Source organism: Thalassophryne amazonica, chromosome 21 (assembly GCF_902500255.1).
Source record: "Thalassophryne amazonica chromosome 21, fThaAma1.1, whole genome shotgun sequence".
NCBI classification, from domain to species: Eukaryota; Metazoa; Chordata; class Actinopteri; order Batrachoidiformes; family Batrachoididae; genus Thalassophryne; species Thalassophryne amazonica.
The window spans coordinates 19,893,290-20,037,468 of NC_047123.1; the positions used below are offsets into that span (position 1 = coordinate 19,893,290).

The following is a 144,179-nucleotide window of genomic DNA, read 5'->3' on the forward strand; positions in this document are numbered from 1 at the left end:
TCTACCGGTACCTTGTTTCCCATGTAACAATAAGAAATATACTCAAAACCTGGATTCATCTTTTTAGTCACACAGCACTACTATTATTCTGAACATTACTGTACGTAAAAATTTGAATGTACAATGACAACAGAGGCCCTTCTTTTTTGTGCATTGCTATAAACTCTCTGTATTTACATTCATGAAGGCGTCTCTTGACCGTATCTAGAGGGTTCTTGACTTGGTTAGATGTTTTGAAGGGGGTTTTTCTCCACCAAGGACAGAATTCTGTCTTCAGGGCCTTTTTGGTGTTGCTTAGCTCTCCAGTGCAATCTGCCTTTATAAGAATGCACCAAATTAGTCCACAAATTTTTTTTTATTTACTTATTTTTCAGCCTAATTATGGCCTCCATTTACATCAGCACCTCTTTAAATATCATACTGTTGTTTCAATGGACAAAAAAAAACCAACAACAACAACAACAATACTTGTAATCAACTCCATACTTTGAAATGTTAATGTATCCATTCTGACTTGTGTTGTCAAAGAATACAAATTAGCCCGACAACCGGCCCAGCTATGAACTGGGCTGATACTGGCCACCATTTTGGCACAAAACGACCAATAACAGAGCAGCACTGGAATTCCCTCTCCTAAACGACCAATAGGAGAGCAGAGCTAGTGCCACAGCAACGTGAGACTGATGCATAGGCTGACGTCAATGTGTGGGCTGCCAACCAATCAAAGGCTAGGAGAAAGAGGCCAGTATCTGGCCCAATTCAGGGCCGGTTGTCCGGCTAAACACAAGTCAGGATGTCTTTAACTCTCTCTATGGTCTTTTGGTAATTTATTCAAGCTTGAAGTCCCCTTAGTCCCATCTACTGGATGGGAGTGTTTTATGCATTTTGACGGGGTCAGGGGGCGAGTGATGAGAGGAGACTCATTTCCCATAATGCCTTTTGGCACGTGTGGTGTTTAACACTCAAACTTTCAGAATTAGCACATTACTTTAAAAGATATGCGTGATATTTTCACTTTGTAAAAACGACAGAGTTGCCGTTAATGTTGATAAACTGTCTGGAATTAGTTTTGTTTATAAATGAAACCATGAGTGTAAAGTACCTTACTTTTGATGTCTCCCGCCACCGTCTGTGTTGTTATATGTGGAAAGTAAATGACACTTTCCCCCCCAGCTGGCAGGTTTTGCTGGGGAAGGGCTGACTCCCCACAGCAGCCTGACTGTTCCAAAACACATAACAGACAGGAACTAACGTGTAATTTTAGGGTTTATAAATGTTTTTGACCATTCTCACTATACCAGTAAACAAATGCTAGTGGAGTGAAAGTTAGCTGAACTAAATTTAGCAGAAGCTAATTCGTCCTCTGATGGTTTTCAAAGTTAGCTGAAAAGCTAATCTGCTAATGAAAAAGTTAGCTTTGCTAATTAGCAGTTCGCGGAACTGTGCCCACTACGGCTGAACAATAATCAGATTAAAATTCTGGAGTTGCTGTGAGGTGTTGTATTTGGAATCTGACACTGTTATCTGTCAATATACAGCACATCCGGTATTCACATGGCTTCACTTTTTCCACATTTTGTTGTTACAGCCTTATTCCAAAATGGATGAAATTATTTCTTTTCCTCAAAATTCTACACACAATACCCCATAATGACAATGTAAAAAACATTTACTTGAGATTCTTATTAATAATAAAAACATAAGAAATCACATACATAAATATTCACAGCCTTTGCCATGAAGCTCAAAATTGAGCTTAGGTGCATCCTGTTTCCACTGATCATCTTTGAGATGTTTCTACAGCTTAACTGGAGTCCACCTGGGGTAAATTCATCTGATTGAACATGATTTGGAAAGACACACACCTGTCTACATATAAGGTCCCACAGTTGACAGTGCATGTCAGAGCACAAATCAAGCATGAAGTCAAAGGAATTGTCTGTAGACAGGATTGTCTCAAGGCACAAATCTGGGGAAGGATACAGAAACATTTCTGCTGCTTTGAAGGTCCCAATGAGCACAGTGGCCTCCATCATCCGTAAATGTAAGAAGTTCAGATGCACCAGGACTCTTCTTAGAGCTGGCCACCTGTCTAAAATGAGCAATCGGGGAGAAGGACCTTAGTCAGGGAGGTGAGCAAGAACCTGATGGTCACTCTGTCAGAGCTCTAGCATTCCTCTGTGGGGAGAGGAAAACTTTCCAGAAGGACAACCATCTCTGCAGCAATCCACCAATGATGCCTGTATGGTAGAGTTAGCAGACGGAAGCCACTCCTTAGTAAAAGGCACATGGCAGCTCACCTGGAGTTTGACAAAAGGCAGCTGAAGAACTCTCAGACTATGAGAAACAAAATTCTCTGGTCTGATGACAAAGATTGAACACTTTGGTGTGAATGCCAGGCGTCATGTTTGGAGGCAACCAGGCACCATCCATACAGTGAAGCATGGTGGTGGCAGCATCATGCTGTGGAGATGTTTTCAGAGGCAGGAACTGGGAGACTAGTCAGGATTGAGGGAAAGATGAATGCAGCAATGTACAGGGACATCCTTGACGAAAACCTGCTCCAGAGCGCTCTTGATCTCTGACTGGGGCGACAGTTCATTTTTCAGCAGGTCAATGACCCTAAGGACACAGCCAAGATATCAAAGGAGTGGCTTCAGGACAACTCTGTGAATTTCTTTGAGTGGCCGAGACCTGAATATGATTGAATATCTCTGGAGAGCTCTGAAAACAGCTGTGCACCGACGCTCCCCATCCAACCTGAGGGAGCTCGAGGTGCTGCAAAGAGGAATGGGCAAAACTGCCCAAAGATAGGTGCGCCATGCTTGTGGCATCATAGTCAAGAAGACTTGAGGCTGTAATTACTTTTATTTTTATTTTTTAATAAATTTGCAAAATTAAAAAAAGAAAAACCTTTTTCATGTTGTCATTATGGGGTGTTGTGAGTAGAATTTTGAGGGGGACAAATGAACTTCATCCATTCTGGAATAAGGCTGTAACGTAAAATGTGGAAAAAGGGAAGCGCTGTGAATACTTTCCAGATGCACTGTATATTGATCTCGACATTCTCAGGCACGTCACGCTTTTGCTTTGCATTTCCCTCAGCAGGAAAGATCATGGCCTCCTGGTTCAGTTGGAACGAGCCTTATTCCCGGCGCCCCCGTCGGGATCCGGCTGATGTAGTCACAGACACCCTGATGCTGGAGTTCAGCTGGCAGCTGAAGGACGCAGAGAGGCAGCAGAGAGAGAGGGAGAATGAGTACCGGCGTCTCAAGACAGGAGTGGACTACAGCTGGCTGGCCAGCACTCCTCGCTCCTCCTTCAACATCAGCACTGGGGAGCGGCTGGGCCTGGAGGAGCTCTGTTCCAAAGTGCCACCATCCTGCTGCGGCCTGGTCTTACTGAAGTGAGGCGGCATCCTGCTGCAAATTTCCCCTCAGTCAGATTTTTGCACCAACTGTAGTCTTAATTTTGAAGCAGATATGTAATGAATCTTCAAAACCTATCACAAGATGATGGAACTATAAGTGGCTCTTTACATCCTGTTAAGTTGATCTTTTCAGTCTTTAATGAAAAGAATGAATGAATGGACAGCTAGGCAGCATTTAAAGCAACTTTTTTGATTGTTTTCAGAGTTTTGCAGTGTAAAAAACAAACTAACTGGGATATGATGTGACTATCCAGGGTTGGGACCAGGAAGCAGAGTTGTAGTCTTACACACCTCTCTGCAGCTTCTCTCCCCCTGCCATCCCCTCATTACCCCATCCCTGTAGAGACGGTGCCTGCTCCCAGACCACCAACAACCAGTAAAAATCTATTTAAGCATAAAAATTCAAAAACAAAAAATAATATAGCACCTTCAACTGCACCACAGACTAAAACAGTTAAATGTGGTCTATTAAACATTAGGTCTCTCTCTTCTAAGTCCCTGTTGGTAAATGATATAATAATTGATCAACATATTGATTTATTCTGCCTTACAGAAACCTGGTTACAGCAGGATGAATATGTTAGTTTAAATGAGTCAACACCCCCCGAGTCACACTAACTGCCAGAATCTTCCATTCCAGCTTATTAATTAATCAAAAACCCAGGCAGAGCTTTAATTCATTTGCAAGCTTGACTCTTAGTCTTGTCCATCCAAATTGGAAGTCCCAAAAACCAGTTTTATTTGTTATTATCTATCGTCCACCTGGTCGTTACTGTGAGTTTCTCTGTGAATTTTCAGACCTTTTGTCTGACTTAGTGCTTAGCTCAGATAAGATAATTATAGTGGGCGATTTTAACATCCACACAGATGCTGAGAATGACAGCCTCAACACTGCATTTAATCTATTATTAGACTCAATTGGCTTTGCTCAAAATGTAAATGAGTCCACCCACCACTTTAATCATATCTTAGATCTTGTTCTGACTTATGGTATGGAAATTGAAGACTTAACAGTATTCCCTGAAAACTCCCTTCTGTCTGATCATTTCTTAATAACATTTACATTTACTCTGATGGACTACCCAGCAGTGGGGAATAAGTTTCATTACACTAGAAGTCTTTCAGAAAGCGCTGTAACTAGGTTTAAGGATATGATTCCTTCTTTATGTTCTCTAATGCCATTTACCAACACAGTGCAGAGTAGCTACCTAAACTCTGTAAGTGAGATAGAGTATCTCATCAATAGTTTTTACATCCTCATTGAAGACAACTTTGGATGCTGTAGCTCCTCTGAAAAAGAGAGCTTTAAATCAGAAGTACTTGACTCCGTGGTATAACTCACAAACTCGCAGCTTAAAGCAGATAACCCGTAAGTTGGAGAGGAAATGGCATCTCACTAATTTAGAAGATCTTCACTTAGCCTGGAAAAAGAGTCTGTTGCTCTATAAAAAAGCCCTCCGTAAAGCTAGGACATCTTACTACTCATCACTAATTGAAGAAAATAAGAACAACCCCAGGTTTCTTTTCAGCACTGTAGCCAGGCTGACAAAGAGTCAGAGCTCTATTGAGCCAAGTATTCCTTTAACTTTAACTAGTAATGACTTCATGACTTTCTTTGCTAATAAAATTTTAACTATTAGAGAAATAATTACTCATAACCATCCCAAAGACGTATCGTTATCTTTGGCTGCTTTCAGTGATGCCGGTATTTGGTTAGACTCTTTCTCTCAGATTGTTCTGTCTGAGTTATTTTCATTAGTTACTTCATCCAAACCATCAACATGTCTATTAGACCCCATTCCTACCAGGCTGCTCAAGGAAGCCCTACCATTATTTAATGCTTCGATCTTAAATATGATCAATCTATCTTTATTAGTTGGCTATGTACCACAGGCTTTTAAGGTGGCAGTAATTAAACCATTACTTAAAAAGCCATCACTTGACCCAGCTATCTTAGATAATTATAGGCCAATCTCCAACCTTCCTTTTCTCTCAAAAATTCTTGAAAGGGTAGTTGTAAAACAGCTAACTGATCATCTGCAGAGGAATGGTCTATTTGAAGAGTTTCAGCCAGGTTTTAGAATTCATCATAGCACAGAAACAGCATTAGTGAAGGTTACAAATTATCTTCTTATGGCCTCAGACAGTGGACTCATCTCTGTGCTTGTTCTGTTAGACCTCAGTGCTGCTTTTGATACTGTTGACCATAAAATTTTATTACAGAGATTAGAACATGCCCTAGGTATTAAAGGCACTGCGCTGCGGTGGTTTGAATCATATTTATCTAATAGATTACAATTTGTTCATGTAAATGGGGAATCTTCTTCACAGACTAAGGTTAATTATGGAGTTCCGCAAGGTTCTGTGCTAGGACCAATTTTATTCACTTTATACATGCTTCCCTTAGGCAGTATTATTAGACGGCATTGCTTAAATTTTCATTGTTACGCAGATGATACCCAGCTTTATCTATCCATGAAGCCAGAGGACACACACCAATTAGCTAAACTGCAGGATTGTCTTACAGACATAAAGACATGGATGACCTCTAATTTCCTGCTTTTAAACTCAGATAAAACTGAAGTTATTGTACTTGGCCCCACAAATCTTAGAAACATGGTGTCTAACCAGATCCTTACTCTGGATGGCATTACCCTGACCTCTAGTAATACTGTGAGAAATCTTGGAGTCATTTTTGATCAGGATATGTCATTCAAAGCGCATATTAAACAAATATGTAGGACTGCTTTTTTGCATTTACGCAATATCTCTAAAATTAGAAAGGTCTTGTCTCAGAGCGATGCTGAAAAACTAATTCATGCATTTATTTCCTCTAGGCTGGACTATTGTAATTCATTATTATCAGGTTGTCCTAAAAATTCCCTGAAAAGCCTTCAGTTAATTCAAAATGCTGCAGCTAGAGTACTGACGGGGACTAGAAGGAGAGAGCATATCTCACCCATATTGGCCTCTCTTCATTCGATTTCCTGTTAATTCTAGAATAGAATTTAAAATTCTTCTTCTTACTTACAAGGTTTTGAATAATCAGGTCCCATCTTATATTAGGGACCTCATAGTACCATATCACCCCAATAGAGCACTTCGCTGTCAGACTGCAGGCTTACTTGTAGTTCCTAGGGTTTGTAAGAGTAAAATGGGAGGCAGAGCCTTCAGCTTTCAGGCTCCTCTCCTCTGGAACCAGCTCCTGATTTGGATCAGGGAGACAGACAGACACCAAAGGGAGTTTTTCCTTCCCACTGTCGCCAAGTGCTTGCTCACAGGGGGTCGTTTTGACCGTTGGGGTTTTTACGTAATTATTGTATGGCCTTGCCTTACAATATAAAGCGCCTTGGGGCAACTGTTTGTTGTGATTTGGCGCTATATAAATAAAATTGATTGATGATGTATTCGTAGGCTTTGAAAAAGCCTAGAATGCATCCTGTAAAATGTAGCAAGGGAGCACATGGTAACATGGAATGCATGCTGCGGCCTGGTCTGACTGAAGTGAGGCGGCATCCTGCTGCAAATTTCCCCTCAGTCAGATTTTTGCACCAACTGTAGTCTTAATTTTGAAGCAGATATGTAATGAATCTTCAAAACCTATCACAAGATGATGGAACTATAAGTGGCTCTTTACATCCTGTTAAGTTGATCTTTTCAGTCTTTAATGAAAAGAATGAATGAATGGACAGCTAGGCAGCATTTAAAGCAACTTTTTTGATTGTTTTCAGAGTTTTGCAGTGTAAAAAACAAACTAACTGGGATATGATGTATTCATAGGCTTTGAAAAAGCCTAGAATGCATCCTGTAAAATGTAGCAAGGGAGCACATGGTAAAATGGAAAGCATTGGTATAGCGCTTTTTCATCTGCATCAGAAGCTCAAAGCGCTTTACAATTGTGACTCACATTCACCCAGACGCACTCACACGCCGATGTCAGGGTGTTGCCATGCAAGGCGCTCGCTACACCTACATAGAAAGAAAAATGACAATCGATGAATGAGTCTGATCCTTCCACAACTCAAAAACAGTAACCGCTATATCATCTTGTAAATCTCCAAATTAAAAATGGCACAATGGAGAGAAACTGTCTTATTCTAATTAAAAAGAAAAAAAATCTTTAAATGGTACCTGGTATACATCAGCACCAGTTTGAGAACCATGATTTTTGTGAAATAGAATATTATACAGTTTATTACAAGAAAAGGCAAAATAACATGAATTCCTGTCAATAAAGAAGTGAAAACATAAAGGGAAACAAAATTGTGACAAGCAATGGCAGAATGCAATATACAACCTCACCAATAGATGGAGCCAAATCCTACACATCACAAACAAGGACAGTGAAATGTAAATATAAATAATAGCAAAAAAATAAAATAATAAATCCCACTTTGTCTTCTGGTTTTCTAAACTGGCTGACAAACATTAAACCATACAAGCTGCCTTCTTTTTCTGACCCTCTGCAGGTTCAGGGAGGTCATGCAGGCCAACGAGCCTGACGTGCAGGAGGTGTCTTGTCTGTTCCGCTCAGTTCTCCTGGAGGCTCTGTATCACATGAAGGAGGAGCAGGAGGCACAGCGGCTCGCTCGCCAATGGAACAACAAACGCGCTATGAGTTTATCTCTCATGAACTTCAGGTCCCGGATCAAGATCAACCCTTTTGGAAGCACAGTGGGCCTGACCTCAGCTGCGGCTGAAGGGGGGGGGTTAAGCGACCTCAAAACAGTGTCGGAGGATGTGGAAAGAGGGATGGAGAGGGAGATGGCACAGAGGATGTGGAACATGCCGGACTTCAGATACAAAGGAACAAACAGCAGTAAGATCGTCTGATGTGGATCGATACCAGTAAAGACTGGACACAAAACAGAACAATGAACATGATCGCCGCTTCCTCATCCTACATTAATCACGAGACCACTCAGCATTTGACTCACTGCTGGAACTTTAATCTGAACAGTTCAAACGCACCGCATCGTGTTTTTCTGGAGCGGAAACTTTTGAATTAAATCACATTTTTCAGTTCTTATATTTCAACACAGACTCTCTCAGGGCCGCTCACTAACTTTGTGGTACACGAACACGTATGATTTTACATCACTGTACAAAACGCGGCTTTACAGGTGATCTTAAATGATGTTGTGAGATATTACAAGTTCTGGGACAATTTGAGAGAAAATGTTCACACCAACACTCAGGCCGAGTCTGTTTCTTCTCATACAGCACAGAAGGATTCTAGACAATGACAAACTTTAACAACCAATAAATGTTCTTCACTTCAGACAGGACACTGCTAAATGTTAAGAGCGGCACCATCTTTTTTCCTATTTAATTTTGCCAACAGTTTATAGTTATTCCTCTTCTTTTCCACAAAGTAATCTGAAACAAAAAGAATGTGTGTAAATCTGTCAACTGGTGTTGATACTCAGATGGGAAGAAAAGTGCAGATGTATTTTACTTCACTGCTGTATATTTCAATAAAATGGTGGAAAACTAAACATGGAGTTTGGATTATTACGACCATGTTATCGAACACAACGTGGGTCGTTCTAATGTTTTCTGACATGCTGATGAAGCTGTGGCCACCACAGCCAAACTAAAATAACAAAACACAACAGTAAGTTGCCAACTCAAAAGAAAGAAAAAAAAAAAAAAAAAAAAAACAACAAACCAAAAAAGTTTTAAACACGTGATGTGTAAGACTGACAACTAGCAACACAACACAAAGGGCCCTATCTGTCACCCTGCAAATATCGTTAGTAGTTTATAAGACGCAAACCACCCAGGTTGTACAAGTACTAAATATCTGTGCGCACAGGGATACTCTTAAAACAAGGTGTGGTCCGGTGCATGGTTAATGGCAGGTGAAAGTGCACCAGAATTATTTATTTAGGCAATGCAATATTTAGATATGCCTTACATGGGTGGATTCAAAACGTGTGCACTCCTTGTACACAGAGGGAAAGAAATAAAAATCCAAACTCATGGATAAATGATTCCAATTCCTACGATAGCTTAGGTACAGTGGGGAGCCCGTCTCCCCTGATGGGACAGAGGAGATCAGATGGATGAAGAGAGAGGTGCTCAAATGCTTCACCTCAGCGAGCTTTGTTGGCCACTCATGGGTGGTTTTGTTTCTTGGCCAGAAAACCTTAAATTCACAGTCTAAATAGCAAAACGGTAGTTTCAAGCACGCATGCGGCTCTTAAAGAGAATGACACGCAACAATGGGATTAGTGTAATTCATATTACGCCCAAAACACCTGTGATAAATTAAAATGAAATACACCCCCTTTGTGCCCTGCACTTTTACTTTGAGCACAGATTACAAACTATGTAAATAGGAAAGTGGAGTTGAACGTGCCTCAAATGCACTCACCCTTAAGACCGTGCATTAAATCTAATGAAAATAGGGCCCTAAATTGTACATTTTTGAAGGGGGAAATTCAGCTGAGTTTACATACTCATATTTTAACCAATCAACAAAGTTCAAATAAAGCCACTTTCATTCTAGTTTGCAGAGATGGGAGTAAGTCACCAATAAGTCACTCTCAAGTCATGAATCAGCAAGTCAAGTCTCAAGTCATAATGACCACCAACTGTTTGCAAGCTGACTTGAGACTTGCAGATTGATGACTTGAGAATGAGTTGACAGTGACTTCATCCCAACTCTGCTGGTTTGCAGCAAAGACTTTGTGCTGTTGGCCACAGCATAAAATTTCAGATGACACTGTCCAATGTGAACAATCAGGCGAATCAACAGGCGTTTGATGAACCGGCCACCTGACAGCAGCATAGTGAAACGTCATGATCTGCACTAGGGGTGTAACAACATGTTATGTGGGATGTGCGAGTTCCGTACAGTGTCTCGCACCATGAGCAGACTGCATCATTACACCCGTAGTTCGAACATGTGGTGTTTCACTCCGCTACATGCAGCTCAGTGCCGCCCAGCTGTGACGACAAGACACACTTGTCGTTCCTTCATCAGAAAACACTTTGTAATCATCCTCCGCGAAAGCTGACGTGTTGCTTCCCGAGTTCTGCTGACGTCAGAGTCGGGAGATGGCCGCTGTCCACTCCAGCATCACAGGGTAGAGTTGAGGAAGTCTAGAAGCTCTGCACGATTTTTATCTCGCTGTCAGGAAAACAACACAGATTTGATCTTTTTAATTAGAAGCTGAACTGTGAAGGGATGTGTTCATGTACTATAACTGCAGACATGTGGTATTACCTTTTTATCCTCCTTTGACTTCTTGACTTTCATCTTTATTTTCTTCCCTGAGATCATGCTGTACTTGCCATCTTTCTTTCTCTCCTTCAGATACTGAAAGAACAAACAATAAAGCGATTAGAGCAACAGAGAAACAGATAAATCTGATTCTAAGTTACAGAACAAATGTGTCCTGGTCACAGGTATTAGCACCCCTGAATAATAAATACAAAATTTCAAATATGTTCAGAAATAAATGAAAACAAACCCATTTTTGAACACTCAGTACTAGGGGAGCTACGACCACTACCTTTGCACCCCCCGCCCAGGACTAAACCAAACCAACTTTTTTAGGTTCCTTAGATGACCCCAAAACACAATCAGAATGTTCCCAAAAATAAAAACTGGCCTCAAGCCAGTTATGCAAGATGGTGTCCAAGATGGCCGCCAAAATAGGGTTTTTCACTAAAACACCTTTAAACAACATACGTATAAACAACTTAAATATCACAGAGATTCAATGGGAAGACCATTGCAGGTCACGGCAAACTCATTTGTGCCTAAATTCATTCAAGGTTTAAGATTCAAACTGGCATCCAAAATGGCCGCCAACAGACCCTTATCATTAAGTCTCTGTGATATTTAAGTTGTTTAAAGGTGTTATAATGAAAACCCCTATTTTGGCAGCCATCTTGGATAACTGGCTTGAGGCCAGTTTTTATTTTTGGGAACATCCTGAATGTGTTTTGGGGTCATCTAAGGAACCTAAAAAGGTTGGTTTAGTTTAGTCCTGGGCTGGGAATCCTGGTGAGAACCCTGGGTTTATTGTGTCGCAAAAGCGCAACGTTTGTGGTGCAAAAAGAGATAAATGACATGATTGTGTCATTTGTAGTGTTCTAGTAAGTTCTGTGTGTAAGCATAATCATGGGTCTTAACCATGACACAAAGATGAACAGAGGTTAAGCGCTCCCTTTTTAATATACGGTACAAAACACAACATTAACATATCCTACTTTCTGTTGCTGCAGTTAAAAGCACGTCCACAATAAGAAGCTGTAACGCCGTTTAGCTGCACTCAAACGCAGTGAGAGGGAGGCCAGGTGGAATCCTGACAGGTATCGAAGCTGCCTGTACATTTTTTTTTTTTTACCTTGGAGATCTGCACAGGTCCTGAGTTGTCTTCTCCTTTCACCCGTTTCTTGTCCTTTTTACATTTATGTTTCTTCTCTTTCTTCCCTTTCTGGTGTAGAACACCACATGAGTCAGACATATTTGAACGAACTTCAAAAATCACACTGCTTGAAAGAAAAGCAGAAAGTTACTTTTTTGTGGTGCTTCTCTTTTTTCCTCTTCTTTGACTGTTTTCGTGATTTACTGTGAGAGTCTGGGGACAAAGAACAACACTTGGAATCAAACAAGCATATTCTGGATTTTAAAAAAAAATACAACTGTAAAGCACTTTGGGAAAACATCCACGTTAGAAATGTTCATGATGAAATGCTACAGAACAACATGATGTCGGTAAATGAGGCTGTATTTTGGAAACAGTGCAAAGCCATCAGGAAGATATAAGGGAAATCTGACAGATTTGGAATATTGATGCTGCAACATGTTGACAAAGGATGTGTGAAGGAATTCCTTAACCCAACTTTTTTTTTTTTTTTTTAAGTGTTCAGCAACACCTCTTTTGACTTTTACCCAATATATTTTTCATCCAGTGATGCGAGTGGCCCTTTAAGACAAAAACAAAACAAAAACAACAACAGCCAAAAAAAAAAAGTTAAAATTTTCACATCAGTATTTTCTCAACAACAGACAGGTCATATATCAGTTTTTCTTCATTAAACACATGCATACCTGTAAAAATCCCCAAGTGGTAATTGTGATCCACTACAGTAGGAAAAAAAAAAAAATCTACAAATTTGAGTGCTATTTTTGTTACCTGAACAATCATAAACATCCAATACCCTTATGCTAACCATAGGCTCTAAAAAATAATAATTAAAAATACATAATGTTAATAATAGTAATTACAAAAGCACATCCGCACACTCATACGACAATCAATTAGGTCCAATAGTCTTCAAAGATGAGAGATAAAAGGTTGCCACACCTTCAAACCCATCAGCCCTCCATCCAAATCTAAACTTGATTTTTTCTAGTTTTAAGAAACATAAGATCTTTCAACCAGAGATAAATTGGATGGGGGATGTGGAGCTTTCCAGGATAATCATATTCTGTGTCGTGGTAACAATCAGGCAAAAGCAATTGCATCCACCTGCGAGCTATTAAAAGGACACAGTGGGGACTCCAGGAACTCCAAAAATAGTGATTGGCGGACAAGACTCCAGCCTGTACCCAAAAACACGAGCGATAACATCAAAATAAGAAATCCAATAAGTTTGGGGCAAAGAAAAAATACTTAAATCACAGGAAGAGGAGTTACATCTGTAACACAGATCAGAAACATTGGGAGAAATTTTGGATCATTTGGACTTTGACAAATACAGCCTGTGTACTACTTTAAACTGAATAAGGGAAAGTCTTGCATAAGAAGATGACGTACGAATTCTGTCAACAGCCTTATCCCAGGAACCTTCACCGAACTCCAGATCCAACTCTTGTTCCCAATTACAAACAATTTTATTAACTGGATGACTGCCATTGAAAGAACAAGACTATACATTAGCAATATAAGTGCTTTCTCATGGGGTATAAGTTCAAGAAGTTAATCCCAAGGATGTTTAGGGTGTTTGTCTCTTTTGCTGTAGATACACTGTACCACTTCGACTGTATTTGATGTTATCAGAAACCTGTCAGCTTGTGCAGTGCCCTCTAGTGGATGTATTGCTTAACATCCATCACCGAGGCAACATAAATGACATACAGAAGAATGTGAAAAGTAACATTACATTGATGGATTAACATCTGTAAACAAACATGACTCACTCTACATAGGTCAGTCAGTGTGGTTTGTTTGTGTAAAACAGTGTATTATAGCTGAAAGAGCATCGATAGTATTTCAATTCCAAAACTACCCAAACACACAAAAGCAGCTCAGAGGAGGAAAGCGGGCCACGCGTGCAAAGTGCTGGAGTTGGACTACCAACATGTAGACCTGGATGAGACTCCTGGTCACACTTCCTGACTATGTCCTTGGACAAGAAACTTCATCTGTATTGTCTCACTCCACCCAACAGTAATTCTGCTACTGCTTAAAGTCCAGGATCATACTAATCTGTCTGAAAATATGGAAGTTACTTAAAAACTAACAACACTATCCAGACACTACTGCAAATGTTGAACACACACTCACCACTACTGCTCGAGCTGCTCCGACTTTGGCTGGATGAGGAAGATGATCTTGATGAAGATGACGATAATGAAGATGAAGACGAGCTAGAAGAGGATGATGAGAAGGATCTACTGCGGCTGCGTTTCCACTTCCTTTTTTCTCGTCCTAAGTAAAGAAAGATAGAAAAACAAGTATTTTATCAATCAATCAATTTTATTTATATAGCGCCAAATCACAACAAACAGTTGCCCCAAGGCGCTTTATATTGTAAGGCAAGGCCATACAATAATTACGTAAAAACCCCAACGGTCAAAACGACCCCCTGTGAGCAAGCACTTGGCGACAGTGGGAAGGAAAAACTCCCTTTTAACAGGAAGAAACCTCCAGCAGAACCAGGCTCAGGGAGGGGCAGTCTTCTGCTGGGACTGGTTGGGGCTGAGTGAGAGAACCAGGAAAAAGACATGCTGTGGACGAGAGCAGAGATCAATCACTAATGATTAAATGCAGAGTGGTGCATACAGAGCAAAAAGATAAAGAAAGAAAGAAACACTCAGTGCATCATGGGAACCCCCCAGCAGTCTAAGTCTATAGCAGCATAACTAAGGAATGGTTCAGGGTCACCTGATCCAGCCATAACTATAAGCTTTAGCAAAAAGGAAAGTTTTAAGCCTAATCTTAAAAGTAGAGAGGGTGTCTGTCTCCCTGATCCGAATTGGGAGCTGGTTCCACAGGAGAGGAGCCTGAAAGCTGAAGGCTCTGCCTCCCATTCTACTCTTACAAACCCTAGGAACTACAAGTAAGCCTGCAGTCTGAGAGCGAAGCGCTCTATTGGGGTGATATGGTACTGTGAGGTCCCTAAGATAAGATGGGACCTGATTATTCAAAACCTTATAAGTAAGAAGAAGAATTTTAAATTCTATTCTAGAATTAACAGGAAGCCAATTAAGAGAGGCCAATATGGGTGAGATATGCTCTCTCCTTCTAGTCCGCGTTAGTACTCTAGCTGCAACATTTTGAATTAACTGAAGGCTTTTCAGGGAACTTTTAGGACAACCTGATAATAATGAATTACAATAGTCCAGCCTAGAGGAAATAAATGCATGAATTAGTTTTTCAGCATCACTCTGAGACAAGACCTTTCTAATTTTAGAGATATTGCGTAAATGCAAAAAAGCAGTCCTACATATTTGTTTAATATGCGCTTTGAATGACATATCCTGATCAAAAATGACTCCAAAATTTCTCACAGTATTACTAGAGGTCAGGGTAATGCCATCCAGAGTAAGGATCTGGTTAGACACCATGTTTCTAAGATTTGTGGGGCCAAGTACAATAACTTCAGTTTTATCTGAGTTTAAAAGCAGGAAATTAGAGGTCATCCATGTCTTTATGTCTGTAAGACAATCCTGCAGTTTAGCTAATTGGTGTGTGTCCTCTGGCTTCATGGATAGATAAAGCTGGGTATCAACTGCGTAACAATGAAAATTTAAGCAATGCCGTCTAATAACACTGCCTAAGGGAAGCATGTATAAAGTGAATAAAATTGGTCCTAGCACAGAACCTTGTGGAACTCCATAATTAACCTTAGTCTGTGAAGAAGATTCCCCATTTACATGAACAAATTGTAATCTATTAGATAAATATGATTCAAACCACCGCAGCGCAGTGCCTTTAATACCTATGGCATGCTCTAATCTCTGTAATAAAATTTTATGGTCAACAGTATCAAAAGCAGCACTGAGGTCTAACAGAACAAGCACAGAGATGAGTCCACTGTCCGAGGCCATAAGAAGATCATTTGTAACCTTCACTAATGCTGTTTCTGTACTATGATGAATTCTAAAACCTGACAAACTCTTCAAATAGACCATTCCTCTGCAGATGATCAGTTAGCTGTTTTACAACTACCCTTTCAAGAATTTTTGAGAGAAAAGGAAGGTTGGAGATTGGCCTATAATTAGCTAAGATAGCTGGGTGAAGTGATGGCTTTTTAAGTAATGGTTTAATTACTGCCACCTTAAAAGCCTGTGGTACATAGCCGACTAATAAAGAACTGGAAATCTGCATAAAACTTTGTCAAAGGTTTTTTTTTTTTTACTTAATAAAGCCATGTTTAATTAACAATTGGTGAAGCTTGAACGAGCCTGCTGTGCAAATGTCCGCTGGTTCACAAAACAGAATTATAGTTTACCCATATTTCCATGAATGGTACTTTATGTCGTCATATGAAATTGACTTTACAACCACTTACATCTACAAGAATTTTTTAAACAGGTGTTTTAACTCTGGTATGGAGCTCAAGAAGACGGAACAACTTGAAAAGTTCATTAAGAAATCATTAAGAATCATTAATGTCTCAGCACTGCACTGCTCAACCAAACTGTGGATGTGCTGAAATTTCCAAATTAATGGATATTTGGAGTTATTTTTCATTATTATGTTGGCTGTATTTGTAGTTGACATCATCTAAAAATGATTTCTGGCCTGGAGGGAGTTCTCACTGGCCACAGTATTCATGGTATGACGCAATACATATCATGGTGCACTGTTACACTGGTGATGACTATGACAGTGGTGTACCACCCACCCCACAAGCTGTATGTATTTTATTTCTGTATAATTTGGTTAACAATATTTCATGGGTAAATACTTCCATTCCACCATGAAGCTGGATAAGCTGTATAGGTGGGGTAATGGTTTGTACATTGGACTGTGACACCGGCAATCTGGGTTCGTTTCTCTGATCACAGTCCAGGTCCTAACTAGCACTTCAAATAGGGGTGATGGGGAGGTGCAGAGACATGTGCCGTGGGCCCTTCTAGAAGTAAGCTTAGTGCTTTCGTTGATAGCCCACTGTAAATAAACTTTTGTTTTTCTTCAACTGATGATGCAACAGATCAAAGTTGCACTCTGCACAGTTCCTGAAATCACAGTCACAGAAGTCTATAACACCTTCAGAGTTTCCATGAATGTCTTGGTAGTTGTGCTCGTTCGTCGTCGTCTTCTTCTTCTTGCAAGGTCAGTTTTATTGTTTATGTATCGCTTCTCTGACATTTCTAAATAAAAATGGCTGTAAATGTGGTCATTTGTACTGAAAACACACATTTACTATGTCCAATTATATATAGTATCTAAAAATGGAAGGACTGTGTGTAAAATTGGTTCCAATTCATAACTGGTTAATGCTATATGAATAGAGTCTGAAAATCTACATGATATAAGTTGATTTCTTCATTTCAACTGCAATGTGGTGGGATATCTTTGTTAGTTGGCTATGTACCGCAGGCTTTTAAGGTGGCAGTAATTAAACCATTACTTAAAAAGCCATCACTTGACCCAGCTATCTTAGCTAATTATAGGCCAATCTCCAACCTTCCTTTTCTCTCACAAATTCTTGAAAGGGTAGTTGTAAAACAGCTAACTGATCATCTGCAGAGGAATGGTCTATTTGAAGAGTTTCAGTCAAGTTTTAGAATTCATCATAGTACAGAAACAGCATTAGTGAAGGTTACAAATGATCTTCTTATGGCCTCGGACAGTGGACTCATCTCTGTGCTTGTTCTGTTAGACCTCAGTGCTGCTTTTGATACTGTTGACCATAAAATTTTATTACAGAGATTAGAGCATGCCATAGGTATTAAAGGCACTGCGCTGCGGTGGTTTGAATCATATTTGTCTAATAGATTACAATTTGTTCATGTAAATGGGGAATCTTCTTCACAGACTAAAGTTAATTATGGAGTTCCACAAGGTTCTGTGCTAGGACCAATTTTATTCACTTTATACATGCTTCCCTTAGGCAGTATTATTAGACGGTATTGCTTAAATTTTCATTGATACGCAGATGATACCCAGCTTTATCTATCCATGAAGCCAGAGGACACACACCAATTAGCTAAACTGCAGGATTGTCTTACAGACATAAAGACATGGATGACCTCTAATTTCCTGCTTTTAAACTCAGATAAAACTGAAGTTATTGTACTTGGCCCCACAAATCTTAGAAACATGGTGTCTAACCAGATCCTTACTCTGGATGGCATTACCCTGACCTCTAGTAATACTGTGAGAAATCTTGGAGTCATTTTTGATCAGGATATGTCATTCAAAGCGCATATTAAACAAATATGTAGGACTGCTTTTTTGCATTTACGCAATATCTCTAAAATTAGAAAGGTCTTGTCTCAGAGTGATGCTGAAAAACTAATTCATGCATTTATTTCCTCTAGGCTGGACTATTGTAATTCATTATTATCAGGTTGCCCTGAAAGTTCCCTGAAAAGCCTTCAGTTAATTCAAAATGCTGCAGCTAGAGTACTAACGGGGACTAGAAGGAGAGAGCATATCTCACCCATATTGGCCTCTCTTCATTGGCTTCCTGTTAATTCTAGAATAGAATTTAAAATTCTTATAAGGTTTTGAATAATCAGGTCCCATCTTATCTTAGGGACCTCATAGTACCATATCACCCCAATAGAGCGCTTCGCTCTCAGACTGCAGGCTTACTTGTAGTTCCTAAGGCTTTTAAGAGTAGAATGGGAGGCAGAGCCTTCAGCTTTCAGGCTCCTCTCCTGTGGAACCAGCTCCCAATTCAGATCAGGGAGACAGACACCCTCTCTACTTTTAAGATTAGTCTTAAAACTTTCCTTTTTGCTAAAGCTTATAGTTAGGGCTGGATCAGGTGACCCTGAACCATCCCTTAGTTATGCTGCTATAGACGTAGACTGCTGGGGGGTTCCCATGATGCACTGTTTCTTTCTCTTTTTGCTCTGTATGCACCACTCTGCATTTAATCATTAGTGATTGATCTCTGCTCCCCTCCACAGCATGTCTTTTTCCTGGTTCTCTCCCTCAGCCCCAACCAGTCCCAGCAGAAGACTGCCCCTCCCTGAGCCTGGTTCTGCTGAAGATTTCTTCCTGTTAAAAGGGAGTTTTTCCTTCCCACTGTAGCCAAGTGCTTTCTCACAGGGGATCGTTTTGACCGTTGGGGTTTTACATAATTATTGTATGGCCTTGCCTTACAATATAAAGCGCCTTGGGGCAACTGTTTGTTGTGATTTGGCGCTATATAAAAAAATTGATTGATTGATTGATTGATAAAGAGGCAAAAATGACAAAAACTGTCTGCTAATATACTTGTGGACCAAACTGTATTTTTGTCTATTGTACTTTGCCTCTCTCATTGATTGTTCTTACTCTTTGTGCTTCTTCTTTCTTTCTTGTATTGTTTATAATAGCCTCTTTTTAAACCTTTGTGTTGCCTTTATATATGAAATCTGCTAACTTAGCAGTCAAAAGGTTAACCAGACTGCGATTGTTTTTAAAACTGTTTAATGCAAACAAATGTAATCTGACGTTTCTTACCTCTGCTCCTGGATCTCCTTCTTTCGTCTGTTTTGGAGCTGGAGTCACTCCTCCTCGACTCCACTTTTGTTGACTATTATGGATAAATACAAACCGGTGAATATATTAAAGGAGTACGTTTAACCCGGTAAGACTTACACACTGAAAATAACTGTTGGTTTGCACATAGATACATCGCACAAAGAAAACACAGTTTATGTGCATGGCTATGCTAATTAGCTTACGCTAACTAAGTTAGCTAAGGCAAAACCGTGTTTAAAACACATTGTTAACATTGGCGAAATGAATACAGTACTGACCATGACAGAGCGTCTTTAAATGGGAGAAATAATATCCAATAATAACTCAGTTAAAGTGGAAATTCGCTCACGTATGTCGCTTTTTAACTAGCCCTTCACGGAAGAAATATTTTTCCAGTCACGTGACAAGTACGTCATTCGAAACTATCATATGACAAATTACTGCCTTCTTCTTCCTCATTTCTAAAAGCGGTTAGCCTCATAACGAAAGATCTATTCGCGCCACCTACTGACATGGAAGGTGTATGGGGATTTAACAGTCCTAAAGAATGACTAAACAAATAAAAAAAACTACATGCTCTTAAAAATAAGCAACTTTGCTCCAATTTTTATTTGTTTCATTGCGGACAGATGACAGAATGTTTCATGTTTTGTGTGTATAACTTCATTTCATTTGTTAATATACATCCATTCCTGCAAACGCCTTTAAAATAGGACTTTTGTTCATTCAAAACCTATTATATAAATCATTTATTCTGTAATTGCACTTTTATAGAAGAATAAAAACCAGTACATTTCCTATAAGGGGATGGGACACAACTGTAAGTTGACTTTGGCTGTCAGCCCATCTTATTTTCACCATAAGTTAAATTCTCAAATGTATAAAAAGGAGAGAGTTTGCCGTACATTTAAGCAGCTTTTGTTGCCATCTACTGGGTGATGTGTGAATTTAAGGGCTTAAACCCAAAATCTAGTAAAAATTAATTAATTAATCAATTAATTAAAGGCGTTTATAAATGTCAGAAATGCACGATTCTTTGGCAGCTCTTTGACCTCCAAGGATTATAGACTTTGACAAATAGTATGATAGACAGACAGACAGATAGACACTGTTGTTTTGAAATACAGTGATTAACGAAATACAAATCAAATCAAATCAAATCAATTTCATTTATATAACGCCAAATCACAACAAACAGTTGCCCCAAGGCGCTTCATATTGCAAGGCAAAGCCATACAATAATTACAGAAAAACCCCAACGGTCAAAACGACCCCCTGTGAGCAAGCACTTGGCGACAGTGGGAAGGAAAAACTCCCTTTTAACAGGAAGAAACCTCCAGCAGAACCAGGCTCAGGGAGGGGCAGTCTTCTGCTGGGACTGGTTGGGGCTGAGGGAGAGAACCAAGAAAAAGACATGCTGTGGAGGGGAGCAGAGATCAATCACTAATGATTAAATGCAGAGTGGTGCATACAGAGCAAAAAGAGAAAGAAACACTCAGTGCATCATGGGTATCCCCCAGCAGTCTAAGTCTATAGCAGCATAACTAAGGGATGGTTCAGGGTCACCTGATCCAGCCCTAACTATAAGCTTTAGCAAAAAGGAAAGTTTTAAGCCTAATCTTAAAAGTAGAGAGGGTGTCTGTCTCCCTGATCTGAATTGGGAGCTGGTTCCACAGGAGAGGAGCCTGAAAGCTGAAGGCTCTGCCTCCCATTCTACTCTTACAAACCCTAGGAACTACAAGCAAGCCTGCAGTCTGAGAGCAAAGCGCTCTATTGGGGTGATATGGTACTGTGAGGTCCCTAAGATAAGATGGGACCTGATTATTCAAAACCTTATAAGTAAGAAGAAGAATTTTAAATTCTATTCTAGAATTAACAGGAAGCCAATGAAGAAAGGCCAATATGGGTGAGATATGCTCTCTCCTTCTAGTCCCCGTCAGTACTCTAGCTGCAGCATTTTGAATTAACTGAAGGCTTTTCAGGGAACTTTTAGGACAACCTGATAATAATGAATTACAATAGTCCAGCCTAGAGGAAATAAATGCATGAATTAGTTTTTCAGCATCACTCTGAGACAAGACCTTTCTAATTTTAGAGATATTGCGTAAATGCAAAAAAGCAGTCCTACATATTTGTTTAATATGCGCATTGAATGACATATCCTGATCAAAAATGACTCCAAGATTTCTCACAGTATTACTAGAGGTCAGGGTAATGCCATCCACAGTAAGGATCTGGTTAGACACCATGTTTCTAAGATTTGTGGGGCCAAGTACAATAACTTCAGTTTTATCTGAGTTTAAAAGCAGGAAATTAGAGGTCATCCATGTCTTTATGTCTGTAAGACAATCCTGCAGTTTAGCTAATTGGTGTGTGTCCTCTGGCTTCATGGATAGATACACATAAAAACCACATTATTAAAAAAAAAAACATTTATTGTGACAGTATTAGAATATACAAAAAATAAGCACATTCTCGCTTGTATATATAAAAATACAATTATTGTATCCAATAAACCTAAATGTTACATTTAGCTCTGTGTGTAATTAGCATCATAGCCCTGCAGTCCTGTGTTTTGATGTCAAAGTGGAAGTCTGGAACTTTTTAAACATGGCTTTATATTTAGATATGTTTGGGTTCAGCTTTTTACTCTGGTCAAAACGATGACAATCGGTCCAATAATGAATTAGAATACTAACAATGTCACAGGCTAAACAGCTATGTAATGCTAGCCTAGGGGGCATGCTGAAAACTTCAAAACTATTCTTGGTACCAGAAAACAGGTGAAAATTCCATTTCTAAGTTTCAAAAGTTGATGTTGGGCCAACGTCAACAGGGTAATATACTGTTATGTATGAACTTTATAAAAAAGTGGTGTCACCAAACAAGAAGGATAATGTCATTTAAAAAAGTTTATTTTCAGCTACTGAAGTATCCATCTCAGACTCTTCTGGTGGCATTTTCACCTATTCAGCAGTAAGAAGCTGAAGAAGCAGTTTACTATGAGGTTTACAGCCACAGGCTTACATTGTACAATAATTTAGCCCTTGATGATGTTAGCATTTTAACAAACCATTAAACTTTCATTGTGCTTGTCCAGAGTGAAAAGCTGAACCCAAAAAGGTCTAAAAATAGAGTTCATGTTGAAAAATCCAGAGTACCCCTTTAAATGGCTTAAATAATTTCTTCAAGTGCTACAAAACCACAAAAATATCACAACTGGGTAGAGTATATCACACGAAGGAGGTTCATTCTTGTTTCAAAATGAGAAGCTATTTCCAGTAATAGTACTGACATAAACAATGCAAATGATATAGAAAAGAGGCACTAGTTTTTCACATTTGGACCTGATATTACATTTTCTCAAAGTGTAAGTTGATGTGTACATAAAAAATACATTGCTTGCGATTAGCATAGCATGCAAACAAAATGGAGTCTGTGAGATGAGTCAGCAAAATTTCAGTTACTAATGTAAAAAACTACTGCATGTTCAGCTTTGAAACTTTGGATTTTGATAGATACAGGTGAGGACATGAGAACCTCCTGTCTTTAGCCATGTTTGCATTTTTTAACATAGTTTGCAGTTATTAATTTTTACATACAAGCTCAAATAAGAATGTTGGCACAGTGGGCCACATCTAGGCCTTTTGGTTACATGCGAAATATATACAGCCTTGTTGTAAATACAGCGTCTTGGGCTTTTATCAGACCGTGTCAATCCATCTATAAACTAAACTGTACGCATATGCAAGAGTGTAGAAAATATCAAAATGATGAAATAATTTGTACAACTGCCTTCAGAAAGACAGAAAAGGATTTTCTGAGAACAGCGATCGGTGAGTGCAGCCAGACGTTTAGTCCCTGGAGGATCACCTCTTGCAGGAAATTGCACGTCTGCTCCCTGCAGTACACATAAGCCCATGTATTTGAGAAATGCATAAAGGAAAATATACAATATGCTGTAATAATATACAAAAACATGCTTTTATAATACAAGAGTCTCAGAGAAAATACTTAATAAAAGTTAAAACAGCGACAATGCCTACTGGCTTTCCAGCTGACTGCTGTAAATTACTGCTCACACATTTCAGTTTTTTTTTTAAATTTAAATCAGTTTTAAGGATTGTGTTACTCCTGTGTGATATGGTGGATATCTATGAAAAGATTTTCACATAAAATTGACGAAACACTCCTTTTTTGTATTTACGAAAGCAGTAAAGCCACTTGTTTTCCAAAAACAAGCACAGCTGACAAACTGACATTTTTGCTCAATGTCAGGTTTCACAACTTTGTTCTTGTAAATGTGGGCAGACGTTTAAGCCTCAGCTTTGTTTGTCGAGTGATCGAGGTGAGCCAAGTTCCCCTCATTCTCACTTTCATCTTCAGGAACCTGGAAAAAAAAAAACCCAAAACAAAACAAAATTGAAAATTCTTTAAAGTAATTGGTTGAAACATTTGTTTCATTTTGTGTTTTCAGCACTTCAAGATTGTGACTCATTGTCTGAAGCAATTGGTTCATTTGTTGTTATGAGCTTTTCAAAATAAAACGATTCATTTCTGATAATCATTTTGCAAAGTAATTGTTTTAAAAAGGTAATAGTCTGAAGCATTTGTTTTGATCATTTCAGCACAGCAAGTTAATTTCAGAAACAAAAGTTTATTTTGATTTTTCAAAAAAAAAAATTAATTTTGTGATGCTTTGTGAGTGTTTTGAAACAGTGGATTGTTTTGTGAGACAAATGTTCATTTGATTCGTAATGGTTTGTTTCCAACACCCCTGTGGGTGGGACGTGGTGGGATGAGTTTAAGTTTAAAATCCACCCCGTAGCTGTGCCTGTGATATGTGATCGTAATGCATATAGTTCACATCCCTCCTCATGAACGTACAAACCGTGTACAATCAATATTTTCCTGTACTGCACCATTTGGAATACTAGACGACTGCAGGAACACGTACGACGAATGAAATTTTTATTACCTCCCAATAAATGGAATCGTCAAAGCAGTTCTGGTCTGGAGGCTGTCCAAAGAATGGCAACTTCATTATAAGCCCTGGAAATAAATTTCAGTTTAATTAGACAATCTGGAGCCTCGACTCAAGTCCTGTTCCTGAACTGAAAAGATCTTTTGTAACGGCTGATGAAGCCTCTTTTCTGCTGCATTTGTCATCGTCCACCCACCTGTGATGGCACCTCCAACCAAAGCGAAACCAAGTGATGAAGCCAGAGCAGCAGCCTGCATGGCTGCCTGACCACTGAGGAGGTGGACAGGGAAAGGAGAACATCTTCAAAGATCTACTCACATTTAATACATGTACATGCAGGGATGGCTGGTGTAAATGGGTTAACAGGGCTAAGCCCTCCCTATCTTTTACAAAAAAAAAAAAAAAAAAAAAAAAATGAAAAATAAAATGTTATACAGAAACAGACAGACAGATAAAAGTGGAACATTAAGCTAGAAAGAACCCAGAGAGAGTATAACCTAAAACAAACCATAACTGCATACCTAACACAATACTTAGTTTTTATATTTAATAATTGTAAAAAAATTACAAAAAAAAACCCCAAAACATTTTGTCATTATGGGGTGTTGTGAGGAGACTTTTGAGTTGAAAAAGGCTGTAACATTAATCTTTCAGAAAGCGCTGTAACTAGGTTTAAGGATATGATTCCTTCTTTATGTTCTCTAATGTCATATACCAACACAGAGCAGAGTAGCTACCTAAACTCTGTAAGGGAGTTAGAGTATCTTGTCAATAGTTTTACATCCTCATTGAAGACAACTTTGGATGCTGTAGCTCCTCTGAAAAAGAGAGCTTTAAATCAGAAGTGTCTGACTCCGTGGTATAACTCACAAACTCGTAGCTTAAAGCTGATAACCCGTAAGTTGGAGAGGAAATGGCGTCTCACTAATTTAGAAGATCTTCACTTAGCCTGGAAAAAGAGTTTGTTACTCTATAAGAAAGCCCTTCGTGAAGCTAGGACATCTTTCTACTCATCACTAATTGAAGAAAATAAGAACAACCCTAGGTTTCTTTTCAGCACTGTAGCCAGGCTGACAAAGAGTCAGAGCTCTATTGAGCTGAGTATTCCATTAACTTTAACTAGTAATGACTTCATGACTTTCTTTGCTAACAAAATTTTGACTATTAGAGAAAAAATTACTCATAACCATCCCAAAGATGTATCGTTATCTTTGGCTGCTTTCAGTGATGCCGGTATTTGGTTAGACTCTTTCTCTCCGATTGTTCTGTCTGAGTTATTTTCATTAGTTACTTCATCCAAACCATCAACATGCTTATTAGACCCCATTCCTGCCAGGCTGCTCAAGGAAGTCCTACCATTATTTAATGCTTCAATCTTAAATATGATCAATCTATCTTTGTTAGTTGGTTATGTACCACAGGCCTTTAAGGTGGCAGTAATTAAACCATTACTTAAAAAGCCATCACTTGACCCAGCTATCTTAGCTAATTATAGGCCAATCTCCAACCTTCCTTTTCTCTCAAAGATTCTTGAGAGGGTAGTTGTAAAACAGCTAACTGATCACCTGCAGAGGAATGGTCTATTTGAAGAGTTTCAGTCAGGTTTTAGAATTCATCATAGTACAGAAACAGCATTAGTGAAGGTTACAAATGATCTTCTTATGGCTTCGGACAGTGGACTTATCTCTGTGCTTGTTCTGTTGGACCTCAGTGCTGCTTTTGATACTGTTGACCATAAAATTTTATTACAGAGATTAGAGCATGTCATAGGTATTAAAGGCATTGCGCTGCGGTGGTTTGAATCATATTTGTCTAATAGATTACAGTTTGTTCATGTAAATGGGGAATCTTCTTCACAGACTAAAGTTAATTATGGAGTTCCACAAGGTTCTGTGCTAGGACCAATTTTATTCACTTTATACATGCTTCCCTTGGGCAGTATTATTAGACGGTATTGCTTAAATTTTCATTGTTACGCAGATGATACCCAGCTTTATCTATCCATGAAGCCAGAGGATACGCACCAATTAGCTAAACTGCAGGATTGTCTTACAGACATAAAGACATGGATGACCTCTAATTTCCTGCTTTTAAACTCAGATAAAACTGAAGTTTTTGTACTTGGCCCCACAAATCTTAGAAGCATGGTGTCTAACCAGATCGTTACTCTGGATGGCATTTCCCTGATCTCTAGTAATACTGTGAGAAATCTTGGAGTTATTTTGATCAGGATATGTCATTCAAAGCGCATATTAAACAAATATGTAGGACTGCCTTTTTGCATTTACGCAATATCTCTAAAATCAGAAAGGTCTTGTCTCAGAGTGATGCTGAAAAACTAATTCATGCATTTATTTCCTCTAGGCTGGACTATTGTAATTCATTATTATCAGGTTGTCCTAAAAGTTCCCTAAAAAGCCTTCAGTTTGTTCAGAATGCTGCAGCTAGAGTACTGACGGGGACTAGCAGGAGAGAGCATATCTCACCCGTGTTGGCCTCCCTTCATTGGCTTCCTGTTAATGCTAGAATAGAATTTAAAATTCTTCTTCTTACTTATAAGGTTTTGAATAATCAGGTCCCATCTTATCTTAGGGACCTCGTAGTACCATATTACCCCATTAGAGCGCTTCGCTCTCAGACTGCGGGCTTACTTGTAGTTCCTAGGGTTTGTAAGAGTAGAATGGGAGGCAGAGCCTTCAGCTTTCAGGCTCCTCTCCTGTGGAACCAGCTCCCAATTCAGATCAGGGAGACAGATACCCTCTCTACTTTTAAGATTAGGCTTAAAACTTTCCTTTTCGCTAAGGCTTATAGTTAGGGCTGGATCGGGTGACCCTGGACCATCCCTTGGTTATGTTGCTTTAGACGTAGACTGTGTTTCATAATTATTGTATGGCCTTGCCTTGCAATGTGGAGCGCCTTGGGGCAACTGTTTGTTGTGATTTGGCGCTATACAAGAAAAAAGTTGATTGATTGATTGATTAAAAAAAAATGTGGAAAAAGTGAAGCACTGTGAATACTTACCGGATGCACTGTAAAGATATGAAAAAGAGCTCAAAAGAGTGATATCAATGCGATCACTGTATTTGTTACCCCATCCACCCAAAATCACCACCAGCCACCACTGCGTACATGAAAAGCTGGAATAACCTGGGCCTTACTTCTTTTTGCCTAAAGCCACAGCTACAATGCCTGCCAATCCTCCCAGGATGCCTGGCATGCCATGTAGATTGTGGACTCCACAGGTATCATGGATACCCAGGCTGGAAGCCAGGATGGGCTACAGAAGGGAGAAAAGGTGTGTTTTGAAAAAAAATATTAAAAATGGTCAGGCCAGCCTCCACATCAACAGAATCTATACAGAAATTTTAAAACATTATATTTACATGTTTAAAGGGGTTATTATATTTTTTTTTCTGGATGGGGGGGGGGGGGGGGGGGGGGGGGTTGCTTGATTTTTGCTTGATTGTCCACCAGAACATTAAATGAGGCAATTGTTATATTTACTGTTTCAAGCATTCCAATGTAGCATTTTTGACACTAATTGTTCCATTTTGAACAATTTCAAGCTTTTTGAACCATTTTGAATCAGTATGTCATTGTCTCAAACTGTTGGTTCACATAGAGTTTGAAAGACCAAATGAACCATTGGATTTATTTAAAGCATTTTTTTCCTGCTTCAACATACTCAAAACACTAAATGACACTTTTGCTTCAGAAAACAATGGCGTTTCAAAGTATTTCAAACTCCCATGTGAACCAACTGTTTGAGACAATGATGTACTAGATGAAAATGGTTGAAACAGCATGAAAGTGCTGTAAATAGCTATTAATGCAGAAAATGATCCATTATTTGGAAATGCTTAAAGTGTTTTAAAACACAGTCATTTGCTGAAGATATTGATTCATTTGGTGCAAAGCTTTGCATACACAGTGTGTAGAATAATTAAAAATAAAAATAATAATTCTCAAAAATGTTTAGCCAAAAAAACAAAAACAAAACGAAAAAACAACAAAAACCTCATGAAATAAATTTTGAGCTGATTTAAATCCATTTCATGGACTTTCCCCCTCATAAACATCATTGTTTTGCACCCTTCACTTATTATTTCACTCACATTTAAGTATTTGAATCCAAGGGTTGAGATGATGCCCGCCAATAATCCAATCAACATCGCCCCATATGGGCCGATGTCCATGTCAGCACAGGTTCCCATGGCAACGCCTCCAGCCAGAGTAGCATTCTGAACATGAACCTATAGCACATAGAGATGTTTTATATCAATATGTTTTATTTATAATTCTTCAAATGGTGCTGCAAAGTGAATTCTGTCTGACCATGTCCAGTTTTCCTTTGTGCTCCACCAAGCTGGAGATGGCATAAGCCGAGAGCACGCAGGCAGCCAGGGACAGATAGGTGTTGATCACCGCTGTGAGCTGAGTGAGGCCCGGGTCAGCGATGGCCGAGTTAAAACTGGGCCAGAACATCCACAGGAAGACTGTTCCTGTAGTCAAAACAAACAAAAACCATCTTGAGATGATATTCAAAGGGTTGTACCTCTATTAATTTTTCTCCATGGTTCTTTTTGTCCACTAGGTGACGTGTCATGTGAGGTGAGTCGTATGCAGACAGAGGTATATAAAGGTTTAAAAAAAAGCCAATCATTTAGAGCGGGATGGAGACAAGACCATCTATATAGAGTCATCCAAGTCAAGAACAAGCATTTAAAGGGTCGAGTGCGAGTCAAGACCAAGACTTTGCGATTTTGGAGTGGTAGAGACTGCATCAAGAAGACTGAGTCTTTTAATCAATCAATCAATTTTTTTTTTTATATAGCGCCAAATCACAACAAACAGTTGCCCCAAGGCGCTTTATATTGTAAGGCATGGCCATACAATAATTATGTAAAACCCCAACGGTCAAAACGACCCCCTGTGAGCAAGCACTTGGCTACAGTGGGAAGGAAAAACTCCCTTTTAACAGGAAGAAACCTCCAGCAGAACCAGGCTCAGGGAGGGGCAGTCTTCTGCTGGGACTGGTTGGGGCTGAGGGAGAGAACCAGGAAAAAGACATGCTGTGGAGGGGAGCAGAGATCGATCACTAATGATTAAATGCAGAGTGGTGCATACAGAGCAAAAAGAGAAAGAAACAGTGCATCATGGGAACCTCCCAGCAGTCTACGTCTATAGCAGCATAACTAAGGGATGGTTCAGGGTCACCTGATCCAGCCCTAACTATAAGCTTTAGCAAAAAGGAAAGTTTTAAGCCTAATCTTAAAAGTAGAGAGGGTGTCTGTCTCCCTGATCTGAATTGGGAGCTGGTTCCACAGGAGAGGAGCCTGAAAGCTGAAGGTTCTGCCTCCCATTCTACTCTTACAAACCCTAGGAACTACAAATAAGCTTGCAGTCTGAGAGCGAAGCGCTCTATTGGGGTGATATGGTACTACGAGGTCCCTAAGATAAGATGGGACCTGATTATTCAAAACCTTATAAGTAAGAAGAAGAATTTTAAATTCTATTCTAGAATTAACAGGAAGCCAATGAAGAGAGGCCAATATGGGTGAGATATGCTCTCTCCTTCTAGTCCCCGTTAGTACTCTAGCTGCAGCATTTTGAATTAACTGAAGGCTTTTTAGGGAACTTTTAGGACAACCTGATAATGAATTACAATAGTCCAGCCTAGAGGAAATAAATGCATGAATTAGTTTTTCAGCATCACTCTGAGACAAGACCTTTCTAATTTTAGAGATATTGCGTAAATGCAAAAAAGCAGTCCTACATATTTGTTTAATATGCGCTTTGAATGACATATCCTGATCAAAAATGACTCCAAGATTTCTCACAGTATTACTAGAGGTCAGAGTAATGCCATCCAGAGTAAGGATCTGATTAGACACCATGTTTCTAAGATTTGTGGGGCCAAGTACAATAACTTCAGTTTTATCTGAGTTTGAAAGCAGGAAATTAGAGGTCATCCATGTCTTTATGTTATGTGTCGGACGCAGCTCGGAGAACCGACCAGCGTTTGAAGGACCCAGTATGAAATAAGCAGAGCACGGTTCAAAGGCTAACTGAATTTAATACATAACAGTGATAATATAATAACAAAAGGTGCGGTCTGGCGTGGTGCGCTCCCAGCAGCGCTAACGGTCCGGAGCCAGAAGCTGTTTCGGACCCAAGGACCCCGCCGACACCCCCCAGGTGGCCGCAACAACCGAGTCTGTGAAAGAAGGAACCATTATGTGAGTCCACACTCTACACACAGAGAGAACACTTAAAGGTGTACAAACAGCAAACACTTCCTGGCTTGATTACTGATCAGCTTCCCAACCTGCAGGCATGGAACATCCAGTTCACAAAACTCCACTGCAGTGAAAGCTGATACATGACTAACAAACAGCTCAATACAATAAGGTGTGAGGGACACCACATTTACTGACTGTATAACTGTTAGTCACAAAATCTAACGTACCTCAGGAAGTGTGCTGACGAGCGTGAAACCTCACCCCCTCCTCTTTCACAGACTGTGCATCAAACCTGGACGTTCTCAGCATCCGCTGCTGATGAGATGGCTCCCAAGACGACGCTCTCACCCGTCTGGTCACAAGGTCGAGTCTCTGGCAAATACACACTGTGCACTCCAGTCTTAATGCCAACATGTTCCAATCCATCCAGATGCACCACAGCTGTGAGTCCTGACGAGTCGCAGGTGATCAGGGTGAGGTCCTGACAGCCTCAGCAACACAGCCACTCAGTCCCAAACGCACGCCACCTGGGAGGAAAACCAAAAGACAGAAACAAACCGGCAGCCAGGCCCCCCCAGCCATATAACACTTTATGTCTGTAAGGCAATCCTGCAGTTTAGCTAATTGGTGTGTGTCCTCTGGCTTCATGGATAGATAAATCTGGGTATCATCTGCGTAACAATGAAAATTTAAGCAATACCGTCTAATAATACTGCCTAAGGGAAGCATGTATAAAGTGAATAAAATTGGTCCTAGCACAGAACCTTGTGGAACTCCATAATTAACTTTAGTCTGTGAAGAAGATTCCCCATTTACATTAACAAATTGTAATCTATTAGACAAATATGATTCAAACCACCGCAGCGCAGTGCCTTTAATACCTATGGCATGCTCTAATCTCTGTAATAAAATTTTATGGTCAACAGTATCAAAAGCAGCACTGAGGTCTAACAGAACAAGCACAGAGATGAGTCCACTGTCCGAGGCCATAAGAAGATCATTTGTAACCTTCACTAATGCTGTTTCTGTACTATGATGAATTCTAAAACCTGACTGAAACTCTTCAAATAGACCATTCCTCTGCAGATGATCAGTTAGCTGTTTTACAACTACCCTTTCAAGAATTTTTGAGAGAAAAGGAAGGTTGGAGATTGGCCTATAATTAGCTAAGATAGCTGGGTCAAGTGATGGCTTTTTAAGTAATGGTTTAATTACTGCCACCTTAAAAGCCTGTAGTACATAGCCAACTAATAAAGATAGATTGATCATATTTAAGATCGAAGCATTAAATAATGGTAGGGCTTCCTTGAGCAGCCTGGTAGGAATGGGGTCTAATAGACATGTTGATGGTTTGGATGAAGTAACTAATGAAAATAACTCAGAACAATTGGAGAGAAAGAGTCTAACCAAATACTGGCATCACTGAAAGCAGCCAAAGATAACGATACGTCTTTGGGATGGTTATGAGTAATTTTTTCTCTAATAGTTAAAATTTTGTTAGCAAAGAAAGTCATGAAGTCATTACTAGTTAAAGTTAATGGAATACTCAGCTCAATAGAGCTCTGACTCTTTGTCAGCCTGGCTACAATGCTGAAAAGAAACCTGGGGTTGTTCTTATTTTCTTCAATTAGTGATGAGTAGAAAGATGTCCTAGCTTTACGGAGGGCTTTTTTATAGAGCAACAGACTCTTTTTCCAGGCTAAGTGAAGATCTTCTAAATTAGTGAGATGCCATTTCCTCTCCAACTTACGGGTTATCTGCTTTAAGCTGCGAGTTTATGAGTTATACCACGGAGTCAGGCACTTCTGATTTAAAGCTCTCTTTTTCAGAGGAGCTACAGCATCCAAAGTTGTCTTCAATGAGGATGTAAAACTACTGACGAGATACTCTATCTCACTTACAGAGTTTAGGTAGCTACTCTGCACTGTGTTGGTATATGGCATTAGAGAACATAAAGAAGGAATCATATCCTTAAACCTAGTTACAGCGCTTTCTGAAAGACTTCTAGTGTAATGAAACTTATTCCCCACTGCTGGGTAGTCCATCAGAGTAAATGTAAATGTTATTAAGAAATGATCAGACAGAAGCGAGTTTTCAGGGAATACTGTTAAGTCTTCTATTTCCATACCATAAGTCAGAACAAGATCTAAGATATGATTAAAGTGGTGGGTGGACTCATTTACATTTTGAGCAAAGCCAATAGAGTCTAATAATAGATTAAATGCAGTGTTGAGGCTGTCATTCTCAGCATCTGTGTGGATGTTAAAATCGCCCACTATAATTATCTTATCTGAGCTAAGCACTAAGTCAGACAAAAGGTCTGAAAATTCACAGAGAAACTCACAGTAACGACCAGGTGGACCATAGATAATAACAAATAAAACTGTTTTTTGGGACTTCCAATTTGGATGGACAAGACTAAGAGACAAGCTTTCAAATGAATTAAAGCTCTGTCTGGGTTTTTGATTGATTAATAAGCTGGAATGGAAGATTGCTGCTAATCCTCCGCCTCGGCCCCTGCTACGAGCATTCTGACAGTTAGTGTGACTCGGGGGTGTTGACTCATAACTAACATATTCATCCTGCTGTAACCAGGTTTCTGTAGGGCAGAATAAATCAATATGTTGATCAATTATTATATCATTTACCAACAGGGACTTAGAAGAGAGAGACCTAATGTTTAAGAAGGCAAGAACGAGTCAAGTCCAATACCATCACCACCTAGGGGAGGTGATTCAGCGTTGGGCTTCAGACCAGTGGATCCTCAGTTCAAAACCCAACCAGACCTTGAGCAAGGTCCTTAATCCCCAAGTTTCTCCCGGTGTGTAGTGAGTACCTTGCATGGCAGCACTCTGACATCAGTGTGTTTGGGTGAATGTGAGGCATAATTGTAAAGCTCTTTGAGCATCTGATGCAGATGGAGAAGCGCTATATAAATGCAGTCCATTTACCTAAAAAAAACACAAGTCTGTTTTCAAGTCCATGTATTTAATTAGACTTAACATTACCTGTGTTAATATTCAAAACTGAAATTTCTGTCGTGGAGACAGGCTCAGCAGCTCAGTTGAGGTCAACCTGAGCGTTATTTGAGGTCAAAAATTCAAAAAAGAAGCATCCAAAAGAGAGTATGAGGTACGTCTCTAGGATTGACATTGAGTTCTGTTGACATCTCACATTAGAGAGTGTAATAACTGCTACGTATGAGGATTTCATATTCACAAAGTGTGATATTTAAGGGCATTATGTACCTTCCGGCATAAGTCAGCACAATTACACAATCTGTCAGGCATGGAACACTGTGCAAAACAAACAAAATATTGTGCTACTCAACATGGTGATTTAATTAATGTGCATACTTATTCTAGTCTGAGACAGAGTCAAAATTGAGTAGAATTGCTCTCAATTCCAAGACGAGACCTAATAAGTGCAAAGGTGAACTCAAGACCAAAAGTGAAAACAACTTCACACAGGTGTGTCAAAAAGCTTCCACATCGTTTGATTACCAGTACTTTTTTTTTTCCTCTGTGTTAACCAAAGTCACCACAGATGTGCAGCCTTTAGTTGTTCACCACCTGGTTTTCAAGGTGTTTTCCCAGTTTTACATTAATGGATTCTTTTACATCCCTCTCAGAATCATCATTATCAAGTATCAGCACCATCTTGATGAAATCCCACTTATATTGGGCAGAACATGCAATATGCAGACCAATGTCAGCCATGACATAACCATCACAAAGGGACCTCTTATAGTCACAGATGGGTGAGATCAACTGGAGTACTCCGGTTCAGGCAAGGGAGCTAGTTTGAAAAGCAATCTTTAAGTAGATGCCCCTTGTCCTCACTGCCACCAAAGTGCCCATTCTCAGACTGGCCTTATCAGCCACACGTACTCTCAAGAAAAGTAGGCCTATTCTCCATAAAATCCCTTCCGTCCTCATCGAAATAATGTATGAACAACAACAACAATTTGACCCAAATTACCTTGACCTTTATCTAAACAATTCACCTCTGGGTGCCCTTGCCAGGGTAATTTTGGAATCCACCTAAGGGTTTGCCACATTTGCCCCAAATCAAGTTGAAAAATTCCTTGACATTGACAAGTATTTTTTCTTTGTGGGTAATTTTGGGGTCAACTGCCGTTGACATCCCAAGTTTTATAGAAATTAGTGTTGGCAAGTGTCACCTCATATATGCAATTCCAGAACCCATATGCATATGTTTACCAAGTTTGGTGTAAATTTAAGTGAAAGACTTCAGTTTTGACCTTTGATGCCAATTACCTTGACTTTAGTGATTGACCATTAGTTAATTTGACTTCATCTGGGCAATTCCAGAACTTACCAGCATATGTGTGCCTAGTTTGGTGCAAATCAGAGTGAAAAACGTCAATTTTGTCCTTTGACAACAACCTTACCCCTAGTGATTGACCTTTGACAAGTGTCACCTCACATGGGCAATTCCAGAACCCACCTGTATATGTGTACCAAGTTAGCTGTACAGTGAAGTGAAAAACCGTTTACCCCAAAGATTGACAATTTAAGGGCAATTGTTTGGTTGACTGTCATCTACATATCAAGTTGGATGGGAAATGGCAAAAGGATTTCTAAAGTTTACCTTTAACTTTTAAAGATGAAACCAAAAATTTGACCTTTAACCCCAATGACCTTGAGTTTTAACAAAACAAACACCTGCTCGGCATTTCTCGGGTCAACCTACACACACACACACACACAGCATGTTTGGTGCAAATGACCCAAGCATCTTGGGGGAGTAGCAGAACAAACATTTCTCAAGTTATAGAATAATTTCAGAGTTGCTCATGGCAACTTGGGACCATTCCCAAACTATGATGACTGAGCGATGGTGACTTTCCACAGATGGCCCTGGCCTATCACACAGCTTGCATCAAGATTGACCACAAATCAACTCTTCAACCTTCTTGTGCTTAATGAGTGATTCTTTAACTACGGGCACTATTGGCCTTGTAAATGTAATTTCCACCACACCATTACCTTACAATATAAAGCGCCTTGGGGCAACTGCTTGTTGTGATTTGGCGCTATATACATGTGCTCTGATGTCACTGTTTATCTCCATAGAAACTACCCAAACAATCTTTCATACAAACTGTTTAAAGGGACATTACAGTGTTGTGGTGGAAATTACGGCAATAGTGTGGGACAACTACATTTTGTTTAAAAAAAATCAGTTGTATGACATTGAATACCCCAATTATGTTTTGATTATTTTACTGATATTTTATTCAGAGATATTTTAAAACATTAGAAAAAACGTTTCTTTACCATTCATTTTTATCATTGAAGATCAAAAGTCTGGGTGTGGGACAAGCACAAAACGGCAATATTTACATATAATGATGCTGAAAAAAGGTGAAAAAGTCATCATAGACTACTAGAACAAATTTCTTAACACACTTTCATTGTAAAGATAACTATAAATGTGTGAAATTTCCCCTTTTTTCTGTTTTTCATACAATATGATCAAAGGACATAGTAAGTGCCCGTAGTCTAAGAATCACCCTAATATCATAAAAGTGTGACAACCCCTTAACTGGAATGAGTACATTAATTTATTTTAGACTGATGAAGCCACTTGAGTAGTGAAATATTTCAAAGACAATACAAGACATCCAATTGGTTTTGATATCTTCTACTGGAATGACTGAAATTCTTTATGGACAGTTTAGGATTTTCTTACCAATCATAGCAAACATATCGGAATGATAAACAGATCCCTCGTTCTTGTCGCCATTTCTTAAAGCTGGTCGGTATAACACTCGAGAAACGGCCAGGCCAAAGTAGGCTCCATACGCATGAATGATCATGGACGCTCCAACATCATGAGCCTGGGATAAGAAGGGCGACATAACCTCAACAACACCATTCACTTTATATTACAAGCGATTACAATTTTGAGGCATACTCACATTTAACACGTTGGCCACCAAATGCTCATTAATGGAAAAGATGGTGATCTCTAGTATGGTCATGATGAGGAGCTGCACAGGGCTGGTTTTACCCAGAACTGCTCCAAAAGAAATCAGGACTGTTGCAGTGCTGAAGTCTGCGTTGATTATCCTTCAGGAAAGATAAGAAGGAGTTAGGGATTCAGTAGCAGTACAGTGGAACAAGAAAACACAAAGCATAGCTGTGAAAGGGGGCATTGCGATAATCTGGCGCATACTTGAATATGTTGACTTTGACTTTGCCGTCGTCCAGGTGCCAAATGCCCTGCATGAAGAGGCCCCACTGCAGGCCGAAGGCAGCGAGGAGTAAGTTGACCCCAACGCTGCTGAAGCCATATCTCTTCAGGAAGGTCATCAGGAAGCCAAAGCCAATGAAGATCATTACGTGAACATCCTGGAACACTGGAAAGAAAAGTACAGAAGTCACACCTGCTACTGTTTTGATTTGACATTCCTTCCAAGAATACATCAGAAGGAAGACTTCCATCCAAATAGAGATTAGGCATTTGCTATAATTTCACTGATGTAGCTTTTCTTTACTGTCTGTTTTTAATAGATTATGTGAGCAGTTAAGAATGAATAACTTTCACAGTGGCTGTGTTGTCTGTCATGACTTGTTAGCTGGAAACTGAACTTGTTTATGGACAAGATTTTGGGAAACATCTCTGATGTTCTTCATGTTCTGCTGTTTCTTTTGCAGTTTATTAAGTCTGAACTTTTGAAGTCAGGGGAGAGAGAATATTCAACATGAACTTGTAATTTTGCCTCATGGAGCTGTGGTACATGACTGAATGGCAATGACAGATGACACTAAGTGGCGTATTTCATTTTATGCCCCAAAGACGACCATGACTAATTAAGTGACTAAATGCAACACCTTTACACCCTGCACACTATTTAATGCGCAGATTATGCACTCTGTAAATAGAAAAGTGAAGATGAACACCCCCAAAATGCACTTGTGCTATGCGCTTTTGCCTGTATGAGACAGATTGTCAAGATAGGTCCCTAAATTTTTTTTATTTTATCTTTATACCACACCCTAATAGGGTTAAAAGGAAGCCATCAAAACATCAATGACAACTCTGAATTACTCACTTCTGTGGCTGTGATTGGAGAGCCTGTTTATATTACATAGCAACCTTTATTGACCAATCAGAAAGTGCAACTTCTGGTTGCCAAATGCAGGAAGGACTTCTCTTGTGGAAAATACAGTGCATCCGGAAAGTATTCACAGCGTTTCACATTTAGACATTTTGTTATGTTACAGCCTTATTCCAAAATGAATGTTATTCTTTTTTTCCTCAAAATTCTACACACAATACCCCATAATGACAATGTGAAAAAGTTTTTTTTTTTTTTAGATTTTTGCAAATTTATTAAAAATAGAAAACTAAGAAATCACATGGACATAAGTATTCACATGAAGCTCAAAATTGAGCTTAGGTGGATCCAGCTTCCAGTGATCATCCTTGAGATGTTTCTACAGCCTAATTGGAGTCCACCTGGGGTAAATTCAGTTGATGAGACATGATTTTGAAAGGCACACACCTGTCTACATATAAGGTCTCACAATTGACAGTGCATGTAAGAGCACAAACTAAGCATGTAGTCAAAGGAATTGTCTGTAGGCCTCTGAGACAGGATTGTCTCGAGGCACAAATCTGTGGGTACAGAAACATTTCTGCTGCTTTGAAGGTCCCAGTGAGCACAGTGGCCTCCATCATCCATAAATGGAAGAAGATTAGGTCCACCAGGACTCTTTCTGGAGCTGGCCACCTGTCTAAACTGGGCAATTAGGGGAGAAGGACTTTAGTCAAGGAGGTGACCAAGAACCTGATGGTCACTCGGTCAGAGCTCCAGCATTCCTCTGTGGAGAGAGGAGAACCTTCCAGAAGGACAACCATCTCTGCAGCAATCCACCAATCAGGCCTGTATGGTAGAGTGGCCAGACGGAAGCAGCTGGAAGACATGGCAGCCCACCTGGAGTTTGCCAAAAGGCACCTAAAGGACTCTCAGACCATGTAAAACAAAATTCTCTGGTCTGATGAGATGAAGATTGAACTGTTTGGTGTGAATGCCAGGTGTCATGTTTGGAGGAAACCAGGCACCATCACTACAGTGGAGCATGGTGGTGGCAGCATCATGCTATGGGGATGTTTTTCAGCAGCAGTAACTGGGAGACGAGTCAGGATTGAGGGAAAGATGAATGCAACAATGGACAGAGACATCCTGGATGAAAACCTGCTCCAGAGCGCTCTTGACCTCAGACTGGGGTGACAGTTCATCTTTCAGCAGGACAATGACCCTAAGCACACAGCCAAGATATCAAAGGAGTGGCTTCAGGACACCTCTGTGAATGTCCTTGAGTGGTCCAGCCAGAGCCCAGACCTGAATCTGATTGAACATCTCTGGAGAGATCTGAAAATGGCTGTGCACCGACGCTCCCCATCCAACCTGATGGAGCTTGAGAAGTGCTGCAAAGAGGAATGAACAAAACTGCCCAAAGATAGGAGCACCAAGCTTCTGGCATCATATTGAAGAAGACTCAAATCAATTTTATTTATATAGCGCCAAATCACAACAAACAGTTGCCCCAAGGCGCTTTATATTGTAAGGCAAAGCCATACAATAATTACGGAAAAACCCCAACGGTCAAAACGACCCCCTGTGAGCAAGCACTTGGCAACAGTGGGAAGGAAAAACTCCCTTTTAACAGGAAGAAACCTCCAGCAGAACCAGGCTCAGGGAGGGGCAGTCTTCTGCTGGGACTGGTTGGGGCTGAGGGAGAGAACCAGGAAAAAGACATGCTGTGGAGGGGAGCAGAGATCAATCACTAATGATTAAATGCAGAGTGGTGCATACAGAGCAAAAAGAGAAAGAAACACTCAGTGCATCATGGGAACCCCCCAGCAGTCTAAGTCTATAGCAGCATAACTAAGGGATGGTTCAGGGTCACCTGATCCAGCCCTAACTATAAGCTTTAGCAAAAAGGAAAGTTTTAAGCCTAATCTTAAAAGTAGAGAGGGTGTCTGTCTCCCTGATCTGAATTGGGAGCTGGTTCCACAGGAGAGGAGCCTGAAAGCTGAAGGCTCTGCCTCCCATTCTACTCTTACAAACCCTAGGAACTACAAGTAAGCCTGCAGTCTGAGAGCGAAGCGCTCTATTGGGGTGATATGGTACTACGAGGTCCCTAAGATAAGATGGGACCTGATTATTCAAAACCTTATAAGTAAGAAGAAGAATTTTAAATTCTATTCTAGAATTAACAGGAAGCCAATGAAGAGAGGCCAATATGGGTGAGATATGCTCTCTCCTTCTAGTCCCCGTTAGTACTCTAGCTGCAGCATTTTGAATTAACTGAAGGCTTTTTAGGGAACTTTTAGGACAACCTGATAATAATGAATTACAATAGTCCAGCCTAGAGGAAATAAATGCATGAATTAGTTTTTCAGCATCACTCTGAGACAAGACCTTTCTAATTTTAGAGATATTGCGTAAATGCAAAAAAGCAGTCCTACATATTTGTTTAATATGCGCTTTGAATGACATATTCTGATCAAAAATGACTCCAAGATTTCTCACAGTATTACTAGAGGTCAGGGTAATGCCATCCAGAGTAAGGATCTGGTTAGACACCATGTTTCTAAGATTTGTGGGGCCAAGTACAATAACTTCAGTTTTATCTGAGTTTAAAAGCAGGAAATTAGAGGTCATCCATGTCTTTATGTCTGTAAGACAATCCTGCAGTTTAGCTAATTGGTGTGTGTCCTCTGGCTTCATGGATAGATAAAGCTGGGTATCATCTGCGTAACAATGAAAATTTAAGCAATACCGTCTAATAATACTGCCTAAGGGAAGCATGTATAAAGTGAATAAAATTGGTCCTAGCACAGAACCTTGTGGAACTCCATAATTAACTTTAGTCTGTGAAGAAGATTCCCCATTTACATGAACAAATTGTAATCTATTAGACAAATATGATTCAAACCACCGCAGCGCAGTGCCTTTAATACCTATGGCATGCTCTAATCTCTGTAATAAAATTTTATGGTCAACAGTATCAAAAGCAGCACTGAGGTCTAACAGAACAAGCACAGAGATGAGTCCACTGTCCGAGGCCATAAGAAGATCATTTGTAACCTTCACTAATGCTGTTTCTGTACTATGATGAATTCTAAAACCTGACTGAAACTCTTCAAATAGACCATTCCTCTGCAGATGATCAGTTAGCTGTTTTACAACTACCCTTTCAAGAATTTTTGAGAGAAAAGGAAGGTTGGAGATTGGCCTATAATTAGCTAAGATAGCTGGGTCAAGTGATGGCTTTTTAAGTAATGGTTTAATTACTGCCACCTTAAAAGCCTGTGGTACATAGCCAACTAACAAAGATAGATTGATCATATTTAAGATCGAAGCATTAAATAATGGTAGGGCTTCCTTGAGCAGCCTGGTAGGAATGGGGTCTAATAAACATGTTGATGGTTTGGATGAAGTAACTAATGAAAATAACTCAGATAGAACAATCTGAGAGAAAGAGTCTAACCAAATACCGGCATCACTGAAAGCAGCCAAAGATAACGATACGTCTTTGGGATGGTTATGAGTAATTTTGTCTCTAATAGTTAAAATTTTGTTAGCAAAGAAAGTCATGAAGTCATTACTAGTTAAAGTTAATGGAATACTCAGCTCAATAGAGCTCTGACTCTTTGTCAGCCTGGCTACAGTGCTGAAAAGAAACCTGGGGTTGTTCTTATTTTCTTCAATTAGTGATGAGTAGAAAGATGTCCTAGCTTCACGGAGGGCTTTTTTATAGAGCAACAGACTCTTTTTCCAGGCTAAGTGAAGATCTTCTAAATTAGCGAGACGCCATTTCCTCTCCAACTTACGGGTTATCTGCTTTAAGCTACGAGTTTGTGAGTTATACCACGGAGTCAGGCACTTCTGATTTAAAGCTCTCTTTTTTAGAGGAGCTACAGCATCCAAAGTTGTCTTCAATGAGGATGTAAAACTATTGACGAGATACTCTATCTCACTTACAGAGTTTAGGTAGCTACTCTGCACTGTGTTGGTATATGGCATTAGAGAACATAAAGAAAGAATCATATCCTTAAACCTAGTTTAAGCTTTTCAGGGAACTTTTAGGACAACCTGATAATAATGAATTACAATAGTCAAGATGCATCAACAAAGTATTGAGCAAAGGGTGTGAATACTCATATGTGATATTCCTAAATTTGCAAAAATTAAAAAAAAACAAAACTTTTTTCATGTTGTCATTATGGGAAAAAAATAATTTACTTCATTCATGGCATAAGGCTGTAACATAGCAAAATGTGGGAAAAATACTTTCAGGTTGCACTCTATATCCGCACAGAGGCTGCAAAATAATGAGCTTCAATTTCTCATTTCATAATGAGCTCAAAGGTTGCCAGAATTACCTCAATGAGACACAGTTTGACCTCTATTTGACCCGCACCATTTAATCAGTTCCACATTATAATGGGCAAAATATTAAACTGGGAAGTATGTCTATATAATAATATATGCATAATTATCTATGAAATTTGTGCCACATTTAAACACACAATATGACCACTTTTGAACATGTTTATATTTAATTTACATAATGTAGCCATTTGTTTTCACTTTGAAAATGCAGCACATTAAAAACAGATAGCTTTCTAAGCAGATAGCATTCAGACCCGTTTTTCAAATCTGGATCATCCTACACATGGGTCCAAACTCAAGTCGAAAGAGTTGTGTCTGGATGTGAGAGTGCTAGAGTGTGTGTGTGTGTGTGTGTGTGTGTGTGTGTGTGTGTGTGTGTGTGTGTGTGTGTGTGTGTGTGTGTGTGTGTGTGTGTGTGTGTGTGTGTGTGTGGATCTGGATATATTAGTGTGGGTGTCACATGAAGAAAAATGCACTCAGCTGATTTTGTTGGTGAGAAGGTGCCGCAGAGAAATAAGGCTGTTTGCTAGCCTTGCTATTGCAGCGGCAATGAACGCCGCCACAATGGACAGGATGCTATTGGCGAACACATGTAGTGAGGAAGCATGACATCATTCCTGAGCTAGCCGGATTCTAGCCACAGTTATGTTCAGACCTCTGCAAATCCCGCTTAAATCCAGCCCAACCCACAGAAAAAAAAAAAAAAAAAAACAACCTGGCTAGAGCCCACTGATCTCACAACCACTATTGTCACCATTCTCATCTAGCATCTCTGCTGCAAAGACTGCCTTCTATAATGTCAAAATCAGATAGTTGAGAACTATCGGCCATTTCGTTTCTCTTCTCTCATTCCTGTCTATTCTAAAGTTACCAAATGGGTGATTTTCAAGCAGGGTGCAGATTTCCTCTCACCAAATGACGTTCTTGATTCCAGTCAGTCAGGTTTTAAAAGTGGTCATTCCACTGAAACAGCTCTGTTGTCTGTAGCAGAAACCAAAAACTGCAGCAGCAGCTCAGTCTTCGGTTCTTACTCTGCTTGAGTTATCAGCTGCTTTCAATACAGTTAGCCACAGCATACTTCGCTCTATACTGACAAACATTGGCCTATTAGGCAATGTGCATTCTTGGTTTGAATTCTACATCACTGGCCGGCCATTTAATCTATCATGGGCAGGACAGTCATCCACATCTCACTGCCTCTCCACTGGGATGCCCCAAGGCTCGGTACTAGGTCCCCTTGTCTTTGTCATAAACACTACCTCCCTGGGTCCAAATACCTGCTCACGTGGCTTCTCATATCACTGCTATGCAGATGATAACCAACTGTATCTGTCATTCCTCCCTTGTCATGAATCTCAGATTGCCTCTCAGATATATTCTCATGGATGAAGGAACATCAACTTCAGCTAAATCTCTCTAAGGCTGAACTGCTGGTCTTCCTAGCCAAACATTATATACATCACAATACCAACATACAAATTGATTCTCTATCTCTCACTGCAACCAGAGTAGCAAGAAACCTCGGTGTCGTGATTGATCAGCAACTATCTTTCTTGCTCATGCTACCTCTGTCTTCTGGTCATGGCGCTTTGTGCCATTTAACAAAGAAGGTGGCTGGTGTCTCCTTTAGAGATAAGGTGAGAAGCTCAGTCATCCGTGAGGAGCTTGGAGTAGAGCTGCTGCTCCTTCGGGGTGAAAGGAGCCAGCTGAGGTGGTTTGGGCATCTCGTAAGGATGCCCCCTGGGCACCTACCTAGGGAGGTGTTCCAGGCACGTCCATCTGGGAGGAGAACCCTGGGAAGACCCAGGACTAGGTGGAGAGATTATAGCTCCACACTGGCCTGGGAACACCTCGGTATCCCCCAGTCTGAGGTGGTGAATGTGGCCTTGGAAAATGAAATTTGGGATCCCCTGCTGGAGCTGTTGCCCCCACGACCCGATCCCGGATAAGCAGTTGAAGATGAGATGAGAATGAGCAGTGGTAGCTACCACACACCTAGACTTTGGAATTGAAAGAAACTGAGAAGTTGTTTTCAGGCCAAATGTATCTTAACCAGATGTACTCATAATTGTTATGTTTCGGACGCGGTCGGAGCACCGACCCAGCGTTTGAAAGGACCCAGCATAAAATAAGCAGAGCACGGTTCAAAGGATAACAGAATTTAATAAACATAACAGTGAGTGACGTGCTAAACAACTAAAAAGTCCGCGGTCTGGTGAGGTGGAAACACGGCGCGCTCTCAACAGCGCAAATGGTCCGGAGCCACAGCAGTTCAGACCCAGGGACCCCGCCGACACCCCCCAGGTGGCCGCGACAAACTGAGTCTGTGAAGAAAGAAAACATGGAGGTGAGTCCAACTCCACACAGAGAGACACAACTCAAAGGTGCACGCAATCAGCAAACACTTCCTGGCTTAAATCTATACATCAGCTTCTCACCTTGCAGGCACGGAACAACTCAGTTCAAATCTCCACTGCAGCAGAAGCTGATTAGACAATTAGCATAACATGACAGCTCAATAACACAAGGTGTGAGGGACACCAAATCCACTGTCATTACTTCATAAAAGTCACCAAAACCAAATTACCTCAGGAAGTGTGCTGAAGAGCGTGAGACCTCACCCAATCCTCCTTCACAGACTGTGGCGTCAAACCTGGAGCGGTCTCTGCGTCCGTGATGGTGAGATTGTTCTCCTGACGTCGATCTCACACGTCTGCTCACAAGGTCAAGTCTCTGGCAATCACACACTGTGCATTCAAGGTTTAAATGCAGCAATCTCTGATTAAGACAAAATACACCACAGCTGTGAGTCCTGATGACCTGCATGTGAAAACAAGCCTCAGGTGTTCAGGGTGAGGTCCTAATGCTCAGCCACTCAGTCCTGAATGCATACCACCTGGTGGGAGAAACAGAAAACAAAAACCAAGCCAGCCAAACACCCCAGCCCACAACAATAATTTCCTTAATGCATGTGATGATAATATTTTTCCCTGCAATAAGCCCAGACATTTCCATTCAGTGCCAGGCAAGTGTAACCACACCTGCTCCTAATTTCCATCATCCAGGTATCCACTACCATCTAGAAGGTCTTCAACAGCTGGAAAGCAGGTCTATTTGGAAAACAAAACTTTTTTAATTGATTAGATAACATATCTATCTATCTATCTATCTGGGGGTTTTCCAGAGCCTGCAAATATGACCCCTTTAAAGGTGGGCAAACCAAATCTGACTTGATTAATATTCTTTCTTTCTTTCAATGTTTGGTAAAGATTTTTTGCATTTTTTGCCAAAATTTTGTGCCTTTTTATTTTGACATTTTTCTAATCTCTTAATAATTAAAAACCCAGGCATCCAACTTCAAAAACATTTGGAATATTTTAAGTTTCATTTATTATAGTGGTCGTGTAAGCATATACCCATGACAATATTTTATTTTATAATGTTTTAATTCTTTTCTTCTCATAATAGTTTTTATTTTAGCTCTACTGATTGTCTTATTAATTTTGTATGCGTTATGTCTTCTTTTGTAATGATGATGTAAAGTATTTTAAAAATTGTTAGGAAAACACTGAACAAATAATATATATATATATATATATATATATATATATATATATATATATATATATATATATATATATATATATATATATATATATATATATATATATATATATATATATATATATATAAGTAGCAATAGTGTTATTATTATTATGACGCATGCACTTACTGGGGTAAAGGGTCATAGGATTCTCTTCAGGATGAGTCTCATTTGAGTGTCCATGTCCATGTCCCTTTCCGTCATCGTAGACGACAAAGAAAGCAAACAGAATTATGGTGATAATCTCCAGAACCAAGGCCACGATGGGAAATTTCAGCCTCATATTGGTGGCACACGTGGGCATTCTCACACCAGGTCAGGCTGTCTCTGACTGACTGTCTGTCCCACGTTATCTCTCTTCTACACAAGTTCTTGCTGTGTGCAGGAAGAGAAGAAAGTGGTGTCTGTTTTTAAACTGATACAGGTTTGGTGGGGGCCACTGACAGAGCAGAAGACCGGGAGAGAGAATACTGAGAGACCTTATGTCAAAAACTGATTTATGGCCCTGTCAGCTAATCAGAATCGACTACGTCAGTAAGCCCCGCCCCCTCATGACATCACAGCCAATCAGAATTGATTACGTCACTATGTCCCGCCCCTAAGCCCCGCCCCTAAGCCCTCCCCCTTATGACATCACAGCCAATCACAATTGATTATGTCACTATGTCCCGCCCCTAAGCCCCGCCTCTAGCCCCTCCCCTAGTCCCACCTCCAAGCCCTGCCCCTGGCTCCTCCCCCTAACCCTGCCCCAAGCTCCACCCCTAACCCCGCCCCTAGCACCTCCCCTAACCCCGCCCCAAGCTCCGCCTCCAAGCCCTACCTCCCCTCCCACCCGGGTCTAATATTTTAATGTCATTTTATTTCATGAATTAAAGAACGATTAAAAAAATACCTAGATCTTTTTTAATGTATTAAAGAATTAACTAATTCTGAAATAATTAAACATAAATCAGTGTCTAATATTTAATACCCCTTTAATATTTTTTTAATTCTTAAATTAAAGCGCGTCCTTTTATGGTTTTAATGCCTCAATTAAAGAAAGATTAAAAAAATACCTGTATCTTTTACACAATTATGGGAGGTTTTCTTCAATTTACTGATTAAACACGAATATTTTAATACCCCTTTAATATTTTTTTAATTCTTAAATTAAAGCGTGTCCTTTTATGGTTTTAATGCCTCAATTAAAGAAAGATTAAAAAAATACCTGTATCTTTTACACAATTATGGGAGGTTTTCTTCAATTTACTGATTAAACACGAATATTTTAATACCCCTTTAATATTTTTTAATTCTTAAATTAAAGCGCGTCCTTTTATGGTTTTAATGCCTCAATTAAAGAAAGATTAAAAAAATACCTGTATCTTTTACACAATTATGGGAGGTTTTCTTCAATTTACTGATTAAACACGAATATTTTAATACCCCTTTAATATTTTTTTAATTCTTAAATTAAAGCGTGTCCTTTTATGGTTTTAATGCCTCAATTAAAGAAGGATTAAAAAAATACCCGTATCTTTTGCACAATTATGGGAGGTTTTCTTCAATTTACTGATTAAACACGAATATTTTAATACCCCTTTAATATTTTTTTTATTCTTAAATTAAAGCGCGTCCTTTTATGGTTTTAATGCCTCAATTAAAGAAGGATTAAAAAAATACCCGTATCTTTTACACAATTATGGGAGGTTTTCTTCAATTTACTGATTAAACACGAATATTTTAATACCCCTTTAATATTTTTTAATTCTTAAATTAATGCGTCTCCTTTTCTGTTTTTTAATTCTTAAATTAAAGAAGGGTTAAAAATAACCGTCTCTCGGCTGTAACGGCTGTAAGTCTTTGCAGCAAGACGGTCAAATATTTATTACACCCGATTTCCTGATGACGGGGTCGTTCGCTGGGCTTGTTTGAAGACGGAAAAACAAAGCTTGTTCTTAGTCACGATAGATGCAGTTTCTTTTAAGATATGACCCGGTCGATCAGGGACTACAGGACACCTGCTGATCGGAGATGCCGCCCCGAGGTGATGAAGACGGAAAAAACAAAGTTTCTTCTCCGTCACTCCCGGCAGGGTGGCTGGGTGTCAGGCCAGATGGTATTTTTAGAGCAAAAGGTGCCAGTAAGTGTTTTTCACAAAAACCTCGTTTGAAAAACAATTTACCCTTTTCAACAATATTATAGGAAAGAACACAGGCTGTATAAGGTTTAGAATATGTGGTTTATTACATTCATTAAAGTCACACACAGAGAGAAAAAAGCAATTGTTCATGTTTATTAAACACAGCATATGTTAAGAAAAAAGGTATTTGTTCCAGTTACCTGAAGAAAAAAGCATATGTTCATGTTTATTAAAGGGTAACCATCAGGCTGTCGCGGTAAATTAGCTGATAGATGATTATTATGTCTCCAGCTGCGTATAATAAACTCAAGTCTGCTCAAAGCCACTTTTTTAAGGCAACAAGTTCGCATATTTTTTTTGTAAAGTCAGCTTATTATATTTTACACATTTTGGGATTCAAACATCAAATCCTTATCTCAACACTTCACGGTAACGTTCACATGTCAGCAGCTTGGATGTTAAGTCCTAAATCTAAACATTTTCTTTGCTCACTTGTATTGCTGCAGGTTCCTGCTTTACCACCTCATTCTGACCAAGAAACATCTGAAGTGGGTTAATAAATAACTGAAACTGTTCTTGAAAGCAGCTTTCTCCTGGTTAGTTTTTAATACACCCTGAAGACATCAAGATTCTCTGATCAGATTTCTTGGGAGACTTTCCAAAAGGGAGACATCTATTGTTTTAATATGAAAATCAGCCGTCAGCATTTTATGTCAAGTGTTCCCTGAAAATCACAGATAACTGAATGACGGAGAACTGAAGCAACAACTTTGAAGTTTCAAATAAAACCGGGTTCATCAGCATTTTCTGGTTTATCTGAATCAGAACAGCTTTTAATGGCCAAGTATCCACAGAATACATGGAATTTGACTTTGGTTTGAGCCGCACTCTCTCTGTACACTGTAAATGCATCCTAACATACAAACGAATTAAGTTAACCAGACTCAGTTTTCAAGCTGTAGCTTCAAGAAAATTAAGTTGACCTGAATATGATGAATGAACAAAACTATTTTGAGAATTAAGCCGTCACTTGCTGGATGCTCACAGTAAATACATTACTGTAATTTAATTTTTTCAGTACAGCAAAATAAACAAGTTACTGTAATCTAGATTTTAAGTGTATTTGAGTACTGCACACTCGCAATAATTAAGGTAATCAAATCTGCTTCAAGACAACATAAATTACTTTGTAAGGCAGCAAGTTTGCATTTTTTGATTATTTTCATTTTTAGTAAAGTCAACTTATTATTTTTTACAGTGTAAGGCATGTAGAAATACCCTAAACAGCGAATAATCCGCAGTAAAAATTGTACAACGTGTTTTTAAAAACCGCTTGTAATTATGAACAAACTAGTTTAGCTAACAACTGCTACAGAAAGGTGAACATTTATTAAAATGAATCTGAAATACACGAGTTGACCAACATCAGGAGGGTAAGAGTTCTAATGTTAAAACTCACTGTTGTTACTCCGCTGTTTTATGATTTGTAAAAAGCTGCACCAGGCACTTGAAAGTTGCACATTTCCGACCAATTCTGTCAAAAAACATTAACAGTCTGTGAGCCGACACACTGCTGTCAGTGTGACAAGAGGAAAGTGTGTCATGTAGAATCGGTGCATTTGTTCAGAGCGTATAATTATAAATCTCAAGTCGTTTTAACGTGGATAAAGATTTAAATGCGGTTGTTTTGCAGAAGTTCCACTGAAAACACACAGAAGCTGTAATTTTTACAATTCACACGCCGTATCTTTGATAGAAACAGTCGGTGGTCATTTATTGAGAAATCTAACTGGCGGAGGGTTTTACGCTTTAAACGCTTATTTGGTTGTGAAAAGTTCCACAAAAACTTCTACTTTTCGAGCTGATGCTGACTGTTTGCATAAATTTTTGGCTGAGTGGGGAATCGTCTGACATTATATAGCCAATATCTTTTTTTTCTTACTTTATGGACCTTTAAAAACTTTAGTCATATTACTAAATCACTGTTTTTCTTTTTTTCTTACCTCATGAAGGCGACTCTCTCTCCGGCTCCCCGTGTCATCTAATAACCCTCTGGGCTTCATTTGTCTTCTTCTTCTCGTTAAACCAGAATAAACTTTTTATGCATCGCAATTATTCTCTGTCAAAAACATTCATTAATACCAGTCCAAAATATCCTCGAACCTCCGGGCATCTTGCAGGAGCGACGGTCACGTCTCGCCACAAACTGAAAGAAAAGATGCGACTTATTAAATATTTAGCCTACACTTTAAAAAAAAAACGTCATGATGTGATTTTTTTCTTCTTACCGTGTAACACGAGTCCGTCCCCGCGGCGCCCTGTTGACGGTTCGACAGACCTCCGTCGGTTAGAACACACCAGCTCCGCGTTATTAACCTGTATTTTTAATATAAATGAGATTTCAGAGGGTTTACTATCTCTGCTGCTGTGTCTGGGGAAAAAAAAACTTGATTAAACAGCGTTAAATAAACTCCTAACAGAATATCCACAAACTGTAACACAGACCATACTTATTAATGAAATATTTACACTTTAAAAAGTTAGGAGCTGATTTTCTTACGTCATAAAGGAGAGTCTGTCCCTGGCGCGTCGTGTCGTCTAAATGATCCTCTGGGGTTAATTTGTCAGGCCGAATTCTTCTGCTCCATCAGAATAAACTTTTCTCACCGTGGGGCTCTATATCTAACAAAAAACATCATTTAAAAAATGTTTACCGCCGAGGATCTTTTTTTTAAAAAAAACAGAAGCATTTCTATCAAAAGATTACTTAAATCACTTGCCGTGAAAGTGGATGGATAGCAAAGTCATGACGGATAATACAGAAATAGTGGACCTTTTAATAGTTGCACTAAAAGAATAAAACGCTACTCACAGGAGAATTAGTTTTCCCAGCTTCAGCCTGTCTTATTCCAGACATGTCAGAAACCACATGAACAAAACATCTACATATCTTTAACACCAAAGAGATTTAAATATATCCGTACATACATATGTACATACTCATATTTTTCACATTTCTATCAATCAATCAATCAATTTTAATCAATTTTATTTATATAGCGCCAAATCACAACAAACAGTTGCCCCAAGGCGCTTTATATTGTAAGGCAAGGCCATACAATAATTACGTAAAAACCCCAACGGTCAAAACAACCCCCTGTGAGCAAGCACTTGGCGACAGTGGGAAGGAAAAACTCCCTTTTAACAAGAAGAAACCTCCAGCAGAACCAGGCTCAGGGAGGGGCAGTCTTCTGCTGGGACTGGTTGGGGCTGAGGGAGAGAACCAGGAGAAAGACATGCTGTGGAGGGGAGCAGAGATCGATCACTAATGATTAAATGCAGAGTGGTGCATACAGAGCAAAAGGAGAAAGAAACACTCAGTGCATCATGGGAACCCCCCAGCAGTCTAAGTCTATAGCAGCATAACTAAGGGATGGTTCAGGGTCACCTGATCCAGCCCTAACTATAAGCTTTAGCAAAAAGGAAAGTTTTAAGCCTAATCTTAAAAGTAGAGAGGGTGTCTGTCTCCCTGATCCGAATTGGGAGCTGGTTCCACAGGAGAGGAGCCTGAAAGCTGAAGGCTCTGCCTCCCATTCTACTCTTAAAAACCCTAGGAACTACAAGTAAGCCTGCAGTCTGAGAGCGAAGCGCTCTATTGGGGTGATATGGTACTACGAGGTCCCTAAGATAAGATGGGACCTGATTATTCAAAACCTTATAAGTAAGAAGAAGAATTTTAAATTCTATTCTAGAATTAACAGGAAGCCAATGAAGAGAGGCCAATATGGGTGAGATATGCTCTCTCCTTCTAGTCCCCGTCAGTACTCTAGCTGCAGCATTTTGAATTAACTGAAGGCTTTTCAAGGAACTTTTAGGACAACCTGATAATAATGAATTACAATAGTCCAGCCTAGAGGAAATAAATGCATGAATTAGTTTTTCAGCATCACTCTGAGACAAGACCTTTCTAATTTTAGAGATATTGTGTAAATGCAAAAAAGCAGTCTTACATATTTGTTTAATATGCACTTTGAATGACATATCCTGATCAAAAATGACTCCAAGATTTCTCACAGTATTACTAGAGGTCAGGGTAATGCCATCCAGAGTAAGGATCTGGTTAGACACCATGTTTCTATGATTTGTGGGGCCAAGTACAATAACTTCAGTTTTATCTGAGTTTAAAAGCAGGAAATTAGAGGTCATCCATGTCCTTATGTCTGTAAGACAATCCTGCAGTTTAGCTAATTGGTGTGTGTCCTCTGGCTTCATGGATAGATAAAGCTGGGTATCATCTGCGTAACAATGAAAATTTAAGCAATGCCGTCTAATAATACTGCCTAAGGGAAGCATGTATAAAGTGAATAAAATGGGTCCTAGCACAGAACCTTGTGGAACTCCATAATTAACCTTAGTCTGTGAAGAAGATTCCTCATTTACATGAACAAATTGTTATCTATTAGATAAATATGATTCAAACCACCGCAGCGTAGTGCCTTTAATACCTATGGCATGCTCTAATCTCTGTAATAAAATTTTATGGTCAACAGTATCAAAAGCAGCACTGAGGTCTAACAGAACAAGCACAGAGATGAGTCCATTGTCTGAGGCCATAAGAAGATCATTTGTAACCTTCACTAATGCTGTTTCTGTACTATGATGAATTCTAAAACCTGACTGAAACTCTTCAAATAGACCATTCCTCTGAAGATGATCAGTTAGCTGTTTTACAACTACCCTTTCAAGAATTTTTGAGAGAAAAGGAAGGTTGGAGATTGGCCTATAATTAGCTAAGATAGCTGGGTCAAGTGATGGCTTTTTAAGTAATGGTTTAATTACTGCCACCTTAAAAGCCTGTGGTACATAGCCAACTAATAAAGATAGATTGATCATATTTAAGATCGAAGCATTAAATAATGGTAGGGCTTCCTTGAGCAGCCTGGTAGGAATGGGGTCTAATAGACATGTTGATGGTTTGGATGAAGTAACTAATGAAAATAACTCAGACAGAACAATCTGAGAGAAAGAGTCTAACCAAATACCGGCATCACTGAAAGCAGCCAAAGATAACGATACGTCTTTGGGATGGTTATGAGTAATTTTTTCTCTAATAGTTAAAATTTTATTAGCAAAGAAAGTCATGAAGTCATTACTAGTTAAAGTTAAAGGAATACTCGGCTCAATAGAGCTCTGACTCTTTGTCAGCCTGGCTACAGTGCTGAAAAGAAACCTGGGGTTGTTCTTATTTTCTTCAATTAGTGATGAGTAGTAAGATGTCCTAGCTTTACGGAGGGCTTTTTTTAATAGAGCAACAGACTCTTTTTCCAGGCTAAGTGAAGATCTTCTAAATTAGTGAGACGCCATTTCCTCTCCAACTTACGGGTTATCTGCTTTAAGCTACAAGTTTATGAGTTATACCACGGAGTCAGGCACTTCTGATTTAAAGCTCTCTTTTTCAGAGGAGCTACAGCATCCAAAGTTGTCTTCAATGAGGATGTAAAACTATTGACGAGATACTCTATCTCACTTACAGAGTTTAGGTAGCTACTCTGCACTGTGTTGGTATATGGCATTAGAGAACATAAAGAAGGAATCATATCCTTAAACCTAGTTACAGCGCTTTCTGAAAGACTTCTAGTGTAATGAAACTTATTCCCCACTGCTGGGTAGTCCATCAGAGTAAATGTAAATGTTATTAAGAAATGATCAGACAGAAGGGAGTTTTCAGGGAATACTGTTAAGTCTTCAATTTCCATACCATAAGTCAGAACAAGATCTAAGATATGATTAAAGTGGTGGGTGGACTCATTTACATTTTGAGCAAAGCCAATAGAGTCTAATAATAGATTAAATGCAGTGTTGAGGCTGTCATTCTCAGCATCTGTGTGGATGTTAAAATCGCCCACTATAATTATCTTATCTGAGCTAAGCACTAAGTCAGACAAAAGGTCTGAAAATTCACAGAGAAACTCACAGTAACGACCAGGTGGATGATAGATAATAACAAATAAAACTGGTTTTTGGGACTTCCAATTTGGATGGACAAGACTAAGAGTCAAGCTTTCAAATGAATTAAAGCTCTGTCTGGGTTTTTGATTAATTAATAAGCTGGAATGGAAGATTGCTGCTAATCCTCCCCCTCGGCCCGTGCTACGAGCATTCTGACAGTTAGTGTGACTCGGGGGTGTTGACTCATTTAAACTAACATATTCATCCTGCTGTAACCAGGTTTCTGTAAGGCAGAATAAGGCAAAAGAGGGTTGTTGTTTATAGAAGAAGTGAACCTTCTATCGTTAATTTCATTTCAATTTATGTCATTACAGCACCACGAGAGAGTTGACCATACAATTTAATGTCAAAATGACTGCTGTGAATAGGTCAATTGGAGAAGAAGAGGCTTACTTTTGAATGAATTCAAGTGTGCTGGCAGCCTCCTCTTGGTACTGTAGTACACTGAAATTACAGCGTCACAGTTACACGCTCTGTCCCATCTGAAATATGAAATTAGAGTTATTTCAGAAAGCATCTTGAAAATATCTCTAATCGGGTTAACATTCATGCTTTGCTGGGATGACTATAACTTCGGCTCATCTGATGCAAATGCACAAATTCACCAAATACCAAGCAGTGTTATTAGATCATGGGGAGGGTGAGGGTCTTCTCGATGTCAGCCTATGGAAGATGACTATAAGGTACAGAAAATATATACATGTTGTGAGAATATTATTCAATGCAATAAAAATTTAAGAAAGAAGAGGAACAAACTTACGTCTGCAAGAAGGACAAGCCCATCCGTGGGCTCTCTGAAATAGACCATCAGCAGCCGGACCACATGGAGTGTCACCTTAGCATCCTGCGAGAACCATCTGAACATCTTTGTCGGCAGTTTTGCTCGAAAGTATTCCACAATAGCTCTTCATATTCTTCCACGGTGAGTTCCAGGAGACGCAGCGCATGAAGGTTTGTGAGAAGCTCAAAACGAGAATAGGTGCCCCTCTTTTGGCTGAATTTTGACTTTTAAGGGGTGAACTTTCCGTTTATGTAGTGACGGAGTTGCTGATTGATAAAAGTAATCCCTTATTTTAATAAATGTTATAATTAATCATGTAAGTCTCTTCTTTTCCATAGAATTTGTATTGCTGCACCTTAGTTAACTACATCATTTCAATAGGCTATATGTTGTATAGAATAAAGAATACACATTAAAATTGCTAATCAATGTTATAGTAAAGACACTGCTTAATTGGCTGTCATGAATACTGACAAGGTATCATAAAGGTAATGGTCGAAGTGAGGATTTGTAAATGTTGCCTCAAACTTCTACGCAGTAATTCAGATACGGCGAAACAAGTGAATGATATAAAATATGTAGAGCTTTGTAATTCAATAAATATTTTTGCTTTGTTGAGGGTACTAGAAATACTTTTAGAATTTTAGTTTGAACATGTTTTATGTGAGGGACAATATTTAAACGCGTGCATACGCGATAAAACTTTAAAGGTATGATCGGGAGGCCGCTCTCAACACATCCGGTCCGTTTTCATACAAAAAAAAAACATTAAAAAATTTTAGGATCAAAGATTAACACGAGCCATGACAATTTTTAAACGCATCCAAACGCGGTAAAACTTTAAAGGTATAATCGGGAGAGCGTTCTCAACACACCCAAAGCATTTTTTCACAAAAAACGCACATAAAAAAATTCAAGGTCAAAGGTCAATGCTTCTTTCTGCGCTTAATAACGATGTTTTAAATTATCCAAACGCGATAAAACTTTAAAGGTATGATCAGGAGGCCGCTTTCACACATCCAACCCATTTTCAGGTGAAAAAAAAACATAAAAAAAATTTAGGATCAAAGATTAACACTTCTTTCTGTACTTAATAACAATGTTTTAAAGCATGCAAACGTGATAAAACTTTAAAAGGTATGATCGGGAGGTTGTCCTAAGATGGGGGTTACATTTTCACGTGAAAAAACATAAAAAAAAAAAATTAGGATCAATTCAATTCAATTTATTTATATAGCGCCAAATCACAACAAACAGTTGCCCCAAGGCGCTTTATATTGTAAGGCAAGGCCATACAATAATTACGTAAAAACCCCAAAGGTCAAAACGACCCCCTGTGAGCAAGCACTTGGCGACAGTGGGAAGGAAAAACTCCCTTTTAACAGGAAGAAACCTCCAGCAGAGGATCAAAGGTTAACACAAGCTGTCACAGCATTTAAAAGTGTGCGAAGGTCCTGGTAGCTGGATACAGGAGGTATTGCCCCTTTTCTTAAGGCAATTACGATATCTTTTCACAAAATCAGAAACTAAATCATTGTTTGCGACAGTATTCTCGGTGTATAAAGACAGCACATCTTGGTACGACGCCCCGGTGGCGCTGATATATATTTAATACACGCAGTGACCTTTATTTATTTTATTTGTAAATATTCACAAAAAGGAAACATGGAAATAGAAATGGGAAAAATATGAGTATGTACATATGTATGTACGGATATATTTAAATCTCTTTGGTGTTAAAGATATGTAGATGTTTTGTTCATGTGGTTTCTGACATGTCTGGAATAAGACAGGCTGAAGCTGGGAAAACTAATTCTCCTGTGAGTAGCGTTTTATTCTTTTAGTGCAACTATTAAAAGGTTCACTATTTCTGTATTATCCGTCATGACTTTGCTATCCATCCACTTTTGTTCATAATATGGGACCACTACACGCGCGGGGCTGGGGATATTTGCGTCTTAAAAGTGTGTGTGTGTGTGTGTGTGTGTGTGTGTGTGTGTGTGTGTGTGTGTGTGTGTGTGTGTGTGTGTGTGTGTATTTGGGGTGTTTAGCGCAAAAGGTCGCACCTCTTTTGACAAACCGGACCAGCGTCACAGATCTCGTTTGAAGCGATATTTTTATGAGGTCCTGCTGTGTCCCTGGGTCCGAGGTGTCAGGCTAAATCCCCTGATCGATGATTACGTGTGTTTTTTGGGTCCACCATAAAACCTGATACCTGTGGGTAATGAGCTTGTTTTGGAGGCTGGTCCAGTTTTCCTGTCCTGCTCCCTGCTGCAGTGTTTTTCCTTCATTCCAGCCGCTGACCGGAGCAGACGTTCATTCTCTCGGAATGAACTTTTCTTTTTCTTCAGAGTCCGAAAGTCTTTCACGGCAAGTGATTTAAGTAATCTTTTGATAGAAATGCTTCTGTTTTTTTGTTTTTTTTAAAAGATCCTCGGCGGTAAACATTTTTTAAATGATGTTTTTTTGTTAGATATAGAGCCCCACGGTGAGAAAAGTTTATTCTGATGGAGCAGAAGAATTCGGCCTGACAAATTAACCCCAGAGGATCATTTAGACGACACGACGCGCCAGGGACAGACTCTCCTTTATGACGTAAGAAAATCAGCTCCTAACTTTTTAAAGTGTAAATATTTCATTAATAAGTATGGTCTGTGTTACAGTTTGTGGATATTCTGTTAGGAGTTTATTTAACGCTGTTTAATCAAGTTTTTTTCCCCCAGACACAGCAGCAGAGATAGTAAACCCTCTGAAATCTCATTTATATTAAAAATACAGGTTAATAACGCGGAGCTGGTGTGTTCTAACCGACGGAGGTCTGTCGAACCGTCAACAGGGCGCCGCGGGGACGGACTCGTGTTACACGGTAAGAAGAAAAAAATCACATCATGACGTTTTTTTTTTTAAAGTGTAGGCTAAATATTTAATAAGTCGCATCTTTTCTTTCAGTTTGTGGCGAGACGTGACCGTCGCTCCTGCAAGATGCCCGGAGGTTCGAGGATATTTTGGACTGGTATTAATGAATGTTTTTGACAGAGAATAATTGCGATGCATAAAAAGTTTATTCTGGTTTAACGAGAAGAAGAAGACAAATGAAGCCCAGAGGGTTATTAGATGACACGGGGAGCCGGAGAGAGAGTCGCCTTCATGAGGTAAGAAAAAAAGAAAAACAATGATTTAGTAATATGACTAAAGTTTTTAAAGGTCCATAAAGTAAGAAAAAAAAACATATTGGCTATATAATGTCAGACGATTCCCCACTCAGCCAAAAATTTATGCAAACAGTCAGCATCAGCTCGAAAAGTAGAAGTTTTTGTGGAACTTTTCACAACCAAATAAGCGTTTAAAGCGTAAAACCCTCCGCCAGTTAGATTTCTCAATAAATGACCACCGACTGTTTCTATCAAAGATACGGCGTGTGAATTGTAAAAATTACAGCTTCTGTGTGTTTTCAGTGGAACTTCTGCAAAACAACCGCATTTAAATCTTTATCCACGTTAAAACGACTTGAGATTTATAATTATACGCTCTGAACAAATGCACAGATTCTACATGACACACTTTCCTCTTGTCACACTGACAGCAGTGTGTCGGCTCACAGACTGTTAATGTTTTTGACAGAATTGGTCGGAAATGTGCAACTTTCAAGTGCCTGGTGCAGCTTTTTACAAATCATAAAACAGCGGAGTAACAACAGCGAGTTTTAACATTAGAACTCTTACCCTCCTGATGTTGGTCAACTCGTGTATTTCAGATTCATTTTAATAAATGTTCACCTTTCTGTAGCAGTTGTTAGCTAAACTAGTTTGTTCATAATTACAAGCGGTTTTTAAAAACACGTTGTACAATTTTTACTGCGGATTATTCGCTGTTTAGGGTATTTCTACATGCCTTACACTGTAAAAAATAATAAGTTGACTTTACTAAAAATGAAAATAATCAAAAAATGCAAACTTGCTGCCTTACAAAGTAATTTATGTTGTCTTGAAGCAGATTTGATTACCTTAATTATTGCGAGTGTGCAGTACTCAAATACACTTAAAATCTAGATTACAGTAACTTGTTTATTTTGCTGTACTGAAAAAATTAAATTACAGTAATGTATTTACTGTGAGCATCCAGCAAGTGACGGCTTAATTCTCAAAATAGTTTTGTTCATTCATCATATTCAGGTCAACTTAATTTTCTTGAAGCTACAGCTTGAAAACTGAGTCTGGTTAACTTAATTCGTTTGTATGTTAGGATGCATTTACAGTGTACAGAGAGAGTGCGGCTCAAACCAAAGTCAAATTCCATGTATTCTGTGGATACTTGGCCATTAAAAGCTGTTCTGATTCAGATTCTGATAAACCAGAAAATGCTGATGAACCCGGTTTTATTTGAAACTTCAAAGTTGTTGCTTCAGTTCTCCATCATTCAGTTATCTGTGATTTTCAGGGAACACTTGACATAAAATGCTGACGGCTGATTTTCATATTAAAAGAATAGATGTCTCCCTTTTGGAAAGTCTCCCAAGAAATCTGATCAGAGAATCTTGATGTCTTCAGGGTGTATTAAAAACTAACCAGGAGAAAGCTGCTTTCAAGAACAGTTTCAGTTATTTATTAACCCACTTCAGATGTTTCTTGGTCAGAATGAGGTGGTAAAGCAGGAACCTGCAGCAATACAAGTGAGCAAAGAAAATGTTTAGATTTAGGACTTAACATCCAAGCTGCTGACATGTGAACGTTACCGTGAAGTGTTGAGTGTTATGTGTCGGACGCAGCCCGGAGAACCGACCAGCGTTTGAAGGACCCAGTATAAAATAAGCAGAGCACGGTACAAAGGATAACAGAGTTTAATGAACATAACAGTGCTGTGAAAAAACAAATAAGTGCGCGGTCTGGCGTGGCGGATTTGCGGTGTGCTCCCAGCAGCACAAAACGGTCCGGAGCCAGAACCAGTTCGGACCCAAGGACCCCGCCAACACCCCCCAGGTGGCCGCGACAAACCGAGTCTGTGAAAGAAGAAATCATCATGTGAGTCCACACTCTACACACAGAGGGACCGCTCAAAGGTATACAAACAGCAAACACTTCCTGGCTTAATTACTAATCAGCTTCCCACCCCAGGCATAGAACACCCTGTTCACAAAACTCCACTGCAGTGGAAGCTGATTAAACGACTACATACAGCTCAATATAATAAGGTGTGAGGGACACCACATTTACTGACTGTATAAATGTTAGTCACAAAATCTAACGTACCTCAGGAAGTGTGCTGACGAGCGTGAGACCTCACCCCCTCCTCTTTCACAGACCATGCATCAAACCTGGACGTTCTCTGCATCCACTGATGATGAGATGGCTCCCGAGACGATGATCTCACCCGTCTGGTCACAAGGTCGAGTCTCTGGCAAATACACACTGTGCACTCCAGACTTAAATGCCACCATGTTCCAATCCATGTAGATGCACCACAGCTGTGAGTCCTGACGAGCCGCAGGTGATCAGCCTCAGGTGATCAGGGTGAGGTCCTGATAAACTCAGCTACACAGCCACTCAGCCCCAAATGCAAGCCACCTGGAAGGAAAAACAAAAGACAGGACAGAAAACAGAAACAAAAGGCAGCCAGCCCCCCCAGCCACACAACATTGAGATAAGGATTTGATGTTTGAATCCCAAAATGTGTAAAATATAATAAGTTGACTTTACAAAAAAAATATGCGAACTTGTTGCCTTAAAAAAGTGGCTTTGAGCAGACTCGCCATAGGGGAGTTGAGTTTATTATACGCAGCTGGAGACACAATAATCATCTATCAGCTAATTTACCGCGACAGCCTGATGGTTACCCTTTAATAAACATGAACGTATGCTTTTTTTCTTCATGTAAGTGGACCAAATTTGTGTTTAATAAGCATGAACATATGCTTTTTTCTTCAGGTAACTGGAACAAATACCTTTTTTCTTAACGTATGCTGTGTTTAATAAACATGAACGCACATCACCATTTATTTTGCTGTTTGACTTTAAAACATCATGCAACCATTTTTCAAACCATACAACTGGAACAGCAAAATCCTGAAAGTCATTAGGTAGTGAAAAATTCTCTGTTTAGGTTTCATGTTTAATTTGTTAGGTTTCATGTCTCATTTGTTTATATTAGGGTTTTAGTGCAATTCGAACTGCGTAACAAATTGGATACATACATTTACAACTGGTGTGTTTAGATGGTGGAATAAAAAAATAACAAAATAACAAAAGAGTTTCACATTTCATTGCATTGTAATCATGTTGAGATTTTGAACATAGAAGGAAAAACAATTAGACAACATGGATTCAGTAAGAAAATATATAACTATTATTATTTGTTACAGGGTGAGACCCCCCCCCCCCCCCACACACACACACACATAAAAACTCAGAACCCATAAAAATTGTAATAAATCCTACAAAAACATCATCTTCCCCAACATGTCCTGATCAACCAAGGAAAAAACAATTTGGCTGGAGGCCTGTTTTGCCAATACATCATACCATGTGGAACATAATGTTGAAAGAACATGACTTTTATGCAAAGCAACCAAGGTAACTGAAAAGAAATCAGATCTTTGTTGGGTTTATTACAATTTTTATGGATTGTGGGTTTTTGGGGGGTCACTCTGTATTACTATTATTATTATTAGTAGTAGTAGTACATAGTATTATGAGGTCCAGATAAAGTATTAAAACGCCTTAAAGTCTCTGGTATGGTATGTAAATGCTCTTGGTGAATGTAGAAGGACAAAAATGGAAATATAACAAAACACCAGATTGACCATACTGTAACAAACCCAAGCTGCAGAATTAATGCTTGTCCAAGTCTTCTGGTCTGGTAAAATGTCCTGTTGGACACGTTAAAGTCATCACCTGTCTGATTCACAGTCAGCGTTGGATTAAACACCATAAGATACGTAACCCTTTGTTATTGCAAATTCAAACAAAGGCTACATATCTGCAAAGATGTATGTATGTATGCTAGGAGTATGGAGCTAAATCCAGGCCAAACGTTTTGTAATCTGAAAATAAAAAAAGATTGAAAAAATTAATTTTGAAACTGAAAATTCAATGTTTGTTCTTATTTCAGTTTCAAAATTTATTTTTTCAATCTTTTTTTTTTATTTTCAGATTACAAAACTTTTGGCCTGGATTTAGCTCCATAAAAATGTGACCATCTTAAATTGTGCCAACTCTTTACTGAAGAAAGTCCTTTCTGTGGAGGTCTGTGAGACCACCATGCTGCAGGTGATCTCACGGATAGGCGGATTTGTAGCAAAATGTGGGCCAAAATATTGTACAACACACTTGTCTAAACTCCTGTGTTGCATCAGAACACGCAGGTTTATGAGAAATGTGCCAAACAGCGAAGTGCAGTGACGCACTGTCAGCATCCTTACGGCCGCTCAGTGAGGTCAGATTACTTCAGAGGATTAAAGCTGTCATCTGTTGGGATTACAGAGAGAGCGTACCAGCCCATACGTCACCTGAAAACTGAGGTGAACACACAGACACACACTGACATGTACCTGGATTGTGATGCTTTTTCCACTTTGATCCAGTCTATTATGGATTCATCTTTATCCCAGACCAACTAATACCTGAGTAACGCTGAGGGTATTCTCAAATGTATTGGTACACCTTTTTTTTTACGTTTGTCATGACTATTCATGATTAGTACCTCAAAGTTTAAAAAATATAACACAATGCTAAGATACCCTCAGCCGTATAAGCATGTAATCATTGAAAGAGTGTACAGAAAGAATGTGACCTTTTGACCCCTTAGAATAGGTCAAGGTTACCCATCTTTGATCTTGCCCAAGGGCTGTCTCCCAAGAATGCTCCCTGTGAATTTGAAGACTCTGGCAATAATAGGACTGGAGTTATGCTGAGCACAAACAGACAGACAGACAGACGCAAAGTCTTCCCAATACCCAATGGCCATATTCCAAATGACTGCATTTCTTAAATGGTTAATGCAATACTTTCACTAAACAACTTGATTTAAAGAAGAAACTGTTCACCAGAAGCACATCTTGGTTGTTTCATTTCACCTCCTTTGTGATGGTGTACAGAGGTAAAATGACAAAAAATTGCTACCATCTAAATATTCATGGACCTGACTGCAGGTAATTCAATTTCAAATTATTTAGTTTATAAAGCACCAAATCACAATAAAGAAGCCTCAAGGCGCTTCACACAAGTAAGGTCTAACCTTACCAACCCCTAGAGCAAGCACACAGGCGACAGTGGTAAGAAAAAACTTCTTCTGATGATATTGAGGAAGAAACCCCCAGCAGACCAGACTCAGGGGGGTGATCCTCTGCTTAGGCCATTCTACCAAAAAGGTTTACAATACAGAACACAACACAACAACTGATGAGAGTCCATGCAGGCTTCCAGTCCACCATCGGGGTTGAAGTCATCGAGAAACTCGTTGGATCTGTTCCTACAGCGAGTCCGCCCCACGTCCACCACAGAAATCATCCAATCCAGCACGTGGATCCAGCCGCATCTTGGACAGAGAGAAAAAGAAAACAGAATCAGTCTGACAGAAACAAACTACACTTAAGGTATAATTCTTCAGCATCAAGCAACAGGAAAGCAGAAGAAATACTAATGTGATCGCTGACCACTAGCCCTAACTTCAGTAACAGACCCAGACTTTAGCTAAAGTTGAGGCTGAGACCTGTTCCATTACTAATAAAATTAATTTAAAAAGGTCGAAGCATAGTACCATACTATGCCCGTACGCAATTAAGTCAGAAACTATAGTAAATCTGAGTAGAGCAGGCTGTCTGTGCAAGAAGACTAGTGAGGGATGCCACCGAGACACCCGGGTATCTCTAAAGGAGTTCTAGGCATCTGTGGATTTCTGTTTCAGGTCAAATCTAAGGCCAGTGTTTCTTTTTTTTTTTTTTTAAGAAAATCCTCTGTCGATATATTTTTCTTTACAAGGAGAAAGATGATATTGGATGGACGGGGTGCTGAAGAACACGTATTTGCAGATCTGCTCACACCTACACAGAATAAAGCAGCAAACCTTGATATCCGCCTACACGCGACCGCCTCCGTCTCTTTGTATCTGCATCTGAACGAACACTTCCAGCCATGAGGCGCCCTTTGAACCCTGCCATAATCCATGCTTCAGTGTCCTGCATCATTATCTGAATGAAGATAATTGACACAGATGCTGCTCTCTCAGCTGACCCCCCCCCCCCCCCCCACCCCCCATCCCTCCCCATCTACATTGTGTCTCTTTGATTGATCTCACTCGCCTCCTCTCCATCCTCCTCTCGGGCTGCTTTTCAGCCGATGGAGTTTAACTGTCGACAAATAGGCTTAGGAGGGGTCGCTATGGCAACGAGTAAGCGCTCAAATGCTACATAAGCACTTCATCGAAGGGCCGCGAACCAGGCGGTGGTGCCCCCCAACCTCCAGAAACAAGTCAAGGCAGGCCAGAGGAGGAGGAGGAAGAGGAGGGAGGAGAGGAGTGAAGGGGAGTGCTTCTTCTTTCTTCAGCTGTCTGTTCTCTCTTCAGCATCCGTCTGTCTGATTTCAGATTTTTCAGATTCTGCTTTTCGGTGATTTTGTTTCTTGTGGACTCCACAACAAAACTGAAGAAACAGAAAAAGACAAAGAACAAGGAGGAGGAGGAGGAGGAGGTAATACGAAGCTTTTGTTCTGCTTTTATTTCACATTCTGCTTTGACAGTATCAGCAGTGAGCTGGATCTCTGTTGAAGGCAGCGATCAGTGATGATTTAATGGATGGAAAAAAAAATCGATGAAAAGTTTGATTGTCCAGAAAGTTGTGGGGCATTTATTATTATGAAATGAAATTAAGCTGCAGAGTCGATTTAATTCGACTTTTCAAATCAAGAATAAATCTGCAAACTCTTTATCTCGCCTCAACAGTATGGGGTCAAATCTGACACAGGGGTATATATCATCTATCTATGCGCAATCCGTTCTCTTGATGATGTTTATCTTTTGTTGCGTATTAAATTTCTACGTTCCTGAAACAACAGGTTGTTACATCACTAATTTTGTCACACAGATGCATCATGGATTCACGGTTCTTGAGTGTGTAGCTCGCCGGCACACTGTTGAGGGCAGTGGTTTAGTTTCAGATTTGTTATGTGTCGGACGCAGCCCGGAGAACCGACCAGCGTTTGAAGGACCCAGTATAAAATAAGCAGAGCACGGTACAAAGGATAACTGAATTTAATTACATAACAGTGATGTGATAAAAGATATAACAAATAAGTGCACGGTCTGGCGTGGTGGAAAAGCGGTGCACTCCCAGCAGCACTAACGGTCCAGAGCCAGAACCAGTTCGGACCCAAGGACCCCGCCGACACCCCCCAGGTGGCCGCGACAAACCGAGTCTGTGAAAGAAGAAATCATCATGTGAGTCCACACTCCACACACAGAGAGACCGCTCAAAGGTGTACAAACAGCAAACACTTCCTGGCTTAATTACTAATCAGCTTCCCACCCTGCAGGCATGGAACACCCTGTTCACAAACTCAACTGCAGTGGAAGCTGATTAAACGACTAACATAACAGCTCAATATAATAAGGTGTGAGGGACACCACATTTACTGACTGTATAAATGTTAGTCACAAAATCTAACGTACCTCAGGAAGTGTGCTGACGAGCGTGAGACCTCACCCCCTCCTCTTCACAGACCATGCATCAAACCTGGACGTTCTCTGCATCCACTGATGATGAGATGGCTCTCGAGACGACGATCTCACCCGTCTGGTCACAAGGTCGAGTCTCTGGCAAATACACACTGTGTACTCCAGACTTAAATGCCACCATGCTCCAATCCGTGTAGATGCACCACAGCTGTGAGTCCTGACGAGCCTCAGGTGATCAGGGTGAGGTCCTGATAACTCAGCCACACAGCCACTCAGTCCTAAACGCGTACCACCTGAAGGGAAAACAAAAGACAGAAACAGAAGACAGAAACAAAAAGGCAGCCAGGCCCCCCCAGCCATACAACAAGATTTGACTTTTTGTTGCAAAAGCTTTTTTTAGTGCATCTGTTCCGTTGGACTTATGGCATCAGAACAGATCCAGAATGTCAGTAGAGTCAGGTATCAAGCATGGACTGGAACCCTCAGGTGGACAACCTTGGGATTTAGGCGAGATGACAAGGACAGTTACAAAACAGAAGAGTGTTACTGCGTCACACTGTGGTACCTGAGCTGCACTGAAGAGAATTGGAGAGGCTTGGCCCCGATAGTTAAGTCTGCACAAAAGATTGTGGGAACCAAGGTCCCAAATCTGGCCACCTATGTAAGAACCTTAGTAACATTATCGAGGACTCTACCCACCTGGGACACAAATGGTTTGTCTCTCTTCCATCGGGCTAAAAGTATAAGACCTTCAGGACACACACAACCAGATGGAGGAACAGCTAATGGTTGGATCGTGTCTTTGGAGGGGTTAAATCCAGAGGACAAATTTCATTGTTTGTATCCGTGTACGCCACACAAGGACACATACAGTAGTGTTCAGAATAATAGTAGTGCTATGTGACTAAAAAGATTAATCCAGGTTTTGAGTATATTTCTTATTGTTACATGGGAAACAAGGTACCAGTAGATTCAGTAGATTCTCACAAATCCAACAAGACCAAGCATTCATGATATGCACACTCTTAAGGCTATGAAATTGTATTAGTAAAAAAAAAAAAAAAGTAGAAAAGGGGATGTTCACAATAATAGTAGCATCTGCTGTTGACGCTACAAACTCAAAACTATTATATTCAAACTGCTTTTTTTAGCAATCCTGTGAATCACTAAACTAGTATTTAGTTGTATAATCACAGTTTTTCATGATTTCTTCACATCTGCGAGGCATTAATTTTGTTGGTTTGGAACCAAGATTTTGCTTGTTTACTAGTGTGCTTTGGGTCATTGTCTTGTTGAAACACCCATTTCAAGGGCATGTCCTCTTCAGCATAAGGCAACATGACCTCTTCAAGTATTTTGACATATCCAAACTGATCCATGATACCTGGTATGCGATATATAGGCCCAACACCATAGTAGGAGAAACATGCCCATATCATGATGCTTGCACCACCATGCTTCACTGTCTTCACTGTGAACTGTGGCTTGAATTCAGAGTTTGGGGGTCGTCTCACAAACTGCCTGCAGCCCTTGGACCCAAAAAGAACAGTTTTACTCTCATCGGTCCACAAAATATTCCTCCATTTCTCTTTAGGCCAGTTGATGTGTTCTTTGGCAAATTGTAACCTCTTCTGCACATGTCTTTTATTTAACAGAGGGACTTTGCGGGGGATTCTTGCAAATAAATTAGCTTCACACAGGCGTCTTCTAACTGTCACAGCACGTACAGGTAACTCCAGACTGTCTTTGATCATCCTGGTGCTGATCAATGGGTGAGCCTTTGCCATTCTGGTTATTCTTCTATCTATTTTGATGGTTGTTTTCTGTTTTCTTCCACGCGTCTCTGTTTTTTTTTTTTTTGGTCCATTTTAAAGCATTGGAGATCATTGTAGATGAACAGCCTATAATTTTTTGCACCTGTGTATAAGTTTTCCCCTCTCCAGTCAACTTTTTAATCAAACTATGCTGTTCTTCTGAACAATGTCTTGAACGTCCCATTTTCCTCAGGCTTTCAAATAGAAAAGCATGTTCAACAGGTGCTGGCTTCATCCTTAAATAGGAGACACCTGATTCACACCTGTTTGTTCCACAAAATTGATGAACTCACTGACTGAATGCCACACTACTATTATTGTGAACACCCCCTTTTCTACTTTTTTTTTTACTAATAGCCCAATTTCATAGCCTTAAGAGTGTGCATATCATGAATGCTTGGTCTTGTTGGATTTGTGAGAATCTACTGAATCTACCGGTACCTTGTTTCCCATGTAACAATAAGAAATATACTCAAAACCTGGATTAATCTTTTTAGTCACACAGCACTACTATTATTCTGAACATTACTGTATGTAAAAATTTGAATGTACAATGACAACAGAGGCCCTTCTTTTTTTGTGCATTGCTATAAACTCTCTGTATTTACATTCATGAAGGCATCTCTTGACCGTATCTAGAGGGTTCTTGACTTGGTTAGATGTTTTGAAGGGGGTTTTTCTCCACCAAGGACAGAATTCTGTCTTCAGGGCCTTTTTGGTGTTGCTTAGCTCTCCAGTGCAATCTGCCTTTATAAGAATGCACCAAATTAGTCCACAATTTTTTTTATTTACTTATTTTTCAGCTTAATTATGGCCTCCATTTACATCAGCACCTCTTTAAATATCATATTGTTGTTTCAATGGACAAAAAACAACAACAACAACAACAACAACAATACTTGTAATCAACTCCATACTTTGAAATGTTAATGTATCCATTCTGACTTGTGTTGTCAAAGAATACAAATTAGCCCGACAACCGGCCCAGCTATGAACTGGGCTGATACTGGCCACCATTTTGGCACAAAACGACCAATAAGAGAGCAGCACTGGAATTCCCTCTCCTAAACGACCAATAGGAGAGCAGAGCTAGTGCCACAGCAACGTGAGACTGATGCATAGGCTGACGTCAATGTGTGGGCTGCCAACCAATCAAAGGCTAGGAGAAAGAGGCCAGTATCTGGCCCAATTCAGGGCCGGTTGTCCGGCTAAACACATTCAGGATGTCTTTAACTCTCTCTATGGTCTTTTGGTAATTTATTCAAGGTTGAAGTCCCCTTAGTCCCATCTACTGGATGGGAGTGTTTTATGCATTTTGACGGGGGCAGGGGGCGAGTGATGAGAGGAGACTCATTTCCCATAATGCCTTTTGGCGCGTGTGGTGTTTAACACTCAAACTTTCAGAATTAGAACATTACTTTAAAAGATATGCGTGATATTTTCACTTTGTAAAAACTACAGAGTTGCCGTTAATGTTGATAAACTGTCTGGAATTAGTTTTGTTTATAAATGAAACCATGAGTGTAAAGTACCTTACTTTTGATGTCTCCCGCCACCGTCTGTGTTGTTATATGTGGAAAGTAAATGACACTTTCCCCCCCAGCTGGCAGGTTTTGCTGGGGAAGGACTGACTCCCCACAGCAGCCTGACTGTTCCAAAACACATAACAGACAGGAACTAACGTGTAATTTTAGGGTTTATAAATGTTTTTGACCATTAAGCACTCACTATACCAGTAAACAAATGCTAGTAGAGTGAAAGTTAGCTGAACTAAATTTAGCAGAAGCTAATTCGTCCTCTGATGGTTTTCAAAGTTAGCTGAAAAGCTAATCTGCTAATGAAAAAGTTAGCTTTGCTAATTAGCAGTTCGCGGAACTGTGCCCACTACGGCTGAACAATAATCAGATTAAAATTCTGGAGTTGCTGTGAGGTGTTGTATTTGGAATCTGACACTGTTATCTGTCAATATACAGCACATCCGGTATTCACATGGCTTCACTTTTTCCACATTTTGTTGTTACAGCCTTATTCCAAAATGGATGAAATTATTTATTTTCCTCAAAATTCTACACACAATACCCCATAATGACAATGTAAAAAACATTTACTTGAGATTCTTATTAATAATAAAAACATAAGAAATCACATACATAAATATTCACAGCCTTTGCCATGAAGCTCAAAATTGAGCTTAGATGCATCCTGTTTCCACTGATCATCTTTGAGATGTTTCTACAGCTTAACTGGAGTCCACCTGGGGTAAATTCAGCTGATTGAACATGATTTGGAAAGACACATACCTGTCTACATATAAGGTCCCACAGTTGACAGTGCATGTCAGAGCACAAATCAAGCATGAAGTCAAAGGAATTGTCTGTAGACAGGATTGTCTCAAGGCACAAATCTGGGGAAGGATACAGAAACATTTCTGCTGCTTTGAAGGTCCCAATGAGCACAGTGGCCTCCATCATCCGTAAATGTAAGAAGTTCAGATGCACCAGGACTCTTCTTAGAGCTGGCCACCTGTCTAAAAATGAGCAATCGGGGAGAAGGACCTTAGTCAGGGAGGTGAGCAAGAACCTGATGGTCACTCTGTCAGAGCTCTAGCATTCCTCTGTGGGGAGAGGAAAACTTTCCAGAAGGACAACCATCTCTGCAGCAATCCACCAATGATGCCTGTATGGTAGAGTTAGCAGACGGAAGCCACTCCTTAGTAAAAGGCACATGGCAGCTCACCTGGAGTTTGACAAAAGGCAGCTGAAGAACTCTCAGACTATGAGAAACAAAATTCTCTGGTCTGATGACAAAGATTGAACACTTTGGTGTGAATGCCAGGCGTCATGTTTGGAGGCAACCAGGCACCATCCATACAGTGAAGCATGGTGGTGGCAGCATCATGCTGTGGAGATGTTTTCAGAGGCAGGAACTGGGAGACTAGTCAGGATTGAGGGAAAGATGAATGCAGCAATGTACAGGGACATCCTTGACGAAAACCTGCTCCAGAGCGCTCTTGATCTCTGACTGGGGCGACAGTTCATTTTTCAGCAGGTCAATGACCCTAAGGACACAGCCAAGATATCAAAGGAGTGGCTTCAGGACAACTCTGTGAATTTCTTTGAGTGGCCGAGACCTGAATATGATTGAATATCTCTGGAGAGCTCTGAAAACAGCTGTGCACCGACGCTCCCCATCCAACCTGAGGGAGCTCGAGGTGCTGCAAAGAGGAATGGGCAAAACTGCCCAAAGATAGGTGCGCCATGCTTGTGGCATCATAGTCAAGAAGACTTGAGGCTGTAATTACTTTTATTTTTATTTTTTAATAAATTTGCAAAATTAAAAAAAGAAAAACCTTTTTCATGTTGTCATTATGGGGTGTTGTGAGTAGAATTTTGAGGGGGACAAATGAACTTCATCCATTCTGGAATAAGGCTGTAACATAAAATGTGGAAAAAGGGAAGCGCTGTGAATACTTTCCAGATGCACCGTATATTGATCTCAACATTCTCAGGCACGTCACGCTTTTGCTTTGCATTTCCCTCAGCAGGAAAGATCATGGCCTCCTGGTTCAGTTGGAACGAGCCTTATTCCCGGCGCCCCCGGCGGGATCCGGCTGATGTAGTCACAGACACCCTGATGCTGGAGTTCAGCTGGCAGCTGAAGGACGCAGAGAGGCAGCAGAGAGAGAGGGAGAATGAGTACCGGCGTCTCAAGACAGGAGTGGACTACAGCTGGCTGGCCAGCACTCCTCGCTCCTCCTTCAACATCAGCACTGGGGAGCGGCTGGGCCTGGAGGAGCTCTGTTCCAAAGTGCCACCATCCTGCTGCGGCCTGGTCTTACTGAAGTGAGGCGGCATCCTGCTGCAAATTTCCCCTCAGTCAGATTTTTGCACCAACTGTAGTCTTAATTTTGAAGCAGATATGTAATGAATCTTCAAAACCTATCACAAGATGATGGAACTATAAGTGGCTCTTTACATCCTGTTAAGTTGATCTTTTCAGTCTTTAATGAAAAGAATGAATGAATGGACAGCTAGGCAGCATTTAAAGCAACTTTTTTGATTGTTTTCAGAGTTTTGCAGTGTAAAAAACAAACTAACTGGGATATGATGTGAGAGACGGCATCCATCCCACTTTGGATGGAGCAGCTCTCATTTCTAGAAATCTGGCCAATTTTCTTAAATCCTCCAAACCGTGACTATCCAGGGTTGGGACCAGGAAGCAGAGTTGTAGTCTTACACACCCCTCTGCAGCTTCTCTCCCCCTGCCATCCCCTCATTACCCCATCCCCGTAGAGACGGTGCCGGCTCCCAGACCACCAACAACCAGTAAAAATCTATTTAAGCATAAAAATTCAAAAAGAAAAAATAATATAGCACCTTCAACTGCACCACAGACTAAAACAGTTAAATGTGGTCTATTAAACATTAGGTCTCTCTCTTCTAAGTCCCTGTTAGTAAATGATATAGAATGATGACTCTTAGTCTTGTCCATCCAAATTGGAAGTCCAAAAATCCAGTTTTATTTGTTATTATCTATCGTCCACCTGGTCGTTACTGTGAGTTTCTCTGTGAATTTTCAGACCTTTTGTCTGACTCAGTGCTTAGCTCAGATAAGATAATTATAGTGGGCGATTTTAACATCCACACAGATGCTGAGAATGACAGCCTCAACACTGCATTTAATCTATTATTAGACTCTATTGGCTTTGCTCAAAATGTAAATGAGTCCACCCACCACTTTAATCATATCTTAGATCTTGTTCTGACTTATGGTATGGAAATTGAAGACTTAACAGTATTCCCTGAAAACTCCCTTCTGTCTGATCATTTCTTAATAACATTTACATTTACTCTGATGGACTACCCAGCAGTAGGGAATAAGTTTCATTACACTAGAAGTCTTTCAGAAAGCGCTGTAACTAGGTTTAAGGATATGACTCCTTCTTTATGTTCTCTAATGCCATTTACCAACACAGACCTCTAATTTCCTGCTTTTAAACTCAGATAAAACTGAAGTTATTGTACTTGGCCCCACAAATCTTAGAAACATGGTGTCTAACCAGATCCTTACTCTGGATGGCATTACCCTGACCTCTAGTGATACTGTGAGAAATCTTGGAGTCATTTTTGATCAGGATATGTCATTCAAAGCGCATATTAAACAAATATGTAGGACTGCTTTTTTGCATTTACGCAATATCTCTAAAATTAGAAAGGTCTTGTCTCAGAGCGATGCTGAAAAACTAATTAATGCATTTATTTCCTCTAGGCTGGACTATTGTAATTCATTATTATCAGGTTGTCCTAAAAGTTCCCTGAAAAGCCTTCAGTTAATTCAAAATGCTGCAGCTAGAGTACTGACGGGGACTAGAAGGAGAGAGCATATCTCACCCATATTGGCCTCTCTTCATTCACTTCCTGTTAATTCTAGAATAGAATTTAAAATTCTTCTTCTTACTTATAAGGTTTTGAATAATCAGGTCCCATCTTATCTTAGGGACCTCATAGTACCATATCACCCCAATAGAGCGCTTCGCTCTCAGACTGCAGGCTCACTGCGGTATTGTATCACTTCCTGTTCCGGAGCACAGCGGTGTTTTTCTGTATCTGTTAGCTGTTTAATCTGCGCAGTTAGATTGATCTAGTTATCTAGATTACGATTTGTTTCCCAGTGTAATCTTTACGTGCCTTAACTAAAGCACTCCTTCTGCTGAATCACCTCTAAATTATTTACACATTATTCACTTTGCGTGTTTTTAGGAATCCGCTAGCTTAGCATAGCTACTAGCTCTTAGCCGATTTAGCATGGCGGCTTATCCTGTCTCTCCCGCACTTTTCTGCTCTGGGTGTGAAATGTTTAGTTATTCCTCGGCCTCCTTTAGCAGTAACGGTACTTGTAATAAGTGTAGCTTATTTGTAGCTTTGGAGGCCAGGCTGGGCGAATTGGAGACTCGGCTCCGCACCGTGGAAAATTCTACAGCTAGCCAGGCCCCTGTAGTCGGTGCGGACCAAGGTAGCTTAGCCGCCGTTAGTTACCCCCTGGCAGATCCCGAGCAGCCGGGAAAGCAGGCTGACTGGGTGACTGTGAGGAGGAAGCGTAGCCCTAAACAGAAGCCCCGTGTACACCGCCAACCCGTTCACATCTCTAACCGTTTTTCCCCACTCGACGACACACCCGCCGAGGATCAAACTCTGGTTATTGGCGACTCTGTTTGGCGAAATGTGAAGTTAGCGACACCAGCAACCATAGTCAATTGTCTTCCGGGGGCCAGAGCAGGCGACATTGAAGGAAATTTGAAACTGCTGGCTAAGGCTAAGCGTAAATTTGGTAAGATTGTAATTCACGTCGGCAGTAATGACACCCGGTTACGCCAATCGGAGGTCACTAAACTTAACATTAAATCGGTGTGTAACTTTGCAAAAACAATGACGGACTCTATAGTTTTCTCTGGGCCCCTCCCCAATCAGACCGGGAGTGACATGTTTAGCCGCATGTTCTCCTTGAATTGCTGGCTGTCTGAGTCTAGAGTTTCTAGAAATCTGGCCAATTTTCTTAAATCCTCCAAACCGTGACTATCCAGGGTTGGGACCAGGAAGCAGAGTTGTAGTCTTACACACCTCTCTGCAGCTTCTCTCCCCCTGCCATCCCCTCATTACCCCATCCCCGTAGAGACGGTGCCTGCTCCCAGACTACCAATAACCAGCAAAAATCTATTTAAGCATAAAAATTCAAAAAGAAAAAATAATATAGCACCTTCAACTGCACCACAGACTAAAACAGTTAAATGTGGTCTATTAAACATTAGGTCTCTCTCTTCTAAGTCCCTGTTGGTAAATGATATAATAATTGATCAACATATTGATTTATTCTGCCTTACAGAAACCTGGTTACAGCAGGATGAATATGTTAGTTTAAATGAGTCAACACCCCCGAGTCACACTAACTGTCAGAATGCTCGTAGCACGGGCCGGGGAGGAGGATTAGCAGCAATCTTCCATTCCAGCCTATTAATTAATCAAAAACCCAGACAGAGCTTTAATTCATTTGAAAGCTTGACTCTTAGTCTTGTCCATCCAAATTGGAAGTCCCAAAAACCAGTTTTATTTGTTATTATCTATCGTCCACCTGGTTGTTACTGTGAGTTTCTCTGTGAATTTTCAGACCTTTTGTCTGACTTAGTGCTTAGCTCAGATAAGATAATTATAGTGGGCGATTTTAACATCCACACAGATGCTGAGAATGACAGCCTCAACACTGCATTTAATCTATTATTAGACTCTATTGGCTTTGCTCAAAAAGTAAATGAGTCCACCCACCACTTTAATCATATCTTAGATCTTGTTCTGACTTATGGTATGGAAATAGAAGACTTAACAGTATTCCCTGAAAACTCCCTTCTGTCTGATCATTTCTTAATAACATTTACATTTACTCTGATGGACTACCCAGCAGTGGGAATAAGTTTCATTACACTAGAAGTCTTTCAGAAAGCGCTGTAACTAGGTTTAAGGATATGATTCCTTCTTTATGTTCTCTAATGCCATATACCAACACAGTGCAGAGTAGCTACCTAAACTCTGTAAGTGAGATAGAGTATCTCGTCAATAGTTTTACATCCTCATTGAAGACAACTTTGGATGCTGTAGCTCCTCTAAAAAAGAGAGCTTTAAATCAGAAGTGCCTGACTCCGTGGTATAACTCACAAACTCGTAGCTTAAAGCAGATAACCCGTAAGTTGGAGAGGAAATGGCGTCTCACTAATTTAGAAGATCTTCACTTAGCCTGGAAAAAGAGTCTGTTGCTCTATAAAAAAGCCCTCCGTAAAGCTAGGACATCTTTCTACTCATCACTAATTGAAGAAAATAAGAACAACCCCAGGTTTCTTTTCAGCACTGTAGCCAGGCTGACAAAGAGTGAGAGCTCTATTGAGCTGAGTATTCCATTAACTTTAACTAGTAATGACTTCATGACTTTCTTTGCTAACAAAATTTTAACTATTAGAGAAAAAATTACTCATAACCATCCCAAAGACGAATCGTTATCTTTGGCTGCTTTCAGTGATGCCGGTATTTGGTTAGACTCTTTCTCTCCGATTGTTCTGTCTGAGTTATTTTCATTAGTTACTTCATCCAAACCATCAACATGTTTATTAGACCCCATTCCTACCAGGCTGCTCAAGGAAGCCCTACCATTATTTAATGCTTCGATCTTAAATATGATCAATCTATCTTTGTTAGTTGGCTATGTACCACAGGCTTTTAAGGTGGCAGTAATTAAACCATTACTTAAAAAGCCATCACTTGACCCAGCTATCTTAGATAATTATAGGCCAATCTCCAACCTTCCTTTTCTCTCACAAATTCTTGAAAGGGTAGTTGTAAAACAGCTAACTGATCATCTGCAGAGGAATGGTCTATTTGAAGAGTTTCAGTCAGGTTTTAGAATTCATCATAGTACAGAAACAGCATTAGTGAAGGTTACAAATGATCTTCTTATGGCCTCGGACAGTGGACTCATCTCTGTGCTTGTTCTGTTAGACCTCAGTGCTGCTTTTGATACTGTTGACCATAAAATTTTATTACAGAGATTAGAGCATGCCATAGGTATTAAAGGCACTGCGCTGCGGTGGTTTGAATCATATTTGTCTAATAGATTACAATTTGTTCATGTAAATGGGGAATCTTCTTCACAGACTAAAGTTAATTATGGAGTTCCACAAGGTTATGTGCTAGGACCAATTTTATTCACTTTATACATGCTTCCCTTAGGCAGTATCATTAGACGGTATTGCTTAAATTTTCATTGTTACGCAGATGATACCCAGCTTTATCTATCCATGAAGCCAGAGGACACACACCAATTAGCTAAACTGCAGGATTGTCTTACAGACATAAAGACATGGATGACCTCTAATTTCCTGCTTTTAAACTCAGATAAAACTGAAGTTATTGTACTTGGCCCCACAAATCTTAGAAACATGGTGTCTAATCAGATCCTTACTCTGGATGGCATTACCCTGACCTCTAGTAATACTGTGAGAAATCTTGGAGTCATTTTTGATCAGGATATGTCATTCAAAGCGCATATTAAACAAATATGTAGGACTGCTTTTTTGCATTTACGTAATATCTCTAAAATCAGAAAGTTCTTGTCTCAGAGTGATGCTGAAAAACTAATTCATGCATTTATTTCCTCTAGGCTGGACTATTGTAATTCATTATTATCAGGTTGTCCTAAAAGTTCCCTAAAAAGCCTTCAGTTAATTCAAAATGCTGCAGCTAGAGTACTGACGGGGACTAGAAGGAGAGAGCATATCTCACCCATATTGGCCTCTCTTCATTGGCTTCCTGTTAATTCTAGAATAGAATTTAAAATTCTTCTTCTTACTTATAAGGTTTTGAATAATCAGGTCCCATCTTATCTTAGGGACCTCGTAGTACCATATCACCCCAATAGAGCGCTTCGCTCTCAGACTGCAGGCTTACTTGTAGTTCCTAGGGTTTGTAAGAGTAGAATGGGAGGCAGAGCCTTCAGCTTTCAGGCTCCTCTCCTGTGGAACCAGCTCCCAATTCAGATCAGGGAGACAGACACCCTCTCTACTTTTAAGATTAGGCTTAAAACTTTCCTTTTTGCTAAAGCTTATAGTTAGGGCTGGATCAGGTGACCCTGAACCATCCCCTAGTTATGCTGCTATAGACGTAGACTGCTGGGGGGTTCCCATGATGCACTGTTTCTTTCTTTTTGCTCTGTATGCACCACTCTGCATTTAATCATTAGTGATCGATCTCTGCTCCCCTCCACAGCATGTCTTTTTCCTGGTTCTCTCCCTCAGCCCCAACCAGTCCCAGCAGAAGACTGCCCCTCCCTGAGCCTGGTTCTGCTGGAGGTTTCTTCCTGTTAAAGGGAGTTTTTCCTTCCCACTGTAGCCAAGTGCTTGCTCACAGGGGGTCGTTTTGACCGTTGGGGTTTTACATAATTATTGTATGGCCTTGCCTTACAATATAAAGCGCCTTGGGGCAACTGTTTGTTGTAATTTGGCGCTATATAAAAAAATTGATTGATTGATTGACTTGTAGTTCCTAGGGTTTGTAAGAGTAAAATGGGAGGCAGAGCCTTCAGCTTTCAGGCTCCTCTCCTCTGGAACCAGCTCCTGATTTGGATCAGGGAGACAGACACCCTCTCTACTTTTAAGATTAGGCTTAAAACTTTCCTTTTTGCTAAAGCTTATAGTTAGGGCTGGATCAGGTGACCCTGAACCATCCCTTAGTTATGCTGCTATAGACTTAGACTGCTGGGGGGTTCCCATGATGCACTGAGTGTTTCTTTCTTTTTGCTCTGTATGCACCACTCTGCATTTAATCATTAGTGATTGATCTCTGCTCCCCTCCACAGCATGTCTTTTTCCTGGTTCTCTCCCTCAGCCCCAACCAGTCCCAGCAGAAGACTGCCCCTCCCTGAGCCTGGTTCTGCTGGAGGTTTCTTCCTGTTAAAAGGGAGTTTTTCCTTCCCACTGTCGCCAAGTGCTTGCTCACAGGGGGTCGTTTTGACCGTTGGGGTTTTTACGTAATTATTGTATGGCCTTGCCTTACAATATAAAGTGCCTTGGGGCAACTGTTTGTTGTGATTTGGCGCTATATAAATAAAATTGATTGATTGATTGATGATGTATTCGTAGGCTTTGAAAAAGCCTAGAATGCATCCTGTAAAATGTAGCAAGGGAGCACATGGTAACATGGAATGCATGCTGGTTAGACTCGTTAGATATGATGTATTCATAGGCTTTGAAAAAGCCTAGAATGCATCCTGTAAAATGTAGCAAGGGAGCACATGGTAAAATGGAATGCATTGGTATAGCGCTTTTTCATCTGCATCAGAAGCTCAAAGCGCTTTACAATTGTGACTCACATTCACCCAGACGCACTCACACGCCGATGTCAGGGTGTTGCCATGCAAGGCGCTCGCTACATCTACATAGAAAGAAAAATGACAATCGATGAATGAGTCTGATCCTTCCACAACTCAAACAGTAACCGCTATATCATCTTGTAAATCTCCAAATTAAAAATGGCACAATGGAGAGAAACTGTCTTATTCTAATTAAAAAGAAAAAAAATCTTTAAATGGTACCTGGTATACATCAGCACCAGTTTGAGAACCATGATTTTTGTGAAATAGAATATTGTACAGTTTATTACAAGAAAAGGCAAAAGAACATGAATTCCTGTCAATAAAGAAGTGAAAACATAAAGGGAAACAAAATTGTGACAAGCAATGGCAGAATGCAATATACAACCTCACCAATAGATGGAGCCAAATCCTACACATCACAAACAAGGACAGTGAAATGTAAATATAAATAATAGCAAAAAAATAAAATAATAAATCCCACTTTGTCTTCTGGTTTTCTAAACTGGCTGACAAACATTAAACCATACAAGCTGCCTTCTTTTTCTGACCCTCTGCAGGTTCAGGGAGGTCATGCAGGCCAACGAGCCTGACGTGCAGGAGGTGTCTTGTCTGTTCCGCTCAGTTCTCCTGGAGGCTCTGTATCACATGAAGGAGGAGCAGGAGGCACAGCGGCTCGCTCGCCAATGGAACAACAAACGCGCTATGAGTTTATCTCTCATGAACTTCAGGTCCCGGATCAAGATCAACCCTTTTGGAAGCACAGTGGGCCTGACCTCAGCTGCGGCTGAAGGGGCGGGGTTAAGCGACCTCAAAACAGTGTCGGAGGATGTGGAAAGAGGGATGGAGAGGGAGATGGCACAGAGGATGTGGAACATGCCGGACTTCAGATACAAAGGAACAACAGCAGTAAGATCGTCTGATGTGGGTCGATACCAGTAAAGACTGGACACAAAACAGAACAATGAACATGATCGCCGCTTCCTCATCCTACATTAATCACGAGACCACTCAGCATTTGACTCACTGCTGGAACTTTAATCTGAACAGTTCAAACGCACCGCGTCAAGTGTTTTTCTGGAGCGGAAACTTTTGAATTAAATCACATTTTTTCAGTTCTTATATTTCAACACAGACACTCTCTCAGGGCCGCTCACTAACTTTGTGGTACATGAACACGTATGATTTTACATCACTGTACAAAACGCGGCTTTACAGGTGATCTTAAATGATGTGAGATATTACAAGTTCTGGGACAATTTGAGAGAAAATGTTCACACCAACACTCAGGCCGAGTCTGTTTCTTCTCATACAGCACGGAAGGATTCTAGACAATGACAAACTTTAACAACCAATAAATGTTCTTCACTTCAGACAGGACACTGCTAAATGTTAAGAGCGGCACCATCTTTTTTCCTATTTAATTTTGCCAACAGTTTATAGTTATTCCTCTTCTTTTCCACAAAGTAATCTGAAACAAAAAGAATGTGTGTAAATCTGTCAACTGGTGTTGATACTCAGATGGGAAGAAAAGTGCAGATGTATTTTACTTCACTGCTGTATATTTCAATAAAATGGTGGAAAACTAAACATGGAGTTTGGATTATTACGACCATGTTATCGAACACAACGTGGGTCGTTCTAATGTTTTCTGACATGCTGATGAAGCTGTGGCCACCACAGCCAAACTAAAATAACAAAAACACAACAGTAAGTTGCCAACTCAAAAGAAAAAGAAAACAAAAGAAAGAAAAAAAAAAACAAAAAACAACAAACCAAAAAAGTTTTAAACACGTGATGTGTAAGACTGACAACTAGCAACACAACACAAAGGGCCCTATCTGTCACCCTGCAAATATCGTTAGTAGTTTATAAGACGCAAACCACCCAGGTTGTACAAGTACTAAATATCTGTGCGCACAGGGATACTCTTAAAACAAGGTGTGGTCCGGTGCATGGTTATTGGCAGGTGAAAGTGCACCAGAATTATTTATTTAGGCAATGCAATATTTAGATATGCCTTACATGGGTGGATTCAAAACATGTGCGCACTCCTTGTACACACAGGGAAAGAAATAAAAATCCAAACTCATGGATAAATGATTCCAATTCCTACGATAGCTTAGGTACAGTGGGGAGCCCGTCTCCCCTGATGGGACAGAGGAGATCAGATGGATGAAGAGAGAGGTGCTCAAATGCTTCACCTCAGTGAGCTTTGTTGGCCACTCATGGGTGGTTTTGTTTCTTGGCCAGAAAACCTTAAATTCACAGTCTAAATAGCAAAACGGCAGTTTCAAGCATGCATGCGGCTCTTAAAGAGAATGACACGCAACAATGGGATTAGTGTAATTCATATTACGCCCAAAACACCTGTGATAAATTAAAATGAAATACACCCCCTTTGTGCCCTGCACTTTTACTTTGAGCACAGATTACAAACTATGTAAATAGGAAAGTGGAGTTGAACGTGCCTCAAATGCACTCACCCTTAAGACCGTGCATTAAATCTAATGAAAATAGGGCCCTAAATTGTACATTTTTGAAGGGGGAAATTCAGCTGAGTTTACATACTCATATTTTAACCAATCAACAAAGTTCAAATAAAGCCACTTTCATTCTAGTTTGCAGAGATGGGAGTAAGTCACCAATAAGTCACTCTCAAGTCATGAATCAGCAAGTCAAGTCTCAAGTCATAATGACCACCAACTGTTTGCAAGCTGACTTGAGACTTGCAGATTGATGACTTGAGAATGACTTGACAGTGACTTCATCCCACCTCTGCTGGTTTGCAGCAAAGACTTTGTGCTGTTGGCCACAGCATAAAATTTCAGATGACACTGTCCAATGTGAACAATCAGGCGAATCAACAGGCGTTTGATGAACCGGCCACCTGACAGCAGCATAGTGAAACGTCATGATCTGCACTAGGGGTGTAACAACATGTTATGTGGGATGTGCGAGTTCCGTACAGTGTCTCGCACCATGAGCAGACTGCATCATTACACCCGTAGTTCGAACACGTGGTGTTTCACTCCGCTACATGCAGCTCAGTGCCGCCCAGCTGTGACGACAAGACACACTTGTCGTTCCTTCATCAGAAAACACTTTGTAATCATCCTCCGCGAAAGCTGACGTGTTGCTTCCCGAGTTCTGCTGACGTCAGAGTCGGGAGATGGCCGCTGTCCACTCCAGCATCACAGGGTAGAGTTGAGGAAGTCTAGAAGCTCTGCACGATTTTTATCTCGCTGTCAGGAAAACAACACAGATTTGATCTTTTTAATTAGAAGCTGAACTGTGAAGGGATGTGTTCATGTACTATAACTGCAGACATGTGGTATTACCTTTTTATCCTCCTTTGACTTCTTGACTTTCATCTTTATTTTCTTCCCTGAGATCATGCTGTACTTGCCATCTTTCTTTCTCTCCTTCAGATACTGAAAGAACAAACAATAAAGCGATTAGAGCAACAGAGAAACAGATAAATCTGATTCTAAGTTACAGAACAAATGTGTCCTGGTCACAGGTATTAGCACCCCTGAATAATAAATACAAAATTTCAAATATGTTCAGAAATAAATGAAAACAAACCCATTTTTGAACACTCAGTACTAGGGGAGCTACGACCACTACCTTTGCACCCCCCGCCCAGGACTAAACCAAACCAACTTTTTTAGGTTCCTTAGATGACCCCAAAACACAATCAGAATGTTCCCAAAAATAAAAACTGGCCTCAAGCCAGTTATGCAAGATGGTGTCCAAGATGGCCGCCAAAATAGGGTTTTTCACTAAAACACCATTAAACAACATACGTATAAACAACTTAAATATCAGAGATTCAATGGGAAGACCATTGCAGGTCATGGCAAACTCATTTGTGCCTAAATTCATTCAAGGTTTAAGATTCAAAATGGCATCCAAAATGGCCACCAACAGACCCTTATCATTAAGTCTCTGATATTTAAGTTGTTTAAAGGTGTTATAATGAACATTTGAACAATGAACACTATTTTGGCAGCCATCTTGGATAACTGGCTTGAGGCCAGTTTTTATTTTTGGGAACATCCTGAATGTGTTTTGGGGTCATCTAAGGAACCTAAAAAGGTTGGTTTAGTTTAGTCCTGGGCTGGGAATCCTGGTGAAAACCCTGGGTTTATTGTGTCGCAAAAGCGCAACGTTTGTGGTGCAAAAAGAGATAAATCAATCAATCAATCAATATTTTTATATAGCGCCAAATCACAACAAACAGTTGCCCCAAGGCGCTTTATATTGTAAGGCAAGGCCATACAATAATTACGTAAAACCCCAACGGTCAAAACGACCCCCTGTGAGCAAGCACTTGGCTACAGTGGGAAGGAAAAACTCCCTTTAACAGGAAGAAACCTCCAGCAGAACCAGGCTCAGGGAGGGGCAGTCTTCTGCTGGGACTGGTTGGGGCTGAGGGAGAGAACCAGGAAAAAGACATGCTGTGGAGGGGAGCAGAGATCGATCACTAATGATTAAATGCAGAGTGGTGCATACAGAGCAAAAAGAGAAAGAAACAGTGCATCATGGGAACCCCCCAGCAGTCTACGTCTATAGCAGCATAACTAAGGGATGGTTCAGGGTCACCTGATCCAGCCCTAACTATAAGCTTTAGCAAAAAGGAAAGTTTTAAGCCTAATCTTAAAAGTAGAGAGGGTGTCTGTCTCCCTGATCTGAATTGGGAGCTGGTTCCACAGGAGAGGAGCCTGAAAGCTGAAGGCTCTGCCTCCCATTCTACTCTTACAAACCCTAGGAACTTCAAGTAAGCCTGCAGTCTGAGAGCGAAGCGCTCTATTGGGGTGATATGGTACTACGAGGTCCCTAAGATAAGATGGGACCTGATTATTCAAAACCTTATAAGTAAGAAGAAGAATTTTAAATTCTATTCTAGAATTAACAGGAAGCCAATGAAGAGAGGCCAATATGGGTGAGATATGCTCTCTCCTTCTAGTCCCCATCAGTACTCTAGCTGCAGAATTTGAATTAACTGAAGGCTTTTTAGGGAACTTTTAGGACAACCTGATAATAATGAATTACAATAGTCCAGCCTAGAGGAAATAAATGCATGAATTAGTTTTTCAGCAACACTCTGAGACAAGACCTTTCTGATTTTAGAGATACTGCGTAAATGCAAAAAAGCAGTCCTACATATTTGTTTAATATGCGCTTTGAATGACATATCCTGATCAAAAATGACTCCAAGATTTCTCACAGTATTACTAGAGGTCAGGGTAATGCCATCCAGAGTAAGGATCTGGTTAGACACCATGTTTCTAAGATTTGTGGGGCCAAGTACAATAACTTCAGTTTTATCTGAGTTTAAAAGCAGGAAATTAGAGGTCATCCCATGTCTTTATGTCTGTAAGACAATCCTGCAGTTTAGCTAATTGGTGTGTGTCCTCTGGCTTCATGGATAGATAAAGCTGGGTATCATCTGCGTAACAATGAAAATTTAAGCAATACCGTCTAATAATACTGCCTAAGGGAAGCATGTATAAAGTGAATAAAATTGGTCCTAGCACAGAACCTTGTGGAACTCCATAATTAACTTTAGTCTGTGAAGAAGATTCCCCATTTACATCAACAAATTGTAATCTATTAGACAAATATGATTCAAACCACCGCAGCGCAGTGCCTTTAATACCTATGGCATGCTCTAATCTCTGTAATAAAATTTTATGGTCAACAGTATCAAAAGCAGCACTGAGGTCTAACAGAACAAGCACAGAGATGAGTCCACTGTCCGAGGCCATAAGAAGATCATTTGTAACCTTCACTAATGCTGTTTCTGTACTATGATGAATTCTAAAACCTGACTGAAACTCTTCAAATAGACCATTCTCTGCAGATGATCAGTTAGCTGTTTTACAACTACCCTTTCAAGAATTTTTGAGAGAAAAGGAAGGTTGGAGATTGGCCTATAATTAGCTAAGATAGCTGGGTCAAGTGATGGCTTTTTAAGTAATGGTTTAATTACTGCCACCTTAAAAGCCTGTGGTACATAGCCAACTAACAAAGATAGATTGATCATATTTAAGATCGAAGCATTAAATAATGGTAGGGCTTCCTTGAGCAGCCTGGTAGGAATGGGGTCTAATAAACATGTTGATGGTTTGGATGAAGTAACTAATGAAAATAACTCAGACAGAACAATCGGAGAGAAAGAGTCTAACCAAATACATTGTGTCATTTGTAGTGTTCTAGTAAGTTCTGTGTGTAAGCATAATCATGGGTCTTAACCACGATACAAAGATGAACACTGGTTAAGCGCTCCCTTTTTAATATACGGTACAAAACACAACATTAACATATCCTACTTTCTGTTGCTGCAGTTAAAAGCACGTCCACAATAAGAAGCTGTAACGCCGTTTAGCTGCACTCAAATGCAGTGAGAGGGAGGCCAGGTGGAATCCTGACAGGTATCGAAGCTGCCTGTACGTTTTTTTTTTTTTTTTTTTACCTTGGAGATCTGCACAGGTCCTGAGTTGTCTTCTCCTTTCACCTGTTTCTTGTCCTTTTTACGTTTATGTTTCTTCTCTTTCTTCCCTTTCTGGTGTAGAACACCACATGAGTCAGACATATTTGAACGAACTTCAAAAATCACAATGCTTGAAAGCAAAGCAGAAAGTTACTTTTTTGTGGTGCTTCTCTTTTTTCCTCTTCTTTGACTGCTTTCGTGATTTACTGTGTGAGTCTGGGGACAAAGAACAACACTTGGAATCAAACAAGCATATTCTGGATAAAAAAAAAAAATACATGCAATATATACAACTGTAAAGCACTTTGGGAAAACATCCACGTTAGAAATGTTCATGATGAAATGCTACAGAACAACATGATGTTGGTAAATGAGGCTGTATTTTGGAAACAGTACAAAGCCATCAGGAAGATATAAGGGAAATCTGACAGATTTGGAATATTGATGCTGCAACATGTTGACAAAGGATGTGTGAAGGAATTCCTTAACCCAACTTTTTTTTTTTTTTTTTTAAGTGTTCAGAAACACCTCTTTTGACTTTTACCCAATATATTTTTCATCCAGTGATGCGAGTGGCCCTTTAAGACAAAAACAAAACAAAAACAACAACAGCCAAAAAAAGTTAAAATTTTCACATCAGTATTTTCTCAACAACAGACAGGTCATATATCAGTTTTTCTTCATTAAACACATGCATACCTGTAAAAATCCCCAAGTGGTAATTGTGATCCACTACAGTAGAAAAAAAAAAAAAAACTCTACAAATTTGAGTGCTATTTTTGTTACCTGAACAATCATAAACATCCAGTACCCTTATGCTAACCATAGGCTCTGAAAAATAATAATTAAAAATACATAATGTTAATAATAGTAATTACAAAAGCACATCCGCACACTCATACGACAATCAATTAGGTCCAATAGTCTTCAAAGATGAGAGATAAAAGGTTGCCACACCTTCAAACCCATCAGCCCTCCATCCAAATCTAAACTTGATTTTTTCTAGTTTTAAGAAACATAAGATCTTTCAACCAGAGATAAACTGGATGGGGGATGTGGAGCTTTCCAGGATAATCATATTCTGTGTCGTGGTAACAATCAGGCAAAAGCAATTGCATCCACCTGCAAGCTATTAAAAGGACACAGTGGGGACTCCAGGAACTCCAAAATAGTGATTGGCAGACAAGACTCCAGCCTGTACCCAAAAACACGAGCGATAACATCAAAATAAGAAATCCAATAAGTTTGGGGGAAAGAAAAAATACTTAAATCACAGGAAGAGGAGTTACATCTGTAACACAGATCAGAAACATTGGGAGAAATTTTGGATCATTTGGACTTTGACAAATACAGCCTGTGTACTACTTTAAACTGAATAAGGGAAAATCTTGCATAAGAAGATGACGTACGAATTCTGTCAACAGCCTTATCCCAGGAACCTTCACCGAACTCCAGATCCAACTCTTGTTCCCAATTACAAACAATTTTATTAACTGGATGACTGTCCATTGAAAGAACAAGACTATACATTAGCAATATAAGTGCTTTCTCATGGGGTATAAGTTCAAGAAGTTAATCCCAAGGATGTTTAGGGTGTTTGTCTCTTTTGCTGTAGATACACTACCACTTCGACTGTATTTGATGTTATCAGAAACCTGTCAGCTTGTGCAGTGCCCTCTAGTGGATGTATTGCTTAACATCCATCACCGAGGCAACATAAATGACATACAGAAGAATGTGAAAAGTAACATTACATTGATGGATTAACATCTGTAAACAAACATGACTCACTCTACATAGGTCAGTCAGTGTGGTTTGTTTGTGTAAAACAGTGTATTATAGCTGAAAGAGCATCGATAGTATTTCAATACCAAAACTACCCAAACAGACAAAAGCAGCTCAGAGGAGGAAAGCGGGCCACGCGTGCAAAGTGCTGGAGTTGGACTACCAACATGTAGACCTGGATGAGACTCCTGGTCACACTTCCTGACTATGTCCTTGGACAAGAAACTTCATCTGTATTGTCTCACTCCACCCAACAGTAATTCTGCTACTGCTTAAAGTCCAGGATCATACTAATCTGTCTGAAAATATGGAAGTTACTTAAAAACTAACAACACTATCCAAACACTACTGCAAATGTTGAACACACACTCACCACTACTGCTCGAGCTGCTCCGACTTTGGCTGGATGAGGAAGATGATCTTGATGAAGATGACGATGATGAAGATGATGACGAGCTAGAAGAGGATGATGAGAAGGATCTACTGCGGCTGCGTTTCCACTTCCTTTTTTCTCGTCCTAAGTAAAGAAAGATAGAAAAACAAGTATTTTATCAATCAATCAATTTTATTTATATAGCGCCAAATCACAACAAACAGTTGCCCCAAGGCGCTTTATATTGTAAGGCAAGGCCATACAATAATTACGTAAAAACCCCAACGGTCAAAACGACCCCCTGTGAGCAAGCACTTGGCGACAGTGGGAAGGAAAAACTCCCTTTTAACAGGAAGAAACCTCCAGCAGAACCAGGCTCAGGGAGGGGCAGTCTTCTGCTGGGACTGGTTGGGGCTGAGTGAGAGAACCAGGAAAAAGACATGCTGTGGAGGAGAGCAGAGATCAATCACTAATGATTAAATGCAGAGTGGTGCATACAGAGCAAAAAGATAAAGAAAGAAAGAAACACTCAGTGCATCATGGGAACCCCCCAGCAGTCTAAGTCTATAGCAGCATAACTAAGGGATGGTTCAGGGTCACCTGATCCAGCCATAACTATAAGCTTTAGCAAAAAGGAAAGTTTTAAGCCTAATCTTAAAAGTAGAGAGGGTGTCTGTCTCCCTGATCCGAATTGGGAGCTGGTTCCACAGAAGAGGAGCCTGAAAGCTGAAGGCTCTGCCTCCCATTCTACTCTTACAAACCCTAGGAACTACAAGTAAGCCTGCAGTCTGAGAGCGAAGCGCTCTATTGGGGTGATATGGTACTACGAGGTCCCTAAGATAAGATGGGACCTGATTATTCAAAACCTTATAAGTAAGAAGAAGAATTTTAAATTCTATTCTAGAATTAACAGGAAGCCAATGAAGAGAGGCCAATATGGGTGAGATATGCTCTCTCCTTCTAGTCCCCGTTAGTACTCTAGCTGCAGCATTTTGAATTAACTGAAGGCTTTTCAGGAAACCTTTAGGACAACCTGATAATAATTAATTACAATAGTCCAGCCTAGAGGAAATAAATGCATGAATTAGTTTTTCAGCATCACTCTGAGACAAGACCTTTCTAATTTTAGAGATATTGCGTAAATGCAAAAAAAACAGTCCTACATATTTGTTTAATATGCGCTTTGAATGACATATCCTGATCAAAAATGACTCCAAGATTTCACAGTATTACTAGAGGTCAGGGTAATGCCATCCAGAGTAAGGATCTGGTTAGACACCATGTTTCTAAGATTTGTGGGGCCAAGTACAATAACTTCAGTTTTATCTGAGTTTAATAGCAGGAAATTAGAGGTCATCCATGTCTTTATGTCTGTTAGACAATCCTGCAGTTTAGCTAATTGGTGTGTGTCCTCTGGCTTCATGGATAGATAAAGCTGGGTATCATCTGCGTAACAATGAAAATTTAAGCAATGCCGTCTAATAACACTGCCTAAGGGAAGCATGTATAAAGTGAATAAAATTGGTCCTAGCACAGAACCTTGTGGAACTCCATAATTAACCTTAGTCTGTGAAGAAGATTCCCCATTTACATGAACAAATTGTAATCTATTAGATAAATATGATTCAAACCACCGCAGCGCAGTGCCTTTAATACCTATGGCATGCTCTAATCTCTGTAATAAATTTTTATGGTCAACAGTATCAAAAGCAGCACTGAGGTCTAACAGAACAAGCACAGAGATGAGTCCACTGTCTGAGGCCATAAGAAGATCATTTGTAACCTTCACTAATGCTGTTTCTGTACTATGATGAATTCTAAAACCTGACTGAAACTCTTCAAATAGACCATTCCTCTGCAGATGATCAGTTAGCTGTTTTACAACTACCCTTTCAAGAATTTTTGAGAGAAAAGGAAGGTTGGAGATTGGCCTATAATTAGCTAAGATAGCTGGGTGAAGTGATGGCTTTTTAAGTAATGGTTTAATTACTGCCACCTTAAAAGCCTGTGGTACATAGCCGACTAATAAAGAACTGGAAATCTGCATAAAACTTTGTCAAAGGTTTTTTTTTTTACTTAATAAAGCCATGTTTAATTAACAATTGGTGAAGCTTGAACGAGCCTGCTGTGCAAATGCCCGCTGGTTCACAAAACAGAATTATAGTTTACCCATATTTCCATGAATGGTACTTTATGTCGTCATATGAAATTGACTTTACAACCACTTACATCTACAAGAATTTTTTAAACAGGTGTTTTAACTCTGGTATGGAGCTCAAGAAGACGGAACAACTTGAAAAGTTCATTAAGGAATCATTAAGAATCATTAATGTCTCAGCACTGCACTGCTCAACCAAACTGTGGATGTGCTGAAATTTCCAAATTAATGGATATTTGGAGTTATTTTTCATTATTATGTTGGCTGTATTTGTAGTTGACATCATCTAAAAATGATTTCTGGCCTGGAGGGAGTTCTCACTGGCCACAGTATTCATGGTATGACGCAATACATATCATGGTGCACTGTTACACTGGTGATGACTATGACAGTGGTGTACCACCCACCCCACAAGCTGTATGTATTTTATTTCTGTATAATTTGGTTAACAATATTTCATGGGTAAATACTTCCATTCCACCATGAAGCTGGATAAGCTGTATAGGTGGGGTAATGGTTTGTACATTGGACTGTGACACCGGCAATCTGGGTTTGTTTCTCTGATCACAGTCCAGGTCCTAACTAGCACTTCAAATAGGGGTGATGGGGAGGTGCAGAGACATGTGCCGTGGGCCCTTCTAGAAGTAAGCTTTGTGCTTTCGTTGATAGCCCACTGTAAAAAAACTTTTGTTTTTCTTCAACTGATGATGCAACAGATCAAAGTTGCACTCTGCACAGTTCCTGAAATCACAGTCACAGAAGTCTATAACACCTTCAGAGTTTCCATGAATGTCTTGGTAGTTGTGCTCGTTCGTCGTCGTCTTCTTCTTCTTGCAAGGTCAGTTTTATTGTTTATGTATCGCTTCTCTGACATTTCTAAATAAAAATGGCTGTAAATGTGGTCATTTGTATTGAAAACACACATTTACTATGTCCAATTATATATAGTATCTAAAAATGGAAGGACTGTGTGTAAAATTGGTTCCAATTCATAACTGGTTAATGCTATATGAATAGAGTCTGAAAATCTACATGATATAAGTTGATTTCTTCATTTCAACTGCAATGTGGTGCGATAAAGAGGCAAAAATGACAAAAACTGTCTGCTAATATACTTGTGGACCAAACTGTATTTTTGTCTATTGTACTTTGCCTCTCTCATTGATTGTTCTTACTCTTTGTGCTTCTTTCTTTCTTGTATGTTTATAATAGCCTCTTTTTAAACCTTTGTGTTGCCTTTATATATGAAATCTGCTAACTTAGCAGTCAAAAGGTTAACCAGACTGCGATTGTTTTTAAAACTGTTTAATGCAAACAAATGTAATCTGACGTTTCTTACCTCTGCTCCTGGATCTCCTTCTTTCGTCTGTTTTGGAGCTGGAGTCACTCCTCCTCGACTCCACTTTTGTTGACTATTATGGATAAATACAAACCGGTGAATATATTAAGGAGTACGTTTAACCCGGTAAGACTTACACACTGAAATAACTGTTGGTTTGCACATAGATACATCGCACAAAGAAACACAGTTTATGTGCATGGCTATGCTAATTAGCTTACGCTAACTAAGTTAGCTAAGGCAAAACCGTGTTTAAAACACATTGTTAACATTGGCGAAATGAATACAGTACTGACCATGACAGAGCGTCTTTAAATGGGAGAAATAATATCCAATAATAACTCAGTTAAAGTGGAAATTCGCTCACGTATGTCGCTTTTTAACTAGCCCTTCACGGAAGAAATATTTTTCCAGTCACGTGACAAGTACGTCATTCGAAACTATCATATGACAAATTACTGCCTTCTTCTTCCTCATTTCTAAAAGCGGTTAGCCTCATAACGAAAGATCTATTCGCGCCACCTACTGACATGGAAGGTGTATGGGGATTTAACAGTCCTAAAGAATGACTAAACAAATAAAAAAACTACATGCTCTTAAAAATAAGCAACTTTGCTCCAATTTTTATTTGTTTCATTGCGGACAGATGACAGGATGTTTCATGTTTTGTGTGTATAACTTCATTTCATTTGTTAATATACATCCATTCCTGCAAACGCCTTTAAAATAGGACTTTTGTTCATTCAAAACCTATTATATAAATCATTTATTCTGTAATTGCACTTTTATAGAAGAATAAAAACCAGTACATTTCCTATAAGGGGATGGGACACAACTGTAAGTTGACTTTGGCTGTCAGCCCATCTTATTTTCACCATAAGTTAATTCTCAAATGTATAAAAAGGAGAGAGTTGCCGTACATTTGAGCAGCTTTTGTTGCCATCTACTGGGTGATGTGTGAATTTAAGGGCTTAAACCCAAATCTAGTAAAAATTAATTAATTAATCAATTACTTAAAGGCGTTTATAAATGTCAGAAATGCACGATTCTTTGGCAGCTCTTTGACCTCCAAGGATTATAGACTTTGACAAATAGTATGATAGACAGACAGACAGATAGACACTGTTGTTTTGAAATACAGTGATTAACGAAATACAAATCAAATCAAATCAATTTCATTTATATAGCGCCAAATCACAACAAACAGTTGCCCCAAGGCGCTTCATATTGCAAGGCAAAGCCATACAATAATTACAGAAAAACCCCAACTGTCAAAACGACCCCCTGTGAGCAAGCACTTGGCGACAGTGGGAAGGAAAAACTCCCTTTTAACAGGAAGAAACCTCCAGCAGAACCAGGCTCAGGGAGGGGCAGTCTTCTGCTGGGACTGGTTGGGGCTGAGGGAGAGAACCAGGAGAAAGACATGCTGTGGAGGGGAGCAGAGATCAATCACTAATGATTAAATGCAGAGTGGTGCATACAGAGCAAAAAGAGAAGAAATCAGTGCATCATGGGAACCCCCAGCAGTCTACGTCTATAGCAGCATAACTAAGGATGGTTCAGGGTCACCTGATCCAGCCCTAACTATAAGCTTTAGCAAAAAGGAAAGTTTTAAGCCTAATCTTAAAAATAGAGAGGGTGTCTGTCTCCCTGATCCGAATTGGGAGCTGGTTCCAGAGGAGAGGAGCCTGAAAGCTGAAGGCTCTGCCTCCCATTCTACTCTTACAAACCCTAGGAACTTCAAGTAAGCCTGCAGTCTGAGAGCGAAGCGCTCTATTGGGGTGATATGGTACTATGAGGTCCCTAGATAAGATGGGACCTGATATTCAAACCTTATAAGTAAGAAGAAGAATTTTAAATTCTATTCTAGAATTAACAGGAAGCCAATGAAGAGAGGCCAATATGGGTGAGATATGCTCTCTCCTTCTAGTCCCCGTCAGTACTCTAGCTGCAGCATTTTGAATTAACTGAAGGCTTTTTAGGGAACTTTTAGGACATCCTGATAATAATGAATTACAATAGTCCAGCCTAGAGGAAATAAATGCATGAATTAGTTTTCAGCATCACTCTGAGACAAGACCTTTCTAATTTTAGAGATATTGCGCAAATGCAAAAAAGCAGTCCTACATATTTGTTTAATATGCGCATTGAATGACATATCCTGATCAAAATGACTCCAAGATTTCTCACAGTATTACTAGAGGTCAGGGTAATGCCATCCAGAGTAAGGATCTGGTTAGACACCATGTTTCTAAGATTTGTGGGGCAAGTACAATAACTTCAGTTTTATCTGAGTTTAAAAGCAGGAAATTAGAGGTCATCCATGTCTTTATGTCTGTAAGACAATCCTGCAGTTTAGCTAATTGGTGTGTGTCCTCTGGCTTCATGGATAGATACACATAAAAACCACATTATTAAAAAAACACATTATTGTGACAGTATTAGAATATACAAAAATAAGCACATTCTCGCTTGTATATATAAAATACAATTATTGTATCCAATAAACCTAAATGTTACATTTAGCTCTGTGTGTAATTAGCATCATAGCCCTGCAGTCCTGTGCTTTGATGTCAAAGTGGAAGTCTGGAACTTTTTAAACATGGCTTTATATTTAGATATGTTTGGGTTCAGCTTTTTACTCTGGTCAAAACGATGACAATCGGTCCAATAATGAATTAGAATACTAACAATGTCACAGGCTATACAGCTATGTAATGCTAGCCTAGGGGGCATGCTGAAAACTTCAAAACTATTCTTGGTACCAGAAACAGGTGAAAAATGCCATTTCTAAGTTTTCAAAAGTTGATGTTGGGTCAACGTCAACAGGGTAATATACTGTTATGTATGAACTTTATAAAAAAGTGGTGTCACCAAACAAGAAGAAGGATAATGTCATTTAAAAAAGTTTATTTTCAGCTACTGAAGTATCCATCTCAGACTCTTCTGGTGGCATTTTCACCTATTCAGCAGTAAGAAGCTGAAGAAGCAGTTTACTATGAGGTTTACAGCCACAGGCTTACATTGTACAATAATTTAGCCCTTGATGATGTTAGCATTTTAACAAACCATTAAACTTTCATTGTGCTTGTCCAGAGTGAAAAGCTGAACCCAAAAAGGTCTAAAAATAGAGTTCATGTTGAAAAATCCAGAGTACCCCTTTAAATGGCTTAAATAATTTCTTCAAGTGCTACAAAACCACAAAAATATCACAACTGGGTAGAGTATATCACACGAAGGAGGTTCATTCTTGTTTCAAAATGAGAAGCTATTTCCAGTAATAGTACTGACATAAACAATGCAAATGATATAGAAAAGAGGCACTAGTTTTTCACATTTGGACCTGATATTACATTTTCTCAAAGTGTAAGTTGATGTGTACATAAAAAATACATTGCTTGCGATTAGCATAGCATGCAAACAAAATGGAGTCTGTGAGATGAGTCAGCAAAATTTCAGTTACTAATGTAAAAAACTACTGCATGTTCAGCTTTGAAACTTTGGATTTTGATAGATACAGGTGAGGACATGAGAACCTCCTGTCTTTAGCCATGTTTGCATTTTTTAACATAGCAGTTTGCAGTTATTAATTTTTACATACAAGCTCAAATAAGAATGTTGGCACAGTGGGCCACATCTAGGCCTTTTGGTTACATGCGAAATATATACAGCCTTGTTGTAAATACAGCGTCTTGGGCTTTTATCAGACCGTGTCAATCCATCTATAAACTAAACTGTACGCATATGCAAGAGTGTAGAAAATATCAAAATGATGAAATAATTTGTACATCTGCCTTCAGAAAGACAGAAAAGGATTTTCTGAGAACAGCGATCGGTGAGTGCAGCCAGACGTTTAGTCCCTGGAGGATCACCTCTTGCAGGAAATTCCACGTCTGCTCCCTGCAGTACACATAAGCCCATGTATTTGAGAAATGCATAAAGGAAAATATACAATATGCTGTAATAATATACAAAAACATGCTTTTATAATACAAGAGTCTCAGAGAAAATACTTAATGAAAGTTAAAACAGCGACAATGCCTACTGGTTTTCCAGCTGACTGCTGTAAATTACTGCTCACACATTTCAGTTTTTTTTTTTTTTAAATTTAAATCAGTTTTAAGGATTGTGTTACTCCTGTGTGATATGGTGGATATCTATGAAAAGATGTTCACATAAAATTGACGAAACACTCCTTTTTTGTATTTACGAAAGCAGTAAAGCCACTTGTTTTCCAAAACAAGCACAGCTGACAAACTGACATTTGTGCTCAATGTCAGGTTTCACAACTTTGTTCTTGTAAATGTGGGCAGACGTTTAAGCCTCAGCTTTGTTTGTCGATGTGATCGAGGTGAGCCAAGTTCCCTCATTCTCACTTCATCTTCAGGAACCTGGAAAAAAAAAACCCCAAAACAAAACAAAATTGAAAATTCTTTAAAGTAATTGGTTGAAGCATTTGTTTCATTTTGTGTTTTCAGCACTTCAAGATTGTGACTCATTGTCTGAAGCAATTGGTTCATTTGTTGTTATGAGCTTTTCAAAATAAAATGATTCATTTCTGATAATCATTTTGCAAAGTAATTGTTTTAAAAAGGTAATAGTCTGAAGCATTTGTTTTGATCATTTCAGCACAGCAAGTTAATTTCAGAAACAAAAGTTTATTTTGATTTTTCAAAAAAAAATTTAATTTTGTGATGCTTTGTGAGTGTTTTGAAACAGTGGATTGTTTTGTGAGACAAATGTTCATTTGATTCATAATGGTTTGTTTCCAACACCCCTGTGGGTGGGACCTGGTGGGATGAGTTTAAGTTTAAAATCCACCCCGTAGCTGTGCCTGTAATATGTGATCGTAATGCATATAGTTCACATCCCTCCTCATGAACGTACAAACCGTGTACAATCAATATTTTCCTGTACTGCACCATTTGGAATACTAGACGACTGCAGGAACACGTACGACGAATGAAATTTTTATTACCTCCCAATAAATGGAATCGTCAAAGCAGTTCTGGTCTGGAGGCTGTCCAAAGAATGGCAACTTCATTATAAGCCCTGGAAATAAATTTCAGTTTAATTAGACAATCTGGAGCCTCGACTCAAGTCCTGTTCCTGAACTGAAAAGATCTTTTGTAACGGCTGATGAAGCCTCTTTTCTGCTGCATTTGTCATCGTCCACCCACCTGTGATGGCACCTCCAACCAAAGCGAAACCAAGTGATGAAGCCAGAGCAGCAGCCTGCATGGCTGCCTGACCACTGAGGAGGTGGACAGGGAAAGGAGAACATCTTCAAAGATCTACTCACATTTAATACATGTACATGCAGGGATGGCTGGTGTAAATGGGTTAACAGGGCTAAGCCCTCCCTATCTTTTACAAAAATAAATAAATAAATAAAAATGAAAAATAAAATGTTATACAGAAACAGACAGACAGATAAAAGTGAAACATTAAGTTAGAAAGAACCCAGAGAGAGTATAACCTAAAACAAACCATAAATGCATACCTAACACAATACTTAGTTTTTATATTTAATAATTGTAAACAAATTACAAAAAAAAAACCAAAACATTTTGTCATTATGGGGTGTTGTGAGGAGACTTTTGAGTTGAAAAAAAGGCTGTAACATTAAAAAAAAATGTGGAAAAAGTGAAGCACTGTGAATACTTACCGGATGCACTGTAAAGATATGAAAAAGAGCTCAAAGGAGTGATATCAATGCGATCACTGTATTTGTTACCCCATCCACCCAAAATCACCAATCAATCAATCAATCAATCAATTTTTTTTATATAGCGCCAAATCACAACAAACAGTTGCCCCAAGGCGCGTTATATTATAAGGCAAGGCCATACAATAATTATGTAAAACCCCAACGGTCAAAACGACCCCCTGTGAGCAAGCACTTGGCTACAGTGGGAAGGAAAAACTCCCTTTTAACAGGAAGAAACCTCCAGCAGAACCAGGCTCAGGGAGGGGCAGTCTTCTGCTGGGACTGGTTGGGGCTGAGGGAGAGAACCAGGAAAAAGACATGCTGTGGAGGGGAGCAGAGATCGATCACTAATGATTAAATGCAGAGTGGTGCATACAGAGCAAAAAGAGAAAGAAACAGTGCATCATGGGAACCCCCCAGCAGTCTACGTCTATAGCAGCATAACTAAGGGATGGTTCAGGGTCACCTGATCCAGCCCTAACTATAAGCTTTAGCAAAAAGGAAAGTTTTAAGCCTAATCTTAAAAGTAGAGAGGGTGTCTGTCTCCCTGATCTGAATTGGGAGCTGGTTCCACAGGAGAGGAGCCTGAAAGCTGAAGGCTCTGCCTCCCATTCTACTCTTACAAACCCTAGGAACTACAAGTAAGCCTGCAGTCTGAGAGCGAAGCGCTCTATTGGGGTGATATGGTACTACGAGGTCCCTAAGATAAGATGGGACCTGATTATTCAAAACCTTATAAGTAAGAAGAAGAATTTTAAATTCTATTCTAGAATTAACAGGAAGCCAATGAAGAGAGGCCAATATGGGTGAGATATGCTCTCTCCTTCTAGTCCCCGTCAGTACTCTAGCTGCAGCATTTTGAATTAACTGAAGGCTTTTTAGGGAACTTTTAGGACAACCTGATAATAATGAATTACAATAGTCCAGCCTAGAGGAAATAAATGCATGAATTAGTTTTTCAGCATCACTGTGGGGCCAAGTACAATAACTTCAGTTTTATCTGAGTTTAAAAGCAGGAAATTAGAGGTCATCCATGTCTTTATGTCTGTAAGACAATCCTGCAGTTTAGCTAATTGGTGTGTGTCCTCTGGCTTCATGGATAGATAAAGCTGGGTATCATCTGCGTAACAATGAAAATTTAAGCAATACCGTCTAATAATACTGCCTAAGGGAAGCATGTATAAGTGAATAAAATTGGTCCTAGCACAGAACCTTGTGGAACTCCATAATTAACTTTAGTCTGTGAAGAAGATTCCCCATTTACATGAACAAATTGTAATCTATTAGACAAATATGATTCAAACCACCGCAGCGCAGTGCCTTTAATACCTATGGCATGCTCTAATCTCTGTAATAAAATTTTATGGTCAACAGTATCAAAAGCAGCACTGAGGTCTAACAGAACAAGCACAGAGATGAGTCCACTGTCTGAGGCCATAAGAAGATCATTTGTAACCTTCACTAATGCTGTTTCTGTACTATGATGAATTCTAAAACCTGACTGAAACTCTTCAAATAGACCATTCCTCTGCAGATGATCAGTTAGCTGTTTTACAACTACCCTTTCAAGAATTTTTGAGAGAAAAGGAAGGTTGGAGATTTGCCTATAATTAGCTAAGATAGCTGGGTCAAGTGATGGCTTTTTAAGTAATGGTTTAATTACTGCCACCTTAAAAGCCTGTGGTACATAGCCAACTAACAAAGATAGATTGATCATATTTAAGATCGAAGCATTAAATAATGGTAGGGCTTCCTTGAGCAGCCTGGTAGGAATGGGGTCTAACAAACATGTTGATGGTTTGGATGAAGTAACTAATGAAAATAACTCAGACAGAACAATCGGAGAGAAAGAGTCTAACCAAATACAGGCATCACTGAAAGCAGCCAAAGATAACGATACGTCTTTGGGATGGTTATGAGTAATTTTTTCTCTAATAGTTAAAATTTTGTTAGCAAAGAAAGTCATGAAGTCATTACTAGTTAAAGTTAATGGAATACTCAGCTCAATAGAGCTCTGACTCTTTGTCAGCCTGGCTACAGTGCTGAAAAGAAACCTGGGGTTGTTCTTATTTTCTTCAATTAGTGATGAGTAGAAAGATGTCCTAGCTTTACGGAGGGCTTTTTTATAAAGCAACAGACTCTTTTTCCAGGCTAAGTGAAGGTCTTCTAAATTAGTGAGACGCCATTTCCTCTCCAACTTACGGGTTATCTGCTTTAAGCTGCGAGTTTGTGAGTTATACCACGGAGTCAGGCACTTCTGATTTAAAGCTCTCTTTTTTAGAGGAGCTACAGCATCCAAAGTTGTCTTCAATGAGGATGTAAAACTATTGACGAGATACTCTATCTCACTTACAGAGTTTAGGTAGCTACTCTGCACTGTGTTGGTATATGGCATTAGAGAACATAAAGAAGGAATCATATCCTTAAACCTAGTTATAGCGCTTTCTGAAAGACTTCTAGTGTAATGAAACTTATTCCCCACTGCTGGGTAGTCCATCAGAGTAAATGTAAATGTTATTAAGAAATGATCAGACAGAAGGGAGTTTTCAGGGAATACTGTTAAGTCTTCAATTTCCATACCATAAGTCACCACCAGCCACCACTGCGTACATGAAAAGCTGGAATAACCTGGGCCTTACTTCTTTTTGCCTAAAGCCACAGCTACAATGCCTGCCAATCCTCCCAGGATGCCTGGCATGCCATGTAGATTGTGGACTCCACAGGTATCATGGATACCCAGGCTGGAAGCCAGGATGGGCTACAGAAGGGAGAAAAGGTGTGTTTTGAAAAAAAATATTAAAAATGGTCAGGCCAGCCTCCACATCAACAGCATCTATACAGAAATTTTAAAACATTATATTTACATGTTTAAAGGGGTTATTATATTTTTTTTCTGGATGGGGGGGGAGGGGGGGGGGTTGCTAGATTTTTGCTTGATTGTCCACCAGAACATTAAATGAGGCAATTGTTATATTTACTGTTTCAAGCATTCCAGTGTAGCATTTTTGACACTAATTGTTCCATTTTGAACAATTTCAAGCTTTTTGAACCATTTTGAATCAGTATGTCATTGTCTCAAACTGTTGGTTCACATAGAGTTTGAAAGACCAAATGAACCATTGGATTTATTTAAAGCATTTTTTTTTCCTGCTTCAACATACTCAAACACTAAATGACACTTTTGCTTCAGAAAACAATGGCGTTTCAAAGTATTTCAAACTCCCAAGTGAACCAACTGTTTGAGACAATGATGTACTAGATGAAAATGGTTGAAACAGCATGAAAGTGCTGTAAATAGCTATTAATGCAGAAAATGATCCATTATTTGGAAATGCTTAAAGTGTTTTAAAACAGTGAGTCATTTGCTGAAGATATTGATTCATTTGGTGCAAAGCTTTGCATACACAGTGTGTAGAATAATTAAAAATAAAAATAATAATTCTCAAAAATTTTTAGCCAAAAAAACAAAACAAAACAAACGAAAAAAACAACAAAAACCTCATAAAATAAATTTTGAGCTGATTTAAATCCATTTCATGGACTTTCCCCCTCATAAACATCATTGTTTTGCACCCTTCACTTATTATTTCACTCACATTTAAGTATTTGAATCCAAGGGTTGAGATGATGCCCGCCAATAATCCAATCAACATCGCCCCATATGGGCCGATGTCCATGTCAGCACAGGTTCCCACGGCAACGCCTCCAGCCAGAGTAGCATTCTGAACATGAACCTATAGCACATAGAGATGTTTTATATCAATATGTTTTATTTATAATTCTTCAAATGGTGCTGCAAAGTGAATTCTGTCTGACCATGTCCAGTTTTCCTTTGTGCTCCACCAAGCTGGAGATGGCATAAGCCGAGAGCACGCAGGCAGCCAGGGACAGATAGGTGTTGATCACCGCTGTGAGCTGAGTGAGGCCCGGGTCAGCGATGGCCGAGTTAAAACTGGGCCAGAACATCCACAGGAAGACTGTTCCTGTAGTCAAAACAAACAAAAACCATCTTGAGATGATATTCAAAGGGTTGTACCTCTATTAATTTTTCTCCATGGTTCTTTTTGTCCACTAGGTGACGTGTCATGTGAGGTGAGTCGTATGCAGACAGAGGTATATAAAGGTTAAAAAAAAGCCAATCATTTAGAGCGGGATGGAGACAAGACCATCTATATAGAGTCATCCAAGTCAAGAACAAGCATTTAAAGGGTCGAGTGCGAGGTCAAGACCAAGAGTTTGCGATTTTGGAGTGGTAGAGACTGCATCAAGAAGACTGAGTCTTTTAAGAAGGCAAGAACGAGTCAAGTCCAATACCATCACCACCTAGGGGAGGTGATTCAGCGTTGGGCTTCAGACCAGTGGATCCTCAGTTCAAAACCCAACCAGACCTTGAGCAAGGTCCTTAATCCCCAAGTTTCTCCCGGTGTGTAGTGAGTACCTTGCATGGCAGCACTCTGACATCAGTGTGTTTGGGTGAATGTGAGGCATAAGTGTAAAGCTCTTTGAGCATCTGATGCAGATGGAGAAGCGCTATATAAATGCAGTCCATTTACCTAAAAAAAAACACAAGTCTGTTTTCAAGTCCATGTATTTAATTAGACTTAACATTACCCGTGTTAATATTCAAAACTGAAATTTCTGTCGTGGAGACAGGCTCAGCAGCTCAGTTGAGGTCAACCTGAGCGTTATTTGAGGTCAAAAATTCAAAAAAGAAGCATCCAAAAGAGAGTATGAGGTACGTCTCTAGGATTGACATTGAGTTCTGTTGACATCTCACATTAGAGTGTGTAATAACTGCTACGTATGAGGATTTCATATTCACAAAGTGTGATATTTAAGGGCATTATGTACCTTCCGGTGTAAGTCAGCACAATTACACAATCTGTCAGGCATGGAACACTGTGCAAAACAAACAAAATATTGTGCTACTCAACATGGTGATTTAATTAATGTGCATACTTATTCTAGTCTGAGACAGATCAAAATGAGTAGAATTGCTCTCAATCCAAGACGAGACCTAATAAGTGCAAAGGTGAACTCAAGACCAAAAGTGTGGAACAACTTCACACAGGTGTGTCAAAAAGCTTCCACATCGTTTGATTACCAGTACTTTTTTTTTTCCTCTGTGTTAACCAACGTCACCACAGATGTGCAGCCTTTAGTTGTTCACCACCTGGTTTTCAAGGTGTTTTCCCAGTTTACATTAATGGATTCTTTTACATCCCTCTCAGAATCATCATTATCAAGTATCAGCACCATCTTGATGACATCCCACTTATATTGGGCAGAACATGCAATATGCAGACCAATGTCAGCCATGACATAACCATCACAAAGGGACCTCTTATAGTCACAGAGGGTGAGATCAACTGGAGTACTCCGGTTCAGGCAAGGGAGCCTAGTTTGAAAGCAATCTTTAAGTAGATGCCCCTGTCCTCACTGCCACCAAAGTGCCATTCTCAGACTGGCCTTATCAGCCACACGTACGCTCAAGAAAAGTAGGCCTATTCTCCATAAAATCCCTTCCGTCCTCATCGAAATAATGTATGAACAACAACAACAATTTGACCCAAATTACCTTGACCTTTATCTAAACAATTCACCTCTGGGTGCCCTTGCCAGGGTAATTTTGGAATCCACCTAAGGTTTGCCACATTTGCCCCAAATCAAGTTGAAAAATTCCTTGACATTGACAAGTATTTTTTCTTTGTGGGTAATTTTGGGGTCAACTGCCGTTGACATCCCAAGTTTTATAGAAATTAGTGTTGGCAAGTGTCACCTCATATGTGCAATTCCAGAACCCATATGCATATGTTACCAAGTTTGGTGTAATTTAAGTGAAAGACTTCAGTTTTGACCTTGATGCCAATTACCTTGACTTTAGTGATTGACCATTAGTTTAATTTGACTTCATCTGGGCAATTCCAGAACTTACCAGCATATGTGTGCCTAGTTTGGTGCAAATCAGAGTGAAAAACGTCAATTTTGTCCTTTGACAACAACCTTACCCCTAGTGATTGACCTTTGACAAGTGTCACCTCACATGGGCAATTCCAGAACCCACCTGTATATGTGTACCAAGTTAGCTGTACAGTGAAGTGAAAAACCGTTTACCCCAAAGATTGACAATTTAAGGGCAATTGTTTGGTTGACTGTCATCTACATATCAAGTTGGATGGAAAATGGCAAAAGGATTTCTAAGTTTACCTTTAACTTTTAAAGATGAAACCAAAAATTTGACCTTTAACCCCAATGACCTTGAGTTTTAACAAAACAAACACCTGCTCGGCATTTCTCGGGTCAACCTACACACACACACACACACACACACACACAGCATGTTTGGTGCAAATGACCCAAGCATCTTGGGGAAGAGTAGCAGAACAAACATTTCTCAAGTTATAGAATAATTTCAGAGTTGCTCATGGCAACTTGGGACCATTCCCAAACTATGATGACTGAGCGATGGTGACTTTCCACAGATGGCCCTGGCCTATCACACAGCTTGCATCAAGATTGACCACAAATCAACTCTTCAACCTTCTTGTGCTTAATGAGTGATTCTTTAACTACGGGCACTATTGGCCTTGTAAATGTAATTTCCACCACACCATTACCTTACAATATAAAGCGCCTTGGGGCAACTGCTTGTTGTGATTTGGCGCTATATACATGTGCTCTGATGTCACTGTTTATCTCCATAGAAACTACCCCAAACAATCTTTCATACAAACTGTTTAAAGGGACATTACAGTGTTGTGGTGGAAATTACGGCAATAGTGTGGGACAACTACATTTTGTTTAAAAATAATCAGTTGTATGGACATTGAATACCCCAATTATGTTTTGATTATTTTACTGATATTTTATTCAGAGATATTTTAAAACATTAGAAAAAACGTTTCTTTACCATTCATTTTATCATTGAAGATCAAAAGTCTGGGTGTGGGACAGCACAAACGGCAATATTTACATATAATGATGCTGAAAAAGGTGAAAAAGTCATCATAGACTACTAGAACAATTTCTTAACACACTTTCATTGTAAAGATAACTATAAATGTGTGAAATTTCCCCTTTTTTCTGTTTTTCATACAATATGATCAAAGGACATAGTAAGTGCCCGTAGTCTAAGAATCACCCTAATATCATAAAAGTGTGACAACCCCTTAACTGGAATGAGTACATTAATTTATTTTTAGACTGATGAAGCCACTTGAGTAGTGAAATATTTCAAAGACAATACAAGACATCCAATTGGTTTTGATATCTTCTACTGGAATGACTGAAATTCTTTATGGACAGTTTAGGATTTTCTACCAATCATAGCCAAACATATCGGAATGATAAACAGATCCCTCGTTCTTGTCGCCATTTCTTAAAGCTGGTCGGTATAACACTCGAGAAACGGCCAGGCCAAGTAGGCTCCATACGCATGAATGATCATGGACGCTCCAACATCATGAGCCTGGGATAAGAAGGGCGACATAACCTCAACAACACCATTCACTTTATATTACAAGCGATTACAATTTTGAGGCATACTCACATTTAACACGTTGGCCACCAAATGCTCATTAATGGAAAAGATGTGATCTCTAGTATGGTCATTGATGAGGAGCTGCACAGGGCTGGTTTTACCCAGAACTGCTCCAAAAGAATCAGGACTGTTGCAGTGCTGAAGTCTGCGTTGATTATCCTTCAGGAAGATATAAGAGATTTAGGGATTCAGTAGCAGTACAGTGGAACAAGAAAACACAAAGCATAGCTGTGAAAGGGGGCATTGCGATAATCTGGCGCATACTTGAATATGTTGACTTTGACTTTGCCGTCGTCCAGGTGCCAAATGCCCTGCATGAAGAGGCCCCACTGCAGGCCGAAGGCAGCGAGGAGTAAGTTGACCCCAACGCTGCTGAAGCCATATCTCTTCAGGAAGGTCATCAGGAAGCCAAAGCCAATGAAGATCATTACGTGAACATCCGGAACACTGGAAAGAAAATACAGAAGTCCACACCTGCTACTGTTTTGATTTGACATTCCTTCAAGAATACTCAGAAGGAAGACTTCCATCCAAATAGAGATTAGGCATTGCTATAATTTCACTGATGTAGCTTTTCTTTACTGTCTGTTTTTAATAGATTATGTGAGCAGTTAAGAATGAATAACTTTCACAGTGGCTGTGTTGTCTGTCATGACTTGTTAGCTGGAAACTGAACTTGTTTATCCAGGGTTGGGACCAGGAAGCAGAGTTGTAGTCTTACACACCTCTCTGCAGCTTCTCTCCCCCTGCCATCCCCTCATTACCCCATCCCCGTAGAGACAGTGTCTGCTCCCAGACCACCAATAACCAGCAAAAATCTTTTTTAAGCATAAAATTCAACAAGAAAAATAATATAGCACCTTCAACATTCACCACAGACTAAAACAGTTAAATGGGTCTATTAACATTAGGTCCCTCTCTTCTAAGTCCCTGTGGTAAATGATATAATAATTGATCAACATATTGATTATTCTGCCTTACAGAACCTGGTTAAGCAGATGAATATGTTAGTTAAATGAGTCAACACCCCAGAGTCACACTAACTCGTAGCACGGGCCGAGGCGGAGGATAGCAGCCATCTTCCATCCAGCTTATTAATAATCAAAAACCCAGACAGAGCGTTAATTCATTTGAAAGCTTGACTCTTCGTCTTGTCCATCCAAATTGGAAGTCCAAAAACCAGTTTATTTGTTATTATCTATCGTCCACCTGGTCGTACTGTGAGTTTCTCTGTGAATTTGCAGACCTTTTGTCTGACTTAGTGCTTAGCTCAGATAAGATAATTATAGTGGGCAATTTTAACATCCACACAGATGCTGAGAATGAACAGCCTCAGCACTGCATTTAATCTATTATTAGACTCTATGGCTTTGCTCAAAAAGTAAATGAGTCCACCCACCACTTTAATCATATCTTAGATCTTGTTCTGACCTTATGGTATGGAAATAGAAGACTTAACAGTATTCCCTGAAAACTCCCTTCTGTCTGATCATTTCTTAATAACATTTACATTTACTCTGATGGACTACCCAGCAGTGGGGAATAAGTTTCATTACACTAGAAGTCTTTCAGAAAGCGCTGTAACTAGGTTTAAGGATATGATTCCTTCTTTATGTTCTCTAATGCCATATACCAACCACAGTGCAGAGTAGCTACCTAAACTCTGTAAGTGCGATAGAGTATCTCGTCAATAGTTTTACATCCTCATTGAAGACAACTTTGGATGCTGTAGCTCCTCTGAAAAAGAGAGCTTTAAATCAGAAGTGCCTGACTCCGTGGTATAACTCATAAACTCGTAGCTTAAAACAGATAACCCGTAAGTTGGAGAGGAAATGGCGTCTCACTAATTTAGAAGATCCTTCACTTAGCCTGAAAAGAGTCTGTTGCTCTATAAAAAAAAGCCCTCCGTAAAGCTAGGACATCTTTCTACTCATCACTAATTGAAGAAATAAGAACAACCCCAGGTTTCTTTTCAGCACTGTAGCCAGGCTGACAAAGAGTCAGAGCTCTATTGAGCTGAGTATTCCATTAACTTTAACTAGTAATGACTTCATGACTTTCTTTTGCTAACAAAATTTTAACTATTAGAGAAAAATTACTCATAACCATCCCAAGACGTATCGTTATCTTTGGCTGCTTTCAGTGATGCCGGTATTTGGTTAGACTCTTTCTCTCCGATTGTCCTGTCTGAGGTTATTTTCATTAGTTACTTCATCCAAACCATCAACATGTTTATTAGGACCCCATTCCTACCAGGCTGGTCAAGGAAGCCCTACCATTATTTATGCTTCGATCTTAAATATGATCAATCTATCTTTGTTAGTTGGCTATGTACCACAGGCTTTTTAAGGTGGCAGTAATTAAACCATTACTTAAAAGCCATCACTTTGACCCAGCTATCTTAGCTAATTATAGGCCAATCTCCAACCTTCCTTTTCTCTCAAAATTCTTGAAGGGTAGTGTTGTAAAACAGCTAACTGATCATCTGCAGAGGAATGGTCTATTTGAAGAGTTTCAGTCAGGTTTTAGAATTCATCATAGTACAGAAACAGCATTAGTGAAGGTTACAATGATCTTCGTATGGCCTCGGACAGTGGACTCCTCTCTGTGGCTTGTTCTGTTAGACCTCAGTGCTGCTTTAGATACTGTTGACCATAAAATTTTATTACAGAGATTAGAGCATGCCATAGGTGTTAAAGGCACTGCGCTGTGGTGGTTTGACTCATATTATGTCTAATAGATTACAATTTGTTCATGTAAATGGGGAATCTTCTTCCAGACTAAAGTTAATTAGTCCACAAGGTTCTGTGCTAGGACCAATTTTATTCACTTTATACATGCTTCCCTTAGGCAGTATTATTAGACGGTTATTGCTTAATTTTCATTGTTACGCAGATGATACCCAGCTTATCTATCCATGAAGCCAGAGGACAAACACCAATTAGCTTAAACTGCAGGCTTGTCTTACAGACATAAAGACATGGATGCCTCTAATTTTCTGCCTTTTAAACTCAGATAAAAACTGAAGTTATTGTACTTGGCCCCACAAATCTTAGAAACATGGTGTCTAACCAGATCCTTACTCTGGATGGCATTACCCTGACCTCTAGTAATACTGTGAGAAATCTTGGAGTCATTTTTGATCAGAATATGTCATTCAAAGCGCATATTAAACAAATATGTAGGACTGCTTTTTTGCATTTACGCAATATCTCTAAAATTAGAAAGGTCTTGTCTCAGAGTGATGCTGAAAAACTAATTCATGCATTTATTTCCTCTAGGCTGGACTATTGTAATTCATTATTATCAGGGTTGTCCTAAAAGTTCCCTAAAAAGCCTTCAGTTAATTCAAAATGCTGCAGCTAGAGTACTGACGGGGACTAGAAGGAGAGAGCATATCTCACCCATATTGGCCTCTCTTCATTGGCTCCTGTTAATTCTAGAATAGAATTTAAAATTCTTCTTCTTACTTATAAGGTTTTGAATAATCAGGTCCAATCTTATCTTAGGGACCTCGTATACCATATCACCCCAATAGAGTGCTTCGCTCTCAGCCTGCAGGCTTACTTGTAGTTCCTAGGGTTTGTAAGAGTAGAATGGGAGGCAGAGCCTTCAGCTTTCAGGCTCCTCTCCTGTGGAACCAGCTCCCAATTCAGATCAGGGAGACAGACACCCTCTCTACTTTTAGATTAGCTTAAAACTTTCCTTTTTGCTAAAGCTTATAGTTAGGGCTGGATCAGGTGACCCTGAACCATCCCTTAGTTATGCTGCTATAGACGTAGACTGCTGGGGGGTTCCCATGATGCACTGTTTCTTTCTCTTTTTGCTCTGAATGCACCACTCTGCATTTAATCATTAGTGATTGATCTCTGCTCCCCTCCACAGCATGTCCTTTTTCCTGGTTCTCTCCCTCAGCCCCAACCAGTCCCAGCAGAAGACTGCCCCTCCCTGAGCCTGGTTCTGCTGGAGGTTTCTTCCTGTTAAAAGGGAGTTTTTCCTTCCCACTGTAGCCAAGTGCTTGCTCACAGGGGTCGTTTTGACCGTTGGGTTTTACCTAATTATTGTATGGCCTTGCCTTACAATATAAAGCGCCTTGGGGCAACTGTTTGTTGTGATTTGGCGCTATATAAAAAAAAATTGTTTGATTGATTGGTTTATGGACAAGATTTTGGGAAACATCTCTGATGTTCTTCATGTTCTGCTGTTTCTTTTGCAGTTTATTAAGTCTGAACTTTTGAAGTCAGGGGAGAGAGAATATTCAACATGAACTTGTAATTTTGCCTCATGGAGCTGTGGTACATGACTGAATGGCAATGACAGATGACACTATCAATCAATCAACTCTGAATAACTCACTTCTGTGGCTGTGATTGGAGAGCCTGTTTATATACATAGCAACCTTATTGACCAATCAGAAAGTGCAACTTCTGGTTGCCAAATGCAATTAGGGACTGATCTGAAGGACTTCTCTTGTGGAAAATACAGTGCATCCGGAAAGTATTCACAGCGTTTCACATTTAGACATTTTTTGTTATGTTACAGCCTTATTCCAAAATGAATGTTATTCTTTTTTTCCTTCAAAATTCTACACACAATACCCCATAATGACAATGTGAAAAAGTTTTTTTTTTTTTTTTTTTAGATTTTTGCAAATTTATTAAAATAGAAAACTAAGAAATCACATGGACATAAGTATTCACATGAAGCTCAAAATTGAGCTTAGGTGGGTCCAGCTTCCAGTGATCACCTTGAGATGTTTCTACAGCCTAATTGGAGTCCACCTGGGGTAAATTCAGTTGATGAGACATGATTTTGAAAGGCACACACCTGTCTACATATAATGTCTCACAATTGACAGTGCATGTAAGAGCACAAACTAAGCATGTAGTCAAAGGAATGTCTGTAGGCCTCTGAGACAGGATTGTCTCGAGGCACAAATCTGTGGGTACAGAAACATTTCTGCTGCTTTGAAGGTCCCAGTGAGCACAGTGGCCTCCATCATCCATAAATGGAAGAAGATCAGGTCCACCAGGACTCTTTCTGGAGCTGGCCACCTGTCTAAACTGGGCAATTAGGGAGAATGACTTTAGTCAAGGAGGTTGACCAAGAACGTGATGGTCACTCGGTCAGAGCTCCAGCATTCCTCTTGTGGAGAGAGGAGAACCTCCAGAAGGACAACCATCTCTGCAGCAATCCACTAATCAGGCCTGTATGGTAGAGGGGCCAGACGGAAGCAGCTGGAAGACATGGCAGCCCACCTGGAGTTTGCCAAAAGGCACCTAAAGGACTCTCAGACCATGAAAAACAAAATTCTCTGGTCTGATGAGATGAAGATTGAACTGTTGGTGTGAATGCCAGGTGTCATGTTTGGAGGAAACCAGGCACCATCACTACAGTGAAGCATGGTGGTGGCAGCATCATGCTATGGGGATGTTTTTCAGCAGCAGTAACTGGGAGACTAGTCAGGATTGAGGGAAAGATGAATGCAACAATGGACAGAGACATCCTGGATGAAAACCTGCTCCAGAGCGCTCTTGACCTCAGACTGGGGCGACAGTTCATCTTTCAGCAGGACAATGAGCCTAAGCACACAGCCAAGATATCAAAGGAGTGCTTCAGGACACCTCTGTGAATGTCCTTGAGTGGTCCAGCCAGAGCCCAGACCTGAATCTGATTGAACATCTCTGGAGAGATCTGAAAATGGCTGTGCACCGACGCTCCCCATCCAACCTGATGGAGCTTGAGAAGTGCTGCAAAGAGGAATGAACAAAACTGCCCAAGATAGGAGCACCAAGCTTCTGGCATCATATTGAAGAAGACCTAAATCAATTTTATTTATATAGTATGTCTATGAAGATGAGATGAGAAGAGCAGTGGTAGCTACCACACACCTAGACTTTGGAATTGAAAGAAACTGAGAAGTTGTTTCAGGCCAAATGTATCTTAACCAGATGTACTCATAATTTCCTTAATGCATGTGATGATAATATTATTCCCTGCAATAAGCCCAGACATTTCCATTCAGTGCCAGGCAAGTGTAACCACACCTGCTCCTAATTTCCATCATCCAGGTATCCACTACCATCTAGAAGGTCTTCAACAGCTGGAAAGCAGGTCTATTTGGAAAACAAAACTTTTTTAATTGATTAGATAACATATCTATCTATCTATCTATCTATCTATCTATCTATCTATCTATCTATCTATCTATCTATCTATCTATCTATCTATCTATCTATCTATCTATCTATCTATCTATCTAATCTATCTATCTATCTATCTATCTATCTATCTATCTATCTATCTATCTATCTATCTGGGGGTTTTCCAGAGCCTGCAAATATGACCCCTTTAAAGGTGGGCAAACCAAATCTGACTTGATTAATATTCTTTCTTTCTTTCAATGTTTGGTAAAGATTTTTTGCATTTTTTGCCAAAATTTTGTGCCTTTTTATTTTGACATTTTTCTAATCTCTTAATAATTAAAAACCCAGGCATCCAACTTCAAAAACATTTGGAATATTTTAAGTTTCATTTATTATAGTGGTCGTGTAAGCATATACCCATGACAATATTTTATTTTATAATGTTTTAATATTTTCTTCTCATAATAGTTTTTTATTTTAGCTCTACTGATTGTCTTATTAATTTTGTATGCGTTATGTCTTCTTTTGTAATGATGATGTAAAGTATTTAAGAAATTGTTAGGAAAACACTGAACAAATTATATATATATATATATATATATATATATATATATATAGATATATATATATATATATATATATATATATATATATATATATATATATATATATATAAGTAGCAATAGTGTTATTATTATTATGACGCATGCACTTACTGGGTAAAGGGGTCATAGGATTCTCTTCAGGATGAGTCTCATTTGAGTGTCCATGTCCATGTCCCTTTCCGTCATCGTAGACGACAAAGACAGCAAACAGAATTATGGTGATAATCTCCAGAACCAAGGCCACGATGGGAAATTTCAGCCTCATATTGGTGGCATACGTGGGCATTCTCACACCAGGTCAGGCTGTCTCTGACTGACTGTCTGTCCCACGTTATCTCTCTTCTACACAAGTTCTTGCTGTGTGCAGGAAGAGAAGAAAGTGGGTGTCTGTTTTTAACTGATACAGGTTTGGTGGGGGCCACTGACAGAGCAGAAGACCGGGGCCGGCATGTGAACGCTAACTGCCCTCTTACACTTAGCCTCTTGAGGATGGGCTTCCTCTGAGGACGTTGGTGGCTCCAAAACAAAACATGCAATGAGAGATCAAGCAAAAAGTGGATGTGAGAGGGATATAGCTAATGAACTCCTTCGTCCTCAGTTTTCAGCATCAAAGTTTAATTTTTTTTTTCTCGATAGAGCAGTTAAAGAATGCATGATTCTGCAAAAGAATATTTATAACTACTGATAAAGTTATATGATCACCAGCATTTGTTGGCTTGTCTGATTGATTTCTCCACTTTATTATTTATATGGCACATATTCTGAGCACAAATTAAGATGCAGCCTGCAAAGTAGTTGGATTTAGTCTCTTAATGAGTTATGGGTGTGTTTTGGCCATAACATACAATAAATCAGTGTCACATATCATTCCCACTTGGTGCATTAAGATATTGAGACTGTGAACGCAGAAATGAGAGGTTTTCTGCCACATCAGACAAACTATGAAGTTAAGAAAGATTTATAAGAAAAAAATGTGGTACAAATCTGAGTTAATAACTTTTTTCCATTCCTTTGACTTGTATGTCATTGTTAATTTTTTGTTTTCAATTTAGTTTTGTGGTAGTTTGAGTCACTAAAGCCTCATTCTCACTTCCACTATGTATCTGGAAGGTCATGGCTTGAAACTTTGGAAAATCTTATCATCTCTTGTATTTCTGTGGAGCCAGTGATGTTGTACATGCCATGACATCATGGAAATTTATGCATTTCCAGAAATCCTAAGGCTGTGCGAAGAATACTATAGGTGTGCTACGGTTGTTTTTTCACGTTACCTGGTATGTGTTAAGTCATCAAATCACACGCTAGACCACATCCATGGGCAACTGTGATCTTCACATGGTGGGTTATAGGGTGCAAAACAAAACTATGAAAACAAAAAAAATCGCAATAGTTTTTGCACAATTATTTTTAGCACCATAACCACCTGCTGATTTTTGAACAATTAACTACACCTTCTTCCACCTTTTGTGCTTTATTACATACACAACTGTGCAATTTATCTTGTGCAATACTCTTACCATATATATATATATATACGAGGTTCTGTCAATAAAGTAACGGTCCTTTTATTTTTTTCAAAAACTATAATGGATTTCATTCATATGTTGTTTTACGTCAGACATGCTTGAAACCCTCGTGCGCATGCGTGAGTTTTTCCACGCCTGTCGGTGACATCATTCGCCTGTGAGCACTCCTTGTGGGAGGAGTCGTCCAGCCCCTCGTCGGAATTCCTTTGTCTGAGAAGTTGCTGAGAGACTGGCGCGTTGTTTGATCAAAATTTTTTCTAAACCTGTGAGACACATCGAAGTGGACACGGTTCGAAAATTAAGCTGGTTTTCAGTGAAAATTTTAACGGCTGATGAGAGATTTTGAGGTGATTCTGTCGCTTTAAGGACTTCCCACGGTGCGAGACGTCGCTCAGCGCTCTCAGGCGCCGTCGTCAGCCTGTTCAAGCTGAAAACCTCCACATTTCAGGTTCTATTGATCCAGGACGTTGTGAGAGAACAGAGAAGTTTCAGAAGAAGTCGGTTTCAGCATTTTATCCGGATATTCCACTGTTAAAGGAGATTTTTTTAATGAAAGACGTGCGGACAGATGCGTGCGTCGGCACGCAGCCGACGCGGTGCGGCGGCACAGGAAAAACACCTCCGTGTTGATAACCATTTGTAAAATCCAGGCGGCTTTTGATGGCTTTCAGTGGAGTGAGTATAGGAGAAATTGTTAACAGGCAGGACATGTTCCAACTTGTCCTTAAGGCTTTCAACAGAGGTGTTTTTTCCTGTGGCGGAGCGTCCCGTCCGCACTCTTTCATTAAAAAAATCTCCTTTAACAGTGGAATATCCGGATAAAATGCTGAAACCGACTTCTTCTGAAACTTCTCTGTTCTCTCACGGCGTCCTGGATCAATAGAACCTGAAATGTGGAGGTTTTCAGCTTGAACAGGCTGACGACGGCGCCTGAGAGCGCTGAGCGACGTCTCGCACCGTGGGAAGTCCTTAAAGCGACAGAATCACCTCAAAATCTCTCATCAGCCATTAAAATTTCACTGAAAACCACTTCGATGTGTCTCACAGGTTTAGAAAAAAATTTTGATCAAACAAAGCGCCAGTCTCTCAGCAACTTCTCAGACAAAGGAATTCCGACGAGGGGCTGGACGACTCCTCCCACAAGGAGTGCTCACAGGCGAATGACGTCACCGACAGGCGTGGAAAAACTCACGCATGCGCACGAGGGTTCAAGCATGTCTGACGTAAAAACATATGAATGAAATCCATATAGTTCTTGAAAAAAATAAAAAGGACCGTTACTTTATTGACAGCCCTCGTATATATATATATATATATATATATATATATATATATACTCACTTCTAGTCTATTTTTCATGTAATCTGTTCACATTAGTGTTTATGCACCCATCAGCAAACATTGCAATATATTTTAGTCACCTTTCTTTAATGTAAATTATTTTCTTTCCTTTACTGCTATTCAACTTTTGCTGCTGCAACAAGTGGTTTTCCGCGCTGTGGGATCATCAATAAAGTTTATCTTATCTATCTTATCTTATCTTGTCTGTGGTGCATTGTAAGAAAATGCAAGGTTTACAGTATTCAAGAAGTAAGTACTTCTTGAATATTGTAAACTGCTTATCTCCAGATTGTGTAGCATCAAGCTGATGATAATCTATGATTCTTCCTGGACAGGATGCCAGTCTAACCTAGGTTACTTTTCCAGCCAAGGTTGGTATACTGGCCTCTACAGATGATGCAGTATAAAAACTCCAGGCAGAATGATCAAGATGGGATAGATCCTCAAGCCAGTGTTGAAATTTCAAGTGATTTTTTTTTCCATCTTTTTAATTTTGCGTAAGTGTTTTGTGTGAGGAAGCCTGACAGGGATGTACCATGATTTGAACGGCACTGTGACGAAACCTTGATTTGGACAGAACTGTGAAAAGCTGTACTATTATCCCCCCCAACTTAGTTATACAACCACAAATCAGAAATGGTTTGGATGATATGGAAGATGAAGAAAAAAATAAATAAATAGCACGCAGTTTTCCTTACATTTAATAATAATAATAATACTATAGCCTTTATTATCATTGTACATATACGTGCATACAATGAAATTTGTCCTGTACATTTAACCCATCCTAATTACAGTTAGACACAATCCAATCACTAGGACCAGTGGGTTGCCACAGTCCAGCACCCGGGGACCAACTCCAGATGTAATAATTGATTTTATGTATAATGTTGCACATAAGACCAGGTTACATCATCTGAATTCTTCTAACTTTTTTGTCTTGAGTCATCATCATATGTTCCTGCTTCCATTCCAAGCAGATTCCTCTTGAAAAACAGTGAGTGTGGTGCCGGTTTGCAGCCTCTTACCATTTTCACCCAGAGCAGGGTCCTTTATTTGGGCCAAAAGCTCTATGCATGAATAGCACATTTAATCTCTGGCAGCAACACTTCTGTTTGTGTTGGAGCCGAGCTCAGAGAGGTTTGCCCCAGAGCATTGGAAAATTACTTCCAAATGTTGAGAGATTTCATAGACTAACACGGCCAATACTACTGTAGTCTCATAACTCAAAGCATGCTCTCTGCGGAATTTAGCTCAAACAATTGGCGGGTAATTGACTTCAGTCTGCAGAGTGGATATCCACAAATCAGAGGACAATGGTGTTTTCTGAAGAGTAAAATTGTGAACAACAAAACATAGTTTGTGGTTTAACTGCCAGTCACTCATTCATGACAGTTGTGGTTTTTGTGCAGGGTATCTGTTAAGTACAAGGTGAACTCAAACATCTGGAATGCATGAACTCTGTCATGCGTTCCAGATGTTTTGTTTGTCAACCTGAAGACATCTTTTAAGTTGACAGATATCATGGCCCTGAGGTAGGTGGTTATGAAACATTTATGTCTGGCAACAAGTGCTGGTGCCGTGCATCCCCTGGAGTTTTGGATAGCATCCACTCAGGTAGACAACTGGTCCATCTCCATGTCTCAAAAGTAGTCATCTATGTGCATCACCCACTTGAAACATGGGCGTCCCCTTGGGCTTTACCAGTTGCTTATATCTTCAACAGTGAAGCACCTGCATCCCTCACAACACAAATGGTACACCACATCTGAGTCTCCCTAAGTAACCATTCTTTGACACAAACTCATTCAAGTCATCCACAAGGATCCCTTGAAGAGGACAGATAAAGACATCTACTTGTCACCTTTGGTCGGTGGTTAGCATCCAAGTCTCACAACCATACAGTAAGACAAGAAGCACCATCAAATCAAATCAATTTTATTTATATAGCGCCAAATCACAACAAACAGTTGCCCCAAGGCGTTTTATATTGTAAGGCAAAGCCATACAATAATTACGGAAAAACCCCAACAGTCAAAACGACCCCCTGTGAGCAGCACTTGGCGACAGTGGGAAGGAAACTCCCTTTTAACAGGAAGAAACCTCCAGCAGAACCAGGCTCAGGGACAGGCAGTCTTCTGCTGGGACTGGTTGGGGCTGAAGGAGAGAAACCAGGAAAAAGACATGCTGTGGAGGGGAGCAGAGATCAATCACTAATGATTAAATGCAGAGTGGTGCATACAGAGCAAAAAGAGAAAGAAACACTCAGTGCATCATGGGAACCCCCCAGCAGTCTAAGTCTATAGCAGCATAACTAAGGGCTGGATCAGGGTCACCTGATCCTGCCTAACTATAAGCTTTAGCAAAAGGAAAGTTTTAAGCCTAATCTTAAAAGTAGAGAGGGTGTCTGTCTCCCTGATCCAAATCGGGAGCTGGTTCCAGAGGAGAGGAGCCTGAAAGCTGAAGGCTCTGCCTCCCATTCTACTCTTACAAACCCTAGGAACTTCAAGTAAGCCTGCAGTCTGAGAGCGAAGTGCTCTATTGGGGTGATATGGTACTATGAGGTCCCTAAGATAAGATGGGACCTGATTATTCAAAACCTTATAAGTAAGAAGAAGAATTTTAAATTCTATTCTAGAATTAACAGGAAGCCAATGAAGAGAGGCCAATATGGGTGAGATATGCTCTCTCCTTCTAGTCCCCGTCAGTACTCTAGCTGCAGCATTTTGAATTAACTGAAGACTTTTCAGGGAACTTTTAGGACAACCTGATAATAATGAATTACAATAGTCCAGCCTAGAGGAAATAAATGCATGAATTAGTTTTTTCAGCATCACTCTGAGACAAGACCTTTCTAATTTTAGAGATATTGTGCAAATGCAAAAAAGCAGTCCTACATATTTGTTTAATATGCACATTGAATGACATATCCTGATCAAAAATGACTCCAAGATTTCTCACAGTATTACTAGAGGTCAGGGTAATGCCATCCAGAGGTAAGATCTGGTTAGACACCATGTTTCTAAGATTTGTGTGGCCAAGTACAATAACTTCAGTTTTATCTGAGTTTACAAAGCAGGAAATTAGAGGTCATCCATGTCTTTATGTCTGTAATACAATCCTGCAGTTTAGCTAATTGGTTGTGTCCTCTGGCTTCATGGATAGATAAAGCTGGGTATCATCTGCGTAACAATGAAAATTTAAGCAATGCTGTCTAATAATACTGCCTAAGGGAAGCATGTATAAAGTGAAAAAATTGGTCCTAGCACAGAACCTTGTGGAACTCCATAATTAATCTTAGTCTGTGAAGAAGATTCCCCATTTACATGAACAAATTGTAATCTATTAGATAAATATGATTCAAACCACCGCAGCGCAGTGCATTTAATACCTATGGCATGCTCTAATCTCTGTAATAAAATTTTATGGTCAACAGTATCAAAAGTAGCACTGAGGTCTAACAGGACAAGCACAGAGATGAGTCCACTGTCTGAGGCCATAAGAAGATCATTTGTAACCTTCACTAATGCTGTTTCTGTACTATGATGAATTCTAAAACATGACTGAAACTCTTCAAATAGACCATTCCTCTGCAGATGATCAGTTAGCTGTTTTACAACTACCCTTTCAAAAATTTTTGAGAGAAAAGGAAGGTTGGAGATTGGCCTATAATTAGCTAAGAAAGCTGGGTCAAGTGATGGCTTTTTAAGTAATGGTTTAATTACTGCCACCTTAAAAGCCTGTGGTACATAGCCAACTAATAAAGATAGATTAGACCCTAAGATAGACCATGACCCTGAAGACTTGGACTTTCATTCCCCTGCAAAGATATTGGCATCACCAAACCAAACACCTCTGTCCAGTGACCTCATGACTCATATGTGCTTCCAATGCCTCTCCCGATGTCAAAAGACAAGAACCCAGAGACATGAATGTCACTGCCGAGATAGGAAGTCAATATCTCTACAAGTTCACTCTTTTACATGTCTGATGATGGAGTCCTAGAAGTCAATGAAAGCCTGGGTCTTAAGCTTGATCTAGGACAATTGCAAATTCAGACGTTCTGATTCCTCAGTCAATTTCTCAAGTGCTACAATCAGGGTAACCATTGATTCCACAAAGATCAGAGCATCTCCCACCAAGTTAAAAAAACACCTAAGGCACAGGTTCCTACTACCCAACACGCAATCGAACTACATAGGACAAGACGTTTTTTGTTATCATCTCTGCATTGAAAAACATGATAACACATATGGATATGCAGATTAGAGTGCTAATTGTTTGACAGTTTTATATGGTAACTAGATGACTCCTTGTGCTAAAGACACTCTTGACTGGATTGTTTAGTTCAGATGACAGACTCCGTGACAAGGCTCAGGGTGGTTCAACGCTATCTTTATTTATATATTGAATGTATTAATTGCCAGTTTGACAATAGGATTTCAACTTAGTTTGTGCAACACTTCAAACACCAAGTTTACACTGGTTGTTCATTGGAGTTATGTCCATCGTACACCGGTTTTATGGTAGAGTCCCGCAGTGGTTACACCAGTACACAGGATCTCACTTTAGAGATGTATCATTTGTATGTACAATAATTTCCCTTCATGCACACCAGTGCCACCAAAATGTCCGAAGGACCTAGATCTTCAACAGATTGAACTACACGGAACAAATGGTGATTGTAGTTGCAAAACTAATGAGATGCATTCAGCTGACAGGACATGGGAACAACAAAGCAGAGAAAACAGGAGCCACACATTTTTGTCCTGTCTTCCACATCAGCGCAAACTGATTTTAATCTAGCCCCCCTGTGAACTTTGCATTCCAGGAAAACCATTAAGTGATTTATCTACGTTCACTCACAGCCCACCGTAAAGTGGAGATTTGTGGAAATAAACAAACCATCAGGCCTTAAATGTGCTCAGTCCTTTGTCTTGGTTCCCCATGTGGCGTTAGGCAACGTACATAACTGCACAGCCCTCTCTGAGAATAAAATGAATGTACAAATGATGTGCAGGTCACATGGTCAGTATGTCAGTGTATCTTCAACAGCAAGACAGCTTGAAGATATTACAAAGTCAAAAAGACAGTTGAGTCTATCTGTGTCATGAAATGAAATCCTATCACATCTATCTCTAAAGCAAGAAACGTGTGTGTATAAGTGTGTGTGTATAAGTGTGTGTGTGTGTGTGTGTGTGTATAAGTGTGTGTGTGTGTGTGGTGTGTGTGTGTGTGTGTGTATGTGGCTCACACATCTCTGTCAGATCAACTGAAATTTTGGGAATTCATTTTGAAAAACCTTTATTTTGATTAACATTGTAACATTCGTACTTCCAAAATGGTGTGGCTCGCTGATGTTACTGGTAGTAAAGTTAAACAACATCAGATAGTTCATGTTGCTTGAACCGTTTCATAATAAAACGTTTATCCCAGCCAATATCCCAGCCAATATCCCAGCCAATATCCCAGCCAATACTTTCACTGTGAAACGCATGCTGTCAGTGTTCCTTGCGACTGAGTTAACTTGGCAATACCGAAGAGACGTTAGCCAAAATCTTTTTTTTTTATAACACCAACAAATTTGCCACTATTTGTACAATGTTTAAGTAAGTACATAACCTAAATAAAATATTACATTTTCCCACAATTTGTACAACATTTCATTAAGTACATAAGACGAATAAAATCTTATATTTGCTGTGAGGTCAAGTTTAAATAAACTTTGTTCAGGAGGTGCGATTCTGATTTGCTGTTTCAAATATTCTAAATGTTCTGTTTAATGTTGTCTGACTCTCTTCCAATAACCTGTTTAACAGGAATCCTTTTATTTTCATATAATTGATAATAAAATGAATGTTTTAAAACAATATGAAATACTATCTTCAAATAATAACATAATATAAGTACACCTCTTTGTACATCCCACCTTCAGACACAACCTCATACGACCATCCATGAGAAATCTACTTAAGGTCCCAATTTTCTATAGGAACAAGCTTCCTACGGGCACTGCACTAGTTTATTCAAATTAGATGTAGAGTCCTTTGGTGCTGATGTTGCCGACACCTAATTTTCATTTGCACAATGATGTCATTCCCTTTTATCTTTTGTGAAGACAAAATTTTTAAATTTTCAGCCTTCAAATACACTTCTGTTTTTAACATGGAAGTGCTTCGTTGTAGGAAAAAAATGTTATTTTAATTTATTTATGTGACACTGTAAAAGTCCAATCATGCAGACCCAGTTTATATTAATTGAATCAGTATTCAGATTCCATATGGTTTGTGTGTAACTGTAACACTATTGTAATTATGTAACACTTGCCCTGAAGTCAATTACTCCCCAGTGTGTCCAATATGACCCTAAAGCCTGTTTGCTGCATTTTGCCAGTTTTTGTTGTCTCAGGTGACCTGATTACCAACAAAGTAATCAGGTTTTATTCTGAAAAGGCCTCTAACTTTCTTTAATATTCTACTTCCATTAAATGAAATGGTCAAAAGCTTTCCTGAAACTTTTGCTTTTTGACAGTGAACATTTTCAAATTTAATATTTTTTTTCATGATGCATTATTGAAATAAAACATAAAACGCTACATTTACTCTATTATTTAAACGCTACTGTTGTGTAAAAGCTAGTGAGAAATAAACACTTCTAAAACTGAAAACAATGTTTTTGGAACCTTATAACACCTCTGAAGTGATTTACAAGACATTTCGCGGACATTAGCATGGTTACATCACAAGCAGGTCTAGCTAGCTGTAAAACTCCATTTCATTTGTGTTTAAATATAACCTCTGTCATATGCATTTTGCAAAAGCTAGTGAGAAATAAACACTTGTTTTTGGAACCTGATAACACCTCTGAAGTGATTTACAAGACATTTTGTGGACGCGAGCGTGCACACTAACTTCCACTAACTCAAAGCTAAATTCTGATCTTGTCACAAGTTCACGTATATGCACACACACGCCCGTCTGCAGATGCCGATAAATGTAAATATTGTTTATGATTGACTGATTGATTGATTGAAAGAGGGGCTTTATTGAACATGTGTTGGGTTTGCACCCTGTTTTAAAGAAATGAGAGGCACGGACACTGTAAAGAAACCAGTCAGAGAGAGACAAATATACTTTATGCTCTGCACAGAGGAGAGGGCGGGCAGTAGCAGCTTGTAAGTGCTCAGCTCCAAAGCTCTCCTAAAATCCCCTCCTCTGGCTCGGCTTTTTATTTAGTTCACCGACATGAGAAAAAACAAACAAGGACAGTCGGGGAGAGGTTACACATGAGTCATGTCTGCAAGAGGAAGATAGCAAGGCAAGGTGGCAGCTGAAACCTTCCATTCCTGTGACATGAGCCTTGTGGCTCATCAAAAGCAGGATAAGGCACTTATGCAAAATGAAAAATAGTTTGCTCAATCATGAAAAATGCAGACAAGAAGTCTTTCTTTTAAAACCTCCTCTTCACACAAAGAGGAAAAGTACACGTAGTCATAAATGGAAATAAATGATAATATAAGCATGAACTATATAAAATAAATGATAATATAAGCATGAACTATATAAAATCCTTGACAACATGTACAAATTGTACGTAAGACAATACGATCTTAATAATTAAATAAACAACTGCAAATTATAAAGCCGACAATGCTTATACGGCTGAGGGTATTTTAGCATTGCGTTATACTTCGATCTCCATCCAACATTACCATACAACTTCACTGCACATAATGACTCAGTGTCATTCATATAATTAAAGGATGCTTTTAATGCGTCCATCCACAATTTCACCCCCCTTCCCGTTTTCTGCACGGGAGACCATCATGCAGCTGTTTTCCCAAACATCCCTATATACAGTATCAGTCATTGTAACAATAAGCATACATTCACTTTTCTGTCAAACTATTTTCATACTCGTCTGGAAAACTTATTTTGGTTTCAAGAAAAACTCCATATGATATGCGCAGTACGTTTAACTCGAAACAGAGGCCAAATGGTGTGACACACAAAATCCAGGTCTTCTCTTTCCAGTCTGATTTATGAGTCTTAGTTTGCAAATAAAAATAAATAAAATTAAGGGGGTTTCTCAACTCAGGGCCTCACGCCATTACCCCTTAACGCCTGAATTTACAGCTGTATATAAAAAAATGTTTTTTATGTGTTTTTGCCTTTAAGTAGATGGTAAATATGTTGAGATTATTAATTTCACTTTTGCACAAAAAATAAATAGTAATTTTGGTATTTTGGTAATGACTTTATGTTATAATGTTATAATAATAGTATGTTGCAAATTTGCGAAAACAGGCATACTGGTCAATTTGGTATGTTGCATATTTGAGTCAAATATTGTAGCATATATGCAACAATAGGCGTTAAGGGGTTAAATCTTTCATCTGTTTGGATTCATAAAACATTGTAGGCTTGACCTGCTTGTAGAATCCCAAGTACATTCTTGTAGTAAAACAATCATTGGGTTTATTTGTTGAGTTATTTCAAAAGATATTTTCAATGTGGTTTGTTTGAAGACAGAATGATGAGTACAGACCTACTAAAAGTCAAAGAATTTGTAATAATTTGTAATGAATGAATTGATGTCTCCAATGAATAGAAGACAACCAAGATGAGTCCCAAGTTCTTTAATCAGAGTTGTGTCAAAGGACAAGGTAAATAACAATAAATATAAATAAATGAAAATAAGGTGAAAAGCACAGGATATCCTTTAGCGAGGGATTAGGCAGCAGAGTAATCAGCAAGGTTGGATAGGATTACTTTGAAAGAATACATGTGGATTACATGTATGTATGTACATACATTTGGATTACTTGTAATCTGATTACTTTTGGATTACATTTCAAAGTAATCCTACCCAACCTTGGTAATCAGTAAGCAGAAAGGTCAGTACATAATGAGGCAATCAGACAAATAACTCCAAAGAGACAGACAAAGAAGACACTGGAATTGTTGTGGCTGGGGGGCCTGGCTGCCTTTTGTTTCTGTCTTTTGTTTTTCCTTCCAGGTGTGTTGGGAAAGTGTAGGAACACGGACCCACAACAGGGGGCGCAAATGAACGGACAATGGAGTAAGTCAAAATAACAAGCTTTACTGTTGTGAATGTGCACAACGTATACAACCAATCACAGCAATGGACAACAGTCAATTCAGGTTGGAGATTGGCCTATATTAGCTAAGATAGCTGGGTGAAGTGATGGCTTTTTAAGTAATGGTTTAATTACTGCCACCTTAAAAGCCTGTGGTACATAGCCGACTAATAAAGAACTGGAAATCTGCATAAAACTTTGTCAAAGGTTTTTTTTTTTTACTTAATAAAGCCATGTTTAATTAACAATTGGTGAAGCTTGAATGAGCCTGCTGTGCAAATGCCCGCTGGTTCACAAAACAGAATTATAGTTTACCCATATTTCCATGAATGGTACTTTATGTCGTCATATGAAATTGACTTTACAACCACTTACATCTACAAGAATTTTTTAAACAGGTGTTTTAACTCTGGTATGGAGCTCAAGAAGACGGAACAACTTGAAAAGTTCATTAAGGAATCATTAAGAATCATTAATGTCTCAGCACTGCCTGCTCAACCAAACTGTGGATGTGCTGAAATTTCCAAATTAATGGATATTTGGAGTTATTTTTCATTATTATGTTGGCTGTATTTGTAGTTGACATCATCTAAAAATGATTTCTGGCCTGGAGGGAGTTCTCACTGGCCACAGTATTCATGGTATGACGCAATACATATCATGGTGCACTGTTACACTGGTGATGACTATGACAGTGGTGTACCACCCACCCCACAAGCTGTATGTATTTTATTTCTGTATAATTTGGTTAACAATATTTCATGGGTAAATACTTCCATTCCACCATGAAGCTGGATAAGCTGTATAGGTGGGGTAATGGTTTGTACATTGGACTGTGACACCGGCAATCTGGGTTTGTTTCTCTGATCACAGTCCAGGTCCTAACTAGCACTTCAAATAGGGGTGATGGGGAGGTGCAGAGACATGTGCCGTGGGCCCTTCTAGAAGTAAGCTTTGTGCTTTCGTTGATAACCCACTGTAAAAAAACTTTTGTTTTTCTTCAACTGATGATGCAACAGATCAAAGTTGCACTCTGCACAGTTCCTGAAATCACAGTCACAGAAGTCTATAACACCTTCAGAGTTTCCATGAATGTCTTGGTAGTTGTGCTCGTTCGTCGTCGTCTTCTTCTTCTTGCAAGGTCAGTTTTATTGTTTATGTATCGCTTCTCTGACATTTCTAAATAAAAATGGCTGTAAATGTGGTCATTTGTATTGAAAACACACATTTACTATGTCCAATTATATATAGTATCTAAAAATGGAAGGACTGTGTGTAAAATTGGTTCCAATTCATAACTGGTTAATGCTATATGAATAGAGTCTGAAAATCTACATGATATAAGTTGATTTCTTCATTTCAACTGCAATGTGGTGCGATAAAGAGGCAAAAATGACAAAAACTGTCTGCTAATATACTTGTGGACCAAACTGTATTTTTGTCTATTGTACTTTGCCTCTCTCATTGATTGTTCTTACTCTTTGTGCTTCTTTCTTTCTTGTATTGTTTATAATAGCCTCTTTTTAAACCTTTGTGTTGCCTTTATATATGAAATCTGCTAACTTAGCAGTCAAAAGGTTAACCAGACTGCGATTGTTTTTAAAACTGTTTAATGCAAACAAATGTAATCTGACGTTTCTTACCTCTGCTCCTGGATCTCCTTCTTTCGTCTGTTTTGGAGCTGGAGTCACTCCTCCTCGACTCCACTTTTGTTGACTATTATGGATAAATACAAACCGGTGAATATATTAAAGGAGTACGTTTAACCCGGTAAGACTTACACACTGAAAATAACTGTTGGTTTGCACATAGATACATCGCACAAAGAAAACACAGTTTATGTGCATGGCTATGCTAATTAGCTTACGCTAACTAAGTTAGCTAAGGCAAAACCGTGTTTAAAACACATTGTTAACATTGGCGAAATGAATACAGTACTGACCATGACAGAGCGTCTTTAAATGGGAGAAATAATATCCAATAATAACTCAGTTAAAGTGGAAATTCGCTCACGTATGTCGCTTTTTAACTAGCCCTTCACGGAAGAAATATTTTTCCAGTCACGTGACAAGTACGTCATTCGAAACTATCATATGACAAATTACTGCCTTCTTCTTCCTCATTTCTAAAAGCGGTTAGCCTCATAACGAAAGATCTATTCGCGCCACCTACTGACATGGAAGGTGTATGGGGATTTAACAGTCCTAAAGAATGACTAAACAAATAAAAAAACTACATGCTCTTAAAATAAGCAACTTTGCTCCAATTTTTATTTGTTTCATTGCGGACAGATGACAGATGTTTCATGTTTTGTGTGTATAACTTCATTTCATTTGTTAATATACATCCATTCCTGCAAACGCCTTTAAAATAGGACTTTTGTTCATTCAAAACCTATTATATAAATCATTTATTCTGTAATTGCACTTTTATAGAAGAATAAAAACCAGTACATTTCCTATAAGGGGATGGGACACAACTGTAAGTTGACTTTGGCTGTCAGCCCATCTTATTTTCACCATAAGTTAAATTCTCAAATGTATAAAAAGGAGAGAGTTTGCCGTACATTTGAGCAGCTTTTGTTGCCATCTACTGGGTGATGTGTGAATTTAAGGGCTTAAACCCAAAATCTAGTAAAAATTAATTAATTAATCAATTACTTAAAGGCGTTTATAAATGTCAGAAATGCACGATTCTTTGGCAGCTCTTTGACCTCCAAGGATTATAGACTTTGACAAATAGTATGATAGACAGACAGACAGATAGACACTGTTGTTTTGAAATACAGTGATTAACGAAATACAAATCAAATCAAATCAATTTCATTTATATAGCGCCAAATCACAACAAACAGTTGCCCCAAGGCGCTTCATATTGCAAGGCAAAGCCATACAATAATTACAGAAAAACCCCAACTGTCAAAACGACCCCTGTGAGCAAGCACTTGGCGACAGTGGGAAGGAAAAACTCCCTTTTAACAGGAAGAAACCTCCAGCAGAACCAGGCTCAGGGAGGGGCAGTCTTCTGCTGGGACTGGTTGGGGCTGAGGGAGAGAACCAGGAGAAAGACATGCTGTGGAGGGGAGCAGAGATCAATCACTAATGATTAAATGCAGAGTGGTGCATACAGAGCAAAAAGAGAAAGAAACTCAGTGCATCATGGGAACCCCCCAGCAGTCTACGTCTATAGCAGCATAACTAAGGGATGGTTCAGGGTCACCTGATCCAGCCCTAACTATAAGCTTTAGCAAAAAAGGAAAGTTTTAAGCCTAATCTTAAAAATAGAGAGGGTGGTCTGTCTCCCTGATCCGAATTGGGAGCTGGTTCCAGAGGAGAGGAGCCTGAAAGCTGAAGGCTCTGCCTCCCATTCTACTCTTACAAACCCTAAGGAACTTCAAGTAAGCCTGCAGTCTGATGAGCGAAGCGCTCTATTGGGGTGATATGGTACTATGAGGTCCCTAAGATAAGATGGGACCTGATTATTCAAAACCTTATAAGTAAGAAGAAGAATTTTAAATTCTATTCTAGAATTAACAGGAAGCCAATGAAGAGAGGCCAATATGGGTGAGATATGCTCTCTCCTTCTAGTCCCCGTCAGTACTCTAGCTGCAGCATTTTGAATTAACTGAAGGCTTTTTAGGGAACTTTTAGGACATCCTGATAATAATGAATACAATAGTCCAGCCTAGAGGAAATAAATGCATGAATTAGTTTTTTCAGCATCACTCTGAGACAAGACCTTTCTAATTTTAGAGATATTGCGCAAATGCAAAAAGCAGTCCTACATATTTGTTTAATATGCGCATTGAATGACATATCCTGATCAAAAATGACTCCAAGATTTCTCACAGTATTACTAGAGGTCAGGGTAATGCCATCCAGAGTAAGGATCTGGTTAGACACCATGTTTCTAAGATTTGTGGGGCCAAGTACAATAACTTCAGTTTTATCTGAGTTTAAAAGCAGGAAATTAGAGGTCATCCATGTCTTTATGTCTGTAAGACAATCCTGCAGTTTAGCTAATTGGTGTGTGTCCTCTGGCTTCATGGATAGATACACATAAAAACCACATTATTAAAAAAAACACATTTATTGTGACAGTATTAGAATATACAAAAATAAGCACATTCTCGCTTGTATATATAAAAATACAATTATTGTATCCAATAAACCTAAATGTTACATTTAGCTCTGTGTGTAATTAGCATCATAGCCCTGCAGTCCTGTGCTTTGATGTCAAAGTGGAAGTCTGGAACTTTTTAAACATGGCTTTATATTTAGATATGTTTGGGTTCAGCTTTTTACTCTGGTCAAAACGATGACAATCGGTCCAATAATGAATTAGAATACTAACAATGTCACAGGCTATACAGCTATGTAATGCTAGCCTAGGGGGCATGCTGAAAACTTCAAAACTATTCTTGGTACCAGAAAACAGGTGAAAATGCCATTTCTAAGTTTCAAAAGTTGATGTTGGGTCAACGTCAACAGGGTAATATACTGTTATGTATGAACTTTATAAAAAAGTGGTGTCACCAAACAAGAAGAAGGATAATGTCATTTAAAAAAGTTTATTTTCAGCTACTGAAGTATCCCATCTCAGACTCTTCTGGTGGCATTTTTCACCTATTCAGCAGTAAGAAGCTGAAGAAGCAGTTTACTATGAGGTTTACAGCCACAGGCTTACATTGTACATAATTTAGCCCTTGATGATGTTAGCATTTTAACAAACCATTAAACTTTCATTGTGCTTGTCCAGAGTGAAAAGCTGAACCCAAAAAGGTCTAAAAATAGAGTTCATGTTGAAAAATCCAGAGTACCCCTTTAAATGGCTTAAATAATTTCTTCAAGTGCTACAAAACCACAAAAATATCACAACTGGGTAGAGTATATCACACGAAGGAGGTTCATTCTTGTTTCAAAATGAGAAGCTATTTCCAGTAATAGTACTGACATAAACAATGCAAATGATATAGAAAAGAGGCACTAGTTTTTCACATTTGGACCTGATATTACATTTTCTCAAAGTGTAAGTTGATGTGTACATAAAAAATACATTGCTTGCGATTAGCATAGCATGCAAACAAATGGAGTCTGTGAGATGAGTCAGCAAAATTTCAGTTACTAATGTAAAAAACTACTGCATGTTCAGCTTTGAAACTTTGGATTTTGATTAGATACAGGTGAGGACATGAGAACCTCCTGTCTTTAGCCATGTTTGCATTTTTTAACATAGCAGTTTTGCAGTTATAATTTTTACATACAAGCTCAAATAAGAATGTTGGCACAGTGGGCCACATCTAGGCCTTTTGGTTACATGCGAAATATATACAGCCTTGTTGTAAATACAGCGTCTTGGGCTTTTATCAGACCGTGTCAATCCATCTATAAACTAAACTGTACGCATATGCAAGAGTGTAGAAAATATCAAAATGATGAAATAATTTGTACATCTGCCTTCAGAAAGACAGAAAAGGATTTTCTGAGAACAGCGATCGGTGAGTGCAGCCAGACGTTTAGTCCCTGGAGGATCACCTCTTGCAGGAAATTCCACGTCTGCTCCCTGCAGTACACATAAGCCCATGTATTTGAGAAATGCATAAAGGAAAATATACAATATGCTGTAATAATATACAAAAACATGCTTTTATAATACAAGAGTCTCAGAGAAAATACTTAATGAAAGTTAAAACAGCGACAATGCCTACTGGTTTTCCAGCTGACTGCTGTAAATTACTGCTCACACATTTCAGTTTTTTTTTTTTTAAATTTAAATCAGTTTTAAGGATTGTGTTACTCCTGTGTGATATGGTGGATATCTATGAAAAGATGTTCACATAAAATTGACGAAACACTCCTTTTTTGTATTTACGAAAGCAGTAAAGCCACTTGTTTTCCAAAAACAAGCACAGCTGACAAACTGACATTTTTGCTCAATGTCAGGTTTCACAACTTTGTTCTTGTAAATGTGGGCAGACGTTTAAGCCTCAGCTTTGTTTGTCGAGTGATCGAGGTGAGCCAAGTTCCCCTCATTCTCACTTTCATCTTCAGGAACCTGGAAAAAAAAAACCCCAAAACAAAACAAAATTGAAAATTCTTTAAAGTAATTGGTTGAAGCATTTGTTTCATTTTGTGTTTTTCCGCACTTCAAGATTGTGACTCATTGTCTGAAGCAATTGGTTCATTTGTTGTTATGAGCTTTTCAAATAAAATGATCATTTCTGATATCATTTTGCAAAGTAATTGTTTTAAAAAGGTAATAGTCCTGAAGCATTTGTTTTGATCATTTCAGCACAGCAAGTTAATTTCAGAAACAAAAGTTTATTTTGATTTTTTCAAAAAAAAATTAATTTTTGTGAGCTTTGTGAGTGTTTTGAAACAGTGGATTGTTTTGTGAGACAAATGTTCATTTGATTCATAATGGTTGTGTTTTTCGTTCCAACACCACCTGTGGGTGGGACCTGGTGGATGAGTTTAAGTTTACAATCCACCCCTAGCTGTGCCTGTATACTATGTGATCGTAATGCTATATAGTTCACATCCCCTCCTCATGAACGTACAAACCGTGTACAATCAATATTTTCCTGTACTGCACCATTTGGAATACTAGACGACTGCGGAACACGTACGACGAATGAAATTTTTATTACCTCCCAATAAATGGAATCGTCAAAGCAGTTCTGGTCTGGAGGCTGGTCCAAAGAATGGCAACTTCATTATAAGCCCTGGAAATAAATTTCAGTTTAATTAGACAATCTGGAGCCTCGACTCAAGTCCTGTTCCTGAACTGAAAAGATCTTTTGTAACGGCTGATGAAGCCTCTTTTCTGCTGCATTTGTCATCGTCCACCCCACCTGTGATGGCAACCTCCAACCAAAGCGAAACCAAGTGATGAAGCCAGAGCAGCAGCCTGCATGGCTGCCTGACCACTGAGGAGGTTGACAGGGAAAGGAGAACATCTTCAAAGATCTACTCACATTTAATACATGTACATGCAGGGATGGCTGGTGTAAATGGGTTAACAGGGCTAAGCCCTCCCTATCTTTTACAAAAATAAATAAATAAATAAAAATGAAAAATAAAAATGTTATACAGAAACAGACAGACAGATAAAAGTGAACATTAAGTTAGAAAGAACCCAGAGAGAGTATAACCTAAAACAAACCATAAATGCATACCTAACACAATACTTAGTTTTTTATATTTAATAATTGTAAACAAATTACAAAAAAAAAACCAAAACATTTGTCATTATGGGGTGTTGTGAGGAGACTTTTGAGTTGACAAAAAAGGCTGTAACATTAAAAAAAATGTGGAAAAAAGTGAAGCACTGTGAATACCTTACCGGATGCACTGTAAAGATATGAAAAAGAGCTCAAAGGAGTGATATCAATGCGATCACTGTATTTGTTACCCCATCCACCCAAAAATCACCAATCAATCAATCAATCAATCAATTTTTTTTATATAGCGCCAAATCACAACAAACAGTTGCCCCAGGCGCGTTATATTGTAAGGCAAGGCCATACAATAATTATGTAAAACCCCAACGGTCAAAACGACCCCCCTGTGAGCAAGCACTTGGCTACAGTGGGAAGGAAAAAACTCCCTTTTAACAGGAAGAAACCTCCAGCAGAACCAGGCTCAGGGAGGGGCAGTCTTCTGCTGGGACTGGTTGGGGCTGAGGGAGAGAACCAGGAAAAAGACATGCTGTGGAGGGGAGCAGAGATCGATCACTAATGATTAAATGCAGAGTGGTGCATACAGAGCAAAAAGAGAAAGAAACAGTGCATCATGGGAACCCCCCAGCAGTCTACGTCTATAGCAGCATAACTAAGGGATGGTTCAGGGTCACCTGATCCAGCCCTAACTATAAGCTTTAGCAAAAAGGAAAGTTTTAAGCCTAATCTTAAAAGTAGAGAGGGTGTCTGTCTCCCTGATCTGAATTGGGAGCTGGTTCACAGGAGAGGAGCTGAAAGCTGAAGGCTCTGCCTCCCATTCTACTCTTACAAACCCTAGGAACTACAAGTAAGCCTGCAGTCTGACGAGCGAAGCGCTCTATTGGGGTGATATGGTACTACGAGGTCCCTAAGATAAGATGGGACCTGATTATTCAAAACCTTATAAGTAAGAGAAGAATTTTAAATTCTATTCTAGAATTAACAGGAAGCCAATGAAGAGAGGCCAATATGGGTGAGATATGCTCTCTCCTTCTAGTCCCCGTCAGTACTCTAGCTGCAGCATTTTGAATTAACTGAAGGCTTTTTAGGGAACTTTTAGGACAACCTGATAATAATGAATTACAATAGTCCAGCCTAGAGGAAATAAATGCATGAATTAGTTTTTCAGCATCACTGTGGGGCCAAGTACAATAACTTCAGTTTTATCTGAGTTTAAAGCAGGAAATTAGAGGTCATCCATGTCTTTATGTCTGTAAGACAATCCTGCAGTTTAGCTAATTGGTGTGTGTCCTCTGGCTTCATGGATAGATAAAGCTGGGTATCATCTGCGTAACAATTGAAAATTTAAGCAATACCGTCTAATAATACTGCCTAAGGGAAGCATGTATAAAGTGAATAAAATTGGTCCCTAGCACAGAACCTTGTGGAACTCCATAATTAACTTTAGTCTGTGAAGAAGATTCCCCATTTACATGAACAAATTGTAATCCTATTAGACAATATGATTCAACCACCGCAGCGCAGTGCCTTTAATACCTATGGCATGCTCTAATCTCTGTAATAAAATTTTATGGTCAACAGTATCAAAAGCAGCACTGAGGTCTAACAGAACAAGCACCAGAGATGAGTCCACTGTCTGAGGCCATAAGAAGTCATTTGTAACCTTCACTAATGCTGTTTCTGTACTATGATGAATTCTAAAACCTGACTGAAACTCTTCAAATAGACCATTCCTCTGCAGATGATCAGTTAGCTGTTTTACAAACTACCCTTTCAAGAATTTTGAGAGAAAAGGAAGGTTGGAGATTTGCCTATAATTAGCTAAGATAGCTGGGTCAAGTGATGGCTTTTTAAGTAATGGTTTTAATTACTGCCACCTTTAAAAGCCTGTGGTACATAGCCAACTAACAAAGATAGATTGATCATATTTAAGATCGAAGCATTAAATAATGGTAGGGCTTCCTTGAGCAGCCTGGTAGGAATGGGGTCTAACAAACATGTTGATGGTTTGGATGAAGTACTAATGAAAATAACTCAGACAGAACAATCGGAGAGAAAGAGTCTAACCAAATACAGGCATCACTGAAAGCAGCCAAAGATAACCGATACGTCTTTGGGATGGTTATGAGTAATTTTTTCTCAATAGTTAAAATTTTGTTAGCAAAGAAAGTCATGAAGTCATTACTAGTTAAAGTTAATGTGAATACTCAGCTCAATAGAGCTCTGACTCTTTGTCAGCCTGGCTACAGTGCTGAAAGAAACCTGGGGTTGTTCTTATTTTCTTCAATTATGATGAGTAGAAAGATGTCCTAGCTTTACGGAGGGCTTTTTTATAAAGCAACAGACTCTTTTTCCAGGCTAAGTGAAGGTCTTCTAAATTAGTGAGACGCCATTTCCTCTCCAACTTACGGGTTATCTGCTTTAAGCTGCGAGTTTGTGAGTTATACCACGGAGTCAGCACTTCTGATTTAAAGCTCTCTTTTTTAGAGGAGCTACAGCATCCAAAGTTGTCTTCAATGAGGATGTAAAACTATTGACGAGATACTCTATCTCACTTACAGAGTTTAGGTAGCTACTCTGCACTGTGTTGGTATATGGCATTAGAGAACCTTAAAGAAGGAATCATATCCTTAAACCTAGTTATAGCGCTTTCTGAAAGACTTCTAGTGTAATGAAACTTATTCCCCACTGCTGGGTAGTCCATCAGAGTAAATGTAAATGTTATTAAGAAATGATCAGACAGAAGGGAGTTTCAGGGAATACTGTAAGTCTTCAATTTCCATACCATAAGTCACCACAGCCACCACTGCGTACATGAAAGCTGGAATAACCTGGGCCTTACTTCTTTTTGCCTAAAGCCACAGCTACAATGCCTGCCAATCCTCCCAGGATGCCTGGCATGCCATGTAGATTGTGGACTCCACAGGTATCATGGATACCCAGGCTGGAAGCCAGGATGGGCTACAGAAGGGAGAAAAGGTGTGTTTTGAAAAAAAAATATTAAAATGGTCAGGCCAGCCTCCACATCAACAGCATCTATACAGAAATTTTAAAACATTATATTACATGTTTAAAGGGTTATATATTTTTTTTCTGGATGGGGGGGGAGGGGGGGGGTTGCTAGATTTTTGCTTGATTGTCCACCAGAACATTAAATGAGGCAATTGTTATATTTACTGTTTCAAGCATTCCAGTGTAGCATTTTTGACACTAATTGTTCCATTTTGAACAATTTCAAGCTTTTTGAACCATTTTGAATCAGTATGTCATTGTCTCAAACTGTTGGTTCACATAGAGTTTGAAAGACCAAATGAACCATTGGATTTATTTAAAGCATTTTTTTCCTGCTTCAACATACTCAAAACACTAAATGACACTTTTGCTTCAGAAAACAATGGCGTTTCAAAGTATTTCAAACTCCCAAGTGAACCAACTGTTTGAGACAATGATGTACTAGATGAAAATGGTTGAAACAGCATGAAAGTGCTGTAAATAGCTATTAATGCAGAAAATGATCCATTATTTGGAAATGCTTAAAGTGTTTTAAAACAGTGAGTCATTTGCTGAAGATATTGATTCATTTGGTGCAAAGCTTTGCATACACAGTGTGTAGAATAATTAAAAATAAAAATAATAATTCTCAAAAATTTTTAGCCAAAAAAACAAAAACAAAACAAAACGAAAAAACAACAAAAACCTCATAAAATAAATTTTGAGCTGATTTAAATCCATTTCATGGACTTTCCCCCTCATAAACATCATTGTTTTGCACCCTTCACTTATTATTTCACTCACATTTAAGTATTTGAATCCAAGGGTTGAGATGATGCCCGCCAATAATCCAATCAACATCGCCCCATATGGGCCGATGTCCATGTCAGCACAGGTTCCCACGGCAACGCCTCCAGCCAGAGTAGCATTCTGAACATGAACCTATAGCACATAGAGATGTTTTATATCAATATGTTTTATTTATAATTCTTCAAATGGTGCTGCAAAGTGAATTCTGTCTGACCATGTCCAGTTTTCCTTTGTGCTCCACCAAGCTGGAGATGGCATAAGCCGAGAGCACGCAGGCAGCCAGGGACAGATAGGTGTTGATCACCGCTGTGAGCTGAGTGAGGCCCGGGTCAGCGATGGCCGAGTTAAAACTGGGCCAGAACATCCACAGGAAGACTGTTCCTGTAGTCAAAACAAACAAAAACCATCTTGAGATGATATTCAAAGGGTTGTACCTCTATTAATTTTTCTCCATGGTTCTTTTTGTCCACTAGGTGACGTGTCATGTGAGGTGAGTCGTATGCAGACAGAGGTATATAAAGGTTAAAAAAAAGCCAATCATTTAGAGCGGGATGGAGACAAGACCATCTATATAGAGTCATCCAAGTCAAGAACAAGCATTTAAAGGGTCGAGTGCGAGTCAAGACCAAGACTTTGCGATTTTGGAGTGGTAGAGACTGCATCAAGAAGACTGAGTCTTTTAAGAAGGCAAGAACGAGTCAAGTCCAATACCATCACCACCTAGGGGAGGTGATTCAGCGTTGGGCTTCAGACCAGTGGATCCTCAGTTCAAAACCCAACCAGACCTTGAGCAAGGTCCTTAATCCCCAAGTTTCTCCCGGTGTGTAGTGAGTACCTTGCATGGCAGCACTCTGACATCAGTGTGTTTGGGTGAATGTGAGGCATAAGTGTAAAGCTCTTTGAGCATCTGATGCAGATGGAGAAGCGCTATATAAATGCAGTCCATTTACCTAAAAAAAAACACAAGTCTGTTTTCAAGTCCATGTATTTAATTAGACTTAACATTACCCGTGTTAATATTCAAAACTGAAATTTCTGTCGTGGAGACAGGCTCAGCAGCTCAGTTGAGGTCAACCTGAGCGTTATTTGAGGTCAAAAATTCAAAAAAGAAGCATCCAAAAGAGAGTATGAGGTACGTCTCTAGGATTGACATTGAGTTCTGTTGACATCTCACATTAGAGAGTGTAATAACTGCTACGTATGAGGATTTCATATTCACAAAGTGTGATATTTAAGGGCATTATGTACCTTCCGGTGTAAGTCAGCACAATTACACAATCTGTCAGGCATGGAACACTGTGCAAAACAAACAAAATATTGTGCTACTCAACATGGTGATTTAATTAATGTGCATACTTATTCTAGTCTGAGACAGAGTCAAAATTGAGTAGAATTGCTCTCAATTCCAAGACGAGACCTAATAAGTGCAAAGGTGAACTCAAGACCAAAAGTGAAAACAACTTCACACAGGTGTGTCAAAAAGCTTCCACATCGTTTGATTACCAGTACTTTTTTTTTTCCTCTGTGTTAACCAAAGTCACCACAGATGTGCAGCCTTTAGTTGTTCACCACCTGGTTTTCAAGGTGTTTTCCCAGTTTTACATTAATGGATTCTTTTACATCCCTCTCAGAATCATCATTATCAAGTATCAGCACCATCTTGATGACATCCCACTTATATTGGGCAGAACATGCAATATGCAGACCAATGTCAGCCATGACATAACCATCACAAAGGGACCTCTTATAGTCACAGATGGGTGAGATCAACTGGAGTACTCCGGTTCAGGCAAGGGAGCTAGTTTGAAAAGCAATCTTTAAGTAGATGCCCCTTGTCCTCACTGCCACCAAAGTGCCCATTCTCAGACTGGCCTTATCAGCCACACGTACGCTCAAGAAAAGTAGGCCTATTCTCCATAAAATCCCTTCCGTCCTCATCGAAATAATGTATGAACAACAACAACAATTTGACCCAAATTACCTTGACCTTTATCTAAACAATTCACCTCTGGGTGCCCTTGCCAGGGTAATTTTGGAATCCACCTAAGGGTTTGCCACATTTGCCCCAAATCAAGTTGAAAAATTCCTTGACATTGACAAGTATTTTTTCTTTGTGGGTAATTTTGGGGTCAACTGCCGTTGACATCCCAAGTTTTATAGAAATTAGTGTTGGCAAGTGTCACCTCATATGTGCAATTCCAGAACCCATATGCATATGTTTACCAAGTTTGGTGTAAATTTAAGTGAAAGACTTCAGTTTTGACCTTTGATGCCAATTACCTTGACTTTAGTGATTGACCATTAGTTAATTTGACTTCATCTGGGCAATTCCAGAACTTACCAGCATATGTGTGCCTAGTTTGGTGCAAATCAGAGTGAAAAACGTCAATTTTGTCCTTTGACAACAACCTTACCCCTAGTGATTGACCTTTGACAAGTGTCACCTCACATGGGCAATTCCAGAACCCACCTGTATATGTGTACCAAGTTAGCTGTACAGTGAAGTGAAAAACCGTTTACCCCAAAGATTGACAATTTAAGGGCAATTGTTTGGTTGACTGTCATCTACATATCAAGTTGGATGGAAAATGGCAAAAGGATTTCTAAAGTTTACCTTTAACTTTTAAAGATGAAACCAAAAATTTGACCTTTAACCCCAATGACCTTGAGTTTTAACAAAACAAACACCTGCTCGGCATTTCTCGGGTCAACCTACACACACACACACACACACACACACACAGCATGTTTGGTGCAAATGACCCAAGCATCTTGGGGGAGTAGCAGAACAAACATTTCTCAAGTTATAGAATAATTTCAGAGTTGCTCATGGCAACTTGGGACCATTCCCAAACTATGATGACTGAGCGATGGTGACTTTCCACAGATGGCCCTGGCCTATCACACAGCTTGCATCAAGATTGACCACAAATCAACTCTTCAACCTTCTTGTGCTTAATGAGTGATTCTTTAACTACGGGCACTATTGGCCTTGTAAATGTAATTTCCACCACACCATTACCTTACAATATAAAGCGCCTTGGGGCAACTGCTTGTTGTGATTTGGCGCTATATACATGTGCTCTGATGTCACTGTTTATCTCCATAGAAACTACCCAAACAATCTTTCATACAAACTGTTTAAAGGGACATTACAGTGTTGTGGTGGAAATTACGGCAATAGTGTGGGACAACTACATTTTGTTTAAAAAAAATCAGTTGTATGACATTGAATACCCCAATTATGTTTTGATTATTTTACTGATATTTTATTCAGAGATATTTTAAAACATTAGAAAAAACGTTTCTTTACCATTCATTTTTATCATTGAAGATCAAAAGTCTGGGTGTGGGACAAGCACAAAACGGCAATATTTACATATAATGATGCTGAAAAAAGGTGAAAAAGTCATCATAGACTACTAGAACAAATTTCTTAACACACTTTCATTGTAAAGATAACTATAAATGTGTGAAATTTCCCCTTTTTTCTGTTTTTCATACAATATGATCAAAGGACATAGTAAGTGCCCGTAGTCTAAGAATCACCCTAATATCATAAAAGTGTGACAACCCCTTAACTGGAATGAGTACATTAATTTATTTTAGACTGATGAAGCCACTTGAGTAGTGAAATATTTCAAAGACAATACAAGACATCCAATTGGTTTTGATATCTTCTACTGGAATGACTGAAATTCTTTATGGACAGTTTAGGATTTTCTTACCAATCATAGCAAACATATCGGAATGATAAACAGATCCCTCGTTCTTGTCGCCATTTCTTAAAGCTGGTCGGTATAACACTCGAGAAACGGCCAGGCCAAAGTAGGCTCCATACGCATGAATGATCATGGACGCTCCAACATCATGAGCCTGGGATAAGAAGGGCGACATAACCTCAACAACACCATTCACTTTATATTACAAGCGATTACAATTTTGAGGCATACTCACATTTAACACGTTGGCCACCAAATGCTCATTAATGGAAAAGATGGTGATCTCTAGTATGGTCATGATGAGGAGCTGCACAGGGCTGGTTTTACCCAGAACTGCTCCAAAAGAAATCAGGACTGTTGCAGTGCTGAAGTCTGCGTTGATTATCCTTCAGGAAAGATAAGAAGGAGTTAGGGATTCAGTAGCAGTACAGTGGAACAAGAAAACACAAAGCATAGCTGTGAAAGGGGGCATTGCGATAATCTGGCGCATACTTGAATATGTTGACTTTGACTTTGCCGTCGTCCAGGTGCCAAATGCCCTGCATGAAGAGGCCCCACTGCAGGCCGAAGGCAGCGAGGAGTAAGTTGACCCCAACGCTGCTGAAGCCATATCTCTTCAGGAAGGTCATCAGGAAGCCAAAGCCAATGAAGATCATTACGTGAACATCCTGGAACACTGGAAAGAAAAATACAGAAGTCACACCTGCTACTGTTTTGATTTGACATTCCTTCCAAGAATACATCAGAAGGAAGACTTCCATCCAAATAGAGATTAGGCATTTGCTATAATTTCACTGATGTAGCTTTTCTTTACTGTCTGTTTTTAATAGATTATGTGAGCAGTTAAGAATGAATAACTTTCACAGTGGCTGTGTTGTCTGTCATGACTTGTTAGCTGGAAACTGAACTTGTTTATCCAGGGTTGGGACCAGGAAGCAGAGTTGTAGTCTTACACACCTCTCTGCAGCTTCTCTCCCCCTGCCATCCCCTCATTACCCCATCCCCGTAGAGACAGTGTCTGCTCCCAGACCACCAATAACCAGCAAAAATCTTTTTTAAGCATAAAAATTCAAAAAGAAAAAATAATATAGCACCTTCAACATTCACCACAGACTAAAACAGTTAAATGTGGTCTATTAAACATTAGGTCCCTCTCTTCTAAGTCCCTGTTGGTAAATGATATAATAATTGATCAACATATTGATTTATTCTGCCTTACAGAAACCTGGTTACAGCAGGATGAATATGTTAGTTTAAATGAGTCAACACCCCAGAGTCACACTAACTCGTAGCACGGGCCGAGGCGGAGGATTAGCAGCAATCTTCCATTCCAGCTTATTAATTAATCAAAAACCCAGACAGAGCTTTAATTCATTTGAAAGCTTGACTCTTAGTCTTGTCCATCCAAATTGGAAGTCCCAAAAACCAGTTTTATTTGTTATTATCTATCGTCCACCTGGTCGTTACTGTGAGTTTCTCTGTGAATTTGCAGACCTTTTGTCTGACTTAGTGCTTAGCTCAGATAAGATAATTATAGTGGGCAATTTTAACATCCACACAGATGCTGAGAATGACAGCCTCAGCACTGCATTTAATCTATTATTAGACTCTATTGGCTTTGCTCAAAAAGTAAATGAGTCCACCCACCACTTTAATCATATCTTAGATCTTGTTCTGACTTATGGTATGGAAATAGAAGACTTAACAGTATTCCCTGAAAACTCCCTTCTGTCTGATCATTTCTTAATAACATTTACATTTACTCTGATGGACTACCCAGCAGTGGGGAATAAGTTTCATTACACTAGAAGTCTTTCAGAAAGCGCTGTAACTAGGTTTAAGGATATGATTCCTTCTTTATGTTCTCTAATGCCATATACCAACACAGTGCAGAGTAGCTACCTAAACTCTGTAAGTGCGATAGAGTATCTCGTCAATAGTTTTACATCCTCATTGAAGACAACTTTGGATGCTGTAGCTCCTCTGAAAAAGAGAGCTTTAAATCAGAAGTGCCTGACTCCGTGGTATAACTCATAAACTCGTAGCTTAAAACAGATAACCCGTAAGTTGGAGAGGAAATGGCGTCTCACTAATTTAGAAGATCTTCACTTAGCCTGGAAAAAGAGTCTGTTGCTCTATAAAAAAAAGCCCTCCGTAAAGCTAGGACATCTTTCTACTCATCACTAATTGAAGAAAATAAGAACAACCCCAGGTTTCTTTTCAGCACTGTAGCCAGGCTGACAAAGAGTCAGAGCTCTATTGAGCTGAGTATTCCATTAACTTTAACTAGTAATGACTTCATGACTTTCTTTGCTAACAAAATTTTAACTATTAGAGAAAAAATTACTCATAACCATCCCAAAGACGTATCGTTATCTTTGGCTGCTTTCAGTGATGCCGGTATTTGGTTAGACTCTTTCTCTCCGATTGTCCTGTCTGAGTTATTTTCATTAGTTACTTCATCCAAACCATCAACATGTTTATTAGACCCCATTCCTACCAGGCTGGTCAAGGAAGCCCTACCATTATTTAATGCTTCGATCTTAAATATGATCAATCTATCTTTGTTAGTTGGCTATGTACCACAGGCTTTTAAGGTGGCAGTAATTAAACCATTACTTAAAAAGCCATCACTTGACCCAGCTATCTTAGCTAATTATAGGCCAATCTCCAACCTTCCTTTTCTCTCAAAAATTCTTGAAAGGGTAGTTGTAAAACAGCTAACTGATCATCTGCAGAGGAATGGTCTATTTGAAGAGTTTCAGTCAGGTTTTAGAATTCATCATAGTACAGAAACAGCATTAGTGAAGGTTACAAATGATCTTCGTATGGCCTCGGACAGTGGACTCATCTCTGTGCTTGTTCTGTTAGACCTCAGTGCTGCTTTTGATACTGTTGACCATAAAATTTTATTACAGAGATTAGAGCATGCCATAGGTGTTAAAGGCACTGCGCTGTGGTGGTTTGAATCATATTTGTCTAATAGATTACAATTTGTTCATGTAAATGGGGAATCTTCTTCACAGACTAAAGTTAATTAGTCCACAAGGTTCTGTGCTAGGACCAATTTTATTCACTTTATACATGCTTCCCTTAGGCAGTATTATTAGACGGTATTGCTTAAATTTTCATTGTTACGCAGATGATACCCAGCTTTATCTATCCATGAAGCCAGAGGACACACACCAATTAGCTAAACTGCAGGATTGTCTTACAGACATAAAGACATGGATGACCTCTAATTTTCTGCTTTTAAACTCAGATAAAACTGAAGTTATTGTACTTGGCCCCACAAATCTTAGAAACATGGTGTCTAACCAGATCCTTACTCTGGATGGCATTACCCTGACCTCTAGTAATACTGTGAGAAATCTTGGAGTCATTTTTGATCAGAATATGTCATTCAAAGCGCATATTAAACAAATATGTAGGACTGCTTTTTTGCATTTACGCAATATCTCTAAAATTAGAAAGGTCTTGTCTCAGAGTGATGCTGAAAAACTAATTCATGCATTTATTTCCTCTAGGCTGGACTATTGTAATTCATTATTATCAGGTTGTCCTAAAAGTTCCCTAAAAAGCCTTCAGTTAATTCAAAATGCTGCAGCTAGAGTACTGACGGGGACTAGAAGGAGAGAGCATATCTCACCCATATTGGCCTCTCTTCATTGGCTTCCTGTTAATTCTAGAATAGAATTTAAAATTCTTCTTCTTACTTATAAGGTTTTGAATAATCAGGTCCAATCTTATCTTAGGGACCTCGTAGTACCATATCACCCCAATAGAGTGCTTCGCTCTCAGACTGCAGGCTTACTTGTAGTTCCTAGGGTTTGTAAGAGTAGAATGGGAGGCAGAGCCTTCAGCTTTCAGGCTCCTCTCCTGTGGAACCAGCTCCCAATTCAGATCAGGGAGACAGACACCCTCTCTACTTTTAAGATTAGGCTTAAAACTTTCCTTTTTGCTAAAGCTTATAGTTAGGGCTGGATCAGGTGACCCTGAACCATCCCTTAGTTATGCTGCTATAGACGTAGACTGCTGGGGGGTTCCCATGATGCACTGTTTCTTTCTCTTTTTGCTCTGAATGCACCACTCTGCATTTAATCATTAGTGATTGATCTCTGCTCCCCTCCACAGCATGTCTTTTTCCTGGTTCTCTCCCTCAGCCCCAACCAGTCCCAGCAGAAGACTGCCCCTCCCTGAGCCTGGTTCTGCTGGAGGTTTCTTCCTGTTAAAAGGGAGTTTTTCCTTCCCACTGTAGCCAAGTGCTTGCTCACAGGGGGTCGTTTTGACCGTTGGGGTTTTACCTAATTATTGTATGGCCTTGCCTTACAATATAAAGCGCCTTGGGGCAACTGTTTGTTGTGATTTGGCGCTATATAAAAAAAAATTGTTTGATTGATTGGTTTATGGACAAGATTTTGGGAAACATCTCTGATGTTCTTCATGTTCTGCTGTTTCTTTTGCAGTTTATTAAGTCTGAACTTTTGAAGTCAGGGGAGAGAGAATATTCAACATGAACTTGTAATTTTGCCTCATGGAGCTGTGGTACATGACTGAATGGCAATGACAGATGACACTATCAATCAATCAACTCTGAATAACTCACTTCTGTGGCTGTGATTGGAGAGCCTGTTTATATTACATAGCAACCTTTATTGACCAATCAGAAAGTGCAACTTCTGGTTGCCAAATGCAATTAGGACTGATCTGAAGGACTTCTCTTGTGGAAAATACAGTGCATCCGGAAAGTATTCACAGCGTTTCACATTTAGACATTTTTTGTTATGTTACAGCCTTATTCCAAAATGAATGTTATTCTTTTTTTCCTTCAAAATTCTACACACAATACCCCATAATGACAATGTGAAAAAGTTTTTTTTTTTTTTTTTTTAGATTTTTGCAAATTTATTAAAAATAGAAAACTAAGAAATCACATGGACATAAGTATTCACATGAAGCTCAAAATTGAGCTTAGGTGGGTCCAGCTTCCAGTGATCATCCTTGAGATGTTTCTACAGCCTAATTGGAGTCCACCTGGGGTAAATTCAGTTGATGAGACATGATTTTGAAAGGCACACACCTGTCTACATATAATGTCTCACAATTGACAGTGCATGTAAGAGCACAAACTAAGCATGTAGTCAAAGGAATTGTCTGTAGGCCTCTGAGACAGGATTGTCTCGAGGCACAAATCTGTGGGTACAGAAACATTTCTGCTGCTTTGAAGGTCCCAGTGAGCACAGTGGCCTCCATCATCCATAAATGGAAGAAGATCAGGTCCACCAGGACTCTTTCTGGAGCTGGCCACCTGTCTAAACTGGGCAATTAGGGGAGAAGGACTTTAGTCAAGGAGGTGACCAAGAACGTGATGGTCACTCGGTCAGAGCTCCAGCATTCCTCTGTGGAGAGAGGAGAACCTTCCAGAAGGACAACCATCTCTGCAGCAATCCACTAATCAGGCCTGTATGGTAGAGTGGCCAGACGGAAGCAGCTGGAAGACATGGCAGCCCACCTGGAGTTTGCCAAAAGGCACCTAAAGGACTCTCAGACCATGAAAAACAAAATTCTCTGGTCTGATGAGATGAAGATTGAACTGTTTGGTGTGAATGCCAGGTGTCATGTTTGGAGGAAACCAGGCACCATCACTACAGTGAAGCATGGTGGTGGCAGCATCATGCTATGGGGATGTTTTTCAGCAGCAGTAACTGGGAGACTAGTCAGGATTGAGGGAAAGATGAATGCAACAATGGACAGAGACATCCTGGATGAAAACCTGCTCCAGAGCGCTCTTGACCTCAGACTGGGGCGACAGTTCATCTTTCAGCAGGACAATGAGCCTAAGCACACAGCCAAGATATCAAAGGAGTGGCTTCAGGACACCTCTGTGAATGTCCTTGAGTGGTCCAGCCAGAGCCCAGACCTGAATCTGATTGAACATCTCTGGAGAGATCTGAAAATGGCTGTGCACCGACGCTCCCCATCCAACCTGATGGAGCTTGAGAAGTGCTGCAAAGAGGAATGAACAAAACTGCCCAAAGATAGGAGCACCAAGCTTCTGGCATCATATTGAAGAAGACTCAAATCAATTTTATTTATATAGTATGTCTATGAAGATGAGATGAGAATGAGCAGTGGTAGCTACCACACACCTAGACTTTGGAATTGAAAGAAACTGAGAAGTTGTTTTCAGGCCAAATGTATCTTAACCAGATGTACTCATAATTTCCTTAATGCATGTGATGATAATATTATTCCCTGCAATAAGCCCAGACATTTCCATTCAGTGCCAGGCAAGTGTAACCACACCTGCTCCTAATTTCCATCATCCAGGTATCCACTACCATCTAGAAGGTCTTCAACAGCTGGAAAGCAGGTCTATTTGGAAAACAAAACTTTTTTAATTGATTAGATAACATATCTATCTATCTATCTATCTATCTATCTATCTATCTATCTATCTATCTATCTATCTATCTATCTATCTATCTATCTATCTATCTATCTATCTATCTATCTATCTATCTATCTATCTATCTATCTATCTATCTATCTATCTATCTATCTATCTATCTATCTATCTGGGGGTTTTCCAGAGCCTGCAAATATGACCCCTTTAAAGGTGGGCAAACCAAATCTGACTTGATTAATATTCTTTCTTTCTTTCAATGTTTGGTAAAGATTTTTTGCATTTTTTGCCAAAATTTTGTGCCTTTTTATTTTGACATTTTTCTAATCTCTTAATAATTAAAAACCCAGGCATCCAACTTCAAAAACATTTGGAATATTTTAAGTTTCATTTATTATAGTGGTCGTGTAAGCATATACCCATGACAATATTTTATTTTATAATGTTTTAATTATTTTCTTCTCATAATAGTTTTTATTTTAGCTCTACTGATTGTCTTATTAATTTTGTATGCGTTATGTCTTCTTTTGTAATGATGATGTAAAGTATTTAAGAAATTGTTAGGAAAACACTGAACAAATTATATATATATATATATATATATATATATATATATATATATATATATATATATATATATATATATATATATATATATATATATATATATATAAGTAGCAATAGTGTTATTATTATTATGACGCATGCACTTACTGGGGTAAAGGGTCATAGGATTCTCTTCAGGATGAGTCTCATTTGAGTGTCCATGTCCATGTCCCTTTCCGTCATCGTAGACGACAAAGACAGCAAACAGAATTATGGTGATAATCTCCAGAACCAAGGCCACGATGGGAAATTTCAGCCTCATATTGGTGGCATACGTGGGCATTCTCACACCAGGTCAGGCTGTCTCTGACTGACTGTCTGTCCCACGTTATCTCTCTTCTACACAAGTTCTTGCTGTGTGCAGGAAGAGAAGAAAGTGGTGTCTGTTTTTAAACTGATACAGGTTTGGTGGGGGCCACTGACAGAGCAGAAGACCGGGGCCCGGCATGTGAACGCTAA

At 39.4% G+C, this 144,179-nt stretch overlaps 6 protein-coding genes, 1 long non-coding RNA gene and 1 pseudogene across 11 annotated transcripts in view; 2 read left to right on the forward strand and 6 right to left on the reverse strand.

Annotated features, from left to right (window-relative positions):
- LOC117503498 (protein RD3-like) overlaps positions 1-8,283 on the forward strand; it is a 10,972-nt gene extending 2,689 nt beyond the window's left edge. Inside the window, exons 2-3 of the mRNA XM_034162745.1 lie at positions 3,106-3,406; positions 7,900-8,283. Coding sequence (XP_034018636.1) covers positions 3,117-3,406; positions 7,900-8,263 — 654 coding nt within the window. The 5' untranslated portion in view covers positions 3,106-3,116 and the 3' untranslated portion in view covers positions 8,264-8,283. The remainder of the gene's footprint in view (positions 1-3,105; positions 3,407-7,899) is intronic.
- Positions 8,284-10,107: 1,824 nt separating this feature from the next.
- LOC117503500 (pinin-like) lies at positions 10,108-19,738 on the reverse strand. The gene is made up of 7 exons (XM_034162747.1): positions 19,602-19,738; positions 19,303-19,375; positions 13,960-14,103; positions 11,966-12,027; positions 11,794-11,883; positions 10,665-10,757; positions 10,108-10,568 (listed from the first exon to the last, which is right to left on the reverse strand). Exons 1-7 carry the CDS (start codon positions 19,602-19,604, stop codon positions 10,518-10,520), a joined length of 516 nt encoding a protein of 171 aa, XP_034018638.1. The 5' UTR covers positions 19,605-19,738; the 3' UTR covers positions 10,108-10,517.
- Positions 19,739-22,920: 3,182 nt separating this feature from the next.
- rhag (Rh associated glycoprotein) lies at positions 22,921-45,961 on the reverse strand. 2 transcript variants are annotated; one of them, XR_004558581.1, is made up of 11 exons: positions 45,720-45,961; positions 36,754-36,937; positions 36,497-36,647; positions 36,268-36,415; positions 28,643-28,809; positions 28,423-28,560; positions 27,466-27,584; positions 24,504-24,577; positions 24,302-24,375; positions 23,584-23,713; positions 22,921-23,224 (listed from the first exon to the last, which is right to left on the reverse strand). XR_004558581.1 is itself a non-coding variant. In XM_034162740.1 (10 exons), the coding sequence occupies exons 1-10, from the start codon at positions 45,892-45,894 to the stop codon at positions 23,639-23,641; spliced, it is 1,305 nt and encodes a 434-aa protein (XP_034018631.1). In that variant the 5' UTR covers positions 45,895-45,960; the 3' UTR covers positions 23,222-23,638. The 2 variants fall into 2 exon arrangements, 1 of the variants encoding a protein (XP_034018631.1); XM_034162740.1 differs by having other exon boundaries at positions 23,222-23,713; positions 45,720-45,960.
- An 11,276-nt stretch (positions 45,962-57,237) lies between these two features.
- Positions 57,238-78,985, forward strand: LOC117503497 (protein RD3-like). 4 transcript variants are annotated; one of them, XM_034162743.1, is made up of 4 exons: positions 57,238-57,242; positions 64,170-64,181; positions 70,520-70,820; positions 78,444-78,985. In XM_034162743.1, exons 3-4 carry the CDS (start codon positions 70,531-70,533, stop codon positions 78,823-78,825), a joined length of 672 nt encoding a protein of 223 aa, XP_034018634.1. In that variant the 5' UTR covers positions 57,238-57,242; positions 64,170-64,181; positions 70,520-70,530; the 3' UTR covers positions 78,826-78,985. The 4 variants fall into 4 exon arrangements, with proteins under 4 accessions (XP_034018634.1, XP_034018635.1, XP_034018632.1 ...); XM_034162744.1 differs by having other exon boundaries at positions 70,523-70,820; XM_034162741.1 differs by lacking the exon at positions 57,238-57,242 and having other exon boundaries at positions 63,989-64,181.
- Positions 78,986-80,667: 1,682 nt separating this feature from the next.
- Positions 80,668-90,470, reverse strand: LOC117503499 (pinin-like). Its single transcript, XM_034162746.1, has 7 exons — positions 90,334-90,470; positions 90,038-90,110; positions 86,541-86,684; positions 84,537-84,598; positions 84,365-84,454; positions 81,225-81,317; positions 80,668-81,128 (listed from the first exon to the last, which is right to left on the reverse strand). The coding sequence occupies exons 1-7, from the start codon at positions 90,334-90,336 to the stop codon at positions 81,078-81,080; spliced, it is 516 nt and encodes a 171-aa protein (XP_034018637.1). The 5' UTR covers positions 90,337-90,470; the 3' UTR covers positions 80,668-81,077.
- Positions 90,471-93,933: 3,463 nt separating this feature from the next.
- LOC117503114 lies at positions 93,934-110,412 on the reverse strand (annotated as a pseudogene).
- A 13,235-nt stretch (positions 110,413-123,647) lies between these two features.
- On the reverse strand, positions 123,648-124,084 carry LOC117503037. The gene is made up of 2 exons (XR_004558462.1): positions 123,948-124,084; positions 123,648-123,721 (listed from the first exon to the last, which is right to left on the reverse strand). It is a non-coding gene; the product is annotated as an uncharacterized LOC117503037 (long non-coding RNA).
- A 3,900-nt stretch (positions 124,085-127,984) lies between these two features.
- On the reverse strand, positions 127,985-144,099 carry LOC117503574 (ammonium transporter Rh type A-like). Its single transcript, XM_034162835.1, is given in 11 exon segments — positions 127,985-128,059; positions 128,655-128,699; positions 128,701-128,729; positions 128,872-128,933; positions 132,028-132,146; positions 132,981-133,118; positions 133,201-133,367; positions 136,715-136,862; positions 136,944-137,094; positions 137,201-137,384; positions 143,829-144,099. Coding segments are annotated over 11 exon segments (1,293 nt in total). The 5' UTR covers positions 144,004-144,099.
- Positions 144,100-144,179: the final 80 nt, after the last annotated feature.

Coding starts and splice junctions, on each gene's coding strand:
- LOC117503500 (XM_034162747.1), bottom strand. Junction 12,028..13,959: donor GAGCAGCTCGAGCAGTAGTG/GTGAGTGTGTGT, acceptor CTTTGTCCCCAG/ACTCTCACAGTAAATCACGA. Junction 10,569..10,664: donor AGTCAAAGGAGGATAAAAAG/GTAATACCACAT, acceptor TTTTCCTGACAG/CGAGATAAAAATCGTGCAGA.
- rhag (XM_034162740.1), bottom strand. CDS start 45,894: ATGCCCACGTGTGCCACCAATATGAGGCTGAAATTTCCCATCGTGGCC. Junction 27,585..28,422: donor TTGGATTCAAATACTTAAAT/GTGAGTGAAATA, acceptor TCCCTTCTGTAG/CCCATCCTGGCTTCCAGCCT. Junction 24,578..27,465: donor GTGGCTTTAGGCAAAAAGAA/GTAAGGCCCAGG, acceptor CCACCTCCTCAG/TGGTCAGGCAGCCATGCAGG.
- LOC117503497 (XM_034162743.1), top strand. CDS start 70,531: ATGGCCTCCTGGTTCAGTTGGAACGAGCCTTATTCCCGGCGCCCCCGG. Junction 70,821..78,443: donor TGCGGCCTGGTCTTACTGAA/GTGAGGCGGCAT, acceptor GACCCTCTGCAG/GTTCAGGGAGGTCATGCAGG.
- LOC117503499 (XM_034162746.1), bottom strand. Junction 84,455..84,536: donor AAGAGAAGCACCACAAAAAA/GTAACTTTCTGC, acceptor GTTCTACACCAG/AAAGGGAAGAAAGAGAAGAA. Junction 81,129..81,224: donor AGTCAAAGGAGGATAAAAAG/GTAATACCACAT, acceptor TTTTCCTGACAG/CGAGATAAAAATCGTGCAGA.